The following is a 140,805-nucleotide window of genomic DNA, read 5'->3' on the forward strand; positions in this document are numbered from 1 at the left end:
AGGATGCAGGGAATTCACAACAACCTGCCCACTCGCAGTGACCCTAATCCCATGCCCAGATGTTGTCCCCCCCAAACCAGGATCCCTGGCCAGTCTGTCCTGGAAGAAATTTGCTTCCCAGTCCCAAAGTGGTGATGGGCATTTTCCTGGGCCTGCAAGGAAGGGCCCCAAGGGCCAAGCTCTGACACGGTCCCTTCTGCCCACCCACTCCCAATCTGCCTAAATTCTCAGAATCAGTATTTCTGCGAGATGGCTCTATAGACTCTGCTTAAAAACCTCCAAGGAAGGAGAACCCACCACTTCCTGAGGAAGCCTGTTCCACTGAGGAACCGTTCGCACTGTCAGGAACTTATTCCGGAAGTTCAGCCAACATTTTTTTTTTTTGAATTAGTCACATCTCTTTGGTTCTGGTCCGACCCTCTGGGGCAGGGGTAGTCAAACTGCGGCCCTCCAGATGTCCATGGACTACAATTCCCATGAGCCCCTGCCAGCGTTTGCTTTGGAAGGCCGCAGTTTGACTACTCCTGCTCTGGGGCAACAGAAAACAACTAAATGAACATGCAACTTTAGTACCAGTTTGCCAATGTCTCTAGACAATGTAGCTTGAACCGTAAAGTTATATGTAGAAAATTGCTTGTAAAATGGCAGATATTTAGGGGACCAAGTACTGGCAGCATAGCCGACAAAACTCATGAGTTCTCCCCTTATTTGCCAGTCACAAACCCTGATAGGTCACTTTCTCTGTACCACCGGGAGGTGGATAATCCTACCCCACAGATAACTGTCAAGAGGGGATTTTGAATTTTGTTAGGGCTAAAGGTTCGCCTCAAACTTTCTTGTTTTGATTGTGGGTCTCCTTCGTATGGATGGAAACCACGAAGCCCTAGTTTTGTTCCCTCTTCGGGATTATCCCCCCCCCAAAAAAAATGTATGTATTTTAAATGTCATTTAGGCATTAAAAGGTAAAGGTATCCCCTGTGTAAGCACCAAGTCATGTCTGGGGTGACGCCCTCCAGCGTTTTCATGGCCGACTCAATACGGGGTGGTTTGCCAGTGCCTTCCCCAGTCATTACCGTTTACCCCCCAGCAAGCTGGGTACTCATTTCACCGACCTCGGAAGGACGGAAGGCTGAGTCGGCCTTGAGCCGGCTGCTGGGATCAAACTCCCAGCCTCTTGGGCAGAGCTTTCAGACTGCATGTCGGCTGCCTTACCACTCTGCGCCACAAGAGGCTCTTTATTTATGCATACCAAGGCGTAAAACCCACAAAGAAGTCAGGAAATACGAGAACTGCTAAAGAACATGAAACAGAGCACGTTATTACATTCATTCCGAATATGATTTTATAGTATCTTCTAATTACTGATAAAATGTGTTACTGTTTTAATAACTAACATTTTGGGTACCTGGTTTGTTCTCCGTTAAAATCCCCATGCAGATGCTTTTTGGATGAGCAGAATTTTTAAAAATTTGTAAAGATTTTTTTATTTTTTTTACAATTTCATCCTTAAACTCCCCCCTCCTCCTCCTCCTCCTGTTCGTTTTAATACTTTGAAATAACCACCTGACCTTTTGGAGTGAGAAGCAGAATCTGAACCAATTGTAGGGAAAACATGTCTACGATTCCCTGCTTAGAAAAACAAAAAACAAAAGCAAACTTGTACCCCAAGTAGGGCTTGCCTTTCCCGGCTGAGGCCTGCGTGCATTTTTCTGCAACTCAATGCGGGTCTGATTCCCCCGTGGATGTGGGTTTTAAAAGCTTGCTAGCATAAACAGTGATCTTTCCAGTCATGCGCAGGAAATGAAAATGGAAAAGGTTTGGGCGGGGTGGTGGTGGCGGCTGGCAGAGGACGAGTGAATGGGAGGTTTGTGCATCGATGGGCCTCAGACGCCAGCCTTGCATTTTATTCCCAAGCTGGACATTCATTTCCCAGAGCAGCTGGGCAGACCACTAAAGACGAGAGACAGAGGGGGCGGGGGGCAGGACCAAACATCTTCCATTGATTAGAATTTTGCCTCCCTCCCTTTCAGTATTCTGATTTGAGAGACAGCTAACAAAGTTGTTTGACAGCAGAGTCAAAACAGGCACCAGGAAGAGGGCCAGCGTGGTGCCGGGGGTGAAGAGCAGTGGCTTTTAATCTGGCGAGCTGGGTGACCTTGAGAGAGTCACAGTCCTGATAGCGCTGTTCCCACAAAGCAGCCCTGGTAGAACTCTCTCACAGCGTGTCTCTTGTGGGGAGAGGGATGGACAGTGATTGTAAATCGATTTGAGATTCCTTTGGGCAGAGAAAAGTGGGGGATGAAACCATCTCTTCTTTATTGACACGGGATGGGGAATTCAGGGAAATGAGAGGAGCTGGCAATAAATCACGGTTGATTAGACAATTGAGAACTCCCCCCCCCAAAAAAAAAACACCCTCCAGTATACTATAAGATCTTGGAGCCTTTAAAAGGCCAGTTGAGGAAGACCTGGGTTCGAGTCTCCACTCGTGGAAACTTCCTTGGGTCAGACACATCCTCACTGCCTAACCTACCTCACAGGGTTGTTATTAGGATAAAAATGGGGAAGAGGAGAATGAGGAAAGTCACTCTTGGCCCCCATTGGGGATAAAGACAGGGTGTAATTGAGTTCAACAAATATTTTTTTCTCCCTTTATTGCTCTTATTTATTTAGTGCAGGCTTTCTCAAACAGGGTTTTTTTTGAAACGCAGGGGTTTCTTGATGGTTCTGGGTTTCCTGAATGGGTGGGAATAATTAATTTTAAATACATATTAAAAATTTATTAAACAAATGTCACCTCCCAAGCGATTTCTTTCTCCAGGGGGGCTGATCTTCGCCATCTGGCAGTCAGCTGTAATCCCAGGAGACCCCCAGACACCTCCTGGAGTTTGGCAACCAAATCAAAATAGAAATGTGAACATCCTCACTAATTGTTCCCGGCTCAGCTGGGTCCACTTTTTAGAGACTGTAATTGCCTCTTTTTTTAAAGCATTTGGGTATCCAACCTTAACCCTTTACGGGTATAAATGTGTTTCCTGCTTCAGGCCGCCTCCTTGGAAGAAGTGCCTCCTAAGGCGAATTCAAGTGGGAAGCCGTGTTGCTCTGAAGTAGCACCACAAAAATATAGTCCAAGGGCACCTTTAAGACCGACAAAGATTTATTCAAGGTGGGAGCTTTCGAGTCTGTGGAAGAGTGCAAGCACTCGAAAGCTCATGCCTTGAATAAATCTTTGTCGGTGTAAAGTAAGGGGACCAGATTTTAACATTGGTAAAGCGGGACACCATTAAGCAAGGGAGTTCTTGATTTAAAATTTGGTCTATATGAAGCAGCAAAAAGTTTCATAGAACGCATAGAACGCAAAAATAGTATTGTTATATATATATATATATAAATTTCAACATAAATACAATTTGCCAGGTGTCCCCAGATGTCCCTCCAAAAGTGGGACAATCTGGTCACCTTAGTGTAAAGGTGCCACTGGACACTGGTTTTGTTGTTCTTATTCTTCTTGTTTTAGGTTTGGGTGAACAGCTGGCCTTAAAGGATCCCTCAGACACAAAATTTTCGCCTCTCTCTCTATATATAAACAATACAATTTTTACGTTCTATGACATTTTTGTTGCTCCATATAGACCAAACTTTTAATCAAGAACTCCCCCGGTCAGGGTGTCCCGCTTTACCAATGTTAAAATCTGGTCCCCCTTACTAGCTCCCTCCAGCCAGGTGCAGCGCAGTATTTCTTGCATTGCAGCAGAAATTAGTGCAATCTTAACCAGACTTGCACCTTTCAGCATTCATCGAAGCCAGTGAGTTTAGAGCAGGGGTAGTCAAACTGCGGCCCTCCAGATGTCCATGGACTACAATTCCCATGAGCCCCTGCCAGCGAATGCTGGCAGGGGCTCATGGGAATTGTAGTCCATAGGCATCTGGAGGGCCGCAGTTTCACCACCCCTGGTTTAGAGCTACATAGCTTCGTTGGGGACGGCGCTCCGGCAGCAGAAATGAGCGCCATCCTAAACTAAGCTGCGCCTTTCAGCCACCAAACAGGCCAGCAGCAAAAATTGACAGCGCAATCCTAAACAGAGTTGCACCGTCCCCGCACCCTCCGAACCCAATGGCTTCAGAGCGGCCTAACTCCGCCTGGGATCACGCCGCGGCGCGGAAGCGGCAGCAGAGGCCCGCGCATGCGCCCCAGCGGCCGCCGCAGCGCCCCGGCGCGCGGCCTCGGCCGTTGGCCCCCCTCCCTCTCCTCTCCCCTCCGCCCCGCCCCTTAGCGACGGCGGCCGCCGCCCAATGAGAGCGCGCGATGACGCGCGGCAGGCCGGACTGTCGCGAGGTCGCCGGGGAGACCAATGAGCGCCGGCGTCCGCGCGGCGCCCCGCCCAGCCGCCGCCCCATGGAGGAGTTTGGGGCGCGCCGGGGCCCCGCCCCTTCCCCCGCCCCCGGCCCCCGCGGCCGCGGCCGGCCCGCCCAGACCCCGCCCCGTCCCCTTGGCCCCGCCCCCGCGGCGCGCTCTCTTCACGGCGGGCGAGGAGGCGCCTCCATTTTGGCCCCCGACGCGAAGAGCCGCCCCGCGCCCGGCCCCGCCCGCCCCGAAGACCCCCCGCGACGCCGCCGGCCCCTCTTCGCCCGCGCCATGAACGAGGAGTACGACGTGATCGTCCTGGGCACCGGCCTGACGGTGGGTGACGCGCCCCTCCCCCCCCCCGCAGGAAGAGGCCTTTGTCCTCCCCTCCCCCCCCCAAGCACAGACTGGGCCCCCCCCTATTGTGTACCCCCACCCCCCTCCGTGGACTTCTTGGCCTTTGCCCCCACCATGAGAGCCCCCCCCCGTATTCTGTATGCTCCCTGTGCCCCCCCACTCCTCCGCACCCCCCCCCATATGAAACATCCTCCCCCTGTGCCCCTTGTGGAGTTCCTGGCCTTTGCCCCCCCCCATGAGAGCCCCTCCCCGGTATTCTGTATGCTCCCTAAGCCCCCCCCACACTCCTCGGCACCCCCCCATATGAAACATCCTCCCCCCTGTACCCCCAGTGGAGTTCCTGGCCTTTGCCCCCACCATGAAAGACCCCCCCCCGTATTCTGTGTGCTCCCTGTGCCCCCCCACTCCTTGGCACCCCCCCTTACGAAACATCCTTCCCCCCCCCAGCATGAAAGCCCCCCCTTCCCCGTATTCTGTGTGCTTACTACCTTTGGCCCCTGTTTCCCCCCCACTCCGCAGCATCCCCCAATAGGAAAATCCTCCTCCTCCCCGCATACTTCTGTGCCCCAGTGCAGGGGGAGTCAACCTGTGGTCCTCCAGATGTCCATGGACTACAATTCCCATGAGCCCCTGCCAGCAACGCTGGCAGGGGCTCATGGGAATTGTAGTCCATGGACATCTGGAGGACCACAGGTTGACTACCCCTGTCCCAGTGGACATCCTGTCCTTTGCCCCCACCATGAGAGGCTCCCCCCACCCTGGTCTTCTATGTGCTCCCTTTGACCCCTTATGCCCCCCCCACTCCTTGGCATCCCCCAATGCGAAGAATCCTTCCCCCTGCTTTGCCCCCAGCATGAATACCCCCTTCCCTGTATTCTATGTGCTCCCTTTTACCTGTATGTCCCCCCACTCCACAACATCCCCCAATAGGAAAAAACCTCCCCCTCCACCCAAGTGCCCCAGTGGACTTCTTGTCCTTTGACCCCCACCATGAAAGATTCCCTCCCCCCCAATTCAGGGGGCTTCTGTTTATTTTCTCCCCCCCAATTCCTTGCTGTCTCCCAACATGATCTGTCCCCCTTCTCCCTCATTCTGTGGACTACCCCCCGCTTCAGACTTCTTGCCTTTTACCCCCACTATGAAATAATCCCCTCTCCAATTCTGTGTTTCTTTTTATCTTCCCCCACTGGACCCCAATTAAAAAGAATCGCTTCTACCCCCTGGTCTCCTTGTCCTTTCCCCCTAACATGAAAGAATCCACCCCCATTCTTGGTGATTTCTTTTGCACATACCCCTGGGTTCTTTATCATCCCCCCCCCCATGAAATAATTCCCCTCCCCCTATCTGGGAGCTTCATTATATTACCCCCACCCAGCCTGTTTTCTCATCTATGTGAAAGCATCTTTCCCCCATTCTGAGTGCTTGCCATTAACCCCCCCCCCAGCTCCTTGTCATCTCCCCCAATACGAAGAGCCCTCCCCCTTCTTCCCCCTCGGCTGCTGCCTAGGCCTGCTTTCCTGCCCTTTCCTTTCTTCCTCTCTGTCTTGCCCTTTCTCTGTGGACCTCAGGCTGGCCTACCTTGGTCTCTCCTCTCCCCCCTTAATGCTTTTCCTTCCTAACAACCCTTCGAGGTAGGCGAGGCCAGGGTGGGAGTGACTGGGCCCAGGTCGCTCTGCAAACTGCATGGCATGGAGCAGGGCTGTGTGGGGGGTGTTGGACTGTAACCCCAGCCCCACAGCCTTGTGGATTTCCCAGCTGTGCTTTGCAGGGCACAAACTGGCTTCTGTCCTTGTCCTGATATTTTGCCGCTTCCCCTTTCTCCTCCGCTGTGCTCGCACCCACAGATCTCTGGAGGGTTTTTTTTTTTTATTTCTTTAGCAGTGGCCCAGTTCCCCCCATCCCAGATGGTTCATCAGGCTGGTGGCCCTTTTTGCCCGGCTTTCTCACCTGTGGCCCTCCCCTTAAATGCCCTTCCTCAGCCTCATAGCTACCCTGTGAATGTGGCCAGGCGGGATGGGTGTTTGTTTTGAGATCATATTAATTTCTTTATTCACATAACCCCTCCCTTTCTCTCCAGACAAGACCAGAATCTGTTTACAGTGTTCATAGAATCATCTAGTCCAGGGGTAGTCAAACTGCGGCCCTCCAGATGTCCATGGACTACAATTCCCAGGATCCCCTGCCAGCATTCGCTGGCAGGGGCTCCTGGGAATTGTAGTCCATGGATATCTGGAGGGCCACAGTTTGACTACCCCTGATCTAGTCCAACCCCCTTCAGAATGCAGGATATTCACAACCACCTGTCCACCCACAGTAACCCCAAGCCCCTATCCAGATGATGACCCCATTCCCCCCCCCCCAAAAAAAAGAAACTGGCCAGTCTGCCCTGGAAGAAATGTGCCCTCTGACCCCAGAGGGGTGATCAATATTTCCCTGGGCATGCAAGAAAGGGCCACCCACACAAGCCAAGCACTGCCAGGACAGTGTACTCTCAGGAGCCCTGTGAGGTAGGCTGTCAGCCTTCCTTGACATGAGTGGGTCTCCTAATTGAACTGCTAAACCATGAATTGGAGGGGGGGCAGGGCTTTGAGTCTGCGTCTTTGTGTAGCCCCATTTAACTTGAACATGCTGATGCCAGAGCCCAGCCCCCCCCAGGTCTCCCTCCAGGAATGAGTTCAGAAATGGCACAACGGGCCCCTTCTGACATCCCCCCCCCAATCCCTGAACGGATTCTTTGGCCTGCCTCGGCTTCCGCTTCCTGTTGACCCTCGCACTCTCTTTGCCGTTCATTATGAGCTGCCTCGAAGCAAGAGGAGCGGCAGGGTGTGAGCGCTTGAATAAATGAATAAGTAATTCCCTGTTTGAAATGATTATTGTGACCCATAAGCCTTCCCCCAGCCCCCCTTATCGTTATTATTCTTAGGCAGTGGGGTCCCTGATCCTGGGCCCAGGCGGCTGTAGGTCGGATTCTGCTGTGTAATTTCACTTTGGTTACTGTGTCATGCGAAACTGTTTGCCTGGCTCCAGTTCTGTTGCGTGAGCTTCTCCCTCTCGGAATCCTCCTTCATTGTTCGTTCCCATCCTGTTGACTGCATCAGCTCTGGGCAAATCCACCTTGAGTCCCAGAGAGAAAAACAGACCATAAACAAGGTCAATAAATAAACTTCTCAATGCCAGCTGCCCTATTGCCGCCTTAAAGCCGCTGCTCCTTCGGACCTTTACCCCTTTCCTCCCCCCACCCCCTTCCTTCTGCTCAGCCTTTCCTGGTTGTGCAACCTCTCTCTTCCGTGCTCTCTCCCCCTGCCCCATTTCAGGGGTCTTCTTCTTGGTCCCACCGTAGGCCCTTCCTCAGCCCATTTTATAGAGCAGAGGTTCTCAACCTTCGTAATGCCATGACCCTTTAATCCAGTTCCTCCTCTTGTGGTGAACCCCAACCATAAAATTCTGCCAGGGTTCTTTCACAGGAATTAAACCAAAACTGACCAACGGCGTGAAGATCCATGGTTCAGGATTGTATCTAAATTGTTTTTTTTTTTTCCTGGCTTCTCAGTTCAGTTCTGCCTGTCGTCCCATCTTCTCTCTCTTTTCCGCTGCCCCAAACAGACAAACGCTCTATCTCGATCTACCCAGCAAGGCTGTTGTGTGGATGCCCCCCTCCCCCCCCCCCCGGCCAAGCTACTTGCCCTGCCATGAACCCTGTGAAAGGGTCGTTCGACCCCCAGGTTGAGAACCACTGCATTAGAGCATCCCCGGTCTGTCTGCCACCTTCCGTCGCTCTCTGGTATTTCCTGTTTCTAGCGAAAGTAACTTCTGGGAGCAACCTTAGTGGCTCGTGGAGGGATTTCTCTGGGGACGGCACCCTTCTGCTTCTCTCTCCATGAAAGCAGTATTCCCTCCCAGTCATCACCCTTCCCTGCTTTCTTTCCCTCTTCTAGTTATCCCACACCTATGCCATCCCTTGTGTCCTGTTCCTTCCTTTCTCTTTTGGTATCTTGACGCCCCCCTAATATTTCACCCTGTCTGACGTGCCATCCTGTTTTGCTGTTGTTTCACATCTTCCAGGGGCTAGTCTGTATGCAAGAGCAACTAGCTGGCGTTTTTCTGCCCCTTCTGTTGGCTCCTCCTGTTTTGTTGACATACGTGTTGACAGACAAACCGGGCCGCCCTAATTAAATGCAGGGAGGGATCTGGTTTTCTTCAAATATTGACGCTTGCTCAGTTTTCTGTCGCTCCTTTGCCTTCTTCAGCAGCCTGGTGTTAACATGAGAACAGATTTAGAGTCCAGGGGCACCTTTAAGACCAAATTTTATTCAAGGTGTATGAGCTTTTGTCTGCACGCACAGGTCCTCAGGTATAATTTCATGGAATGGAAGAAATCAGTTCATACTTAGAGGCAAGTGTGAGGGTAAACTAACATACAGCACAATGAAAATGGTTGACAGATTCCAGAGATGACAAGGATAAACCCGGCAATTTGATTTTGTTTGTGTTCCCTTGAGATTGAATTGCGTGAGAAACACCTTGAATGGAACTCTGCGGGTCTTAAAGGTGCCCCTGCTGGGCTCTACATTTGTACCCAATCGAATCTGGCGTTAACGTGCTCTGGATTTGCTGCCGCCACCGCGATTCTTCTGGTTGTGCAACCGAACCGATAGTCAGCTTGGTTTCACATCGGGGCGTAATTTGGTGGAGGTTTGTGCACATTTCCTGAAGCCGATCGTTTTAGGAGCTTTCAGGAAGTGAAGGTGTTACAGAGCTGCAGCTTCGGTTTCCCGAACGAGGCTTCCTTCTAGCTGGCCTGTGGATTTCAGAGGCAGGATTCAAAGCCAGTCAGAGGCACCCAAGCGAAGTGAGAGATGGTTTTCCCAGGTTGGTGGGAGCCTTGTAGCACCTTGGAAGCCAAGAAGGCTTTTGCAGTACAGGCTTTCACAATGTCAAAGCTCCTTTTGTCTGATATCAAGGACGGCTTGTCTCTTGAAAACTTGTACCCAAAAATCTTGCTGGTCCATAAGGTGCCACCGGACCCAGATCTAATTCTATAGCAGACCAGCATGGCTTCCTTCTGAAACCACTTTCCCTGGTTTTCTCCATGAAAATTGGGCATGGCCTGTAGCTGTGTACTGATCCTGAGGCCCTGCTGGGCCAGACCAGTGAAGGTCCTTCTAGCCCAGCCTCCTGTCTCAGTCAGTGGCCAGCCAGTTCCTCTGGAAGGCCAAGAACAGGGGCACAGAGGCTGAGGCGTTCCTAAGAAGAGCCCTGCTGGATCAGACCGATGTTCTATGTAGCCCAGCATTCTGTCTCACACTGTGACCAGTCGCTTTAGGAAGACTGGCTGAAACAGAGTTAAGCTGCCCATACCTAAGTAATAATATATTGTAATAGCAATAATGATGATTGGGGCTTTATTCATTCCTGTCATGTCCTATGCAGTACCTTATATTTTGTAGGGTTCTTCTATGACCGGTCTTGGAGGGCAAGAGAATAAACGGGTTCATTCAGTGGCCAGCCAGTTCCTCTGGAATGCCAACAAAAGAGCACAGGGGCTGACGAATTCCCATGATGTTGCCTCCTGGCATTGAGATTCAGAGGATGCCTTTCTCTGAACATGGGCATTCCTTTAGTCACCACGGCTAGTAGCCCTTGATCACCCATGAGCTTTTCTGAGCCCCCTTTTAAAGCTTCCTGTGCCCATCCCTACCCTCTCTGGCAGTAAATTCCACACTTGAATCATTGCCTGCGCAAAGCAGTATTTCTTCTTGCTTTAGTGTTGTGTGGGTAACAAGGGGACCAGATTCAGCATCTTTCCCTCACCTTCAGGCCATAATTTAACTCTATGGTAAATCGACACATGAACCTCAACCCCAAGGAAGCCTCTTGTGGCACAGAGTGGTAAGGCAGCCAACATGCAGTCTGAAGCTTTGCCCATGAGGCTGGGAGTTCAATCCCAGCAGCCGGCTCAAGGTTGACTCAGCCTTCCACCCTCCCGAGGTCGGTAAAATGAGTACCCAGCTTGCTTGCTGGGGGGTAAACGGTAACGACTGGGGAAGGCCCTGGCAAACCACCCCGTATTGAGTCTGCCATGAAAACGCTGGAGGGCGTCACCCCAAGGGTCAGACATGACCCGATGCTTGCACAGGGGATACCTTTACCTTTACTCCAACTAACTGGTGGAAGCCAGGTGAAGACTGGTCACCTGATCCCTTCCACGGGTTCTCCCTCATTGGCTTCTGAACTGAAATCTGTCGGCAGTGAATTTGGCATCCCTCCTGTCGGTGCCTGTAGGGAAGAAACTCCTCTCGCTGAATGGTGGGTGGCAACTCCGAGGAGGAGAGAAGAGCCATTGTTCCCCTCGCCGCCCGAGAGAAATAAATATGGCCGAATGAATCGGCGCTTCCTACAGTGGTTGAGGCCAGCTCTTTTCCTGCTTTTGTTCTCTCGGCTTCGTTCGCTCCGAGGGGCAGAGCGGAGATCCCGGCGTTTGGGCCGCAAAACATGCTTTGCATTCCTCCCTGGCTTCGGAGGCCCTTGGGCGTAGCTCTGCTCCGAGCGGTGTGCAATTCCTGCGATTTCGGTGCTTCTGCGGTGAGCTGTTGGCTGCAGTGGCTGACAAGATGGCCGGGGGTCATAGCGTGCGGGAACTGCCCTGGTTGGGCAGATGCTTCTGGAATCCATTTTTTCTGAGGGCGTTGGCGCCGGCCTGGTTTCTGGGAGGTGGGAAATTTCCCACTTTCCGCCTTTGCAGCTGTCCAAGGAGGTGGTGAACTCCCCCTCTCTGGCAGTCTTTAAGCAGCAGCTGGAACGATACTTGTCAGGGATGCCTTTGGCTGAGCCTGCATTGAGCAGGGGGGTTGGATAGATGTCCTCTATGGCTCCAATGAAAGTGGGTGAGCGAAGAGCAGAGCTGCACACTCTGCTGCCTTCAATCTGGATTGCTCTTGGCCTGAATGCACAACTTCTTGTGACATGACACACCCGTGCGCGATGACTCCCATATAACTGTATTGACATTCTTGTAGTTGGTAAAACTCTTCCATGTACTCTGGGCACCATGGAGCTGCCAGTCATTTTCAGATAGGGGGGAGTCAGTGGGGTGCAGCGGTTAAGAGCGGCTGCCTCTAATCAGGAGAACTGGGTTTGATTTCCCCACTCTTCCCCCCCATGCAGCCAGCAGGCTGATCTTGAGTCAGCCTCTGTTCTCTTAGAGCTGTGCTTACAGAGCAGTTCTCTTAGAGCTCTCTCAGCCCCATGGGCATTAGTGAGAATTTTTGACTGGCGTCCTTCCGCACTTAAAATTCACTCAGTCTCGGGCAGAATGTTGGACTGGCCTGATCCAACATGACTTCTGTTCTCAAAGGACCCGGGCCTGTTTCTGAGCAAAGGAGGCGGTCTTTTTGAAGCCGCTGACAGGCCAAGGCATGATCTTTTAGGCATTTCCCCCATTCTGCAGCACTTCTTCTAAACGGTTCCAGCTCACCTAGCATTGCTACTGAAAGCAAAGGTTTTGGATTTTGGAAGCAAACCCCGTTTGACTTGACTCCAGTTAGAAGTTCTTCTAGGAATCTGTTTTGTAACAGCACTCAGATATGCCGTCATCCTTCCTCTTGAGGTTGCTATAAATCTGTTCTGTTTTTGGGCCACGTTGTGATGAATGCTCAAGGTAGCCGAGCGGAGTGGCAGGCGTGGCTTGTTGAGGCTCATGGCGAACGGTGGCCAATCCGACATTGGAGGCCACGCTGGAGCCCTCGCGTGGTCCTTGCCGGTGGTGCCTGACACAGAACACCTCCAAGGGGAACCGTCCCTGTGGTTAAAGGCAGCTGTTTGCTTGAAGGCTTTCGCGGCCTAACCCAGCAAGCGGCCATCGGCTCAGGCGGCAGACCGGGGACCTGAGAGTGAGTGGCGGCAGATGGCACAAGAGCTGGGTTTGCAATCGGTGCCTGCTTCCTCCTTTCCAATTTCGCCCTCCGCCTCTTCTCGCTGAGTCTGCAGAATTTGATTTGTGGCCCAACCGTTCAACTGGTGGAAGCACACACATGCCTTATCTTTGCTGGCGAGGCCACTGGTCGGGCCAGCAATTAACACGCTCTCTGTGGCTTGGGACCAGCCATTTAAGGTTACAGGGAGGGGCCTTCCTGACTGTCCCGCCAAAGAAGCTCATGAAACAGGGCCTTTTCAGTGGCAGACCCCCCCCCCAATAATGGAACAACCTCCCCAGAGGTAAGACCGCTACCAGCGATGCTGCAGAGCCGCTGCTACCAGTTGGAGCGGACAATACGGGCCTGGTTGAGCGAACTGTACCGTTCAGCTTTGCCTGCCCACTAGAACGGTGCCTGTGACGTACACAGAGTGCAGTCCTTGCTCTCCGTCCCCCTGTGCTTGGTGCCTTCCACTCAATGGAAGGAGCACAGAAACACTCACGGATCTGTCCCTGGATTTGTTCTTCTTGTTACCTCTAGGCAACTCTCAGGCAGCATTTCCGTCTTTCCAAGGACGGAGGAGCTCTTGACCAGTGGTCCTGAAGCTCCTGAGAGTGGCCTTTCTCTTGCCACTGCTGACTTCAGGCAACCCCAGGGGTGGCCAGACTGTGGCTCTCCAGATGTCCATGGAGCACAATTCCCCTGAGCCCCTGCCAACTGAGCATGCTGCCAGGGGTCCATGGGACATTGGCGAGCCACAGTTTTGGCCATCCCTGCATAGGTCTCCAAGGTAAGAGACATTCAGAAGTGTAGCAAGCTTGGATTTTCTTGGTAGTCACCTATCCAGGGCTTGACCCTGCTTAGTTTCTGAAATCTAATGAGATCAGGTTCACCTGAGCCATACAGGTCAGGGTACAAGACAAACAGAGGGTTTAGATATTGCCTGGCTCGGCGTAGGGCAGGAGTGGTCAAACTGTGGCCCTCCAGATGTCCCTGGACTACAGTTCCCATGAACCCCTGCCAGCGTTTGCTGGCAGGGGCTCATGGGAATTGTAGTCCATGGGCATCTGGAGGGCCGCAGTTTGACCACCCCTGACGTAGGGACACAAGACATCCAGAAGGGTCTCCTATCCAAGCAGGGCTGGCCTTTCTCACTTCTGAGATCCGACGAGATCAGGCTAGCCTGGGCCACATCCGCATCAGGATGGCGTTGTTACTACTACTCACTTTTCAAAACTCAAATGGTATCTCGGAATTAGGCTCTCTGAATTAGGCTGTGGCAGGGTTGACAGTTCGGCACGTGGGCATTGGGTCCCGTTTTCCAGTCTAAATAAGCGAAGGGCAGCTGCGTAACGTCGTCTCCTTGGCGCTGTGTCTGCGCTTAAGCTGAACGGAGAGGTGACAAGGCCTGCTGCTCACCTCTCCCACTATATATAGTCTTCTAATTGCAGGCTTGTTTTGAATAGTAATACATTAATCCAAAGTCACCGATTAGGGGACCAGCCCGTGTCTTTCCTTCCCGTCTGTACTTTGGTCACAGGCTGGTCGGAACAGTCTCTGGGAATCCACTAGAGATCCTGGAAGGCAGTTTTCTCTGGGTCACCTGGCCTCCGTCGCAGTCAGGGGCGGCCATGGGAGTTGTAGTCCATGGACAGCTGGAGAGCCACAGGTGGGCCATCCGTGGTCCAGGTGAGGCTATGTGATACAGCACAGTACCTGGGACCGAGCTTTACGTAGTCTTAGCTCCGCCAGCGCTCAGGTCCTTCAAGCTGACAAGAGATGTGGACTTGTGTACCTTACAAGAAGAGGAGAAAATCTTTGTTTTTCTTTTTTTGCTGTCAGCTATCATCTTCCAACTGCAGTTTTTATCGGTATTCTTACGCCGCAGTTTTCTGCTTAAGATTTTCCTCGCCATTGGAGGCCATTGAGGTGCCAGAACGGTGGGGTCGGGACAACTGGAGTATGCATGCTCTGGATGCGCTGCTGTCGTGCGCAGCATCCGAGAGCACTGAAGTCGGTGTACCACTACTATAGGATCAGCCCAGGATCGTATGTGGGTGGCTGGCCTGATCTCTGCCTCATTTCAGCCATTCCTCCTCTGGGTTGGTTTTAGGATCCAGTCTGGTGCAAGTTGTGCCCCAGAGCTTGAAGACTTGATACCCGAAGCCGGTGGGCCTCTGTTGAGCCGGTTTGCTTGCTTTTGGGTAGCATCAGACAGTCCTACGCACGTCTGCTCTGGTTGCTGCCTTCCTGGGTAAAGGTGAAGCAACAGGCTGACACAGTGAGTGGTAGAGGCGAAATTCAGCCGCAGCAGTCACGTTTTTGGGGGCGGGTGGGGAATGATCCCTAAAGAAAGCTAGATTTTCATGTTTCTGAGCCAGGAACGTGTGGGCAGGAACTGGCTTGCCCGGTATCAGCCAATGGAATTGCACAGCCGCTGGCTTGGATCTGAGTTTGCCCTCTTGTACACATCCATGTGGAAACCGAATTAAGAAGAGGGAGTACGTTCCAGTTGCTTATAAGCCGTCGTGGTTAAGAGCGACCGCTTCTAATCTGGCGAGCCGGGTTTCATTCCCCGCTCCTCCACGTGCAGCCAGCTGGGGGGGACCTTGGGCTACTCACAGCCCTGATAGTGCTGCCCTCAGAGCAGTTCTTTCAGAACTCTCTCAGCTCCACCTACCTTCCAGGATGTCTGTTTTGGGAGGGAAGGGGAGACCCGAGTAGGCTTCATTGCCATGTTTATTCCAAGTACATCTTCCTAAGAAACGAAAGCCCAAACCCAGGGTCCCTTGTGGTGTTTTTGCTTCAAAGATTTGGCCGAGTGGCCGAGGCAGAGCAGGGGCAGTCAACCTGTGGTCCTCCAGAGGTCCATGGACTACAATTTCCATGAGCCCCTGCCAGCTAACGCTGGCAGGGGCTCATGGGAATTGTAGTCCATGGACCTCTGGAGGACCACAGGTTGACTGCCCCTGCCTTAGAGAAACATAGGGCTCTGGGGAAAGCGAGCTCAAGGGAGATTAGTCTTCCTGTGATGCACACTGACAGGCTGTGCCTGTAGCCTCTTCTCCCCTCTTTCCTGACCCCGTGAGGCCTTCGGCTTTAGTTCTCTGGGTGGAGGCACGACTGAAGCAGAGCTCAGCAGCCAGAGGAAGTGGAAACAACCGGGCCTCTGCCTGATTCCCCTGGCCTGCTTTTCGCCACACCCCCTGGGCTCCTCCCCTGTTTTGGCGGTGCCACCTTCTGCAGCGTTGGCAGGCCGGCGCTGGACTCTGCCCGGGAACATTTGGGCAGGGCCGCCGCAACGAAAGGAAGAGGTCCCTCCTCCCCGTGACGTGTCCTGCCTGCCCCCCTGAGGGCTGGTCGCCAGAGCTGTGAGGGAAAGCACTTCTTCCAGCCTGGCGGGTGGGGCAGATCCACACCCCACGCCTGGCACTCCGTCAGCAGCGGCCGTAAAGGCTTTGCAGCCGCTCTGCAAAAAGGGCTGGTTGGAGCCACAAGCACAATCCTTCACTCCTGGCTGATTCAGAGCGACTGGTTTGCAGAGCCAGGAGGGCAGCTCAGCTGGGCGGCTTCCTGCTGGCTCGTGGGCCGGGTTGTAGCAGAAACCCAGTGCAGGCTGCCAGATTAACACAGCTGGGTGGCAGGGAGTCAGTGAATGATCCGAACTACTGTTTATGAGAGTCCCAAATTTCCCAGCCCAGCAGGAGCATGATTGTGGGAAACATAGCCCTCCAGTTATCCTTGTGGCCTGCCTGCTTCAGGAGTCCCCAGCATGTTCCCCACGGGTGCCGTGGTGCCGATCAAATGTTTTTAGAAAGTGGGCAGGGCTTTAGCTCAGCAGGCCCTCTGACGTCAATTAAAAGAAGTCAAAAATTACTTTGGCAGAAGCTGCCACACCACCACAGGCGGCGTCATTGCGTGCAAGTGTGCTACGGCAGTTATGTTGTGGCTGGCTCCGCCTCCTGCGACTGCCATTTTGTATCAGCTGCCTCTCTTTGGCTGTGCCCCCCCTCCCGTGTCAGAATTCCTGGGGTGCCCACTGAGTCAGAAAGGCTGGGGGATCTTGGCCTGGCTGATGCGCACAGCACAAGAATCGGGGGGGGGGGGGTTCCTGGTTCCTCTGTGGGTTCTTCCACTTGCAGAATGAACACTAATCCCCCCCCCCCAATCCAGAGGGTTTCTGTGGTCTAATGCTGTCTCTCCTTTTACGCAGGAATGCATCCTCTCTGGCATCATGTCAGTGAACGGGAAAAAGGTCCTCCACATGGACCGCAATGCTTACTACGGAGGTGAAAGTGCATCTATCACACCCCTGGAAGATGTGAGTGTGCCCAGTTGTTTCAGCCGATTTGTCACCTTTCTGTGTAGCCGGTTGCCAAGCTGCTGAGAATCGCCCCCACCTCTGAAGCTCTCAGTTCTCTAAATGGGTGTGCTTCCTTTGAACTAGCCTAGCTAATGTGTGAGATGAAATCCCCCCCCCCTCCCAGTAATACAGTTCTGATGGTCTCTTCTGTTCCCAAACCTGGGGTGTGGGAAGATGGAAGGCCTGGAGCCAGGGGACTACATTCCCTTCTGGTGTTAGTGATACAATACTTGGCAAGTTAGCCACGGACAGATGATGATGAGGTATTCCATTTTTATACCGCCCTTCCGTAATGGCTCAGGGTGGTTTACATGCCGTTAAATTTAGCAATGTTTAAAAGTCAGCATAACAATAACAACATCTACAATACAAAAATACGAGTGGCCAGTTCAGCAGCCTTTTGAGTCGTAGCAGCCTCCAGGATATTCCCTGCCTGTAAATCCCGCAGCTAGATGTCTCTCTACGGAGGTGTTTTTTGTAGGGGAGGGCTGTAGATGTCATTGGGCCCTACCCAAAGCTTGGTGGGAGAGCTCCATCTCGCAGGCCCTGCAGAACCATGCCGGTTCTGACAGGGACCGCATCTCCTCCAGGAGCTCCTTCCACCAAGTAGAGGCCAGGACTGAAAATGTTTAGGATTCTGATTGTGGCTCTTCCGAAGAGATGAGAAACCATTGACCATCTTTCCCTGCTCCACGCTCTTCCAGCACCTCTGCTGCCCCTTTTGCCGTCAGAACTGAGCTGCAGGTCTTTTTGCGACACCCTCCCCCCCCCCTGCCCCCTAGTATTTCCAATCTCCTGGCCTGCTTCCACCGTTGTGACCAAGACACCTTGGTGTGGAAGTCTGTCGATGCAGTCCTGCTAGCAGACCCCTCACTCATGACTACCTTGTCTTTCCAGCTGTACAAACGGTTTAATCTCCCGGGGTCTCCGCCGGAGTCGATGGGCCGAGGAAGAGACTGGAACGTGGATCTGATCCCCAAATTCTTGATGGCAAACGGTGAGTGGCTGAGAACTTCTTGACCGTCCTCTCCTTTCTCAAGCAAAGCAAAGGGGCTTCCTTTCTGCCAGGTCCACCGGCGTCTGGGGACATTTGCTGTCTGTCACGTTCCTTCTTGTACCTCCGTGAAAACGGAAGCATCCCTTGATGGCGCCTGAGCAGAAGGGCCTGGTTCCACTTCTGTCTGCTTGGCGTACCTGCTGGTGTTCCGGTCACAAACTACGCCATTAGAATTTCTCCATATCTTTTAATGCTGGTAGACATAAGATTTTTTTCCCCTTGTAAGTGTAACTATTGTACAGGGTAGTCTTTGGGTATCCAGTTCACGTCAAGGGCCTGCTTCCCTATTCACTGCCCTAGGGCCTTCTATACTGCTTCTGTTAAAATGAAAGGTTCTGCTCAGCAGCCTGCAGCTACAAAGAATGAGAGTGCAGAGAATGTAGAGTGTACCTCTACACTCCTGTCTTTCTTGGAAACCCTGCTTCGGTTGCCCTGGAGATCTGGAGCCAAATAGGTGGCAGCCAGAGACAAGTTGCAACATCAAAATCTCAGACTTCATCTTTCAGTGCCTTTCACCAACAGTTAGAAGAATCATAGAATCATAGAGTTGGAAGGGGCCATAGAGGCCATCTAGTCCAACCCCCTGCTCTACGCAGGATCAGCCCAAAGCATCCAAGAAAAGTGTGTATCCAGCCTTTGCTTGAAGACTGCCAGTGAGGGGGAGCTCACCACCTCCTTAGGCAGCCTATTCCACTGCTGAACTAAGGACTTTTTGATTGGCTTGGTATAACCCCCAATAATGGTTGCTGCCCCTCCTTCTTTCTAGCATTATTTATGTGGTTTTCATTCAATTATTGTACATTTTCAACTGGAGTTTTAGTTGCTTGAATGTTTACGTTCAGTCTCCAGTGGTGGGATCTGGCAGGAGGGCTGCTGCCACTCTTGAGTGGACAACACCGCCCTAGGTGGGCCGAGACACCGCCTCAGGAGATGACCCCTTCATGCGCTCCCTCCTTTCCGCCGGTTAACAACCCGCCTCTCTCCTTTGCAGGCCAGCTGGTGAAGATGCTGCTGTACACCGAAGTCACTCGCTACTTGGACTTCAAAGTGATTGAAGGCAGCTTTGTCTACAAGGGAGGGAAGATTTACAAAGTTCCCTCGACCGAGGCAGAAGCCCTGGCCTCCAGTGAGTAGACGGCATCTCCCCTGAGTCACAGCTCTGCCAGTATTAGAGCACAAAGCTCAAAGCCTGGCCTTAGACCAGGGGTCACCAACTTGTTGTCCACGGGGACCGTGGCTCCTGCCATCACCTTTCCCAGCACCCACTAGGGGTTTTGTGGACGTGGGTGGGCCCAGGTGGGACTTTTGCCCAAGAAGGTTTCTGATTGGCCATCGGACGGTGCAGCTTTTTCCAAAAATTGCTCTGGCAGCACCTCCCACCACAGCAGAAGGATCTTTACTGTGGGACTGGAGGTAAGCGGTGGCAGCCATTTTGTGGTTGGATCTTTCTGATCCCGTTAGGTCCGTTCCAGAGGTGCCCACCAGCTGAAAAGGTTTGGGGACCCTTGGCTGAGGCTTGGCATCCTGTTTAGTACTTCACCCCTCAGTCCAACGCAGGGGGGTTGATGAATTGGAGATCCAGGCTCCCCAGGCACACGGGATTCAAATGCCTTTGCATCAGAGCAAAGAGCAGCTGCCGCTGGACCTGTTTGTATGTTGCAACGTTGTATTGTTTATTGGTTACACAATTATAATGTTACTAGGGGCAAAGCCCATTTATAAAAATGGGCTTTGAAAGGGGAGAATGGGGAAGGGTAAGGGACACACTCCCACCCCCCCTCCTCTCCCAGAGCCTGCCCTCAAAAGCGGGTCCGCGTTCCTCCCCCAAGGCGAGACAGAACGGCAGGGCCACTCACCGGCTTTGCAGTGCTCCTGTCCTTGGATTGAAGATGCCGCTGGCGAGGCGAACGTGAGCCGGGCGTGAGACAAAGAGGCGGCGCTGGGCCGCCTCTTGGTCGCGCATGGGTATTGTTGCAGGCGGAGGCCCCTCTCGGTGCATCGTGGGTGGAGGAGGAGGAGCGTGACCGAGGAGGGCTGGCAGCAGGGAGGAGACGCGGCCCCGTAGAGGCGACTGCTGGCCAGACCGTTCGGCAAGTTTGTTTCAGCGTTTTGTTCGTCTGTAGGGTGGCTTGGGGGACGGCGCTGCTGCTCCTGCTGCTGCTGCGTGTGCTCAGGGGTCCGGCTGCGGGAAGGCAGCTCAGACTTTGTTGTGGGCGGCGTCTCTGCGCGGCGTGGGTGGAGGAGGAGGAGCGCGACCAAGCAGGGCTGGCAGCAGGGAGGAGACGCGGCCCCGTAGAGGCGACTGCTGGCCAGACCGTTCGGCGAGGTTTTTTCTGCCTTGTGTTCGTCTGTAGGGTGGCTTGGGGGACGGCGCTGCTGCTCCTCCTGCTGCTGCGTGTGCTCGGGGGTCCGGCTGCGGGAAGGCAGCTCGGACTTTGTTGCCGGTGGCCTCTCTGCGCGGCGCGGGTGGAGGCGGAGGTTCATGGCCGAGGAGGGCGGGCAGCACGGAGGAGACGCTGGCCAGCCCCTTCCCCGAGGCTTTTTCGCGGAGTTTTGTTGGCCGTAGGCTGCCTTGTTGGACGCGGCGGTGTGTCCTTCAGCAGCAGGGACTCCCTGCCCGGCGGCTTGACACGGCGAGAGGCGCTTCGCGCCTCTCGCCGCGTCAAGCCGCCGGGCAGGGAGTCCCCGGCAGCCGCGCTCTGCGCGGCTGCCAGGGGCTCCCTTGAGCGGGGGCAGGCGGCTCCAGAGCGGCGTATTTTCGGCGGCGGCCATTTGTTCGTCTGTAGGGTGGCTTGGGGGACGGCGCTGCTGCTCCTGCTGCTGCTGCGTGTGCTCGGGGGTCCGGCTGCGGGAAGGCAGCTCGGACTTTGTTGCAGGCGGCCTCTCTGCGCGGCGCGGGTGGAGGCGGAGGTCCATGGCCGAGGAAGGCAGGCAGCACGGAGGAGACGCTGGCCAGCCCCTTCCCCGAGGCTTTTTCGCGGAGTTTTTTTGGCCGTAGGCTGCCTTGTTGGACGCGGCGGTGTGTCCTTCAGCTGCAGGGACTCCCTGCCCGGCGGCTTGACGCGGCGAGAGGCGCTTTGCGCCTCTCGCCGCGTCAAGCCGCCGGGCAGGGAGTCCCCGGCAGCCGCGCTCTGCGCGGCTGCCAGGGGCTCCCTTGAGCGGGGGCAGGCGGCTCCAGAGCGGCGTATTTTCGGCGGCGGCCATCTTCTTGTTGTGGCGGGGGCTCCCTCAGGCGGCAGCCTGACACAGCGAGAGGCGCTTCGCGCCTCTCGCCGCGTTAGGCCGGGAGCAACTGCGAGCCGCGCTGCGCGCGGCTCGCATTTCCTGGGGCTGGGAATTGGAGGGACCAATCGGCAGGCGCTTCGCGCCTGCCGATTGGTCCCTCCGATTGTCTGTCATGAGGAACGGTCCAATCTGGACCCTTCCTCATCCCGGACTCATCCCGCCCCAGGACCCCTTACTGCTTTATTTAGACCGTGGCACCCGCGGCGCCACGGGCGGTTTTCAGATATGTTTACAATTATGTTATTATTGCACCGTTACCCAAATGTTTTATAAGACTGTTCCATGTATTGTTCTTGTGTTATTATGTAAACCGCCCTGAGCCCCCGGGGAGGGCGGTATATAAATATAATAAATAAATAAATAAAATAAATCAGCTTGCCGACGTTTTAAGCTGCACAGGCAGGGGTGCCTCACAGCATCCAAGCAGTGCCTTTGCTGCCGGTGCTCAGACCTGATGTTCTCCCGCCCCGGCAGGTCTGATGGGCTTGTTCGAGAAACGGCGCTTCCGCAAATTCCTGGTGTACATCGCCAACTGCGACGAGAACGACGCCCGCACCTTCGAAGGGGTCGACCCCAAGAAGAACACCATGAGGGACGTGTACAAGAAGTTTGACCTGGGCCAGGATGTGATCGACTTCACCGGCCACGCCCTCGCGCTGTACAGGACCGACGAGTAAGTGGCGGATCTGCCTGTGGCCGCAGGGGAGCACCTTCGCGTTTGTCGAGTAGGCAGAACCAAGATCCAAATCATGGAAGCTTGTCTGAGGCCAAGGCCATAGTGGGGTCAAGCCCCCAGTGGGCTGTGTAGGAAGCAGAGGTTTTGGAGACCAGGTGCCAGGCTGTTCAGAAGACCTGCGGGCTGACCTGGGAAGCACAGGGTCCATCGTGTTGTGTGGCTTGTTTACTCACAAGGATCAGCTTCCTGGTTTTCAAGAAATAACTTGGATGGTATCTATGGTTCCAGAAGCACTGGGTGCGATCAAGAATGCATGCAAGCTGCCCTAGCCAGCAAGGTGGGGTTAAGAGCAGCAGACTCCAATCTGCTTTTGGCTACCAGTATAGCAGACGGGAATAAAAGTTGACTTTTCCCAGCTTTTATTTGGGGATATTCCGTTATACTGTTCACCTGGCGGTTCCACCTGTCAGCTGTTAGGTTAGTGTAGTAGTTAAGAACGGCTGCCTCTAATCTGGAGAGCAGGCTTTGATTCCCACTCCTCCACGTGCAGCCAGCTGGGTGACCTTGGGCTGGTCACAGTCCTGTTCCACCTGTTCTCACAGAGCAGTTCTTTCAGAGCTCACTCAGCCCCACCTAGCTCCCGGGGCATCTGTTGTGGAGAGAGGAAGGGAAGGCAATTGTAAGTTGCTTTGCGGCTCCTTCGGGTACTGAAAAGCCGGGTATAAAAAACCCAGCTCTTCTAGTGGGGAGGGTCTGTTTGAGAAAGTAGCATTCGCAGGCCATGGTGCGGACCTGCTGTCTAAGCAGGGGAAGTCCTTGGGAGAGAGTAGGACAGGCGTTCTGGCCACACGTCTTGATTCTTTTGTTGCTTATCAACTCTTTCCCCTTTCCTCAGCTACCTAGACCAGCCTTGCCTAGAAACCATCAACCGGATCAAACTGTACAGCGATTCCCTGGCTCGATACGGCAAAAGCCCCTACCTGTATCCGCTCTACGGCCTGGGGGAGCTGCCCCAGGGCTTTGCCAGGTGAGAGTTGGATCAAGGAGGCTCGCAAAACAGTTTGTTAAAGCCAGAGGTGTCTTACGGGCTAAGGGTGGGGAAGACAAGTTGGTTAGCTCGTTCTTTCTAGGAGGTCCATTCCTCATATCATGCAGTGTGTGAATTGTTATTATTTGTTAAATTAAATTTCTATCCCGCTCTCCCAGTATGGCTCACGGCGGTGTACAAAGTGGGTTAAAATTAATAATAAGTTAAAAACAGTATAAACATCTTTGTTTTTTACTGCCAATGTTTGTACTGTTTATATTATTTTAAGTAATGAATCTGCAGTATCGAGCGACAGCAGCCTCCAGAAATTCACTGCCCATCAATGACCAGACTGGGTGTCGTTGGGGGTGTTTTTGTAAGGGAGAGCCGCAGATGCGGAAGCTTGGTGGAAGAGCTGTGCCAGGTCTGACAGGGCCTGGTTCTCTTCCGGAGCTCACTCTACGGAAAACGTCCTGGCCATGGCTGAGGCCAAACGTACTTCCTTGGGGCCAGGGACCACCAACCAGTTGGAATTTGTGGAGTGGAATGCTCTTTGGGAGACATGAATGTCTTCCCAAATGTCCTGTGGTGAACAGTCTTGCTCAGGCCTTGCAAACCAAGCGCCGTGGCTGTCTGGGTTGAATCAGTCCATCTTCTACTTTTCCTAGCAGGGTTGTCTGTCCCAGAGAGTCTTGGTCCCACAGAACAATGGCCTTAGTTTGTGTCTGGGTGGAGTTAATAAGAAGGTACAGGAAAAGCAATTCCTTCTTCCGATCCACCCCCAGGGAGGCTCTTGTATAAGACAGGAACTGTTCATACGCTTGACACGGTGGCACGGGGAGATTCCCTTCTTGCCATGTCCTCCCTCTGTCACCACAGTTCCTGGTGAAGCATCGGACTAAAACTACTCAACCGCAACAGCACAGGTTGGAAAACCTACAACGTCCCGTTGACTCTGGCCATGAAAGCCTTCAACATTTCCCAATCCTGAGTTCTTCTAAGGAAGGGTGGAGGAGGGTGTGCTAGATCAGTGGTCCCCAACCTTTTTCAGGCTGGGAAATGTGCTAGATCAGTGGTCCCCAACCTTTTTCCCCAGCGGCAACAGGGAGGGTGATTGCCCGGCCACACATGCGCAATGCGCATGCGCGGCCGGGCCGAGCATGAGTGCATGCTCCGTGCGCAGCCCAAAATGTGAATGAACGGCACTTTCGGCATGCGCAAAAGTGCCGTGCGTGCGCGTTTTCGGCCGTGCATAGCGCATGCGCGGCAATACTTACCTCTCCCCCCATCCCACAGTAAGAAGCTTGCCAGGCCGCAAGCTTGCAGCCTGGGAAGTTTCTTACTGCAGGGGAGGTAGGGAGAGGGATCCGTGGCCCGGCACCGGGCCATGGCCCGGTGGTTAGGGACCACCACGCTAGACGAATCCCAGCTGCATGGCAGCCTTTGGGAGCAGGGGTAGTGTTTCTGTGTGAGGGATCAATCCTCTTTCCCACCAGAAGTCTGTGTGGTACAGTCAGATGGATAGTCGGACTAGGAGAGCAGAGACCCTGGTCAATGTTGCTTTCTGACTTGGGGCCTGTCAGTTGCTCTCTGTTTAATCCACCCTATAGGCTTCTTGCGAGGACCCAATGGTGGAATGGAACATGCTTTGGGTCTCTCAAATCTCTGTTTTCGTTGCCAGGTTAAGTGCCATCTACGGAGGCACCTACATGCTGAACAAGCCGATTGAAGAGATTGTCATAGAGAACGGCCGCGTGGTGGGCGTGAAATCGGAAGGGGAGGTATGGTGTTGCATTTTGGCTCTTCTTCTCCTAGCGACCCGGGTCGGCCTCCCACTGATCAGGCTCAGGGGCAGCTTCACGAATGGGCCGGGGTGTGAAGAGGGCCATTGAGCTTATGAAAGATGCACCAGGCCAGGCCTCCCCCCCCAAGCAAAACTAAGAGGACTTTTCAGCCCCAGTTGTCCTCCGCTCGTGTCAGTTCTAAACCCCAGTGTGATTTGGAGCCCCCTGCAGCAGTAAAGAGGGCAAGCTTGCAAGAAGGGACGCATGAAAATGAGAAGCTGCAGAACGCGGTCCGAATTAGAATGCTTTGACTCCACCCACCTTAAGCTCAAGAAGCAGGGGGGCAGCTTTATTCTGAGCCTCAGTTTCTAAGAGTCACTTCCATGGGAGGGTTGGTGGTGTGTGGGTGCGTGTGTCCACAACTGTAGATCACCCCCCCTCCTGATTATGCGAAGTGTGCCGTTTTCAATCTAACAGCTGACAGACAGAACGCCAGCTGATCAGTATAATTGAATATTCCCAAATAAAAGTTGTGAAAATTCAACTTTAGGATGCTTAGGGCTGATCCTGCGTTGAGCAGGGGGTTGGACTAGATGGCCCTTATGGCCCCCTTCCAACTCTATGATTCTGTGATAAGACTGCTAGAGTGGGAAGGGGCCATGCAGGCCATCTAGTCCCACCCCCTGCTCAGTGCAGGATCAGCCTCAAGCATCCAGGAGAAGGATCTGTCCAGCATAAAGCCCACCGTAATTTGTGGGTGCCCCTAGCTTCAGAAAACTTGGGAGGGGACCACTGTTCTAACCCCTTTCCATCTCGTCCCCCAGATCGCTCGCTGCAAGCAGCTCATCTGCGACCCCAGCTACGTCCCGGACAAAGTAAAAAAAGTCGGCAAGGTCATCCGGGTCATCTGCATCCTGAACCACCCGATCAAGAACACCAACGACGCCAACTCCTGCCAGATCATCATTCCCCAGAACCAGGTCAACAGGAAGTCGGGTAGGTCTGGCCGGGGGAGGGACGCACCATGGGGAAGGGGGGACAGCCTCCTTGGGTCTCTTGTTCAGGCTGTCGGCCAGGCTTTGTTGAGTGAGGCTCTCTTGGTGGGATTGGAGGCAACATCGGCCTGGAAGGGGTCGCCAGCACATTAGTCTGCTGCAGCCCAACCAAGCAGGTGGGTGATGCTGTAATACCCAATCTGAGTATCTGCTTTGGTGTGTGGGACCCGCTTTTACATTTTTTGCTTGGTAAATTGTCTGAAAGTATTACGCTTCTCCCCTGCACTTTGTTTCCCTCAGTCGGAGTGCTGGAGAGCAAATGGAGACTTCTAGTAAGAGAGTCCCTTTGGTGTTCTGGTCTGTTTCAGACATCTACGTGTGCATGATCTCTTCCGCGCATAACGTGGCCGCGCAAGGGAAGTACATCGCCATTGTGAGCACTACGGTGGAGACCAACGACCCCGAGAAGGAGACCAAGCCCGCCTTGGAGCTCCTGGAGCCTATTGAGCAGAAGTAAGCACCCCACGCCTAGCCCCACGGAGCAGGCAGGGCCTTTCCCCTGCCATTTCAGCCTGGACTCATTCATTGGGCTTGGGAGAGTCGAGGGCCTAAGCGGGAGCCAGTTGGGTCACAGATGCAGGCCAGCATCGTAGCGCTGTTGCCTTTAGGCCCCTTTCCTCCCTTGATCCCAAAGAACTTTGGGGCGCAGGATACCACGGCAGCTTGGAACCTCAAAAATCTGATTTCCACGGAAACCCGATTTGTCTTTATAGTGTTAAGTAGGCCTGAATCTAGGCCTCTAAAGTCATCTGCAAGGCATCACTTGAGATCTTTTCCAGATTTTCCTGGTGCAAGAAAACACATGGAGTCATACTCCCCTGTTTCTGCCTAATCTGGTTAGACCAAAATTGATGCCTGAAACATCCATGCAGCACTGTATTGCCAGCTCGGGACTGGCAGCAGCTGCGCTTCAACTAGGCTGGTATTGTCAGCTCGGACTGGCAGCCGCTCCTCCTCCGGCTCCGTGTTGAAGATCCTTTATGGCCCTCTCCATGTGAGCTCTGCCTCTACCATGTTCTGCAGGGAGGGAATGTGTGAAGTTACCCTACCACTGGGCAGGCCCGTGTAATCATGGGTGGCGTGTGGCACACACAGCTGGCTCTTCGACACTCCTTAAAAGGACTTTTCTCCCCGCTTCTAGGTTTGTGAGCGTCAGCGACCTGTTTGCACCAACCGACCTGGGCAGAGAGAGCCAGGTTTGTGCGAATGGCGGGGAAGCGGCTGGAACCATTTCTGGGCACAGGGGGCCGTTCACAGCGACCGCTTTGACTAACTCCGTCCGTCCGTCTGTCTCTCCTCCAGATCTTCATTTCCCGCACCTACGACGCCACCACCCACTTTGAGACGACGTGCGACGACATCAAAGATATCTACAAGCGGATGATGGGCGCAGACTTTGACTTCGAAGAGATGAAGCGGAAGAAGAACGACATCTACGGCGAGGAGGAGCAGCAGTAGGGGGGGGACGGGCGCCGGAGCCCCCACCCCAGCTCTCGGCCGGCCGGCAGGGTTGCGCGCCTCAGAGGAACGGAAGCGAGCACCCTCCGAAATTCAATATTGTAAGGCCTGCTTTTTGTAATCCTGTCTCCGAGACTGATAAAAAAAAAAAGAGAAAAGTCCTTCACTGGCAGAAACGCTCTCCCCTCCCCCCCCCCTTGGATGTAATCACGTGACAATTCTTTAAAATGAGGCTCCTGTGTCACAATTGGCCCACGCCGACACGCTTTAACGGTCCCTGAACTCTAGCGGAAGATCAGCGCTTGTTAAGCGTCTCTCGCTGGTCACAGGCGCGGGTGACTTGAACGCCCACGTCGCCTTCTGTCCCCCCTTGCTCCCCCTTTCTCTCTGCTTCTGTCCGAGTGGCGGCCGCCCCCCTGGCCGTGGGTGCACGGAACCCACAGGCAGCCTCCAACAGGTTGGGGGCTCATCCCAAGCAGCCTTTTCCCATCAGGTCTTAACTTCATGGCAAGCTGTCATTCTGGCCCAAGTCCGCAGCAACTCTAGCCCCCCCCCCCCCCCAGCAGGGTTTCTCCTGAGCACACTCCTCCCTCCCTCCCTCCCTCCCTCCCTCCCTCCCTTCTCCTCCCCACCCCTAAAAGCTTCTCAAACTGTTTACATCTGTCGGGACCCGGCCTCTTCTTTTGTGTTTTAAAAAGCGATACTAATAAATCGGTGCAAGAACAAAACACCTCCAAAGCAGGCCAGCTGTGTACGTCTGTGATTGCAGGGTTTTTTCCCCCCTTTTCCCTTCCTTTCCCCCCTCTCCTCCTCCTCCCCATTGTACTACGCATGGCTTCTCCGGTGGACCAAACCGCAGCGCAGTATTGATTTGACGGAGCCGGGCCTTCTGCCTGGCTGAGGCTCCAGATGACTTCTGTACTGCCAAGTAAAGCCAAGTTTCTGGAAACGAGTTCCTTGCCGTGGTCTGATTCCCTCCGAGTGCATCTGGCACCCTTGGGTGTCTTCCACAGGGGCGGAACAGAGCCCGGGGCGGTGGCTCGGGATCTCCATTGGCCGGCTGCTTGGAAGGTTGACTGAGGCGGCTTTTCCAGGGTGTGATCTGGTGGTTTTAAGCCCTGACGTTTTGCCAGTGCCTGGATGGCCTCTTCAGGGGGAGGGCCCGGCAAGATGGGAATGCCACAGTGGGACAGTGTCTGGGCATTTTAATTACTTCTCAGGGACGTTGGAAAGGCACTTCCCAGTTCCGGTCGATCCTCTGGGAGAATCCCAAGTACGACACACAAATAAACAGACTCTAGCTAAAATGCCCAGCAACTGTTCCCATGCTTTGGCAGTGAGCTTTCCATCTTGCCGTGTCCTGCCACTGGACCACTTGGCCATGTGATCTGGCAGGCCCCCAGCAGCCCTTCCTGTTCCGTTCTTTTAGGGGGTCCATCATGGGCTTCGGGGCAGACCTTCCCGTTGATCTTGGCATGTGCTCTGCTCGGGGCAGGCAGAAGCTGCAACTTGTAGGGAACTTTTCAAGGACAAGCCGGTCAAGGACAAGCAGCCGGCGCTTGAGCCTGTGGCCCTGCCAGAATGACAGAATTCTTGGGCCCAGGGCGCCTGAAGGACTGTTTTTCTGCCTGGGGCTTGAGAGCACACGGAGGCCCTCCTGCCCATTCCCCCCACTAAAGGTACTTGGATACACAAGCGAGGGCCCTTTCTAGGACAGCCCCACAGTTATGAAACCACCTCAGGGAGGGGTGCCTGGCCCCTCGCCTTTGGTCTTTGAGAGGCAGCTGAAAAAGGCTTTATTCAGGGCCACGTTTTCTCCGGGGCGTGCATAAGGACATCAGGGATGGGAAAGCAGGCTTGTTTCTCTGAGCTCCCCTCTTCCCCGCTCTCCCTGGGGACCATGCTGTAGCAGCGCTAGAGATGCCGGGGCTTGAACCTGCAGGCTAACAGGCTCTGCCATTCAGCCAGGGTTGATCTCTGTTTAGGGGTGTCCAGTGCGGGAGGACTCGGTGAGGTTGGGGTCTTTGGACCAAGGGGGTGGGGACAGCAGCTGCAGAACAGTCCAAATGGCCATGATGGCGTGCGGTGGCTGGCCAGCCATGGAGGTGCCCCTCGAGATAGGAGCTGGCCTCCAATTCAGAGCGGCTGGATACCAGGAATGTAGCGGACTCCGACCGCTTACAGCAGGGGTAGTCAAACTGCGGCCCTCCAGATGTCCATGGACTACAATTCCCAGGAGCCCCCTGCCAGCATTTGCTGGCAGGGGGCTCCTGGGAATTGTAGTCCATGGACATCTGGAGGGCCGCAGTTTTGACTACCCCTGGCCTCCGAAGCCATCGATCTTCCAGGAGATGAGGACTATGTTTGAGGGCTGGGGCAACAGCAACCTTTTATTCTGGCCGTAAGCTTTTGGCTGCATGCACACTTCCAATTATTTGGTTCCCATGTGGTGTGTGTTTGTAGGGTAACAGAGTTGGGGATTTTCTGGCAGCCAGCTAGAATGCCCGTTGCATGGTGCTGGCAGGGGCTCATGGGAATTGAAGTCCACGGACAGCTGGAGACCTACAGTTTGCTCAGCTGCCCCCCATCATTTCAGATCAACCCATCCAGCCACCCTGCTGACCGCTCCAACTTCTAGGGAAGGGCAGCGTTCCAACAGGACTCTCGTGGCTTCTCCAGCTGGTCCTTCTTGCCGACACGCACCCAACTCCGCTCCCAAGTTCAAAAAGCAGAGCGGGGAGGGCAGCCGAAAGAGTCCAAAGCTGCTGGCTGGGCATTTGGCAACCTCTGGATCAAGTCAGGCCTTTTTCCATCCGCTTTTATTTATAAAGAAGATTAGTTTACAAAACGGCCTCCCGAGCCACCGCTGAGGCGTCTTTTAACTTCTGTTCATATTAGTGCTAGCATCTATCTGTAACTTTTATTGCAATACCATAAATAGGAGGAAAGGGCAGGGGGAAGAGTTCTACTCGGCAGTTAGGAACTAGCGAAGGAAAAAAAGAGCACTGATCACTCAGGGAAGTTAAATATTTTGATGATGTCCAAAACGAGGAGAAACCAGGCTCCAGAAGACCTGCTGTGCAGATGCACGCTGGCCCCAATCCCCTGGGAAGGGCTCCTGCACAAGAGGAGCAGTGGGGGCTTGGCTAGGAAAACTGGGGGTGGGGGGCACGGGATCGTGCCCATTATGTACCACCGAGTGTATGAAAAGCTGGCTTATTGAGTGCTGAACCTTCAAGTAAACAGGTATGATTTTGTTTTTCCTATGACAAGTTTTGTTTAGCTGTGCAACCCAACCCGTGTGTGCTCAAAATGCCGTCCTCTTGACCACCGACTCATAAAAAAAACAGTTGTCGAGAGGGTCCACGTTGTGGTTAAATAGTCTTCTGTACAGGCCATAAATAAAATCGCAGTCCTGTTTGCGGAAATGAGGGTAGGGGGAGGCAATGGAAGAACCGCCCTCTCGTGGCCTCCGCGGGCGGTTCTTTTGCAATGCGTGGCTGGAAACAAACCAAAACCCAAATTCATCTCTTCATAGATTTTAAGAAAGAAAGAAGCAAGCTCTGCTCTGCATCCAGCCCCGGGCTCAGGAAGGGTCAGAGAGGCATCCTGGGTATCTGAAACGATAAAAGGATATCCGTCACTGGTAGAACCACCGAAGGTTTCCAAAGTGAATCTGTGACCGAACGGGAAGGCCCTGCAGAGACAGCGGCACGCTCAGGCCCATCTTGCCCCCTAGTCCTTCCCCTCCCGAGTAAGAATTGGGAGCCCTTCTCTTTCCCCTGATCAGGGGTTCTTGCCCATGATTTGCTCGGAAGGGCTCCTCCCTGCAAAGGCTGAAGGAGGCAGATGGCCTAGAAGGGACACGGAGTAGGTCTAGGAATCGCCAGCATCTCTATGGTAAAACCAACCAGCCACCATAAAAAGTTGACTGAGCTGGGGAACCAGACCACCTGTCCTCTTGCTCCAACGTTCCCACTTACCAAACAGCTTGAGCATCTACTAGGGACCCCAACCCCCAGTGGTAGTGGGGAGGGGGGTGGAGCTGCAGTTCCTTCTGCTTCCCAGAAGCTTTGCCGCAACCCCAGATCTGGCTGTCCCAGGGGACCCCTGGCCGAAGGAGATCTGCCCCCGTGCTCCCTCCCCTCCCCTTTAGAACCCACCTGAAACAGCAAAACTAGACACCATCACAAGAAAAGACTAACCTGCCTCCCCAGCCAAACCCCTGGATCACCCCACACATCTTGGCCCCACCCCACGGCTCCTGCAGCCATTCCCCTGACAAGGACTTAAATGTCGACACAAAGCCGGAGCCATGGAGGGCATTAGGGCCTCCCCTGCCGCCAGTGGATGATTTTAGGCTTCCCATTTCTCTCGTCCCTGTCCCGCCCTGCCCAAATGACCCTTACCAACAGTAGCTTCTGCCGGATGACGCCAAGTCTTGCACCGTTGCAACAAAAGTATTTACATCCAGCACCAAGATCCCCTTGCTCTCGAAGGCCTCCCTGCTGGCGCTGGGGGGTTCTGCACGGAGGGAAGGAGAGGGTAGAAGACTGAAGCCCCTGGACAGTGATAGCAAACGGTGGCTCTCCAGATTCCGTGGACTACAGAGACCATGGTCCCCCGCTATTACACAAATTCAATGCCCGTGGACTACAGCGACCATGAGCCCCTGCCGTTTCACAAATTCAGATGTCCATGGACTACAGCGACCATGAGCCCCTGCCGTTTCATAAATTCAGATGTCCATGGACTACAGCGACCATGAGCCCCTGCCGTTTCATAAATTCAGGTGTCCATGGACTACAACAACCATGAGCCCCTGCCGTTTCATAAATTCAGTTGTCCGTGGACTACAGCGACCGTGAGCCCCTGCCGTTTCATAAATTCAGATGTCCATGGACTACAGCGACCATGAGCCCCTGCCGTTTCATAAATTCAGTTGTCCGTGGACTACAGCGACCGTGAGCCCCTGCCGTTTCATAAATTCAGTTGTCCGTGGACTACAGCGACCATGAGCCCCTGCCGTTTCATAAATTCAGGTGTCCATGGACTACAGCGACCATGAGCCCCTGCCGTTTCACAAATTCAGATGTCCGTGGACTACAACGACCAGGAGCCCCTGCCGTTTCATAAATTCAGGTGTCCATGGACTACAGGGACCATGAGCCCCTGCCGTTGCACAAATCCTTCAACTGTGTGAAATTATTGCACTTTATGTGAAGCTTGTTCGGGCTTTTAATGCAGCCGGTGCCATGATACAGCCTCTAGGGCTGTATCCTGTCTCACACTGTGGCAACAAGGCATAGAAGCCAAGGCCTTCTTAAGAGCCCTGCTGGATGAGACCCGTGGTCCACCTGGTCCATCTTCCTATCACACACAGTGGTCAGCTAGTCCCACAGGAAGGCCAACCACAAGGGCCCAGAGGCCTTCCCCTGAGGTGGCCTCCTGGCTCCTGGGATTCAGAGGTTGACTGCTCCTGAACGCGGAGCTTCCTGTTATGCACCATGGCTTGTACCCACTTAACAGACCTCCCCTCCATGACTCTGACTCATCCCGGTTAAAGCCATCCATGCCTGTGGCCTTCACCACATTTGAATCCCTCGCTGTGCAAAGAAATATCTCCTTTGGCCCATCCTGAGTCTACGGCTCGTATCACCATCGATGAACGCCCTCTGATCATTCTTGGCCGTCCGCTCGACCCTCCAGAGAGCATCAGAAGCTTGATGTAACTAAGAAGAGACTTGGGGTGTGGGAGGGTGCTGTTTTCTGAAAGCCCCACCCACTGTCACCACCGCCGCGGGTAATCTGCGAGCCTACGCAGATCCCCCAAGTCCTGCGTCTCCCTTCCGCTTGCCCCTGCAAAGGGAAGGCCTGCCCCGCGTTTGTGGCCCTTGCAGAGACAGAGCAGCTTCCTCACCCGTCAGGAAGACCGCCAGCCGAGCGGAGATGTGCTGCACCTGCAGGTTGAGCAGGCAATTCAGATACTCGGATCTCGAGGCCGATCTGGAGTCACACTGGTGGTAGTGGAGAACCTCGGCAAAACTGGCCCCTTGGCAGGAACGCAGGATCGAGTCCTTGGAGCGCGCCACGGGATCCACCCTGCGGGAAGAGAACAAGGTGAGAGGTCAGCCCATAGAATCATAGAGTTGGAAGGGGCCATACAGGCCATCTAGTCCAACCCCCTGCTCAATGCAGGATCAGCCCTAAGCATCCTAAAGCATCCAAGAAAAGTGTGTATCCAACCTTTGCTTGAAGACTGCCAGTGAGGGGGAGCTCCCCACCTCCTGAGGCAGCCCATTCCACTGCTGAACTAGACCCCTAGAATCCTAGAGTGGGAAGGGCCATACAGGCCATCTAGTCCAACCCCCTGCTCAATGCAGAATCAGCCCTAAGCATCCTAAAGCATCCAAGAAAAGTGTGCATCCAACCTTTGCTTGAAGACTGCCAGTGAGGGGGAGCTCACCACCTCCTTAGGCAGCCTATTCCACTGCTGAACTACTCTGACTGTGAAAATTCTTTTCCTGATATCTAGCCTATATCGTTGTAGTTTAAACCCATTACTGCGTATCTCTGCCCCAAAACACACCCACACACACCCTTCTAGGGCTGGTGAGATTTCTAAGCAAGGGCCTTGTTGATGGATGGGGCAGAGCTGAAGGACCAATTCTCAAAAGACCCTTTTTACCCTTGCTTGGCAGCAAAACAGCTGCTACGGAGCCGGAGGGAAGGAGGAGAGCAGGGAACTGAGATCGTGGGCCAGGCTGGTTTCTTCCCATGGAGCGGATGCAAGAAGAACGCTGCGGATGTCCAACAGGTAGACCAAGACGGCTAAACTGAGAGGGGTGGTCTATACATCAAACTATAAATAAATAAACTTACTGGTCATTCCTGGCCCGAGAGATGCACCTCTGACCTTGACCAGGGCCCTTTTGGGTGGAATGAGCTCCTGGAGGAGCTACAGGCCCTGCAAGAGCTTTCAGCTTTTCTTAAGGCCTGTAAGACGGAGCTCTTCCACCCGGTCTATGGTTGAGGCCAGTGTGGGGAGAAGATCTGTGGGCCCCCCAGAGGAAGGTATCCCACCACATTAGAACAGTGGTGGCCAGCAGTTCTCCCCTGCTGCCGTGCTTGTAACTGGACTGTATTTCTGTAATCGTTGTAATTTTGGCCGGGTCTTTAGGGGACTTTGTATTTTATCTTTATCTTGTGACCCACCATGAGCCAGCTCTGCCAAGCATGGTGGGAAATACAGTCAAATAATATAACAAATTAAAAAATCTGTTTGCTGGAGAGTGGAAGCCGGCCGGCAATCAGGAGCTGGAAGCCCCTACCTTGCGTCTTCTCTCAGTTTCTTCGTCTCTTTGTGGTGAAGGAGCCACCGCCACTTCTGCTGCCCGTTGAGCTGCTCCAGAGTTTTGACCACGTCCTTCAGCTCCCCTGCAGGAAGAGCCCCAGTCAAGCCGGTCCGAGAGAGCCGTTTGGACGGTGACGCTCGGACCTCTGGGTTTCAGCCCAGCCCAGAGCTCTGGGTGTGAATCACACTCAATGTTATCAAGGGTGGCAAGGTAGCCACAGGCTCCTGCCATGATTTGCTTGACCAAAGTCCCAACCAGACTGTGAGATTTAAATGGCTGCAAGCCATTTCACTGCTCTGTTTTGCTTCCCCCATGCTTGGAAGTGGGGAGGAGGGAGTGAAACGGATGGGTTACATGGACGCAAGCCATTTAATCGGTGGACCCACCCTGATCAACTGTTAGGCTTAAATGGCCTTAACAGATGAATCAGACAAAAGTCCAGTAAATGTTTGTGGAAGACACCTTCCTTGAACACTGGCTCGGAGGCTACAAATTGGGCTTGCCTATCCCTCCTGCCTGAAACTGAATCAAGCCGTTGGTCCATCTAGGTCAGCTCTGCCTACTCAGAATGACAGCGGTTGTCCAGTTCCCATCCCCTCCTGCTGGTCCTGCGGACTGCACCAGGGGCTTCCTGCATTTCAAGCAGATGCTCTGTCAATCAGCCACAGACCTCCCCAATCTGGCATAAGGAAGGGGAGAAACTGAATTTTTCAGGAAGCCACCCTTTTTATCATTTTGCCCACCGGGAGGTTCAGAGAGAGACCGGTGCAGCCTGAAAAAACTCAGTGGGAGGAAAGGATTCAAATGTGAGGTGACACTTAAGGCAGGATGGATGCCTCCAACATGCTCGTTTCCTCTACATGGGGCAGGGCTGTATTCACATGGTGTGGGGGGGGGGAGCATTTCACCAGGCAACCCTATCCTTGTGTGCAAAAGCAATACCACCATCCAAGGGGGCTGCAATTTCAGACCATCCACGCCTGCCAACCTGAATGCAAAGAAGCAGCAATGCCCCCCCCCCTTTCTCTCACCGGTGGTCATGGTCTCCAGCGCTTGGTCGTCCGACACCACGAAGCCCCCGCTCTGGAAGAGCTCCTGGTAGGTGTGATCCAGGATGTCCTCGGGGCTGTCCACCCCGGCAAACGTCACGTTGGGGAAGTGCTTCAGCCGCAGCAAGGAAGGAATCTGTTCGGGAGGCAAACGTCGCCCGAGTGTCAGAGCGGTCCGGTTCTGACGTGCCGGGAGGGGTCGGGTGGGATCTGGGATCCAGCCTCAGCAAGGCACAAACACTCCTGGGAAGTTCGCCCCTTTCCCCCGGTCACCTGTTCCCAGCAGTTGGTAATCGGAGGCAGAAGGCCTCCCTCCGTGAAGAGAGCGGATCTGTTTCTTTATACCCCACTTTTCACTACCCAAAGGAGTCCCAAAGTGGTTTACAAACTTTCCCTTTCCCCTCCCTACAACAGACATCTTGAGTGGTTGGTGGGGCTGAGAGCTCTAACAGATCTGCCCTGCGAGAACAGTCCTAAGAGAACTGTGACTGGCCCAGTTACCTAACTGACTGCATGTAGAGGAGCGGGGAATCAAACCCAGTCCTCTGGATTGGAGGTTGCTGCTGTTAACCAGGACCCCACACTGGCTGTCTCATGAAGGTACCGTGGCTCTTAATACTTTCCGGCAAAGGTTTATCTACAGTTGATAGGAAGGAGGGTCACGGAGAGGGGGGGGCAGCATCCCGGGAGGGGGAAAAAATAAAACCTCAGAAACTTACTGAAAGTTCTAAATGGAAGATTTCCTGGCGATTCCTAGAGCTCCCTGGACATCATAAAGGCAGCTCTAGCCGTTAAGATCTGTAAGATCTTAAGATCTTCCTGGCAAGGAGAGCCAGTTTGGTGTAGTGGTTAGGAGTGCGGACTTCTAATCTGGAATGCCAGGTTCAATTCTGCTCTCCCCCACATGCAGCCAGCTGGGTGACCTTGGGCTCAACACAGCACTGATAAAACTGTTCTGACCGGGCAGTGATATCAGGGCTCTCTCAGCCTCACCCACCTCACAGGGTGTCTGTTGTGGGGAGAGGAAAGGGAAGGCGACTGTAAGCCGCTTTGAGCCTCCTTCAGGTAGGGAAAAGCGGCATATAAGAACCAACTCTTCAATTGCTAGAGCTACCCTTGTCATTCTCAGGTAACTCTAGGAATCACAAGGAACTCTACGGACAGAACTTCCAGTAAGTACCCGAGGCTTTATTTTCTTTTTAATTTTTATCTGCAATAATCTGCTCCCCCCGCCCTTTCCCGGTCCCAACTTCCCCCTCGTGGCTAACTGAGCATCGGCAGACAAGGGTCTGTTATCTTGTGGCCTCCTGCCAAAAGCAGGCAAAACTGAACCCTCCTTTTCTGAGAGCCAGCAGAGTGAGGGTTCATCACCTCTGAATATCCCCTTAATATCCCCTGTAATAATCACGTCCCACCATTTTCTCTTGGCTCAAGCCAGATGAAAACTAAACAACCCCTGAAATCCCTGCCTCCTGTCCCGGTCAAAGATGCTTGATGTTCATACCCCTTGAAGAACTCCAAGAAAGGGGAGGGGCATTGCACCCCTTCCACAATGTGGGGCCATGCTGGAGAAGGACTGGGGTCTGTGGTGGGACGGCTAATGCACGATGGCCCCATGACTAACTGGCACAGGAGACTGCAGGATCCCCAGCCTTACTACCATTCCCAGAAGCCGCCCCTGCCAGCATGTCCATGGACTACCATTCCCAGAAGCCCCTGCCAGCATTCGCTGGCAGGGGCTTCTGGGAATGGTAGTCCATGGACATGCTGGAGGGCCGCAGTTGGACTACCCCTGCCCAAGGGTGATCGGGAAGCTGCTTTCTCATCTCCAAGACTTACTTTGTGAACATGGGGAAAGATGTCCTCGTTTCGAAGGATCACCAGCAGCCTGTCTGCCTCCAGGTGGCTGGCCTTGCAGAAGAGCTGGGGGTCGGCTTCCGAGTGACCCCCTTTCTTCAGCAGGTTCTGAAACAATGTCGACAAGATAAAACCTGCCGTTAAGGTTGTGGCTGGGGGTCTGTTTTGTGCGCGAGTGGCCCGAGGCTCCATCCCACGGATCTCCACTTAATTAGTAAAGATCCTTGTCCTCCTGAGATCCAGGACAGGCCCTGCTGGCCAGAGGGGGCAACGCTGACCCAGATAAATCGATGGGCTGGCTTTGCATCAGGTGTCTTGGTTCGTCAGAGACACAGCCGATGGGACGGATCCTCCAGCGGTAGTGCAGGGGGAAGAGCAGTGCTCCTGGCCTTTTCCTTCCTGCTTTCCCAAAAGTCACCACCAGGGGTCAGAGGACTATCTATTCCTCTTAACAGTGATCCCCAATCCCCGGTCCAGGGACCGGTACTGGTCCGTAGATCAGTCGGTACCGGGCCGCAGCTCCTCGTTGTCCTCCTCCCCAGCTGCTGCCTCGGGGGCTGCCCTGCCACTCTGCTGCCGGCTCACCTTTGGTGCTCTCCGGCTGCAGCCATGGATGGGGCTCCCCCTCGGCATGGCACTGTGCAGCTGCTGCTGGCAGCGCCCCCCAGCGGGCGGTGGGTAGTCAGGGGTGCCAGCGGGAAAGCAAGTGGAGCAGGAGCTCAGGCGGTGGCAGCGACGTCCCTCGGCAAAATACTCCCCCCGCCCCCCCCCCAGGCCTCAGTAAAATTGTCAAGCGTTGACCGGTTCCCGGTGATAAGAAGGTTGGGGACCTCTGCCTCTTAATATTTCTGGTAAGGGCTTGGAGGAGGAGCCTGTCTCATGGCTTAAGTGGCACTCAGTGCTTAACACCCACTTAGGGCGGCTGTCCCGCCCCTGAGTGCCTCCTCCTCCAACCGGCTTGCCTGTCTGTCCAGCGGCCAGCCAATTGCAAGGGGACTGCCTCTTCCATCACAGCAACATCTGTCAGGTTGACCAGCTAAGAACCAGCTCATGACAGGAGACAACCCATTCCCTTCAATACAAATTAGAGGCCCCACACTCAGTCCCCCTCCTCCCAATGGACTGCAATCCAGCTCCACAGGAGTCCTGCCTTTTTCTTCTCTAGGGGCACAGCTCCCTCCAGGCAACTGGCAGGGGACTGGGAGGGGCAGGAACCTGGCCTCTACCATGGAGTTTTTGCCCAAATACCAGTGTCTCCCTGATGATGTCACTTCCGTGTCACATGGGCAGTGACATAGACATGCTGCTGGAAGTTGAACAGTTCATTCTTTTTTTCAGGGAAAGTTTCCCCTCACTGGCCAGCGGATCGCAGCAGGGAGGTGGGGCCTGTGAACAGTTGCTGGACACTTCCTCATGGACTTGCTAATGAACTACATCCATGAACAGTTGCTGGGCACTTCCTAATGGAGTTGCTAATGAACACCCAGACACTGGAAAAGCACTCTCCCCAGTTAATAAATGAACAGCAACTCTTCACCCACTCCACACTGTGGTACAGGTTCAAGTGGATAGCCGTGTTGGTCTGTAGTAGCACAACTCAAATTTTTCTTTGGCTGGCGCAGAGATATTGCCGTCTTGCCATGTTCATGCCAGCCAGTTACTGCTGAAACGTCAGGGACTAGAATTAACAGACCACGGCCACACAGCCTGAAAAACCCACCCCAGGCAATGATGCGATTGTTCTTATTTTGATCATTTCTGTCCCACTCTCTTCAAAAGTGTTCAAGGTGGCTCTGCAGACAACTATAAGCCAGTCTCAGCGGGCAGCCGTGTTGATCTGCTGCTGAAGAGCTGGATTCGAGGTTAGCAGCAACCAAGAGACCAGCAAGATCTTGGGGATCTGGGCTCTCCTGGGCTGATCCTGCGTTGAGCAGGGGGTTGGACTAGATGGCCTTTATGGCCCCTTCCAACTCTATGATTCTATGATTTCCAGAGTTGAAGCTCCCTTCGTTGGATATGAACAAGAGCAGAGATCCCTCTGTCCTTATATCCCAATTGAAAAGAGGAAAGGGCCACTCTGGAGGCAAGGGTGGAAGGCCCATTGTCAACAGCTTGGTTAGAGCAGAGGAGAAATGCTTGGGGGGCAGAAAATTAGCACCTGTAGTGATTTAGGCCTGGTTTCAAAGCATTCTGTGAAGGCTCAAGGGGGTGGCAGGTGACAGTGGTTGAGCGATAGGGTTGTGAGTGTCCTGCATAGTGCAGGGGGTTGGACTAGATGACCCAGGAGGTCCCTTCCAACTCTATGATTCTATGAAAGCACTGACACTCCAAGGAAGGCTTGTGTGTGTTCTAGAATGCAGCCCGCTCACATGAGAAATCACAACTTAGACCACCATGGTCAGCATGGGTACATGTGTGGCATAATGACGACACTCTAAGACTTACATTCAGAGGGATGTCATGTTGGGCTACAGAGTAAAAGAATGGAGGAAGGGTTTGGTCAACCAGGGTTTCCCTGGGGTTTTTTTGATGGCCCTGGAAAGGTTTCCCAAAAGTGTGGGAGTCACTTGATTTTATATATATTTTAAAAACTGATTAAACATTTAACGAGTGATATAACGATCTATGGTTCTGTCAGCCCGCTCCACCCCCCAAAATGGCCTGGAGGGGGTGGGAAGAGGAGGGACCCTGGGTTGGCATGGACACCGCTGTGCTTTCCAACCATATTCTGTACGGTCGCACTGTTTCTGGAGTTCCTTGAAACCTGAAGAATGTTTCATTAAAGAAGTTGAGTTAGACTGCCCTGGCTGAACTGTGGCTCTCCAGATGCCCATGGCCTACAATTCCCATAAGCCCCTGCCAGCGTATGCTTGCATACCTAAAATCTGTTGATTCAAGTGGGTAGCCATGTTGGTCTGAAGTAGCACAACAAAATCAGAGTCCAAGAGCACCTTTAAGACCAACAAAGATTTATTCAAGGTGGGAGCTCTCGGGTGCATGCACAGACTGCACAAAAATCAGAGTCCAAGAGCGCCTTTAAGACCAACAAAAATTTATTCAAGTGGGAGCTTTTGAGTGCATGCTTTTGAGTGTCTGAGGAAGAGTGCATGCACCCGAGAGCTCCCACCTTGAATAAATCTTTGTTGGTCTTAAAGGTGCTACTGAACTCTGATTTTGTTGTGCTAAAATCTGTTAAGTTAAAAAAAAAAAGTGAATGTTTTACCTTTATTCTCCCAAAGATGGGATCGTCGTCCGTTTCCATCAGGTAGAAGGAATAGGGTTTTTTGCATGCCTCTTTGGCGACGTTTCTAAGTCTGAAGTGTAGTGTGTTGCACAAGTCATCAAACAGATGCTCATAGGAAGTCCTCCTTCCCGGCAAGGGCTGGCATCTTTTCTCGGGAGCATCTTCTGAGGTAGTACTGGGATCGTGTCCCTGCTGGCTCCTCTGCCTGTCACCCAACTTCATCACCCTGCTCAACTCGGCAAACTCGTCCATAATCACCGAGATGTCCCCCCGGCAATCTTTTAGCTTATTATTGTACGTCAATTTTTTGAGGTGGAAAGGGGCGAGCCGTTCCTGTCCCTTCCTTTTGAACCTAGCAGCTTTAGCAAAGGAGCCTCGTGGGAGAGGAGGAGGAGGGCCGAAGGGATCGTCAGACGGGCCGATTCCGGGGGACGGACGCACGGTCTGCTGCCTCGCGCTGGGATTCGCAATCGTGATCAGAAGCGGACTTCGGCTTCGGGGCGGCAGGCTCAAACCGGGACCTTCAGGTACCCTTCTCAAGAGTAAAGGGTCGGCTATGACCTGAGTTGCAAACTCTTTTGCAAAGAGACTGCTGGAGGTAGAGAGTTGTGGCCGCCTCTTTTTGAGGATATGCTTTAGCTTATAATGGAAACGCAAACACTCAATGTCAAGGGTGCCTTGGATGGGGTCATCCATAACACGGCAGATCCTCCTCGAGGAGTTTATTAATCCTGACTCTTCCGTGAAACTGTCTCCCCTCTTGGAAGAGTGAAAAGTTCTGGTTTTGTCCTTGTGCTTCTTGGTGACGGAAAAATTGATATAATCCATTAGCGGACCCTGCTTGCCGTCAGGTTTCAGAGGGGGCAGGGCGGGCCGATCATCCCTTTGGGACATAAAAGGCCGTTCGAAGCATTTAGCCTCAGGCCCAAGGTCCAAAATCCGCGGTTTTCCCCCAAAGAAACCCCAGTCATCGCTTGTACTGGCCTTTTCTTCTGGACTCAAATCACGGATGTAAATAGCCCCTGTAACTCCTCTAGAGTCTATAGATTTTGTAGAACAAGTGCTCACGGGTGTATTTCTGCAATATGGATCTCCGAAGAGTTCTTGGTCATCGTCTCCTGAAAGAGACTCCCCTTCCCTATTCGTATTGGGACCCAAGACCTCGGTAGACAACTCTGCCCGTTCACTGGCCAACTGTACATCCGTGGCATCTTTCAGGCCCCCCCGGTTTTGCCCTTCTCTCGTGCCTTCGTGCAAAGGGGAATCAGAGTCTTCCAGAGGATGCTCAATTAGAGCACAAGCCGAGATTTCTACATTCCCTTCCCCGGCCAGGCTGCCCTCCCTCGACAAAACGGATGCTTCAGGGCTAGCAGGTCCTAACCCAACCTCCCCATGAACTATGGGCATAGCTGAATCATGGTCCTTTGAGGATCCTGCTGTTTCAGCTAACTGGAATTTGACCTCTAGGCTTGGGGTGCCCCCTTCTGTCCAATCTGGGCAACTCGAAAGGACATACATGGCCATCAAAGCAGCTTCGTTCTCTCTCAATGTCTCTCTTTCAACCCCGGCTGCTTGATGAGAGCTGAAACCTGCGTAAGACGATGAACGGCACTGGCCGTCCTCTTGCAGCTCTGCCCCTTGGTTAACAAAGGCGCTCTGCTTCTCTAAACGTTCATCTCCCACCGCTTCGGAGTCAGACGTGGTGAACTGGTCAGTCGTGTGGCTCTCTTCGTCACTCTCGGGAGGGGTCACGCACTCCAGGGCCATGGCACTGATCCAACTTACGCCTGATTCCCCTTTGGAAGGAGCTTCTTCGCTCTCCGCTTTTAAGCTGCACACGGTATCAAGCAGTTCACAAAGGAGGGCCTTGATTTCTTCAGACACGGCAGCTGCACCCTGGTGGGGCTCCTGATCACAGCCTTTTTCTTCCACAGCAGAGACACGTCCATTATTTTCACTTTGATCACTAGGCATGGTGCCTTCCCAGGTAGCTCTGAACTCACTGCCCTCCACCCCCAAGCACTGGATTGCTTCATCTTCTATAGCATCCTTCAGTAATTCCGACATCTGCTTGGTCTTCTGTTCCCTTTGAATACCTTGGTGATTACCTTCCAATGGATCTGTATCAGACACGTTTGTGACTTCGTCTTCCTGGTCGGTGCACAAACCCTCATCGGAACTGACCGGTTCGGGAAACACAGGACTTGGGGCTGACGCAGCACAGCTTTCTTGGTTCTCGGTCAATTCTGGAGTGATTTGATGGGCCGGAGGCTTTTGGGATGGAGCCGAATCGATCACATCAAGGGTTCTTTTCTCCTCCCAGGAAACACAAGAGTCCCCGATAGGAGCCAACGGTTTAGGAGAGGCAAGATTTTGGGCTGGTAGAGGAGAATCGCTTTGGTGCGTGACAGGCTGTTCTCCGGTCGGCCTGCTGTTCTGTACTTGGCCCAGTTCACAAGCCAACTCGGCCAGAGGGACCTCTTCCTGGGACTTCGTTTCAGTCACGTTGATTTGGTCTGGGGACACGGGACATTTAGGGGGCACTAAAGAGTCTTCCTGGTTCCCTAGCAACTCTGTTATTTCATCCGGCTTTGACCGATGGGCAGGATCCGTTTCCTGCAAAGCTGAATTGGCCCAGCTGGTTTCTTTGCCTCCGTTCAGATCGAGGGGATTTGAGAACTGACTTTGCTCGGACACAAGCAAATCTTCTTGGCTCCCGACAGAATCCCTTTGAGTTACCAAATCAACCTTTCTTCGGTCCGGTTCAGTAGTTGGCAGAGAAACGGAATCTGCTAGACAGGTTTCTTTGTCTTCTCGGGTGATGCCGGAGTGCTCAACCAGGTCTGTTTGGTTCGGAGATGCAGGAAATTTGGGGGATTCAACAGAGTCTTCGATCCTAGCAAATTCAGTCACTTCATCAAGAACGTCCCGGTGGAATGGAACCGTTTGTGGTGGATGCAACCCAGCCAGACCGTCTGGTTGACCGTCCTGTGAAACAGAGGAACCCTCAACAGAATTCACTGGGTTTAGAAATGCAGGTTCGAGGGCTAATCCTGAAGGGTCTTCTCGGTCCCCTGGCGATGCTGGGACAGCCTCGGGAGCAGACTGCTGAAGGAAACTTGCTGCTGGCGATGGCGTCAAAGTTGTCAAGCCATCGCCAGAGGATGCTGCATCACATACGCACGTCTCTTCGGCCACACAACCCTCGTGGCTTAGGTCCACGGGATCTTGTTCCAAATCCATGTCGCGTGGCTCCGTGTCCGCATCGTTGCTCTCCGAAAGAGCGAGGTCAATGGATTCCATCTCCACGCTCTCTCCCTCGACGTCCTCCTCGTCTTCGTCGGTGGGGAAATCCCGAGAATCGCCTCTAGGGAGACGTTCCTCTTTCCCGTACTCGGAATTTGCCTCTGGCCACGTCGCTCCAGAAGCACAAACTGACTCAATGCTGCCGATCGGGCAGCCGTCTGCCGAAGACGAGGCCTTGCCGGCTGCCGCCCTCTCTGCAGAGACGGCGCTCCCCGAACTCGTTACCCCCTGTGCGTCTTTGGCGGTCTCCGGCAGCTCGGGGAGCACGGAAGCGGAGTTGCTCTGGGAAACTTCCACCGAGTTAACCGTTTTCGCTTCCGCCTTCACGTCGGGCCTCGATCCGCCTCGTCCTCGTCCCCGTAACGAGCTGCCGTCCTGGCTCAGGAGAGAGAGGACGGGTTCCGAAAGGAATTCCTCTTTGACTTCCTTTCCGAGCACCTGGAAATGTCCAAAGTTTCAGAGATTTAGGCGGAGGACAAGAGTCACGGGCAGAATCCCTACGAGGGTTGTGTGCTTTGGCCGCTGGAGTGGCCGTTTTGGCCCAAAGCAGCCAGCGGCACAACGCGGGGGGGGGGGCGTGGAGTGGGGGAGGGGCGGCGCCGGTGGTGGTGCGCCAATCAACGGACGCACACAGGTGCAGAGCCCCTCCACCCCCTGCGCCACAGCGCTGGCTGCTTCGGGCTGGAACAGCCGCTACGTTGGCCGAAGCGCATAACTCTAATGCCTATGGCTTTCCAATCAACCAACTATCCCAAAATACATAAATAGAAATTAGGAAGACAGCTAGATTCGACTACAGTAGAACAGAGAACATCAAGATTTTGAGGGTAGAAGCTTTTGAGAGTCAACACTCATTGCATTGGGGGGGAGGGGGGAATCTCACAAAGGGAGTTTTGACTCCCAAAGGCTTACAACTCTCAAAAGCTTGTTGGTCTATACCAGGGGTAGTCAAATTGCGGCCCTCCAGATGTCCGTGGACTACAATTCCCAGGAGCCCCTGCCAGCATTCGCTGGCAGGGGCTCCTGGGAATTGTAGTCCACGGACATCTGGAGGGCCGCAGTTCGACTACCCCTGGTCTATACACTTGGGGTTGTTTTAGTTAATGCTGATTTGTACTAAATGTCGGTATTTTTTAAAATTTTAAATTTGTATGCTGAATTTACTGCTGTCACCTACCCCGAGCCACCGAAGAAATAACAACGATCACAACAATATTATGATGACGATGCTGATGATAATGAGGATGATGATGAGGGATTGAAATCTAACTATACTCTACATCAGCATGACTACTTTCTTTCTCTCCCCCACCCCAACACTTTGGGGAAATATTTAATTTTTAAACATGCTATGTAGTCAAACAGGAATGGTCTTTTGCTTGTTTGTTTTGAACAGCACAGAACTAATTCGTACTCATTTCCCCCCTGTAGACTTATTTTATATACAAAACAAAATTGTCCTGAGAACTCTTTTCCCCAAGGTTTAGATCAGGGGTAGTCAACCTGTGGTCCTCCAGATGTTCAAGGACTACAATTCCCATGAGCCCCTGCCAGCAAATGTGTAGACCAGGGTAGTCAACCTGTGGTCTTCCAGATGTTCAAGGACTACAACTCCCATGAGCCCCTGCCAGCAAATGCTGGCAGGGGCTCATGTGAATTGTAGTCCTTGAACATCTGGAGGACCACAGGTTGACTACCCTTGGTTTAGATGATCAAAACTGACAATCGTGGGGCTCAAAAGCATTAGAAGCAACCAATCTGCATTTAATTTCAGAGGGTACAAACTTTTAAATTTGTAGACAAAGCCTCATAAAGATTAGACAATATAATAAAGAGATCTTCAACAGTACAACCAAATTTGAGCCCAGTAGCGCCTTAGAGACCACCTCCAATTTGGGGGGGCACAAACTTTCAGAGCTTCCTTGGTCAGCTACAAACGATAACTCTTGCCAGTTCACACCCCGAGAATCCGGGTGGTGTCTAAGACTACTTCTGGTGGTAAAAAGTGGGGTACAAAAAACCCAACTCTTCTTTTGGAAGGCAAAACATACCCAGACCCCAGGATAGGAAAACCCCGGAGAATCTGGAAACGGGCCTACTAAAATCTCACCTTCTTGAAGGCCTGGCGCAGGCTGGCCAAGTTACTGGCAAAGGAGCTGACTCGCCCATCTTTCAAAGGCAGGCTGCTGGTCTCCACAGGGTCAGCATGGGGAGCCTCGTTCTCAATGCAGTTTGTAGAGGACAGCTCGTTACAAGACAGTGGCTTCTCCACAGGGGAGCAAGCCCTCCCTTCTACTTTATTGGACGTCTGGTACGACTCGGAGAACGAGTCCGCCGAACGCTTCTCGGAGTCACAGAACCCATCGCTGTCGTCAATGAGCTCCAACGGATCCACAACACTGTTCAGAGATACAAATTTGGCAGGGTTGCTGTGCTCGACCACCTTCCTGACTGTTGGGGACCGGAAGGGCTTGCTATAAAACAAGGCCACCCACATGTGAAGAATGAGCTTCATTTCTTCCACATCGTCCGACAGGCTCATGTCCCAGGGACTAGGGAACAAGCAAAGGAGGGAGGGAGGGGGGGAGAGAGAAAGAGAGAAAGAGAGAGAGAGAGGGAGAGAGGGAGGGATAGAGGGAGAGGGATAGAGGGAGGGGGAGAGGGAGAGGGAGAGAGGGAGGGGGAGAGAGGGGGAGAGGGAGAGGAGGGAGGGGGAGAGAGAGGGAGAGAGAGAGAGAGAGAGAGAAAGAAAGAAGGGAGGGAGGGAGGGAGGGGGAGAGAGAGGGAGAGAGGGAGAGAGAGAGAGAGAGAGAGAGAGAGAGAGAATTTCTTCAATGATAATGTCATGCAGAAGGTTGGATTAATCAAAACTTCTAAACATCTGAACAGATAATTGAAGTTTCTCCAACAAGTTGAAGAAAACAATTCCACGAGATGGGGAGAGCTGACAAAGAGAACTTTTTCCTCCCCCTCTCTCCCAAAATACAGCAACTCTAGGGCATCCAGTGAAGCTGAAGGGTAGTCAATTCAGGACAGAAAACAAAGAAACAATTCCTTACACAGCGAGTGATTAAAATGTGGAATTTCCTGCCAGAGGTTGGCCACTGGTATAGACGGCTTTAAAAGGGGCGTAGGCAGTTTCCTGGAGGAAAGGTTTATCAGTGGCTACTAACCACAATGATAAAGGAACTTCCACATTTAGGGCCAGGAGGCAAGATCAAAGTTTCTTGGCCTCTCCGCTGTTGTTGGCCTTCCAGAGAAACTGGCTGAACTAGATGAACCCTCACTGGTCATTAAGCAGGGCTCTTCTGGTGTTCTTATGAAGGCCCTGGCCTCTCTGCCCTGTTGTGGGCCCTCCAGAGGAACTGATTGGCCACTGGGTGAGACGGGAGGCTAGACTGGAGGGACCCTCCCTGGTCTGACCCAGCAGGACTCATCTGAGGTTCTTATGAAGGCCTCAGCCTCTCTGCCCTGTGGCTGGTCCTCCAGAGGAACTGATGGCCTCTGTGTGAGGCAGGATGCTGAACTGGATGGACCTTCACTGGTCTGGTCCAGCATGGCTCTTCTGATGTTCTTATGAAGAACTCTGCCTCTATGCCCTGTTGCTGGCCTTCCAGAGGAACTGTTGTGGGCCCTCCAGAGGAACTGATTGTCCAGCATGGCTCTTCTGATGTTCTTATGAAGAACTCTGTCTCTCTGCCCTGTTGTGGGCCCTCCAGAGGAACTGACTGGCCACTGGGTGAGATGGGATGATGGACTGGAGGGACTCTTCTGAGGTTCTTATGAAGGCCTCAGCCTCTCTGTCCTGTGGCTGGTCCTCCAGAGGAACTGTTTGGCCAATGTGTTAGACAGGAGGGACAGGACTAGCTAGATCCTCACTGATCTGATCCAGCACGGCTCTTCTGATGTTCTTATGAAGAACTCTGCTTCTATGCCCTGTTGCTGAATCACCAGAAGTACTGACTGGCCCCTGGGTGAGACAGGCTACTAACCCAGCAGGGCTCATCTTATCTTATGATTGGGCTTTGGGCCTATCCTCCTGAGTGGCATACGGAATGTTGTAGAATCATGGCACACCTTGACATACCAATATTGCTTGGGGTGTGTCTAGTCACAGCTGACTTGCCTTGGCCCCCAGCAAGGGGCTTTCAAAGTGGATTGCAGAGTGGATTGTACTTCTCATACTATGCAGTCCACCTTGAGTCTCAGTGAGAAAGGCACAGCATAAATACCCTCAATGCATTACTCCTTGGGAATCTAGGGCCTTAACGGAGTCTACGGATGGAGCCAGAGAGGAGGCAACTGCTCTTCTTGTGGGCAGCGGGCAAGGCCCAGGCCCGGGCATCAGAGACTGCAGGAGTCCAAATTCAGATCTGACACGTGGCTCAAACAACAAAGACAGCGCACAGAGACAGTCCTCTCCGGCCAGAACGAAACTCAGGGAACGATCGTGACCTTCACACCAGACCAAGTACCTTTCCAAACTTGGGGGAGACGCCACTTACCCGTGGACAGCCCGGACGATTGTTTTCTCCAGCGAATTGTTCGTGTATTTGCTGTCTGCGCTGAAGAGGTATTCGGCCTCCCACTGGCAGGTCACCTGAATGGACTGGTCGCGGAAGGTCACTTTGCGGGACTTGCAGAAGTCCTCCTTCGGCCTGGCGGCCATGATGGCCGACCGGGAGAAGGGCAAGTAGGTCTGAAATTGCTTGGGCGGGTGGCAAATGTTCTGCTGGTGCCGGAAAGGCAGGACTTTCCCGACGAGGGGTCCCGACTTTGCGCTTTTCACCCCGTTCTTGGAGCTGGGGGGACTCGGGGATCCTGTCCAAGGGAGCTGGTTTTGCAAAGGATCCAAGGCCGGGGAAGCATAGGAGTGCTCAGTGGAGATCAGCGAGGGCACGCTCGGGTCCGAACCATCTCCGGTCTCCGGCGGAAGTGCTACCTGGGGCTTAGCCGGATGGGGCCTGGCGCTCTTCTTTTTGCTCCTGTCTCGATTGCTAGAAGGGGAATCCACGCTTTGATCAGGTTGCACGGGGTCTGGGCAGGACCGCTGAGGACTCCTGCCGGGAAGGGAAGCGCCTTTCAATTTGGCATTGACCCGGTGGTATTCGTGATCAGAAGCCTTCCGCAAGAGCTTTCCGCCCTGCGGGGGCCGCCGGTCTCGCGTCGGGCTGTGAGACAACCCGGATCTCTCGGGGTTTGCCAGGAGAAGGGAGTCACAAGAGCTGAGCGCCAGATCAGCCAGCATGTTCAAGGCATGGGAATCGCACTCGTCTCTCCTCAGGGGCGGACAAGCATCCCTAGGAGCAGATCTTTCGTTGGAAGGAACGTTCTCGTCGCCGGGGGGTTCCAGCTCGGCTACGTCGGGATCGCGATGGGGGCATTTCTTCTTGACTGTGTAAGAAAAGTCATAGAATAAGGACCCAATGGCTCCGGACACTGAAAGAAGGAAACAGTAATGTCTAAAAAGTGTACCAATTTGGATTTCCTTAACCTTTGGAGGTGGTTGTTCAGATTTTCAGTTAAGTTTTAGCCCCTTGTCTTTGGTTTTGGTTCTATTTAGTGAGTCATGTCGGGCCTGAGGTAAGGGCTGCTGATAGGCAGTATCTGTCAGGTGAGATCACTTGGGATTTTTAAGATGTCTACAAACATGACCAAGAGGGGATCTGATCACCATCTTCAAGTATTTAAAAGGGTGCCATGTAGAGGATGGAGCAGAGTTGTTCTCTCTTGTCCTGGAGGGACGGACCAGATCTAATGCGATGAAATTAATGCAAAAGAAATTCTGTCTAAACCTCCGGAAGAAGTTCCTAACAGTTAGAGCAGTTCCTCAGCGGAACAGGCTTCCTCGGAAGGTGGTGGGTTCTCCATCTTTGGAGAGTTTTAAGCAGAGGCTGGAGAGCCATCTGACGGAGAGGCTGATTCTATGAAAGTTCAAGGGGGTGGCAGATTACCGTAGATGAGCAATAGGGTTGTGAGTGTCCTGCACAGTGCAGAGGGTTGGACTAGATGACCCAGCAGGTCTCTTCCACCTCTATGATTCTATGACGAACATGTAGTGATTGTCATTGTTACTAAATATTGACAGTAATTCTGTCAGCATTCTTTGCATCCAGATAAATAGGGGAATATACTACTGGCCTCTCATACGTGGTGATTCTTGTGTTTTTTTTTCTTCTGAGATACAGAGCTCTACGCCCGCAAGTGGCCGCCGTCTGGAATGCCGCTGCCCCTCCTCTTCGTGCCATGGCGCTGGCCTCCTGCTTCAGGGTTCGGTGATCGCCGACACAGCTGAACCTAGCCGAAGCGCACAACCCTAGTTCCAACCTCTCTTACGTTCTTACCTGTCCGACTTCTGTTGAGACTCTCCCCCTTCTCCCCCTCCGTGCTCTTCCTGCTGCTCAAGAGCCTTGGCTTCTTCTGTTCCGTGCCAGGAGCCTCGGAAGAGGACGTGGGTTTTGTGGCAGACTCGTGTCTTGTCCTCTGCACAATTTCTGCCGACAGCACCTCGGCACCTCGGGGAAAGAAAGGCTGTTTGGTTATTATTATTAATAATTAATAATAATTAATTTAATGTACAGTCCTTTCCAGGCAGGCTCAGGGCAGTGGACAAGAGTCAATAGAACATTCTGATCACACAACGAGATCACTAAGAGAACAAGATGCATAAAACAATATCCTATATGCCCCACTTGTATTTCATCTCATGGCCTTGGGGACGGGAGGGATAACCCAGCACTGCCACGGTGCCAGGTGTTGTGCCAGGGGGCACACAGTCTACATAAGCTTCTATCCAGGATTAGACTTTCTTGGTCTTAAAGCTGCCTCTGGACTTTGTTCTGTTGCTCCAGAGTCCAGACCAACGCGACTGCCCACCTGAATCAGTTTTCCACCGTTTGAGGACGGCCAAGATACTCAATACCAGGTCAGAATATACTTATAATCGATGCAGTGCTCACCTCTCTTCCGTCTTAGGGGATACTGAAGGTTTTTTAATTTCAGGGTGGGTTCCCCAGAATCCGACGGGGGCCTCTGCATTTTGGAAGACGCGGACGAGAGGTCTGGCTTCTTCTTCTTGGATTTCTTCTTCTTCTTCTTGCTGTTCTCCATGATGCAGAGGACCTTCAGAGGGGCCCACTTCTTCCGGGTGCCAACCCCCAGGAGCCGGCTGGATTTCCTTTTGCTGCGCTGCAAATTCCGCTCGCTCGCCCGGCTGGGCTTCCCGACGCCCTCCACGCTGAGAGAGGTCGATTCGGCAGGCTGCCCTGGCCTCGTGGTTTCCGTAAGGGGTACAGACCCCTCGCGGGGCACGGGGCCTGACCTTAAATCCAAAGAACTGCCAGGGTCACCCATGGTGCTACTGGCGGCAGAACGAGAATCGGCACCAGGATACGGCGAGGCCAGGGACACGTCCAAGGAGTAGTGCTGGGGATCTGAAAGGTATCTCTGCAAGCGAGAAAACGAATTCTGGGAGCACTTTCCGGACACGGCTTCCAGGTCCGACTTCTTTAAGAACTGCTCAAAGGAGAGGGAGGGCCCGTCCGGAGGGGTCAAGGTAGGGAGCAAGTTCTTATCGAGCGTGGACACCTCTTGGACATGCCGCTTCACCAGCACTCCCGGAGGGACCTCCTCCTTCTTGCGATCTTTGGCGGCCTCTGCCAACGCGTAGCGAAGGGCTGGCAGGAGCAGGTAGATCTGTGACGCTCTCTCGCTCGCCTTGTGTTCGCGTCTCAAGTCCTTCGCTGCCAGAAATAATGAAAATGGAATATTTAAGAACGTCGATGCAAACACAGCTGGGGGAAATGAAAAACGGAGGATAAAGTTCTGTGACACTGCAAGTCATTACCTATCTACTGATTTACCTTTCTATCTCCATCCATCCTTCTTTCCATCCATCCATCCATCCATCCATCCATCTATCCATCCATCCATCTTTCCATCCATCCATCCATCCATCCATCCATCCATCCATCCATCCATCCATCCATCCATCCATCCATCTTTCCATCCATCCATCCTTCGTTCCATCCATCCATCCATCCATCCTTCTTTCCATCCATCCATCCATCCATCCATCCATCCATCCATCCATCCATCCATCCATCCATCCATCCTTCTTTCCATCCATCCATCCATCCTTCTTTCCATCCATCCATCCATCCATCCATCCATCCATCCATCCATCCATCCATCCATCCTTCTTTCCATCCATCCATCCATCCATCCATCCATCCATCCATCCATCCATCCATCCATCCATCCATCCATCCATCCATCCATCCTTCTTTCTATCCATCCATCCATCCATCCAACAATAAATAAGTAGATGGATAGATAGCGACCTCTTACTCAACATCTCCAATCCCCTCCCTCCCCTGTTCAACGGGAGGGTCAAGTTTCCTTCCACTGGGAGCAAGGAGCCAGATCTAATAGGCAACAAGGGGAGGGGGGGTCTGAGATACACATCTAAAGAAGCCTCTGGCCCACCAAAGTTTCTGCCTCACGCAGAAGTCTGGGGAAATGACATATATGGTTTTTTCCCCCAATAAATAAATAATGTTTATGCCTTTATAAAACAATCCCAATAGGATACATTGATTTGGATCTAGTTAAGAGTTTGTTAGAATTCCATGGACGTCTCAGTCTACAAGAGACTTCGTAAGAACATGAGAGAAGCCATTGCTGGATCAGGTCGATGACTCGTCCAGTCCAACCCTCTGGGTCACACAGTGGCCCAAACCCAGGGGCCATGAGGGTGTTCACCAGTGGGGTCAGAACTCCAGAAGCCCTCCCCCTGCTGCCCCCAGGCAGTTACGTGCCAAGCATTTCAGGATCACCTGTTAGTCGCGTTGGCCTTGGGGATGAGATCACAAACAGGGCCTGAAGACGTGGAAATTCCTCAGGGACAGAATCTGCGGGCAGGAGAGGGAAAGAGGCACAGAGTTAAGGTTGGTCCTTCCTCCGAAGACACCTATCACTCCACCCATCAGTCATTTTAACCCTACAACATCCCTGTGACAAGCGGAGTGCATTCATTTCATAGAATCATACGAGTTGGGAGGGTCCTGCAGGGTCATCTAGTCCAACTCCCTGCACAATGCAAGAACAATGCAGGAACTCACAACTACCTGCCCACCCACAGTGACCCCAATTTCATGCCCAAGTGATACCCCCCCCAAAAAAAAAATCTCTATCAGAACACAAGTAAAACCACAGTAACACTATTAAGAGCCAAAATCACTTAACATCAGCCAAGAATTTCTGCACTCTACTGGCAACATAACAGAACTTCGCCACTAGATAAGGAACAGAATTATCGTTATCTGCAAGTAAGATGTTAACTAACAGATCGTCAGTGTAGCTGGAGAACCACTGTAACAAAGGTGGAATTAAGACTACTTCTGATATCCCAGTAAAAAACATAATCCAGTAGAATACGAGTAAGGCCCAGGAACACCTGGCCACAGAGATCCATGCAATTGTCACCTCTAGACTAGACTGCTGCAACTCATTCTATGCAGGCCTGCCCTTAGTCTTGATCCGGAAACTACAGCTGACCCAAAATGCAGCGGCCAAGATCCTCACAGTAACACCATGGAGGTCCCACATCTGACCCATCCTCCTTAAACTGCCAGGGTCAGGCTAAAGATTCTGGTAATCACCTTCAAAGCCACACAAGGTCAAGCTCCTGTGTCCCTGAGGGAGCGCCTTTCTGCCTACTCCCCCCAAAGAGACCTATGCTCTGCCACCTCCAACTGGCTGATGATCCCTGACCCCAAGGAAGCCTGCTTGGTCTCAACCAGGGCCAGAGCCTTCTCAGTCCTGGCCCCCACCTGGTGGAACGAGCTCCCGGGAGAGACCAGGGCCCTGCCTGAACTTCCACAGTGGACCTGTTTGATTATCACTCTGTTAAATAGTTATATCTGTCAGGATTGTAGAATCTCTGTCATAAATTAGCTTGAGTTCCTCCATGTCAGTTATATTGTTTTATATTGCTTGGCGCCTGGTTGCTCCAGGTCCTGTATTCTTGCTAGCCATAAAAGTGAATAATCTGTTTTTGTAACCTTATCACATGTTGTGGCCTCTCGGCTGAGCCTGGGTTTGTTGTCACCTCCTCAAGGCTATGAGAATGTATTTCTGTTTTTCTTACACATGTGTCTTTTCTCTGGCTCCCCTCCCTTGGGAACTGTCAAGTTTTGAGCGGGAGAATTGTATTGATAAGCAGAGGCAAATCTGTACTCTAGTCAGATTTGACTTCTCAGTCCTTTGGCGTGTAGTACTTTCCAATAAAGCTTTCTTTAATTAAGAAGCCTGTTGTGAGTTCTCTTCACGTTTGACAATATCCCTGTTCCTAGGCTCATTGCCATTTGTGGTATTTGTTTCTACACAGCTGTTTCATGTTCCACTGTGCCTCAGGGAGGGAGGGAGGGAGGGAGGGAGGGAGGAAGGAAGAAGGAAGGAGACATCGGAGACCTCTGTGGGATGCAGCTAACCTGAAGCCAGCTCCGGCCTTACCTTTTTCCTTCGCCAGCGCAGACGAGGTCAGCAAGATGAAAAGACCGCGCTCGTTCAAATATCTGACGAGAGCCTGCAGAAGACACAGAAGGGCAGGTGAAGGTCACCTCCCGCCCTTTTCTCTCCATTTTAGTTGGGATGCGGGACTGATCCGTCAGTGCAATCCTTAGGCAACAAGGAGGGGGACAAAATGGAGAGGGTGCAGAGGGGGGGGGGATGAGGACGATTCGGGGCCTGGGGACCCAGCCCAGGAGGAAAGGCTGGTAATGAATGTGCAGCCTGGAGAAGAGGAGGTTGAAAAGGGACAGGGTGGCTCTTTTCTTTCTTTCTTTCTTTCTTTCTTTGTATTTTGACTTACATATTGCCGCTTTCAAAGACTCAAGGCTCTCAAAGACTTACAATCTTTGCACTGCTCTGCAGGAGCGGTATAAATAAAAGGCTAAGGCCTGTGTGGGAGGGCTCAGTCCGGGATGGCCATGATAGCCATGATAGCCACATTAAAACGCACAGAGGTGATTTCTCTGTCTCCACATGACCTCTATTTCACCCTCACACAACAGCCCTGTGAGGTAGGTTAGGAGGAGAGAGAGAGCCACGCTTTACGGCTGATTATGCCACAGTCCCCAGGGCATGTGCAATACTGATTTGAGGATGCCGAGACTCACAGAAACCTTGCACAAGATCCCACTGCTGGGCTCTTCGCCTGCTAAGCTCCAACACTGCTGTTCATTAAGCTGTCCTACATAGTGCAGGGGGTTGGACTAGATGACCCAGGAGGTCCCTTCCAACTTGATTCTGTGATTCTGACAGGTTTCCAAACGTGTCTCTGCAACGGAAAGGCCGGTTTTTGTGCCGAAGACGGTTTCACTTTCAGTACTGAGAGCTGCGGAGCTGCAGGATCCAGGTGCTTCTTTTTACTTTCGTTTTGAGCCAGCCTTGCAAATGAGTCTCATGCCAGCATTCTCTTCTCTCTGGTGTGGTTCAGCCCCCTTTTCAAACTGGATTTATTCTTTATTCTGATTTATTCTCAGTTAACCCTCCTCTTGCCTTCTTTCCAGCTGTTTCATCTATTTATTCTGTGTTAAGTTTTTCACAAGCAGCTCAGACCAAGTTGCAAAAGCTCTCTAATGTGAGGTAAAATCCTCTGACCACGATGAGGCAGAGTTTAAAACACCCCACGTGAGCACACAAAGTCGCCTCATGGTCCGTCTACTCAAACTGGTAGCAGCTCTCCAGGGTCTCAGGCTGAACTCTTTTCCATCACCGACTGCAGAAGAGGAAGAAGGACTGTGTTTTTATGCCCTGCTTTTCACTGGCTGAAGGAGTCTCAAAGCGGCTTCCAATCGCCTTCCCTTTCCTCTCCCCACAACAGCCCTGTGAGGGAGGGGAGGCTGAGAGAGCCCTGAGATTACTGGAGAAGAAGAAGAGTTGGTTCTTAGATGCCGCTTTTCTCTACCCGAAGGAGTCTCAAAGTGGCTTCCAATCACCTTCCCTTTCCTCTCCCCACAACAAACACCCTGTGAAGTAAGTGGGACTGAGAGAGCTCAGACATAACTGCTCTGTGAGAACAACACGATCAGGACTGTGACTAGCTCAAGGCCGCCCAGATGGCTGCATGTAGAGGAGCAGGGAATCTGACTCGCCAGATTAGAGGCTGCCGCTCTTAACCCCGACACCAAGCTGGCTCCCTTACTGCCTGGAGTTTGAACCTGCGACCCTCTGCAAGTGAAGCACGTTAACCAAGCCACTTGAGTGGAATTCTGCCGGCTTAAATTCTGCTGCTATTACAGGAGTCATGTACTGTTTTACAGGGTTGCCAAATTCCAGGAGGGGCCTGGAGACTTCCCAGAATTACAACTGATCTCCAGGTGACATAGATGAGCTCCCCAGGTGGAAACCGTGCGCGGGAGGTGGGCTCTTCAGCACTGCCCCCTAACTGAGGTCCCACCCCCAAACTCCCCCCTCCCCTCTCTACCACCAACTAAGGCAGGGGTACTCAAACTGCGGCCCTCCAGATGTCCATGGGCTACAATTCCCAGGAGCCCCTGCCAGCGAATGCTGGCAGGGGCTTCTGGGAATTGTAGTCCATGGACATCTGGAGGGCCGCAGTTTGACTACCCCTGAACTAAGGTTTCTAAATATCTGCCCACAACTTGCCTCCTGATTTTTTTTTCGCAACACCAAAAATAGCTTAATGCCGGCGTGAGACTCGTTTGGAAGCTTCAGCAGGCTCAAAACGAAAGTAAAAAAGAGGCACCTGGATCCTCCAGCTCTGCAGCTCTCAGTTCTGAAAGTGAAACCGTCTTCAGCACAGAAAGGAGCCTCTCCGATTCAGAGACACACTTTTGGGAACTGGTCGGCTCAACGAACAGCACCAGTGCAGCCCGGCAGGTGAAGAGGCCGGCAGTGGGATCTTGCAAAGAGTCATTTTCATAACATCTCCTCATAACATCTACTGTTGGGCCTTCCCTTGCTTAACCTCCAGGAGGAGCCTGGAGACCTCTCAGACTCACAGCTGATTTCCGAATGGGAGAGATCAGTTCCCCTGGAGGAAAAGGCTGCTTTGGGGGGTCAGCTCTATGCACCGTACCCTAATGGAGGTCCCACCCCAACCCTCCCCCCTCCCCACTCCACTACCAACAGAGGATTTTTTAACATTTGCCAACAACTTGGCTCAGGATCTTTTCCACAACTTCAAGGAGATCATCATGCTGATGTCAGGTTTCATTCATTCATTCATTCATTCATTCATTCATTCATTCATTCATTCATTCATTCGATGTATTGGCTGCCACTCCCAGAGGCTCGTGGCGGTTTACGTTAAGTCCACTAAAAACCCATTAAAACCCATTAAAACAATCATGCATCCACAACAACATCGAACAACAGCAAGTAAAGATGTTGGAAGCCTCACCCCCCCCCCCATTCATCTACTAGAGGGAGGAGTGAGTTTCTAAATATCTGCCAACAACTTGGCTCATGATCTTTTTCAAAACACCAAGGAGAACTTAATGCTGGCGTGAGACGCATTTGCAAGCTTCAGCAGGAGTCTGGCTAAAAACGAAAGTAAAAAGAGGCTCCTGGATCCTGCAGCTCCACAGCCGACGGTACTGAAAGTGAAACCATCAGAAAGCACAGAAAGGAGCCTCTCCAATTCAGAGACACATTTTTGGAAGCTGGTTGGCTCAACAAACAGCACCAGTGAAGCCCGGCAGGTGAAGAGGCCAGCAGTGGGATCTTGTGAAGAGTTACTACTATGAGTCTCTTCTAACTTCTGACTGGTGTCTCTTTTCTTAATCTCCAGGTGGGGCCTGGAGACCTCCCAGGCCGACAACTGATGTCCAAATGAGAGAGATCAGTTCCCTTGGAGGAAACGGCTGCTTCGGCACTGTACCATAACTGAGATCCACCCCAAACCTCACCCTCCCCAGCGTCCACCCCGAAATCTCCGGCATTTCCCAACCAGCAGCCCAATGACTGATTCAACCACACTAGCCATATAACTCCTCCCCCTGCACACAAGTTATTAACATTCGCTTCAGCCAGGCTGGCTCAGATCTGCTGCGGTATTCAAGATCTGTAGTGTGTATGATTCAAAAGCATATGAAGAATATCCTACAAAGGGGCACTGAAGAAGATGTGTATTTAATATAGATTAGGAACTTCCAAAGTATTTGGAAGTTCCTATGGAACTTTGGCCACCTCATGAGAAGGAAGGACTCCCTGGAGAAGAGCCTAATGCTGGGAGTGATTGAGGGCAAAAGAAGAAGGGGACGACAGAGAATGAGGTGGCTGGATGGAGTCACTGAAGCAGTCGGTGCAAACTTAAATGGACTCCGGGGAATGGTAGAGGACAGGAAGGCCTGGAGGATCATTGTCCATGGGGTCGCGATGGGTCGGACACGACTTCGCACATAACAACAACAATAACAACAAGGAACTTCCATTTTTCAAATGCCCTCAATTGGAGACTTCCTGCTCCCTTGAGCATCCTTTCTCCCTGCTTGCCTCCCGAACAAATAGAATGAAAGAACAGGATAGTCAGACAGACTGCAAGGAATCTCTCTATCTCCTTCCTTTCTAGAGGCATGGGTCGTTACCAGTAGTGCTGCCAAAGCATGCCGTGTGGCAGGGGGGAGGGCATGTATGCCTGCACAGAAGGTACTAAATGAACAATAAATAGTTGCAGGTAAGTGCAACTTTGTTTTCATCACTGATCTTCTGCGCAGTAACGAAGGGGGATTTGAGCAGCCTACTCACCAGGTGGTGGGGCATGCTGTCCAGTGAATGCAGTTCTGCTTTCCCCACTTGAGCTTCTTGCGTCCCTTGCAGGTCCAAAGCATAGTGGCGCACAAGCGTGCCACAGCCTTCTGCCACAGAGGGAGACCTGTCAACCCCAGGCCAAGAGTGGTTTCCCTAAGACTACCTCAAGTCTCCCCCACAGGGGGGCCCATTAGAACCACAGAATTCCAGATAAGGAATATTGATTCTCAGTTAACCGTCCCCTTCCCTTCTTTTCAGCTGTCTTGTCTGTTTTGTTGTTGTTGTTGTTAGGTGCGAAGTCGTGTCCGACCCATCGCAACCCCATGGACAATGATCCTCCAGGCCTTCCTGTCCTCTACCATTCCCCGGAGTCCATTTAAGTTTGCAACGACTGCTTCAGTGACTCCAGCCAGCCAGTGACTCCATCATGTCTGTTTACTCTGTGTTAATTTTTTGCAATAGCTTAGACCAAGTTGCAAAAATTCTCTAATGTGAGATATTCTCTGCACCCAATCCACGCAGAGCCTATCAACAGCGTTGGTGACTGAAGGGAATCTATACATTCAGAGGCATTAAGCCTCTGAATCTCAGAGTCAGGAGCCAACATAAGGAGAAGGCCTCAGCCTATATGGACTGTTGTGGGCCCTCCAGAGGAATTGGTTGGCCCCTGGGTGAGACGGGAGGCTGGACTGGAGGGACCCCTGGTCTGACACAGCAGGGCTCTTCTGAGGTTTTTATAAATGCCTCTGCCTCTCTCCCCTGTTGTGGGCCCTCCAGAGGAAATGGTTGGCCACTGGGTGAGGAAGGATGCTGGGCTAGATGGACCATGATCTGATCCAGCAGGGTTCTTTGGATGTTCTCAGGAAGGATTCAGACTCTCTGCCCTCTTATTGGCCCTCCGGAGGAACTGGTTGGCCTCTGTGTGAGGCAGGATGCTGGACTAGATAAACCCCTGGTCTGATTCAGCAGGTTTTTTCCAATGTTCTTATCAGAAACTGATAAGAAGCACAGTCTTTATCGCAACTGCTCCAAGAATCTGGCATGACCTCCCCAGTAAGATACAGAGCTCTGCTCATCTTCAAGCATTTCGAGGAAGATGTAAACCCTGTTTCTATCTGCTGAGTGGGAACCTGTTGCTTTCTAAACTGCTTTTATTAAGGCTTTTCATTTGATTGACTTTATTGCTAACTGGTTCGATATTTGGTGCCTCAGACTTTAGAGATGATTTAAATATATTTTTAATAAGCCATATTTCGTGATTTGTCTCCAATAGCCACTGATCTTTACCGGATTCAAAGAAATTTAAATTCTGCACTAGACAAGTTTTCAAAAACTTAAACACCGATGCTGATTTTGAAAGAAGTAAGAATATTCAAAGCAACATGCGATCCCCACCCAAACCCCAACACACGTCTCCCCCCCTCCCACCCCCTCCCCATAGCATGGAGGCACCTACCAGATCTTTTTCCTTCAAGCTCTCCAGTAACTGATCCACTTTCTGCTCGTTTTGGTTTAATGTTTCCACTTCATATAAACTGAACAGAATGCCTTGGGAACGCACTGCAAAAGGGGAAGATAAAAGCAACACTGGATTTACACGCAGCCTGCGTCAGCGAAAACTTGGGAGCAAGAAGGTGGGCTGCTCAAGGCTGGGATTCCAACTGCAAAGAGGCAGGATTTGAACCCGAGACTGGTTCAGGCTCTTAGCCACAGTGCTACACCAGCACTCAGTGACTCATACCGTGGCAAAGGAGGTGTGATCCTCTGAAACATACGCTCTGCAGAGATGACCAAACTGTGGCTCTCCAGATGTCCGTGGACTACAATTCCCATGAGACCTTGCCAGCATCATGGGAATTGTAGTCTGTGAACATCTGGAGAGCCAGTTTGGCCACCGCTGCTCTACAGAAACTCTTTTTAAAAAATGAAGGTGATTGATCTTTTCAGAGCATATCTTGTTTGCAAATTGTACCTTCGTCATTTGCATAATTGTTTTTCCCAAAGGCCACCTCAGGCAGCTTCCTTCTCAAGTCCCGCAAGGCCACGACATACTGGGCTTCCAGCTTGGCAGGCCTAGGGAAAGAAGGACAGAAACGGTTCCTGTCTGGGATCCAGAGCTTTTCCAGCGGCATTTTGGGAAGGGCCCAGGCCTGTACGTTACCAGCTCCCGGCTACAATAGGCTGCCTAGAAACCATAAAGGGAGAGCCAGCTTGGGGTAGTGGACAGGAGTGCGGATTTCTGATCTGGAGAGCTGGGTTTGATTCCCCGCTCCTCCTCCACATGTCCTGCATAGTGCAGGGGGTTGGACTAGATGACCCAGGAGGTCCCTTCTATTCTGACAAGCTGGGTTTGATTCCCTGCTCCTCCTCCACATGTCCTGCATAGTGCAGGGGGTCAGACTAGATGACCCTGGAGGTCCCTTCCAACTCTAGGATTCTAGGATTCTACCAATTCAGTACAAGGTCTCAGTCATGTGCTCACTCTCCCAAATGCCAATTTTGTGGCTATCCCCAAAGCTGAGGGGGCACTAGATCCGTGACAAAATAAAACATTTCTTCACTGCTGCAGGACACAGGAATGGCTGCTAGTCCAACGGCCTTTAAACAGGATGCAGATAAATTCACGGACGAATGGCTGTTAGTCAGCAGGCCTAAATGGAAACTCCATGTTCAGAGGCAGTGTACCCTTGAACTCCAGTTACTGGAACAGGGCAGGAATAGGAGTTGGCCCTTGCCCCATGTTACAGGCATTCATAAAGTGTGTGTTTATCAAGGTGTCAGACTCAATGGACTGCTGTTCTGAGACAGGCGGGCTTGCCCAAAATCTGTGTGAGACAAGATCTAAACGCCCGACTTGTCATGTAGAGACTTCAAAAACATGTCTAAAACTTAATTCAGCGACAATCTCAACAGGCAAGCCAGTTTTCTCTCAGCTTCCCCGTTGTATTGCCTCAGGGAGATGAATACCGGCCTACCCTGCAGGGCTGTTGTTCAGAGTTATTCCCCATGGACGCTAGAGGAAACAGAAACAAACTCTCATACTCACAGCTGGGCTGGGATGGTACCACTAAACGGCGAGCAGAGGGCTAGGTCACACACCCGCTGGTTCTGAATGAAGAGCTGTCCTTTCCAGGGACGATACAACGCTAAACGTTTTGCACACCACCGGAGACAAAATTACACAGACACGCATAAATACACAAGAAAGGCGGAAGGGCGGCAAGTCATGAGCCCCTCAGAGCCCAGCTGGAAAGGAAGGAGCTATCACCTTGCAGTTCCTCCTCTTGCAAGGCCTCTGGCTCCCTCTTTGACAACGAGGAGGGGTTTTACCGTATCAATTTTTTACCGGTCTGCTTCTGTGCAGTGGATGGTTTTTATGCCACTTATAAGCCCAATGGCTTGTTCTAACGGCTTGTGTTTTGGCATCGTGGGATTTTTTAAATGAAGGTAACAGGAAGAGGCCTTCCTCGATCAAAGAAGCTCACAGGAAAGGGCCTTTTCAGTGGCAGCCCCACCATTATGGAACAGCCTCCCCAAGGCGGTGAATCTGAACCCCTCACTTATTTATTATTATTTATTTTATTTACTTGGATTTTTATACCGCCCATTCTTTGCGGCTCTGGGCGGTTTTAACTTCTGGTCTTCAGGAGGCACGTTTTATTTAGGCTCGCACTGGGTGAATTTAGCTTTTTATAATGTAGGTAGACCCAATTGGAGATTTGAAAACAACAACAACAAAAAAGTTTATTTTGTTCCACTTATATACCACCCCTCACTGCCCAAAGGAGTCTCAAAGTAGCTTACAATCATCTGCCTTTCTTCTCCTCACAATACCCTGTGAGGTGGGGGGGCTGAGAGAGCTCTGAAAGAACAGCTCTCACAGGACTACTTTGGGCTGATCCTGTGTACAGCAGGGGGTTGGACTAGATTTTCACAGCCAGATTAAGTTCAGCAGTGGAATAGGCTGCCTAAGGAGGTGGTGAGCTCCCCCTCACTGGCCGTCTTCAAGCAAAGGTTGGATACACACTTTTCTTGGATGCTTTAGGATGCTTTGGGCTAATCCTGCGTTGAGCAGGGGGTTGGACTAGATGGCCTGTGTGACCCCTTCCAACTCTATGATTCTGCGATTCTGTAACCTTCATGTTCAGTATCAAGGGAACCTGACAACCTGAAATGGCCAACAGGAGGTGACAGCTGGGTACTAGTTCTTTGGGGGGTTCCTGCTTCCCCATGATTCACCTGTTCCTCAGACCCTAGTCCAGGGGTCCCCAACAAGTTGCCCATTAAGAGTTTTCAGAAAATGAGCTTTCGCTTGCCCTGTTGAAGAGTTCCATTAGATTTATGCATAGCCCCGCTTCCTGAAAATTTGAGGTTGGCTCTGCCTCTTTGGGCAGCCATTTTGTGCCTGGCGTGATCTCCTAGGGAAGCCATTTTGTGGTTATGTCCACCATCCTTAATTCCAAACGTGCCCACAGGGCCTAAAAATTTAGAGGCCCCTACCCCTTTCCCACTTTCTTCTGCCACTCCCGGAGCCTTCCATACCGGGGACCTTGGTCAGGGAGCGAAAACTCCCACTCACCTTTTCCACAACCTTTACATAAACCTGTTATTACAGCGAGAAACAAGACATATTTTTTCGAAAAGCCAAATTAAAAAAAAAACATACCAACTCAGCACAGGATATCCTCACCTGTTGTCTTACATTCAGCTCTAAAGAAAAGAAAATAGGGGGAAGAGAGAAGAAAATAAAGCTTAAAAACGGAGCAACTAAATAAAAGCAGAAATGACTTCTTTTTTTGGGGGGGAGGGCGTCATCGCTTAAAGCGGCTTACAAGTTCTTCTTGCGGTTTAACGGCGACATTCTTTTAGGCTCGCGGTCTTGACGGGCGACCGTTACATGAGGGCGGACGGGCAAGGGCGTTCATCGACTCCTCCCCCAGCAAATTCATGCAAGTTCTGAAAGAACAAGAACGGGAGACATTTATCGTTTATTAGAACATTTATATCCCACTTTACAAAGATCTTCTCAATGATCCGAACAACTGTCAGAGAAAACCAAGTCATTATCCCATTAATAGCAGATCCCAACCGGACAGGGCCTTACTGGTGGTGGAACCTTGGCCTTGGAATACCTTCTACCACCAGATATTTACCTGGAGCCTTGCCCGTTTAGTTTAGGTTCCTTCCATGATTCTATGATTCTATGAAGGATACTGCAGAAGTATTTCTGTCTTGTCAAGACTCAACACTGCCGTCCCTTTGGATTTTACAGTCTTGTCACTTTTAATCTTTTGGGGTTTAACATAATTTAAACATGGACACAGTTCCAGGCCTGCCTTTTCTAAATTTAGTGAGGTTTTCATGATCAAGGCCCAACTGATCTGCTCCCAGTTGTCAATTCTCTGGGAATTTTTATTTCTCACACCTAATTTCTCCTCTTATTTAATTCGTAATTACTGGACTGCGCCGGGGAGTTACTTAATGGGGCCAGTTCTACTGGTTTTGATTGTAATTAAAAGTCATGGAAGCTTGCTGAGTCATTGTGTTATACACACTCAGCCAAACCTACCTCACAGGGCTGTTGTGGGCGGGGATAAACTGGAGGAGACTAACATAAGATGCTTTGGGTTCCCGTTAGGGAGAAAACCAGAATTCCTGGCATTTCCCACCACTTCCGTCCTGGATGGTCCAACCTAGTCCTCTCTTGTCAGATCTGAGAAGTTGAGCTGGGTTGGTCCTGGTTAGAATTTGGATGGGAGGCCACCAAGAACGTCCGAGGTCACCGCACAGAGGCAGGTGAGGGCAAACCTCCAAACCTGTCTTGCCTTGAAAACCCCATAAGGAATTACCATAATGAGGCTGTGATTTAACATCAAAGCAGCCTCAAAGCAGCTGACAATCACCTTCCCTTTCCTCTCCCCACAATAGACACCCTGTGAGGGAGGGGAGGCTCAGAGAGCCCTGAGATTACTGAAGAAGAAGAAGAGTTGGATCTTATATGCTGCTTTTCTCTACCCGAAGGGAGGCTCAAAGCGGCTTACAATCACCTTCTCTTTCCTATCTGAGCCCTGATATTACTGAAGAAGAAGAGTTGGTTCTTATATGCTGCTTTTCTCTACCCAAAGGAGGCTCCAAGCGGCTTACAATCACCTTCCCTTTCCTCTCCCCACAACAGACACCCTGTGAGGGAGGGGAGGCTTGGAGAGCCCTGAGATTACTGAAGAAGAAGAAGAGTTGGATCTTATATGCCGCTTTTCTCTACCCGAAGGGAGGCTCAAAGCGGCTTACAGTCGCCTTCCCTTTCCTCTCCTCACAACAGACGCCCTGTGAGGTGGGTGAGGCTGAGAGAGCCCTGAGATTACTGAAGAAGAAGAGTTGGATTTTATATGCCGCTTTTCTCTACCCGAAGGAGCCTCAAAGCAGCTTACAATCACCTTCCCATTCCTCTCCCCACCACAGACACCCTGTGAGGGAGGGGAGGCTGAGAGAGCTCTGAGAGAACTGTGCCTGGCCCAAGTTCCCCCAGCCAGCAGCATGTGGTTGGGAGTGGGGAATTGAACCCGGCTCTCCAGATCAGAAGCCGCTGTTCTTAACCACGATACCGAGGCGGCTCTCACCAGCCCACAGGGCTGTACACAACACACTGGTAGACCTCTTCTCCAAGAATTTTCCAAATCTAGTTTAGGCGACTGAACGAGAGACTTCCTAGCATGACCCCCCCCCTCTCGTAGGCACACCTCGCAGGGCAGCCAGGCCCAGCCAGAAAGGTCTGCTCGGACATCACGAGGCAGGAGAACCTTCTAGAATGGCGTCAGTTAGGCCTCCTTCCGTCCGGCTAGAATCTTGAGGCCTGCAAACTTGAGTTCGCATTAGGCCAGAATGCCAACTGCTGTGTGACCCGTCAGCCAGAGCCCCTCCAAAGAATATCGCTCCCAAAACCCGAAAATGCTCAGGAACCTTCTGTATTCTGCTGGACTACGTTCATTGACTTGGGGAACAAAAACTTCCTGAGGCAATAGGCCAAAAAGGAAGGTCTGAATGCGATGCAATCTCTTGGTTTGCTTATCAAAGACGGGTTTTTCAGCACACGAAGGAGTCTCAAAGCAGCTTACAATCGCCTTCCCTTCCTCTCCCCTGCGAGGTAGGTAGAGCTGAGAGAGCTCTGACAGAACTGCTCTACGAGAACAGCTATATCAGGACTGCGATTGGCCCAGGGTCACCCAGCTGGCTGCATGCGGAGGAGGAGCAGGGAATCGAAATCGGCTTGTCAGATTAGAAGCCACCGCTCTTAACCATGACTTCAGGCTGTTTTTACTTGACTAACACAGGGGTAGTCAAACTGCGGCCCTCCAGATGTCCACGGACTACAATTCCCACAAGCCCCTGCCAGCATTCGCTGGCAGGGGCTCGTGGGAATTGTAGTCCGTGGACATCTGGAGGGCCGCAGTTTGACTACCCCTGGACTAACAGAAGTACTGGGCCTATAGCCTTGTTTAGCTTCTTAATTCAGTTCAGTTTTGTTTTCTGCAGCCCCATCCTGGGAGCTGAGAGAGCTCTGACAGAACTGCTCTACAAGAACAGCTATACCTGGACTGTGATGAGCCCAAGGTCACCCTGCTGGCTGCATGAGGAGGAGCACCAAGACAAAGTGTAAGAATGATGGAAGAAACTGAAGAATACGTATTTGAAATCATGCCTATAATTAAATTAGCCCATTACGAAATCTGTCGGTGTTGCACAGCGTTAATGTTTGTAATTTTCATCTATTTAGGATTAAAATGTATGAGAAAAGCAAAAGAAAGGCGTTCTGAGCCAGGCACCGAGGTATCCTTGGGATGTGAATGAACTTTGGATCAATTGACGGGACTGCAGTTCTGGGAAGCGCTGAACGCATTTGTTTACTTAACGCTGTTTGCCGAGAAGTCAACGCTGTCCATCCATGCGCAGTGCAAAACCACACCGCAATGTGCTCGGCACAACGCATACTGAAACTAAAAGTACTCGTAAGCCAAAGGTTTGATTTCAGCATGGAGCAGCCCAAGGGAAAAATACTCACCCATCGGGTTTGCTCTAACACAGAGCACCCACTCCAACGGGGCTGCTACTAAGGTTACCAACCTCCAGGTGTGGCCTGGAGAGTCCCCAGATTTAAATCTGATCTCCTGATTACAGAAATCATCTCCCCTGGAGACAATGGAGGTTCTGAAGGGGGTATTCTATAGGTCCAGTTTGGGGAGAAGAAGAAGAGTTGGTTCTTATATGCCGCTCTTCTCTACCCAAAGGAGGCTCAAAGCGGCTTACAATCCCCTCCCCTTTCCTCTCCCCACAACAGACACCCTGTGGGGTGGGTGAGGCTGAGAGAGCCCTGATATTACTAAAGAACAGTTGGTCCTTATCTGCTGCTTTTCTCTACCCAAAGGAGTCTCATAGCAGCTTACATTTGCCTTCCCTTTCCTCTCCCCACAACAGACACCCTGTGACGGAGGGGAGGCTGAGAGAGCCCGGATATTACTGAAGAAGAAGAAGAGTTGGTTCTTAGATGCCACTTTTCTCTCCCCGAAGGAGTCTCAACGTAGCTTCCATTCGCCTTCCCTTTCCTCTCCCCACAACAGACACCCTGTGAGGGAGGGGAGGCTGAGAGAGCCCTGATATTCCTGCTCGGTCAGAACAGCTTTATCAGTGCTGTGGTGAGCCCAAGGTCTCCCAGCTGGCTGCATGTGGGGGAGTGAGGAATCAAACCCGGCTCGCCAGATTAGAAGTCCCCACTCCTAACCAAGCTGTAGACAAAGCTGCAGACAAAACTGAATTTGACGGACTGGTCTGGTTTAGTATAAAGCAGATACTTTGCATTATTCCCACCCCAATTCCTAATTTCTCTATGACCCACTGGCAAATCCCAAGCAGTGGCTGTATTTGGTTTCAACCTAGCCTGGAGCAAAGCCTTTGGCTCAGGTCTGTAAATATTTCAATTTTACCTTCTTTTTTTTTTTTTTTAGGGAGCAGGAAAACACACGCAGAGGGGTCTCTTCAGGTTCTCTCTTGGTACTGCCAACTGCTTCTTCTTGGCCGGAGAAATCCTTGTCCTGAATCAGACAGAGAAGAACAACAAGCCACTGAAACAAATCTGAAATACCAGATTTCTGTTAATGCAACAATGGAGTTTAAAAGAAGGCCGGGCGTACTCCCATGCCATAAAAGGATACAATTCGGCATTCCAGCCCTCCCTATTCACCACCGAGAAAAGCTGAATGCTGCGATCTGAATAAATGATGTTAATTAAGTCATCAACAAGATCCTTCAGTGTAAGAACGAATGCTGGCAGGGGCTCATGGGAATTGTAGTCCATGGACATCTGGAGGACCACAGGTTGACTACCCCTGCTCTATTGGATACAGCCCAAAATCCCATTTGCCTTTTTAGCCACTGAGTCACACTGCTGACTCATGTTCAATGTATGGTCTACTAAGACTCCTAGATCCTTTTCACACATGCTACTGCCAAGACAAGTCTCCCCCATCTTATATTGGTGTATTTGATTTTTCCTACCTAAATGCAGAACTTTACATTTGTCCCTATTGAACTTCATTTTATTCAGTTTAGCCCACTTCTCGAGCCTATTAAGATCATTCTGTATCCTGATTCTGTCTTCTGTTGTGTTTGCTACCCCTGCCAGTTTAGTATCGTCTGCAAATTTAAGAAGCATCCCTTCTAATCATCCAAATAATGTATAAATATGTTGAACAACACAGGCCCCAGGACAGATCCGTGGGGAACTCCACTTGTCACTCTTTTCCAAGAAGATGCTGAACCATTAACAAGTACCCTCTGGGTACGATCTGTCAACCAGTTATCAATCCACCTGACAGAATTAGGATCCATACCGCATTTTACCAACTTGTGAACAAGAATATCATGTGGAACCTTATCAAAAGCGTTACTGAAATCCAGATAAACTATGTCCACGGCATTCCCCTGATCCAGGAAGGTAGTCACTTTCTCAATAAAAGAGATAAGGTTAGTCCGACATGACTTGTTCTTGCGAAACACAAGGTCCCTGCTCTCCCTAGATGCCTTCTCCAAATCTCCAAAATGGTTGCCACAGGAGGTGAAGGAAACTACAAAATGGCTGCCGCAGGAGGAGGGGCAAACAAGAAAATGACTGTCACAGGAGACAGAGCCAATAATAAATTGTTACGGAGATTATTTGAAACTCTGATGGTAGCTCTTCAAATTACCGGCAGAAGTGCAGCTTGGCATAATGCTTCAAAAGATTGTCTTGCATGCATACAGTGAAGATTCTTGGACTCCGGAGACAACAGCTGCTAAAGTAATTCTTTTTTTTTTTTAAGTTTGCACACCCCATCAGATCTCCAATGGCCAAGCAGACGCCCCCCACCGGATTAAGTTTGAGGATGATTGCAATCTTTCTGCACAAAGAAAGGTGTTTTCGACATATTTCGAACGCCTTTTCTTTCAAAAACCCTGTCTCCTCCCAGCATGAGCAGAGAATAAAGGCAGAACTGGAAATCCAATAACGACAATCACTAAAACCTGTTAGACGAGGTCTCTGCAGAGTAGATTTTATGGGGGAAAATTACTTCTTGGCACTGGGGAGGGAGAAGAGAGATTAAAAGCCCCTTATCCCACGGAAGCAGGGCTTCAGGGGCCAAGAGGCAGAAAGAAACTGTCTCAGCCATGAGAAGTTTCTAAAGGTTGCTGGATGAGCATGGACACAGATGCCTGGGCTGTAGATCTTACCTTAAAATGCAGAAATGCATTATGCCAGGGGTGGCCAAATGGTGGCTCTCCAGATGTCCGCGGACTACAATTCCCATGAGCCCCTGCCAGCAGGGGCTCATGGGAATTGTATTCCATGGACATCAGGAGAGCCACCGCTCAGATCTCAAGCTTTCAGCGAGCTTCGCTGTGGTCTCCTGAACTCTGATGGGTTTCTTCTGTGACGGTTCAAGGGGGTGGCAGGTGACAGCGGAGGAGCGAGAGGGTTGTGAATGTCTTGCACAGTGCAGGGGGTTGGACTAGATGACCCAGGCGTGTCAACCCTAATGTGGAGGGGTGGGTCGGAGAGTAGAGGGGGGACAGGGACTGAATCTATCCAATGCCTCTTTAAGCAGCAAAGATGAAGAACCCAATGTATGTTAGAACATCACAGTCTCTTAAGCGTATCTGTGCTGTTACAGCAGAAAGGCAGGATTCCAACGTGAAGGTCAGCCAGTTGATTTAAAAATGCCCCCGAAACTCAAAAACCAAGGAAAAAAAACTAGTTTCTAAAAAGTATGCCAACATTCGCTCTTCAGCGGTACACTGCCCCTGTACATGGAGGTTTCAGTTAGCTATCCTGGCTTTTGATCTACTCATCCTCTGTGAATTCGTCCAACCCTTTGAAAGACCTTCAGTCTGCCACCAAAAGCTTCCAAAATTAGAAACCGTATCACGTGGCACAACTGGAAACAGACAAGCCCAAGATTTAGGTCAGGGGTAGTCAAATTGCGGCCCTCCAGATGTCCATGCACTACAATTCCCATGGGCCCCTGCCAGCAGGTGCTGGCAAGGGCTCCTGGGAATTGTAGTCCATGGACATCTGGAGGGCCGCAGTTTGACTACCCCTGATTTAGTTGAAAAGGAGGCATTCACCAGGGATGACCCGAAGAAAGCCGTAACTGCAAGGAAAGCTGGGGAATCGTTCTCCTTGCAGATTTCAAATTTAAATCCGAACCCTTCCACGATCGCCTTGCAACTGATTCATGACAGCCGAGGGAGAAATGCAGTTCGTACTTCCCAGGGAGCCGAATGTCAAAAGTGAAACCGATTGAAAGAGATGCAAAAATGAAAGTATCTTGCTGCTTCTCCTACGCATGCACCAGAGACAAAAGAGGAACTGCAGGAAACAAATCACTTAGGCAGGAACTGAAGTGGCTTGGCACAGTTTAGAAGCCAGCCCCTCCAGTTTTTAAAATTTAGCTGCAAGATGCATGGCCGGACTGCACCTGGTTTATATCGTCAAATGCAAGCTTCTTCCCTTTTTTTAAAAACCATCTCTCTGTAACTCCAAAAATATACTTTACTGCCTCCTCACCAGCTGTCACGGCATTATCAGGAATCTGCAAGGCCGGCTCCAGGCATGAAGCAAGACTTGAATGACTATTATGAATCGCTAACAAACTGGGCCCTTCAGTTCCCAAATCTGATACTTCGAGCTCAGCTTTGTGGCTTCCTGTTTCCTCGAGATAACTACATGTTTCATCTGTGCAGGAAACGGCCGTTACAGAATTCTCTGAATTTTGCCAGGTAGAAAGCAATAATCATGTTAGGGCACACAGGCGTTCTGGTTGTCACACTTGCAGAAATATAGCACAAAATGGAACAGTGAAGGAAATCAGGGCATGCACAGGACACAAAATACCACTGCTCTGGTTAATAAAAAGAAAAAAAACGGAGGCAGAGCCAGCTTCTAAAGCCCAAAAAAATGGCAGAAAGGGTCAAGAGAGAAAGGTGTGCTTTCCAATCCAGGGTCCCTCAGCTGAGCAGGTAGAAACAGGCAGTGAAATGCAGCAAGCCAAAGAGATCTTCTGTTGACCGGTCAAAAGGAAATCAAGATTCTCCAATCTACAGATGGCCTATCCAACTGCAGAGATTTCAGACCATCTGACCAAATGCAGCAGCTAACTGACCTTCTGGGGTCTGCGATTTTGGACCAGCGTTCCTCTAACTATTGGCCAGGTGGTGGCAGCACAGTGTTACTGGGGGCAGGGAGGTGGAATGAAGTAGGAGAATTAAGACCCAGGTCTGCACATTGCGTCTCTGCAGAGAAGAAATATGTGTCTGCAGTCCCACCTTCGTAGTCAGTCATGCTGGGCTAAAAGAAAGGGATTGATCCAAGGTCACTCTGTGAGATTCACGGCAGAGCGAAGAACCGAACCCAGGTTTCCCAAGCCCTACTTTGAAAAATAAACTTCAACCAAGATTCTGCACTCTTTGACCTAAAATCCGTTTGAATCTGTTTAGGGGCCAGCAAATATTGCTTTGTCTGCGGCCCTCCAGATGTCCATGGACTACAATTCCCAGGAGCCCCTGCCAGCGAATGCTGGCAGGGGCTCCTGGGAATTGTAGTCCATGGACATCTGGAGGGCCGCAGTTTGACTACCCCTGGTCTAGACTGAATGAAACTTCTCATTTGGAGATATTGAAGGGGAAAAAAGTAATGGATCTTTTTTGGCCTCGTATTGAATTTCTTCTTGGGTTTAACAGCATAGTTCAGGGGTAGTCAAACTGCGGGCCTCCAGATGTCCATGAACTACAATTCTCATGAGCTCCTGCCAGCGTTTGCTGGCAGGGGCTCATGGGAATTGTAGTTCATGGACATCTGGAGGCCCGCAGTTTGACTACCTCTGGCATAGTTCTTAAGAGAATCAGAGACGCTGGCCAACTTCACATTCCTCCCATGCTCTGAAATCTTCTGTTTGAAGGGCTTTCACAAATCTACTGCAACCGAATGCTGGCATAAAAGAGGAGTTAATTAATCCTAATTTTTTAGGCAAGGGCCCAACATACACCTGTCTATGGGTGCTGTGACGCCCACAGAGTCCACGTTGGAGACCCCTGTCCTAAATACATTGGGAATGAACGAACAAGCCCAGATTTAAGATTTTACTTTCACGTTCCGCGAAGAAACCTTGGAGCTTTCCCGAAACAGACAAACCCAGGAGACCAAAGATTCGACTTCAGCCTCCCAGGAGGTCAACCATCCCAGCTGCTCTGTTCTCACCTGTGAACACACATTGTCACAGCGAACTCTCAAAAGTAATTCCCGTTGCACTACGCCAATTAGCACCCTCTGCTTACAGACAATGCCGTAATTAGGAAGCATCTGACAACCGAAGGCCTTTGGCCGTTTCTGTCCTCCAACAAATTAGAAATAGTGAACCAGCACTGCAAGATCTCTGACAGTACGGTGGTGGCATCTGGGAGGCTTCCTTCTACTGAGACAGACATCAGACTCGGCTCTCCAGGACCAAGGCTCATCTCTTCCCCTCCTGCCTAGTCCTTTGAGCTGGAGATGCTGGGGATTGAACCCGAGACCTTCTGCAGGCCAAGCAGAGGCTCTGCCACTGAGCCAGGGTCTCAGGCCAAGGTCTTTCCCATCCCTTCCTGCCTGGTCCTTTTGACTGCAGATGCCGGGGATTGAACCAGGGACCTTCTGCAGGCCAAGCAGAGGCTCTGCCACTGAGCCAGGGACTCAGGTCAAGGTCTTTCCCATCCCCTCCTGCCTGGTCCTTCTAACTAGAGATGCCGGGGATTGAATCTGGGAACTTCTGTCTGCCAAGCAGAGGCTCTGCCACTGAGCCAGGGTCTCAGGCCAAGGTCTTCCCCATCCCCTCCTGCCTGGTCCTTCTAACTGGAGATGCAGGGGATTGGGGCCTTCTGCCTGCCAAGCAGAGGCTCTGCCACTGAGCCACAGCCCTTCTCCATGGCTCTCCAAGGTCTCAGGTCAAGGTCTTTCCCATCCCCACCTGCCTGTTCCTTTTGACTGGAGATGCCTGGGACCTTCTGCAGGCCAGGCAGAGGCTCTGCCATTGAGCTATACCTCCTTCTCCCCCAACGGGAGTAACGGCTGTGTTTTCCGCTGAACTAACCGACTATTTCCTCCAAATGGTCATCATCAGTTTTGCAGGCCAGTGCATTACGCGCTGGGAATGGCCATCCTCAGCAAAAGTGGATCCAAAAGCAAACTTTACGCCTTCAAGAAAAAGCACCAGGTCCGATCGTATGGCACAATACACCGTGCCAGATCCCGGGCCTCGGAAGCAACCATGCGGCAGCTGAGCCCTTTCCAAAGGTGCAAACAGGCCCTGCTTCCTTTCTTAATTGCCCGGCAGCTAGTAAAACGCAGGAACCAGAGTCAGACCGGCGAGAGGCGGCCATTCGGGTTTAAGAGCCGGTTGCCGAGATGGCAGAACAGGCTGGACAAGTTTCCTCTTGGAAGTCACAGAAACTTCGGGCCCTTCTCCAAACACCGCTTGCAAGAGGTTAGCAGAAACGCTTCCTCTCCCCATGCTAGCCACGAGACTTTCTTTCTGCCAATATCGTGGCACGGTGTGCTATTTCCCCTGGCGCCTTGGCAGATACAGAATCACATTTATTCACGTTTGACATTTTTTTTTTACGCCACCTCTCCTGGAAGCCTGCCCGGGAAGGCGGACCAAACAAAGTCAGCGCTCTCACAGAGAAGCCATTTATTATTTGGAAAAACCCCTTTTCAGGACGATTCAGTCCTGAGCGAGGCTGGGAACGAACCGACGTTCTGGAGGACATCCATTGATAGCGGCAGAAAAAGAGCAAGCTCAGCTCTTGTTTCTAAGATGCCTGCTTGGTTCTACAACCAAAATCCTTATTGCCTTACTCACTGAGTGTTCCATCGTGTTGACCAGGGGTAGTCAAACTGCAGCCCTCCAGACGTCCATGGACTACAATTCCCATGAGCCCCTGCCAGCAGGCAGGGGCTCATGGGAATTGTAGTCCATGGACGTCTGGAGGGCTGCAGTTTGACTACCCCTGGTGTTGAGTGTACCCTGAATCTATTAAATCCATGTTCATTCCCAGGGGAGAAGGCAGGGCTGTGCAAGAATAAAATGGAGGTCCGCTGGGGGAGGGGGTGAGGAATTACAAATTACGGGGAAGTTACAAAATATTGGGGAGTGGTTTCCTTAGAGACCAATGCACCTACTTCTCCATTGTCACCTCTCTTGCATGAAGAAAAAACACAACCGTCTCTGCCTTTTAGGGAAAAGAAACTTTGGGGAAGAAGCAAACCGCCTCCTGGATGCACACTGGTGGTGCCATACTAGAGATCACGGTTCCATAAAGTTCACTTTCTCCTGAGCATCAAGGTTATGTAGCAGCTGGCTACAACGGCGTTTAAGAGAAGGTCGTAAAAGCACAACGCATGTTCTTGAGCTGTTTGAACAGGGGGAGAAAAACGGCATGGACTGAGACAGGCCTTGACACATTTTGTTTGGCTCTACCTAACATTTAGAAGACAGATGAATTTTTTTTCCAGCCTTTAGCGCCACAAATAGGGGGGTGCATTCAGTAATCCAAGGCCCCCAAACAAATACCCTTATCAGTATTTTTCGGATACTAGTTCAGCTGTATGTGGGAGTTGCTATTTTTTCGGCTACCAAAATGGACAAGCCTCAAAAACCCCACACCAGATAGCTGCAGCTGGCCTGCATTTAAGGGGTTCTGTCTCTTTTAATGCCACCGGAATGAACTCTTAGCTTGGAGAAGGCATTTAAAGCTACTTTCATTTTCAAGGGACTGTGAGCCCTTTAAATTTCAAAAGGTATTTTCATTTTAAAGAGACTATATTCTCTTTAAAGTTTAAATGCCTTTTTCTCCACTGGAAACAAGGACAGGGTACCCTCTTTGGGGTCCCACAGAACTGGACCCTCAGTCCAATCTTTTTCAAACTTGCGGGGGGGGGGTTTAAGGGCTGATTCTCCACTATAGCTTAGGGGGACCTTTTACTATAATGGTCCCCATAGGCTATAATGGGAGCAAAAAAAAATTCGTTATTCCCAAAGATTTACCGAATGTACCCAAACTCGAAAAATACTGGTCTTTTTCCACACCTCTAGATCCATGAGCTAACCACAAACATTAATTTTTCTCCATTTCTTCACTATGTTCTTGCTTTTAAAACTTTTATTTATTTGATATTCGAGCCAGCCTAGAAAACAAATGGTTATGAATTTGAATCCTTCCACCCTTTGGATTTCCACTGAGAATTGGTTGAGAGATGCTGCAAGAGGAGGACAGAAGATTCTAGGCCTCAGAATAAAATTTCTAGGGACCACAGTGAGGGATTTGTTGAGTCCTGGACTAAGAGGGGAAAGCGACTGGGAAAGTTGAGGGGCACTTGGTTCTTCTAGATTAGGGGTGGCCAAATGGTGGCTCTCCAGGTCTCTATGGACTACAATTCCCATGAGCCCCTGCCAGCATGAGGATCATGGGAATTGTAGTCCATGGCTATCTGGAGAGCCACAGTTTGGCTACCCAATGCCGTTGCCGGCAAAGCTGCCTAATTCAGCAACCCAAAAAATCCTTCTCATTGTCGTTACTCAGCTGGCAACTCCCTACCTTGATTTGGCCCCTCTGGCCATGCAGATTCATGAAACAATGGCTCAAAGAGTAGACTAATGCACTCTCCATGGGTCCACCCTTGAAGTCAGCTCCAGCCGAAACAGAATCTTTGTAACCCAAATCCTACTGCATTGTTTGAGTTAATTTAAAAGAAATTCCGTCTAAACCTCCGGAAGAAGTTCCTGGCAATTAGAGTGGTTCCTCAGTGGAACAGGCTTCCTCGGGTGGTGGTGGATTCTCCATCTTTGGAGATTTTTAAACAGAGGCTGGAGAGCCATCTGACAGAGAGGCTGATTCTGTGAAGGCTCAAGGGGGTGGCAGGTGACAGTGGATGAGCGAGAGGGTTGTGAGTGTCCTGCGTTGAGCAGGGGGTTGGACTAGATGACCCAGGAGGTCCCTTCCAACTTTATGATTCTACGATTCTATGAGATGTCCTATATTGATCCCTCCGTGAGAAGGAAGGAGCTGGAGGTAAATCAATGTTCTCAGTTAGTTTATTTGGCTAAGGATGCACATATGGGGATTTTTTGCTTTAATGACAGATAATTATTATAAGGAAAATGAGGAAGGGCTGAATTTTTCTTTATAATGGCTTTGCCATGCAGGCAACAGATCTGCACTATAATAACCAATTCACAACTTTAACTGGGGACAGCAGCTTATCTAGAACCGAGTTTGAGTCCAGTGGCACCTTGAAGACCAGTAAAGTTTAATTCGGGGTATCAGCTTTCGTGTCTCTACAGAAGCACACATTCCCACGAAAGCTGACACCCCAAATTAAACTGAGTTCCCCAAACCAGAACTTATTCCCAGAATGAAACTTGGGTCCGTCTGTCGTTCTCCTGTGAAACCTAAGAATTCTACCTCTAAAGCAGGGGTAGTCAAACTGCGGCCCTCCAGATGTCCATGGACTACAATTCCCAGGAGCCCCTGCCAGCATTCGCTGGCAGGGGCTCATGGGGACTGTAGTCCATGGACATCTGGAGGGCCGCAGTTTGACTACCCCTGAGGCACCCCAAAAGATGCTTGACTTTGATCTAAAATCCCGATCCACGATTTACCAGCCCAAGACGAGATCTGCCCCAATCCTGAACGTGTTTGACCGGTCAAAGAAAAGAATTAAATGATTTCAGCTCGCCCAGAACTAAACCTGTGGGGCGCAATCGCTTATGGGGTGCTTACTCCCGAGGAGAGGGTCTTTCCTTTGCCTAGAACTCCCCACACCACTTCTCTGTTGCGAAAAGGAGACAAAGGAATGGAGTCAATCCGGTCTAGAGTAACCGGCACCCAACCCAGAGGGGCCCTTTTGGAGAAGGGGAGGGAGGGAGGGAGGGAAGGAGGGTGCTGCTTTGAATTCGGAGCCTATTCGCCTCCACTGCGTTTGCCACGAATCCACCATCCTGGAGAGGAAGACGGGAGACATCCGACTTCTGCACAGAATGAATGGGCGCCGCGCAATAGCAGCGCTCTAAATACGCGGGATTTGCGCGATTCCGATGCAGTTGGGCAGAACGCCCCCCACCCACCCACCCCCATTCCGCCCTCCCCGGACCACCTCCCCCCTCTGTCCGGATCGTGCCACGTCAGATCGCGGCCGCGCCCCTTCTGGATCGCCCCGGGACGAACTGCGCGCGAGGGGGGCTTTGCGCCGCGCAACTGCAATCCTAAAAACGCGCCCGCGGGGAAAGGCATGCTCAAAAAGGGAAACTCCCCCCAAGGGGGGAAGCGGGCGAATTAACCGTCCGACACGTGTCTCCGCATCCCCTTACTCACCCGTGACGCGTGTCCTCTCCCGCCGGGTCTTACGCACGTCCATGGCAGACGCGCGAAGGGTCTCCTGGCGCCAGACTCGCCGCGGGGTCCGCGTCCCCTTTGTCCTTACAACGCCGCCCCTTCCATCTGCCGCAAGGGTGTTTCTGCACGTGAGGACGCCGCGCACTCGCGGGTATCCCCCTTCCCGGCTGGGATTTCCTTTGGATCGGGGTCAAACGCGAGCAACGTGCTTGGCAGGCGAGCAGGAGAGGAGCGCCCCTTCCCAAGGGGCCGGATCACTTTCCCTTTCGCGAGGATCCCGGGCAAGGCGCGCGCTGCGCTGCGCTGCGCGGAGAGGAACCCGGGGCCGGGCGGACAGCACAGCACAGCCTCCAAGGGCTTCCCCAGGCGGGCGAGGAGGCGCAGCCAAGCGCAGCGCAGCGCAGCCAAGGGCGCAGAGCCGCCCGTGCGCGAAGAAAAAGGGAAAGATGTCTGCGCGGGGCCCGGGGGAGCGGGCGCAGCTCATCCGCCTCGCCCTGGAAGTGGAAGGGCGCAGAAAGGGAAAGGGGGGACGGGCGCAGAGAGAAAGTGAAAACTGACCCGGATCCACTGGCCGGCCCGGCCCCTCCCGGCTCCCGAGGAGGCGTGCTTCCTGCAAGCGGAGGGCGGGTGCAAGCGAGGGCATGGCGGCAGAGCCTTTGCAAGGGGGCTGGGGTGTTTTTTGGATAGATAGATCTTGGATAGATTTTGGATAGATAGATCTTGGATAGATTTTGGATAGATAGATCTTAGATAGATAGATTACTATTATTATTATTATATTTTAATAAAAAGGAAATCTGGGTGTGGAGAGCGCTGGATGGGCGGCCCAAGAGGGCTGTAAGGCGGCGTGGGGAATCCTCCTGCGGGGTTGGTTTTCCTGCCGCCCGGAGACGCAGCGGAGGGCGGAGGACCACGAGGTGGTGCCCGCGGGCGACGGGGACGCTCTGCTGCCGCTTGGCCAGGTGCCTCCCCCTTTTTAATGAAGGGGCGGGGCGAGGTTGAGCCTCTGATTGGTCGCTTTAGGTTTGAGTGGCAGTGCAGATTTTGCCTTTTAAAAAAAAGCACACCAGCTGCCACCAGGGCACATGAAGAGTTATGGCAGCCATTTTGTGGCTGGCCCCACCTCCTGAGGCAGCCATTTTGTACCCTGCAGGCTCAGAAGTCCAAGAGGGGCTTGCGGGCTCAAAAAAAAAAGGAAGACCCTTGTGATAGAGCGATGCAGAGCTTTGGTTGCCAATCCCCAGAAGGGGCCTGGAGATTGCCCAGAATTGCTGCTCTTTGCCGGTTAATGTTAAAAAAGAAGGCTGTGTAACCAGAAGATGCTTATAGAAGTATAGAGTTGGAAAAACTAGAAAGATAATTCCTGAGCAAGACCTGGGAAGCATCACCTTTACACAAGGGGCTTACGTTCCTTGTCTGTTTACAGCTTGGTGTGTCGTGGTTACGAGCGGCAGCCTCGAATTTGGAGAACGGGATTTGATTCCCCACCCCTCCTCCACATGCAGCTGGGTGGTGGACCTTGGAGAAGAGTTTGGTTTTATATCCCGCTTTCCACTACCCAAAGGTGGCTCAAAGTAGCTTCCAATCGCCTTCCCTTCCTCTCCCCACAACAGACACCTTGTGAGGGAGGTGGAGCTCAGAAAACTTTGACCGGACTGCTCTCAGAAAACAGCTCTATCAGGGCTGTGACTATCTGAAGGTCACCCCGCTGGCTGCAGATGGAGGACCGGGAAATCAAACCCAGCTTGCCGGATTAGTAGCTGCTGCTCTTAACCACAACACCAAGTTCTGCAGAGCACTTCTGAGCGTACCCAGAATACGTCCAGGTAACAGCTGGGGATCTCCAAGCTATGTAGATCAGTTCCTCTGGAGAAAATGGCTTCTTTTGAGGGTAGACTCTGTACTGAGGTTGGGGATGCCAGCCTCCACATGGAACCTGGGGATCCCCTGGAATTGCATTTCATCTCCAGGTATCAAGGCCATATGCGGTCTGGGCCCAGCATACCTGAGAGCCCACCTCACTGCCTACTCCCCCCAAAGAGCCCCACGCTCTGCCACCTTTAACTGGCTGGTGATCCCTGGCCCCCAAGAAGCACGTTGGACCTCAACCGGGACCGGAGTTTTCTCCGTCCTGGCCCCCGCCGGGTGGAATGAGCTCCCGGAAGAGATCAGGGCCTTGCCTGAACTTCCACAGTTCTGCAGGGCCTGCAAAAGGGAGCTCCTCCACCAGGCATTTGGTTGAGGCTGACAAAAACAACGTCTACTCGGCCCCCCAAAAACCCCCATCCATAAACTGAACCCCACAACGGTCTTCCCCTGGAATCACTAGTTATCTAGTTCTTATAGTTATCTTATAGATATCTAGTTCTTATACACACAGTTACCATCAGTTAAAGTCACTGTTAATTTTGTTTAATTTACAAATTCTCTCGTTATATGTGCTTCTTCTTGTTATATGTATTTCCGTCTGTTACGTGTAAACCCCCCTGAGCCAAAAGGGAGGGCGGTATAGAAATATAATAAATAAATCAGCGATCAGTTCCCCTGGAGAAAATGGCTGAGAATTGGAGTGTTCAGTCCATTATACCCTCTCCAAACTCCACCTTCTGCCGGCTCCACCTCCAAAGTTTCCAGTTTTTCCCCAACCCAGAGTTGGCAACCAATACAGTTATCCAGGGACAGCTTACATTAATCCGAGAGCTGTGCAGAAAGGAAAACATGCAGGAAAGAAAAAGCAGGGAGGGAAAATGTATGCTTAATACCCAGGAGCTGTGCCTCTCCAGATGACCGTGGACTACAATTACCATGAGCCCCTGCTGGCAGGGGCTCATGGTAATTGTACTCCACGGTCATCTGGAGAGGCACAGTTTGCCCACCCTTGTTTTAGCCCCTGCGCAGTATAGCCTGACACACTGGCCGCCTTTACAGACTATTTTTGCTTCTGGTTTCAGTCCGGGCGGCGAACTACGGCTCCCAGCAGCCTTTGCGGCATCCTGTGCCCTGACGTCACCGGGCTTCCCAAGGCCCTGGAACAATAGGCACTGGCAACCGCCCCGCGCCTCCTCTCCCGGCGGCTGGGGGCTGCTGGGATTTGTAGTTCGAGGCAGGCTGGCCATGGAGAGGACCATGGCCAGTGGCTCCTTGCTGGGCGAGATTGGTGAGTGAGGGTCTTGGCTGCCGAGCAGGAGAGAAGGGAAAGGACTGGGGGGGGGGGGGGGGGCTAGGGATAGAGGGGCTGGTGCTTGGGGAGGGGGCGCAGGGGAAAGCCTCTGGCCAATTGCATCTTTTGCCAGCAGCCCCTGGGGCAGTTTGCAGGTCTGCATAGAATTGCATTTCACCGGATCAGAAGCCTGCCGGGCTGGTATGGCGCCTTCTGTTTATTTACCTGTCATCTCTCTCTCTCTCTGTTTCTATTCATCCTGTCTTGTCTGTTTCTCTGTCCACCTATCTGTCTGCCTGTCCCTCTAGCTCTGTCTGTTTGTCTGTCCTGTCTGCCTGTCTGCCAGCCTCTCTATCTCTCTACTTGCTTGCTTGCCTGCCTGCTTTCCCTCCCTCTCTCCCTCCCTCCCTCCCTCCCTCTGTGTTCCTTCCTTCCTTCCTTCCTTCCTTCCTTCCTTCCTTCCTTCCTTCCTTCCCCGCCTTCATTTATTTTCTGCCCCATCTCCTGAGCCTCAGAGTAGATCACATCTTAACCAAAAGCACACATGCAATAAATATACAAATAAAAATGTCTGTCTGTCTGTCTGTCTGTCTGTCTGTCTGTCTGTCTGTCTGTCTGTCTGTCTGTCTGTCTATCTATCTATCTATCTATCTATCTATCTATCTATCATATATTGACGGTCTCTATCTGTGTCCTGTCTATCTGTCTGTCTGCCTGCCTGTCTATCTACCTACCTACCTACCTATCATATATTGACGGTGTCTATCTGTGTCCTGTCTATTGGCTATTGTCTGTCCGTCTGTTTGTCCCTCTTTCCTCTCTGCCATCTCCCCCACTCATTTATCTATCCACCCACCCGCAGATCAAACTGGACTCCAGCCCACAAAACTGCGTCCCCATCCAGCCCATTCCTGCAAATCTCCTTTTCCCCACGTGGAGAAGGCCGGGCATAGCCTTCCTTGGTCACCCTCCCCCGTGGGGGCTTTTGGGGCTTTTGCAGCTGGACTTCCACGATTGCCTGTTTAAGAGGCATAGACGGTGGCTGGATGTGCCTGCCGGGTTTCTCCTCCCCCTCCCGCCCATGTTTATCAGATCTGTGCAAAACAGCAGACTTTGGGTCGGAGTCCCCGGCTCCTTTCTCTTGCCCTGGTTTGCCTTTCCCCCATGAGTCTCCACCACGTGGAGCTTGTGGCAGGGATCTTGGGATCTGGGCCAGAGAACAAAAATAAATCATTCACTGAGATCGGCCTTCCCGTGGCCGACTGTTTTCATTCACCTGCCCCAACAGCCTTGGACAGAATAAAACGCTAGGCCCCTGGCAAAGTAACATGAGGGCTATTTTAAAGGTTGATTTCACCATTCGTTTGCGTCTCCCATTTTGAACATGTTTTTTCCCCCAGCTGCTTGATGCACACTGTAGCAACATGCCGGCTAAGTGCGGTGCAACGAATCTTCTGCTTTCTGTGGCGTGGGATAGAGGAGGGGTCCTCAGCGTGGTACCCATGGGCAGGGGTGGTCTACCTGTGGTCCTCCAGATGTTCGTGAACTACAATTCCCATGAGCCCCTGCCAGCAAATGCTGGCAGGGGCTCATGGGAATTGTAGTTCACGAACATCTGGAGGACCACAGGTTGACTACCCCTGCTCATGACCATATTGCCTGCTGACATCTTTCTTGGCATTGAACACTTATCTTTTTTAAATGGGTGGGGCCGTGTAGGACACTTGCCCAGCAGGACGTCTGACGTTATTGGATGGCCAGTTGAAATGTTGTTTCAACAGCAGCTGCCACTACAGTGTTGGTTTTATTCTTTCTCATTCTTCTTTCCTACTGTATTTTTAAAAACTTTCATCCCAGCCCTTGGGTTTCTTCTGTGTGTGGGGGGGGGCTCCACCTCCTGAAGCAGCCATTTTGTAGCTGACTCCACCTCCTGCGGCAGCCATTTTGTGGTCGGTTCCACCTTCTGTGGCAGCTGTTTTGTCATTGTAGCCAGCACCCTGGATCCAAATTCTAAAAATGGACAGATGGGTGGACTAGAACCCTAGGTGACCCAGTTCTGCTACAGAAGCTAATTGGATGATCTTGGGCCATCACAAACTCTCGGCCTGGCCTACCTCATAGGGTGGTTGTTGTGAGATAACAGAGGAGGGCAGAATGATGTTCTGAGCTCCTTTAGGTAGGTGGTGGGGAAAGACGTCTACTGAGGGCCATCAGTGTGCTGGCTGCATTGCATGCTCACCCTGTCCCCCTTCCTTCCTTCCCAGGTTTCTGGGCTGAGAGGACCCCGGTTCACGAAGCAGCTCGTGGGGGAGAGATCCTGGAACTGCAGCAGCTCATCGCCAACGGTGCCTGCGTCAACCTGGTGACCTTTGACTCCATCACACCTCTCCATGAGGCCAGCCTGCGCGGCCAGACGCAGTGCGTTGAACTCCTGCTGGCCGCGGGAGCCCAGGTGCGTGGTTGCAAAAGAAGGGGTCGGAGAGCCAGATGAAATAGAAGCCCTGTAGCATCTTAGAAGCTCAGAAAAACGAAGCATGAGATCGATCAAAAAGAGGGCTGTATTGTGGACTAGAAAATCGGCCCTGGCTCCTACCTGGTGGAATGAGTTCCTGCGGGATTTGTCAACTTTTCACGGGGCCTGCAAGACGGAGCTCTTCTGCCAGGCATATGGTTGAGGCCAGATCTGCGCCCAGCGCTGTCAGCTGTGGACGTCTAGCTGAATCCAATTGAGATCCTCACTCCCAGATAGAGAGTGATAGACCCATGCTGAATGGGGTGGGGAGTGGGTTATATATTTATAATCCGCCATCTTGATATTGTGTTCTAATTATGTTTTAATGGGTGATTTTATGGGATTTTATAGTATTCATGGGCTTCGTAAACTGCCGCGAGACATTTGAGAGTGGTGGTATATAAATATAAATAGATGATTAGATGCATAGAAGTACTGAATTTTTAAAAAATTAGCGGGCATCACGGGCCCATTAAAACATTGAGAAAGGGGATTGGTTGCCAGGATTGATTGGCATGCGGAAGAGAGGTGCATGTAAAGCGCGTTGCTCTCTCCCGCCATTTCCAGCAGGCAGTGTGGAGTGTAGGAAGCACAAAAAGGCGGCAGGTGAAAGCGAAGGAGCCAGAAGGTGAGGAATGGCCAAAGCCGCGATAACTTTTAGCGTTAGGCCATTCCGCTGCTATAACGCTATTTTTTTCAGTGTGCAGAAATGGCCTCAGACTTGAACCTGCCTCATCAGAGGAAAAGATAACGCACTTGACAAACTACGTCCGATTGGTACTTCTTCGCCTCTCCTGGAAAAGAGCTCCTCGGGGCATTACAACCTCTGTGATGGGTCTTTCCTGTCTACACAGGTGGATGCCAGAAATATTGACGGCAGCACTCTGCTCTGCGACGCCTGTGCCTCCGGCAGCATTGAGTGCGTGAAAGTCCTGCTCTCCCACGGGGCAAAGGTCAACCCGCCCCTCTACACAGCCTCCCCCCTCCATGAGGCCTGCATGAATGGTAAGTGGGGGGGGGGCAGGCCTCCCAGCCAGTATGCCTTGCATCTCCCAGAGCAGAATTATTATTTTTATTTATTTATTATTATGTTTCTTACCTGTCCTTTCTCCAATTCAGCCTTTCTCAGCTTTTTTACCTTTGAGAAACTCCTGAAATATTATTCAGGCTTTGCAAAACCCCGCAAGTGGTACGATCAGGCAGAATATGGTAGGGAAGCAGAGCTGTGGACACGCCTTCCCCCCCCCCTCCAAATCCATCAGTGACTATTTGGGATGGGGGGGGGCTCAACACAACTATATATGGTCTCATCACTTGATAAAAGTTTAACAAATTTTAAAAATACATGAAAAAGAATTTAACTCCCGCCCGTTCGGGACACTCTTCCAGGGCCGTCAAAAAACTCCCGGGTTTCCCGAAACCTTTGTTGAGAAAGCCAGAACTGGGGACTCAAGGTGGGTTACGCCAAACAGCATAACACAACAGAACACAAAAAAGCAAAAATGTCCTCTGAAACAAAGAATTAAAATCTTAACAGCTAAACAGCTCTGCCCTTCGATGCCTACTTCTAACCTTTCAGCGGCAGAAGGGGGAGAGGGCGGGTTTTAATTTCTCCAGATGGATATTTCTGTAGGGAGATCAGTTTTATTCATAGGTGCTGCTCTGGGCCTCCACTCTCGGCCTGGTGGGACAGCTCTGTTGTACAAACTGTGCGGAACCGCCCGAGGTCCCGCCGGACTCTGTTCTCGCTTGAGAGCGTCTTCCACTAGAATGGCACAAATTTCTGGGGACTCTCCAATATCCCCATTCGAGGACCAAGAGAAAAACCAAGAACACCTACACACACACATGTCGCAATGGACGTTCCCACCTGAATTAAGAAAACTGCATTATTGGGGTTGCAGCTGCAGAATCAATGCACCAGAGACAGAAGAATGGTGCGTAAAGGCAGGGACCGTAAGGTTGAAACTTCCAGGCCTGGCTGCTGGGGGAACCTGGCCGAAAAGATCTTGGCGATCTCTGTTGACTCAGGTCTCCTCAGCATGGTGTAGTGGTTTATTTATTTATTTACGTATTTATGTATTTATTTATTATATATTTATATACCGCCCTTCCCTGAGACTCAGGGCAGTTTCCATAAAACAAGGAAACAATACAGGTAACTCAGTAGTTATAAACAATAACAATACAGAGATAACAAGAGAACAATATAATGGAACAGAAGAACAATGGTGAGAACATCAGTTCAGCTACAGCAGGGATCCTCAACCTGTGGTCCTCCAGATGTTCATGGACTACAATTCCCATGAGCCCCTTGCCTGCAAATGCTGGCAGGGGCTCATGGGAATTGCAGCCCACGGACATCTGGAGGACCACAGGTTGAGGATCCCTGAGCTACAGCATACTGACGGCCCCCGTGGGTTGGATACGTTGACGGTGGTTGAGAGCAGCAGCTTCGAACCTGGCGAACCGGGTTTGATTCCCTGCTCCTCCACATGCAGCCAGCTGGGTGACCTTGGGCTCCTCACAGTCCTGATGGTTCTGTTCTCACAGAGCAGTTCTCACAGAGCTCTCTCAGCCTCAACTACCTCGCAGGGTGCCTGTTGCGGGGAGAGGAAGGGAAGGCGATGGTCAGCCGATTTGAGACTCCTTCCGGTAGAGAAAAGTGGGGTCTGAAAACCCACTCTTCTTTTTCTTCTTCCTTGCTCCAGGCAGTGCTGCTTGCGTCCGGCTTCTGATCGAAGTGGGAGCGAACCTGGAAGCCCACGACTGCCACTTTGGGACTGCTTTGCACGTGGCCTGCGCCAGGGAGCACCTGGATTGTGTGAAGCTGCTGCTGAATGCAGGTGTGGGACTTGGGCAAGCAAGCTTTTTTCTTCTGTCACAGGCTCAGAAACGTGGAAGCGTAGAGCTGGGCTTCCCGAGTCATCTAATACAAACCCCCTGGCCAGTGCAGGAAATTCACAGCTACCTCCCCCCGTGACCCCTGATGTATGCTCAGAGGAAGGCAAAAGAAATGCCAGGGGGATTGAACTGAATTAAGGACCTAAATAAGGCTGAGAAGGTCTGAATGTATAGGCCAGGGGTAGTCAAACTGCGGCCCTCCAGATGTCCATAGACTACAATTCCCAGAAGCCCCTGCTGGCAGGGGCTTCTGGGAATTGTAGTCCATGGACATCTGGAGGGCCGCAGTTTGACTACCCCTGATATAGGCCCAGTACTTCCATTACTCAAGTAAAAACAGCCTGGTGTCATGGTTAAGAGTGGTGGCTTCTAATCTGACAAGCCGGGTTTGATTCCCTGCTCCTCCTCCGCATGCAGCCAGCTGAGTGACCTTGGGCCAGTCACAGTCCTGATGGTGCTATTCTCACAGAGCACTCCTGTCAGGGCTCTCTTAGCCTCCCTTCCCTCACAGGGTTTCTGTTGTGGGGAGAGGAAGGGAAGGTGATTGTCAGCCACTTTGAGACACCTTCGGGTAGAGAAAAACAGGGTATAAAAACCAACGCTTCCTTCTTTTTTTTCATTACATATTGAGAGATTTACAAAAATAGACAAGTATTTATTGCAAAGTAGATTGAAAAAACAGATGTTGACCCTGGTCATACTCTCTATTAAGGACTTCTAAAGCTCAGACGTAGAATTAAATTCGCGTAATTTAAAGTTTACGCTTTGTGTTTTCGAAGACGGGGCTCAAAATATAAATAAATAAATAAATCCAGTGGTACAGCGGCGATCCAAAATCTCCCCTGTTGGCCCCTTGGCCCCTTCCTCGGTGGTTAAAGAAACAACCTTACGGACTGACTCCTGACCTTACAAGCGGGAGAATCTTTTCTTACAAAGGTCATTTCTCGACGAAGAGGACCTTCTTTAATGATTATTGTCTGTGACCAGAAGCAAAGATATTAACCAGAGGCCGTGTTCTGGACAGGTTGCTGCCACGGTCAGGTTCACTTTAGTCATGGTTCGCTTGTCTGCCTTTCTCGCTGGGTCAGAAAAATGCAAGGTAGTCAGGAGATGATAATAAGGTAGGGTCCCCTCCTCTCCTCTGGTCAGCCTCTTCTGCTTCGACCAGACAATGGGCACCTTTGCCCTGTATGAGCCAGGAGGGAGCCACCAGCAGCAGCCAGCTGCCTGAGCCCTGGGCAGGTCGGGGAAGCTGTGCTGAACTGAATCCTAGAATCATAACGTTGGAAGGGCCATCGAGTCCCACCCCCTGCTCAGTGCAGAATCAGCCTCAAGCATCCAGGAAAAGGACCTCTCCAGCTGCTACATGGGCAGCCAATTCCATTGCTGAACTACTCTGACTGTGGGGAAAAAATTCCTTATATCTATCCAGTACCAGTGAGTCTTGTAGCCTATTATTGCAGTCTTCTCCTCTGCTGCCCACAGGAACATCTCCCAGCCCTCCTCCAAGTGACAACCTTTCACATCCTTCCAGAGAGCCATCCTGTCCCCTCTTAACCTTCTCTTCTCCAGGCTGAACATTCCCAAGTCCCTCAGCCTTTCTTCCCAGGGCTTGGTCTCCAGGTCCGGATCATCCTCATTGCTCTCCTCTGTCCCTTCTCCATTTTGTCCACCCCCCTTTTGAAATGGGGCCTCCAGAACTGCACCCAGGACCCCAGGTGGGGACTGGCCAATGCGGCATACAGAGGGACTAGGACATCTTGTACTTTCGAAGTGATGCCTCTGTTGATACAGCCCAGTTCTGCATTTGCCTTCTTTTCCTGTGCATCACACGGTCTGCTCATATTTAGCTTCCAATCAGACCACAGACCCATGAACGTCAGTGTTGTTCACTCAGACTAGCAGCAGTTTTCCAAGGTGGCAGGTGGAGATTTTTGGCCATCTGATCCTTTTCGCTGGATGTGGTGCCAGGGATTGAACCGAGACCTTCTGCATGCCAAGCTGAGGTTCTCCCACCGAGCCCCTCCCCAAAATTTGGAGCGTTCTATTTTTTTTCTCTTCTCCTTTCTGTTGAGGAGGGTGGGGCCGTGGGCAGGTGGGGCCGTGGGCAGGTGGGCCCCCCAGGACAGATCCCAGAGCAGCTGTCCTTGTTGCCCATGGGCTGACCACCACTGACTCATGAGATCTCCTTTGGTCCACACAAAGAGGCCAATGAACTCCGAGGCAAAACATGAACTGTACGGCAAACACAGCAACAGATGAGTTCTGAGTTGTTTGCTTGCTGAATTCAAACAGGAAAAGAGTTTGGGCAAATGCCGCAACCTGGAATTGGATGCCGTTTTGGGAAAGGGAGAGTCCAAGCCAGGGACCTGCTGTCGCAAACACTGAAACGAGGTTACATTATAAACCGGGCCCTAGGGGGCAACTTAAAGATTAACTCACTTTTTATTTGAATGCAAGCTTTCACCAGCTAGAACCAACACTGTCTAACAAGAAGGCTATAGCCCAGGGATGGTCAAACTGCGACCCTCCAGATGTTCATGGACTACAATCCCCATGAGCCCCTGCCAGAGACTAGTTCATGAAAATATGGGCTGGAATAAAAACCAGTACATCGTTTTTAAAAACATTATTATTTTACCAGTAATTTATAAAACTTACAGAAGGGTTACAGAAATAACGTGTTTTACTACCCACTGACCCCTGCCAAGTGTTTGTAGAAAGTGAAGTGAAACCTGCTGGAACTTTATGCAACTAAGTATTTTATCTGCTTTGTGGATTCAGAAAATATTGCTAGGGCAGCTACCTCAGAGACACGCAAGAATCTTCCCTGCATGACTAAAGCTAAGTTGTATGCAAGCAAGAAAATGTTTTGCCGAAATATGTTCATTTAATAATCCACCCTCTTCTTAAGCAGAGCTTTGGCCTAAAAAGAGTGATTATTAGAGTTACACATTATCTTAGTACCTGATTGGATCCACCTTTTTCTGCAGACATTTTGTACTTTGTTCCGCCTCCTGCGGCAGCCATTTTGTGCTTGGCTCCACCCCCTGCGGCAGCCATGTTGTGGTTGCACACACTGCCCTGTGTCAGAATTCCAAAGGAGCCCACAGGGAGAATTCCAAAGGAGCCTGAGCTAGGTTCACATTCTGAAAAGATGCACGAGGAACAGAGGTTTTGGGGTTCTCTGGCAAATTCCCCGTTCCTTCTCGTTTCCCCCCCGTCGCCAGGTGCCAACGTGAACGCCGCCAAGCTTCACGAGACCGCCCTCCACCACGCCGCCAAAGTGAAGAATGCTGACCTGGTGGAGATGCTGGTGGAATTCGGAGGGAATCTCTATGCCCGGGACAATCGAGGGAAGAAACCCTCTGATTACAGTCGCGGCAGCAGCCCCACTCTCAAGTGCTTTGACCATTATGAAAGTGAGTGGCGGGTGACTCCTGGCGCTTCCTTGGGGTGGGTTATTATATACTTGAATGTGTCTGAATCTGCAGTCACGCTTTACTCAGTTGCTTGTTATGGTTTTATACGCATGGAGCATATGCCCATTGGAGACTATTGGCCCCAAGGTATAGGTGAAACACTCTCTCTGGGGCAGGGATGCTGTGTACTCTCAGTGCTTGGGGGGCAACAGTGGGAGGGCTTCTGGAGTTCTGGCCCCACTGGTGGACCTCCTGAGGACCACTGGGTTTTGGCCACAGAGGGTTGGACTGGATGGGCCATTGGCTTGGTCCAACATGGCTTCTCTTCTGTCCTTATGTCTCAGGATGCCAATCAGAGACAGGAAAGGAACAGCTGTGAATAAGGGGAGGTCCCTAACCTTGCTAAGCTAGATTCGAATGAGTAGCCGTGTTGGTCTGAAGTAGCACAATAAAATCAGAGTCCAGTCAGGCACCTTTAAGACCAACAAAGATTTATTTAAGGCATGAGTTTTCAAGTGCAAGCACTCTTCGTCAGACTAAAAACTGACCATCATAACAGTAGGAATATATAAGCAAAAGTTATCTTGCTCAGCTGGCAGGGTTTTCCAGTCACCTCTCTGTATTTAAGCACAGTCGATCTTGTATATTCCTGCAGTTTCCCGTCAACCTAGCCCGCCTTGCAGGCTTGTTCTGAGGATACGAAAGGGGCAAAGATAACCATGCTGGCCACGGCTCTTCGAGTTCCTTAGAGCAGGGGTAGTCAACCTGTGGTCCTCCAGATGTCCACGGACTACAATTCCCATGAGCCCCTGCCAGCGAACGCTGGCAGGGGCTCATGGGAATTGTAGTCCATGGATATCTGGAGGACCACAGGTTGACTACCCCTGCCTTAGAGGAAAGGCGGACTACAAAATTAGACTGGTAATAGAGGCCCGAATCTGAAATCCACAGATAGAATCAGGGCTGAGAGGAGAGGAGACTGGAGGCAGGGGGGGGGGGGTTCCTGGCTAAATTGTTGCATTACCCTAGCTCTGCAGGGTTTCCTTGTTACGTTTCATCTCTGTGTATTTTCCACCCTTTCTGCTGAGACTGAGGGTGGATTACAGCAAAATGGATTTTCCGGGCAGGTGGGAGAGACCGGGCATCCGCACCGTCTGCTTGGGACCGTTCAAAAAAAGCAGGCTTGAGTCCGCCAGCTATCTTTCCTGTCTCCCCCTTTCTCTTTTGCAGGTACTCCCCTGACGCTGTCCCAGCTGTGCCGCCTCAGCCTCCGTAGAGCCTTCGGCCAGCGGGCCCTGGAGAGAATCGCCCAGCTGCAAATCCCCCAACGGTTTATTGACTTCCTCTCCTACCAATGAGGATCGAGGGGAGATGCTGTCGAAAGGCCGCAGCCATCAGCTCAGAATTCTTGGGTGTCGGCATCTGCCTTAGGTGACTTCGTATCACTTTGAGCGCCATGGATGTACATACTGTAGAGGAGAAGGCCAGGGTTCAAGGGCAGTCTGATTCTCAAGAAGTCTTCCCACAGCACTTTGACGCAGGCGGAAGCAACCTCGTGGACTTGATCATTTCTTGACTCATCCACTGGACTCAAACTTTGTTTAATCCCTGTAAAGTATGTTTCGCCTTGTATTATACAGTTTGGAACCGAGTCTGAGCAGCTATTCATTCTGGAATTGATGGTTTCCCGGCTCGCTCTTCTAGCCACTGACTCCGCCTTTGCGAGACCAGCACGAGGACGCAGTTAAAGCGGTCAAGTGGGATATAGAGGAGCTGGGTTCCAGTTTCTGTGCAGCGTGGAAAGTTACTGCTTGGCTTCGGGCCCATAGAATCATAGAGTTGGAAGGGGCCATAGAGGCCATCTAGTCCAACCCCCTGCTCAACGCAGGATCAGCCCTAAGCATCCTAAAGCATCCAAGAAAAGTGTGTATCCAACCTTTGCTTGAAGACTGCCTCTCTATCTTTCTCTCTCTCTCTCTCTCTCATCTAACCTGTCCTGTCCTGGATAGTTCAGGCAAGCCCAGTCTTTTCAGACCTCCAAAGCTAAGCAGGGCTGACCTGGGCTAGTAGTTGGATGGGAGACCTCCAAGGAACACTAGAGACATTAGCAAACCACTTCCAAATATCCCTTGCCTGGCAGCCAGACAATCCTCGCATCTCTTGGCTGCATTACACACGACGTATGATAAATAATAAATAAATAATCATCTGACCTACCTTGCAGGGTTGTTGAGAGGATTAAACGAGGTCTTCTGCACTGGAGGAAGGAGGAGACAGAAATGTGGAAGAGAGATGTCGTGGCACTCGGGCAGTGTGATTCTGAGTCAGTCATATTTTGCCTGAGTGCAGCCCCTTGGACTTGCCTCCTGCGCCTCTCTGTGCTTCACATTTTCACCTTACGCTTCCCTCAAGGAGGTCAGGAAAGGTGGAAAAGGATCTCCACTCTTTTTTATCCTCGCAGCAATCCTCAGAGCTGGGATTCTAACACGGGTCTCCTTCCAGGTCTTGTCTAGCATTGTAACTCCTGCACTAAATTGGCTGTGATTACATTGGTTCATTTCTTCTGCTGTTATGGACTCCGGTCTCGCAGGGACAGGAACCCCTATCGTTCTGATGGATATTGTTCTTCCCATCATCACACTTCCCACCTGCCCCTAACAAGCACTTATTCAGTGCAAGAATTTGCATGGTGCACTATCCTGCATGGTGTACTATGCTGCATGGTTCCCCTGGTTGGTGCACCACCCTGGGAGTTTACCTGCCACAGCACGGCGTCATGATCCACACCGGTGCAAGGGCTCTTGCGGCCAATCCTGCACTGCAGCCCTCTTCCATAGTACAGTTGTCAGGCCCCTCCTGTGGGGAATGGGGGGATTTACCAGGAGCAGAAGGAAAACCCAGCCAATGTGTCTCTCGTGTTCTTATGGGACACAGAGTGTTAGCTTGGATGGACCATTGGCCTGATCCAACATGGCTTCTCTCACGTTCTTCTGTCTTTGGCAGAGGCCCGGAGTCGACCTGAGTCAGTTGAAGGCAGCTTTGTGTGTTCATGAGAGCTCCAGGCCTCACCTGTATGCTGAAAACCCTAACTCGAAGGGACACCCCCTCCAGTAAACAGCTACTAGGAAGTTTGCTTGCAGCCACCGGAGATCTCAATCCGTCCCAGCGCCTTCCCGAGGCCCCTTTCTAAAGGAGCTGCAATTTCCCCGGCTCAGCCTTTAACCGGTTCCGTCTGGGAGCCTGGCTTTTTGTTTAGCTTGGACGCCACCGGGTCGAGCGAGCTGAGGTGCGGCCTGGCATTTTTTCCACTCCAGCCGGCCTTTGGGGGGTTTGTCTTACAGTAAGGCAGCTGTTTGCCTGCCAAATCAGAGGGGCCGGCGGGGGTCTGCCTGCATTTCCCTAAATGCTAACACATGAACTGGATCTCTCGCCCTTCCCCCTCGGATTCCGTGGTTGTTCTCCGTGGGGCCAAAGGGGAGAAAGGAGCCCTGTTTCAAAGGGAGGGGACTCTCAGCCAGGGGGGCTTCTGGATGGGGGGGGGGGCTTCAAGGGCTGAGGTCGGTTTGAAGCACAGAAAGGTCTTGAAATTGTAGTGGGGACTATTTAAGGAGCCACAGCCAGCCAGCCCACCCACCCCCCCCCCCCCCACTTTGCCGGTATTCGAGCACATGCAAAAGTTTTGCCAAGTAAAACTAGGCAAGGATAGTCAGACATCTTACAGGTGGACTTGGGTTCAAATCTCCGCTCAGCAACAAAGTTATCTGGGCGAACTCAGGGGCAAGTTTTCCGTTCCCAGCCTCACAAGGTTGTTGTGAGGTGGAAATGGAGGACTGGAGGCTCAGGTATACAGCTGTGAGCTCATTGGATGGAGGACGGCATTTAAATTAGGCTCTCTGGCATTACACCTGGCTAAGGTGTGTTCCCCTCCAGGCAGAACCCCTAAATATTCAGGAATTTCCTGCCCTGGAGTTGGCAGCCCTAGAAGCCACCAATGCATGCACGTTTCCTCAAGGGAGTTAATCATGCCTCTCTGTCGCATGAAGGATACCTGTCTTTGCCAAACACGGTAGTTTCCTCACAAAATCAGGCCCACAAGCAACCTGCTGAAGTCGTTCTCTGTCCTCACCTCACAGCTTCTTTCAGCATCACAATGCACAGCAGGTGGAGAGGATGCGGCCAGACCAGGGTCACCCTGGAAGCTTCCATGACATGAGTCGGGATTTGAACCTGGGTCTTTTAGATTCTAGGCCAGGTGTAACCACTTCACCCTGTTGGATGTCAGTGAAGTTCCAAGAGGGAAATCCCCTGACTGCTTCTGCCTAAAAGTTCTCACTTGGGGACAGAAGGGCTTTGTAACATGTGGATCCAAGGTTCACACAACAGACACTCTGTGAGGTAGATGGAGCTGAGAGCTCTAAGAGAACTGCTCTGAGACAACAGCTCTAAAAAAACTGTGACTGACTGAAAGTCATCCAGATTCCAGTGGGGAATCAAGCCCAGTTCTCCAGATTGGAGTCCACTGCTCTTAACCACTACTCCATGCTGGCTCACACTCTGGGAGTGTAAAAAGAGCTCTGTCACATCTCCCTGGAAAGTACGACATTCACATTCCAGTGACAGATGGAAAAATCACACGGGATTTTGCCCCATTTAAACAGCAGGTCTGCACAACTGTCACAGCCTGTTTGTATTCTATTAGCCGCCTTCCATGCTTTACGTGGCAAATCAAATCCCATGAGCCTCTCCTGGCCATGCTACACACGTGGGAACAATCAGATGGCAGAGAGCCCAAAGGGCCATCTTTTCCCAAAAGGCACACAAGACAGGGCCTTTTGGGGGGCAGCCCCACGGTTATGGATCAACCTCCCCAGGGAGATGTATTTGGCTCCCCCCCCCATCTGTCTTCTGGAAGCAGCTAGAGTCTGGTTGACTTCAGCCTACCTTTGGTTATATTTACTAGCAGTCCTGCATTTCTGATTTGGAATTTTTGTTTCTACAAATCAAATGTATTGTATTTTATTTGTTTCTACCACGTTGTCAGCTGCCTTGAGCTCAGTAATGAAGAAAAGGGGTTTACAAATGTCTTAAAATAAGCAAATTAAATAAGGTAATAAAATTCCCCGTCAACAGAAAACTAGCACCTTTCTTTGCTTGCCAAGCTGGTTCTCAACTTGCAGGGAGTTTTTCTATGCAGGAGAATGCCCTGAATCTGTTGCCATCCATTCCTGAGGCACTTATACTGCCAGCTGGATCAAAATCGGGCCCTGTAACAAATACGGTAGCCAGTCTTCAGGTGGCGCCTGGAGGTTGCCTGGAATTAAAACTGATCTCCAGATGTCAGAGATTGGTCCTCCAGGAGAAAATGGCTACTTTGGAGGGTAGAATCCATGGTGTTATACCCGATTGGGGCTCATCCCCTCCTCAAAGAGCCAGCTTGGTGCCCTGGTTAAGTGAGAATTGGGTTTGATTCCCCCCTCCTCCTCCACATGTGACCTTGGGCCAGTCCCAGTTCTCTAAGAGTCTCTCAAATCTACCCGCCTCACAGGGTGTCTATTGTGAGGAGAGGAAGGGAAGGAGATTGTAAACTCCTTTGAGACTCCTTCAGGCAGTGAAAGCGGGATATAAAAAACAGCTCTTCTTCTTTACCTCCAATTCTCTAGGATTCTCCCAGCCTAGAGTTGGCCGCCCTAAATGGGAGATGCAGAGGGGTGCATGGAGCTGTCAAGATATCCTGACAGTCTGCACAGAGAGACACACCATGAGGTAGGAGCCCAGGTGATTTCATAGAATCACAGAGTTGGAAGGGTCCTCCTGAGTCATCTAGTCTGACCTCTGCACTATGCAGGACACTCACAACCTATCGGTCACCCACTGTCACCTGCCACCCCCTTGAGCCTTCACAGAATCAGCCTCTCCATCAGATGGCTCTCCAGCCTCTGTTTAGAAATCTCCAAAGATGGAGAACCCAACACCTCCCGAGGAAGCCTGTTCCACTGAGAAACCGCTCTCACTGTCAGGAACTTCTTCCGGATGTTTAGATGGAATTTCTTTTGACTCAATTTCATCCCATTGGTTCTGGTCCATCCCTCTGGGGCAAGGGAGAACAACTCTGCTCCATCCTCTATATGGCAGCCTTTGCATTTTTAAAACTATGATTTATTTATTTTATTTCTTTCCCTCCCCTGTGGCTCAGGCTGGTTTACAGAGAACGTGAGAGATCATAGAATAAGTACAGCATAACTCAGTCTAATATAACATCACTTCGCTCTTTGCGCTGTGGGTAGAACCAGGGTCTTTTCTGTCCTGGCCCCTGCCTGGTGGAATGAGCTCCCTGAAGAGCTGTGGGCCCTGACAGAACTGTTTGAGTCCCGCAGGGCCTGCAAGATGGAGCTCTTCCACCAGGCGTTTGGTTGAGGCTCCGTGGTGATCCTGGGCTAAGACTGGGTCCCCCCCCTCCCCTTAGCGGGTTTAGGGCCGGTATTAGACTGTGCCTGAGCCGTGAGGTGATCAATCCCTTCTGATATCATCTCCGTTTTTTATTATTATTTTTATTATTGAGATCTGCCTGATTTTAGACCGGCCCAATGGTTCCCTGTGTGGGGAATGAGTTGGTTGTTAATTATTACCGCCATCTGTAAAATTGTAGAGTTTTAGAGTTATATTTTAACGCCGGGGGTTGTTTTATACTCTTGACATTGTTGTTTTACGGATCGGATCTGTATTTTACATACCTGTAAACTGCCACGAGCCAGTTCGTGGCTATATAAATCCAAATAATAAAATAAACAAATAAATTGTAATATCAGTGGGTCAGTGATTGGCTAAACCAGGGGTAGTCAAACTGCGGCCCTCCAGATGTCCATGGACTACAATTCCCAAGAGTCCCTGCCAGCGTTCGCTGGCAGGGGCTCATGGGAATTGTAGTCCATGGACATCTGGAGGGCCGCAGTTTGACTACCCCTGGGCTAAACATTAACATGATAACTATTACATGGCTGGTCAGTTCCGATTTCATGGGAAGGGGTTCTGGGGGGGTGTTCGATATATTTTATTTCCTTTGAGGGAGAAATACTTTTGAGGATTTAAGCCCGGGGGACCCCCCCCCCACCCCCAGCATCTTCCTCAGATTACAACCGGTCTGCATGTCGTTCAACCAGAAAGGGGTAGGAACAGATGTGGAAAAGCTCTGAGGTGTCCTAGCCAGGGGGGAAACTCCCTCTGCCAAAGAGCTCTCTGCAGGTTTTTCCACATGTCTGTCACGAAACAAGTTCTGCGTTGGCTTTTCTTCTGCAAAAACAAAACAAGGTATCAGGTCACCGACTGGAGAAATCAAGGGGGGAACTACAAGCACAGACAAGCCTTGGGAAAGGAGAGGAGGATGCAGAGAAAAAAGCATAGCCCCCTCCTGCCCGGTGAACTCCCTCTCCAAATAATCTCCGTTACGGTTTGGGCATAAGCCCTTTCTGCAGCTCAAATGTGGTCTTGGAACACATCTCATTTCTTGTGCTTCGCCCTTCTCGGCTCCTTCTCGGTTGTCAAGACTCACACACCTTGTGACATCGTCGATTGTAAGCTCCTCGGGGCAGGATAAAGCGCCCTCTCTCCTCTACAATCCAAAATTATTTATTGTGTTCATCGGATTCCTTTGCACCCTGCAGAAGGCTCTTTTAGACAGTGCGCTCTAACAGCGGCAGATTATAAAAGGGATGGAGCTGTTTATGCCCCCGTACAGCTGCAGGGGTGGCCGAACCACAGCTATCCAGATGTCCATGGACTACAGTTCCCATGAGCACCTGCCGTGGGGACCTCCTAGGCTGGATTGATGTCCTCATGAACAGGGGGAGTCAACCTGTGGTCCTCCTGATGTCCATGGACTACAATTCCCATGAGTCCCTACCAGTGTTTGCTGGCAGGGGTTCATGGGAATTGTAGTCCATGGACATCTGGAGGACCACAGGTTGACTACCCCTGCTTATGAAGGCCTCTCTGCCCTGTGGCTGACCCTGCAGAGGAACTTGCTGGACTAGATGGACCCTTCTTGGTCTGACCCAGCAGGGCTCTTCTGAGGGTCTTCTCAGGGGAAGGCCTTGGCCTCTCTGCCCTGTTCTTGGTCCTGCAGAGGATCTGGACACTGTGTGAGACGGGAGGCTGGATTAGATGGACTCTCCCTGGTCTGACCCAGCAGGGCTCTCCTGATAATCTTATGTACCCTGCTGAGGACCCCTCCCCCCCAAATTTCCAGGTATTTCCCACCCCAGACCTGGCAACCTTCTTCAGTCTCCTGGAATTTCGTAACCGGTTATATAAAGGTGCAAGCTGCTGGCTTGGTGGCTGCAGGGTGGTCTTGTGGGATGTCCAAGGGGGTGGAGACTCCAGGTTATTGGCTTGACCCATAAAGGCATCACCTTTCCCCACCTCCAATGGGAAGTTATTTCATCTCCTATAATTGTATTGTTCTCCACACAGATTTGGGAACCCTTCTATGTCTATATTTCTTCTGCAGTAAAAATATAAAAAGGTTTTTCTCTCAATGTGATTCATTGGGGAGGGGCAAAAGAACCTTAATTTGGCCATCTGGCTTCCAGCCTTTATTGCTGTTAATAATAGACTCAACACTATCCAAACGGCAGGACCTTGTCATCATGGGTGACTTCAATTTCCCAGATGTGTGCTGGGAAACAAACTCTGCGAAGCGTCCTCAGTCATGCAAGTTTCTGACCTGCCTGGCTGACAATTTCATTTATCAAATGGTAGATGAACCCACAAGAGGTTCAGCCATACTGGACTTAATACTGACCAACAGGCAAGAGTTGGTGGATGAGGTGAAGGAGGTGGGGACCCTAGGGGGAAGTGACCATGTCCTCATAGAATTCCTTTTGAGATGGGGAGCCAAGGAAGCTTGTAGCCAGACGCGGATGTTGGATTTTCGTAGGGCAAACTTTAATAAACTCAGAGACATGATGAGTGTCATACCATGGACGAGAATGCTGGAAGGGAAGGGAGCATGTGAAGGGTGGGCGCTACTCAAACAAGAGCTATTGCATGCTCAATCAATGACTATTCCAGAAAGACGAAAACACTGCAGGAGCTCTAAGAAGCCTATTTGGATGAACAGAGAACTTCAAGAGGAACTAAGAAAGAAAAGGAAAATGTTCAGGAAATGGAGGGAAGGACAGAGCTCTAAAGAAGAGTACCTACAGGTTACTAGGCACTGTAGATCAATCATCAGAAAGGCCAAAGCTGAGAGTGAGCTAAGATTGGCCAGGGAAGCCCATTGTAACAAGAAAAGATTTTTCAGTTACGTGAGGAGCAAACGTAAAGTAAAGGAGGCAATAGGCCCGCTGTTGGGTGCGGATGGACAAACTCTAACGAAAGATGCAGAGAAAGCAGAAAGGCTTAGTGCCTATTTTACATCTGTTTTTTCCCACAGGTCAAAGTGTTTAGGCACATCTAGAGATGGCTGTAGCCAAAGGATAGTGTCTGGGTGGCAGGTTAACATGGATAGAGAGGTGGTCGAGAGGCATTTAGCTGCACTGGATGAGTTCAAATCCCCTGGTCCAGATGAAATGCACCCGAGAGTACTCAAAGAACTTTCCAGAGAACTTGCACAGCCCTTGTCCATCATCTTCGGAACCTCTTTAAGGACTGGAGATGTCCCGGAGGACTGGAAAAGAGCAAACGTTATTCCGATCTTCAAAAAAGGGAGGAAGGATGACCCGGGAAACTACAGACCAGTGAGTCTGACCTCTGTTGTGGGGAAGATAATGGAGCAGATATTAAAGGGAGCGATCTGCAAACATCTGGAGGACAATTTGGTGATCCAAGGAAGTCAGCATGGATTTGTCTCCAACAGGTCCTGCCAGACCAACCTAGTTTCCTTTTTTGACCAAGTAACAGGTTTGCTGGATCGGGGAAATTCGGTTGATGTCATTTACTTGGATTTTAGTAAAGCTTTTGACAAGGTTCCCCATGATGTTCTGATGGATAAGTTGAAGGACTGCAATCTGGATTTTCAGATCGTTAGGTGGATAGGGAATTGGTTAGAGAACCGCACTCAAAGAGTTGTTGTCAATGGTGTTTCATCAGACTGGAGAGAGGTGAGTAGCGGGGTACCTCAGGGTTCGGTGCTCGGCCCGGTACTTTTTAACATATTTATTAATGATCTAGATGAGGGGGTGGAGGGACTACTCATCAAGTTTGCAGATGACACCAAATTGGGAGGACTGGCAAATACTCCGGAAGATAGAGACAGAGTTCAACGAGATCTGAACACAATGGAAAAATGGGCAAATGAGAACAAGATGCAATTTAATAAAGATAAGTGTAAAGTTCTGCATCTGGGTCAGAAAAATGAAAAGCATGCCTACTGGATGGGGGATACGCTTCTAGGTAGCACTGTGTGTGAACGAGACCTTGGGGTACTTGTGGATTGTAAACTAAACATGAGCAGGCAGTGTGATGCAGCGGTAAAAAAGGCAAATGCCATTTTGGGCTGTATCAACAGAGGCATCACATCAAAATCACAAGATGTCATAGTCCCATTGTATACGGCACTGGTCAGACCACACCTGGAGTACTGTGTGCAGTTCTGGAGGCCTCACTTCAAGAAGGACATCGATAAAATTGAAAGGGTACAGAGGAGAGCGACGAAGATGATCTGGGGCCAAGGGACCAAGCCCTATGAAGATAGGTTGAGGGACTTGGGAATGTTCAGCCTGGAGAAAAGAAGGTTGAGAGGGGACATGATAGCCCTCTTTAAGTATTTGAAAGGTTGTCACTTGGAGGAGGGCAGGATGCTGTTTCTGCTGGCTGCAGAGGAAAGGACACGCAGTAATGGGTTTAAACTTCAAGTACAACGATATAGGCTAGATATCAGGAAAAAGTTTTTCTCAGTCAGAGTCGTTCAGCAGTGGAATAGGCTGCCTAAGGAGGTGGTGAGTGCCCCCTCACTGGAAGTCTTCAAGCAAAGGTTGGATACACACTTTTCTTGGATGCTTTAGGATGCTTAGGGCTAATCCTGCGTTGAGCAGGAGGTTGGACTAGATGGCCTGTATGGCCCCTTCCAACTCTATGATTCTATGATTCTACTAAATGGGGACTTTTAAAAAGGTGGGTCTTACCTATGTTCGTCACTAGGGGGCAGACTTGCACCAGGTTGGCTACAAAGGTTTCCCCCACCTAAGTCCTATTAAGACAAAGGGGCAAGCTTTCTACTGCCCTGGAATTCTTCTTCGGCCTTTTGTTGCAAAATAAAAGCAGGTTTTTATCCAATGTTTTGGTCACGGTGTTCAGATGCATTTTGCTGACAGGACCAAAAAGGAAAAACAAAAAGGAATTTATTTTCTGTCTGCTGCAGGCTAGAGGTTGTAAGAACAAATAACTCCATAGGAACAATTTCCCCATCTTCTAAAAGCTGGCTTAGCCAGGGATGCCAGCCTCCAGGTGGGACCTGGGGATCCCCCAGAATTGCAGCTCCTCTCCAGACTACAGAGATCAGCTAATCTGGGATGGGGGGGAGAGATGCTTTGGAAGGTGAACTGGGGACATCAGCCTCCAGGTGAGACCTGGAGATTCCCCTGGAATTACAACTCACCACAACACTAAAGAGATGGAGAAAGTGGCTACTTTGAAGGGTGGCCTCTGTAGCCTTGTACCCCACTGAGGTCCTCCCCAGGCTCCCTCCCCAAATCTCCAGACCTTGAGTTATTTCCTTCTTCAGATGAGGAAAACTGAGCAGGTTACGCTGCCAACTGGAGCCCTTTCTCCATGGGCTATCATGTGTATTTCTAATGAGTGGCACCACGGACAGTTGTAGAACCTTTTAGGATTGCCTAGGTGCAGGGCAGAGTATTGGCAGAATTTAAATATGCAAAGGGGGGGAGCGCAACATCAGGCTGCTTAAAATAATACAATAGTTCTATGATTAAGAGAAATAGCTTTTCAGTAAGAGGAGAGCGAGAGTCCTAACAGCCTGACTAACTGTTGTCTTTATTGTAAACAGGGAGGAAACATGAGCAAAGAAGCAGGAAATCTCCCAGTGAGCCGATCAGGATCCTGAAGGGGACTATTTGAAAATATCAGGATGTTCCTATGCTAACTATGCGAAATCCACATCTCCTGTGGTGCCCCTTGCTTTTGAATCATGTAGTGCAGTGGTTCGACGTCAGATTAGGATACGAGAGGCCACTCTGCCTTGGGTCAGTCCCACACAGACAGATTAAGGGAGAGGGCTTTTGAAGATGGGAAGCAGCAACCAGGTGGACATTCTAGGAAAGGAACAGCCCAGGGACAGGGAGGGGCGACCCCCTTGCCCCCGGCCCCAGGGTTCACGTTTAGGAACCTTGAATGTGCAGGATTAGAACTGCGTGTCGGCCTCTGGCAAGACCTCCCCTGGCCAGGGAGGGTGGGGAGGTAAGATAAGCTCCAGGTTGGGAAACTCCTGGCGATTTGGGAGGGAGACTGGGGGGCACACGGACCTCTGTGGGGGACAATGTGTGCTTTAGGATGCTTAGGGCTAATCCTGCGTTGAGCAGGGGGTTGGACTAGATGGCCTGTATGGCCCCTTCCAACTCTATGATTCTATGATTCTATGACAATGCTGTAGAGCAGGGGTAGTCAACCTGTGGTCCTCCAGATGTCCAAGGACTACAATTCCCATGAGCCCCTGCCAGCGTTTGCTGGCAGGGGCTCATGGGAGTTGTAGTCCTTGAACATCTGGAGGACCACAGGCTGACTACCCCTGCTGTAGAGTACCACTTTTAAAGTAGGGGAGGTAACAGAGTTGAGGTTTTATACCCCGCTTTTCACTACTCGAAGGAGTCTCCAAGCGGCTTACAGGAGCCTTTCTCTTCCTCTCCCCACAACAGACACTTTGTGGGGGAGGTGGGACCTAGAGAGCTCTAAGAGAATTGCTCTGTGAGAACAGCCCTAAGAGAACTGTGACTGGCCCACGATCACCCAGCTGGCTGCATGTGGAGAAAGAGGGGGGAATCAAATCTGGTTAACCGGTTTATAGTCTGCTACTCTTAATCATGATACCAGTCTGGCTTTCAAGAATAAGTTTTTATAACCTGTTATCTGAAGGAGTCCTAATGAGGCTTCCATTCGCCTTCCCTTCCTCTCCCCACAACAGACACCCTGTGAGGGTGGTGAGGCTGAGAGAGAGCTCAGAGAGAACTGCGAGTGGCACAGGGTTCAAAGGACGCTTGGAGATTCTCCAGGAAACCCTGTGAGGTAGGTGGGGTTGAAAGAGTTCTAAGAGAACTGCTCTGTGAGAAGAGCCCCGAGAGAACAGTGACTGCCCCAAGGTCACCCAGATGCCTGCACATGGAGGGTCGTGGGGAGGGGGGGGGTCAAGCGCAGTTCTCCAGATTAGAATCTGCCTCTCTTAACCACTGTGCCACACTGGATCCCTTTTCTCCAGCAGACTCGATCTAGAGATGCGTTGCAATCCCAAGAAATCCCCCAGGTCCTGCCAGGAGACTGGCATCCCTATCTCCACCCCCACAACTGCCTAGAGTGCCCACCCCCACGGCCCCCTTTCCACCTCCGCTCTGATCCGAGCCCATCCCAGTTGCAATTCCTGGAGCCCTGGCTTGTGAGTCACAGACAACTCATTCTCCTATCCTGCCCTGCCTGGATCTCAGCCCGGTCCCTGCGGGGTAGTCTCCCAGGAAACAGGGCGTGAACCCACAGGGCCTGCCAAGACAGCCCGATCCCAGGAGTTGCAGCCGCTTTGGACCCTCCCTGGCGTGGAAGGCCTCCTCCAGCTTACAGCCTGTCCCCACCTCTCTTTCTGAGTACACCGGTTCCTGCCATGACCCCTTTTCCCCCACTCCGGAATCTGATTTCCTGCGCAAGCCGATGAGGTTTCTGAATGGCCACGTGGTCAGAGCGTGAGAACAGAGCTTCCTGCCACTCCAACCAGCAAGAACACAAGAGAGAACCTGTCCCAGGCTATCAAAATCTGCATACAGTATAATATTTATACAATACTCCTTAATAAGATATTTAGGTTCTCTGGGACAGGTTCTCTGCTTTAGGATGCTCTGGGCTGATCCTGCGTTGAGCAGGGGGCTGGACTAGATGGCCTGGATGGCCCCTTCCCACTCTATGATTCTATGATTTATTATGGCAACTAGCAACTCTGGCCCAGCAGAGCCAAGGGTTTGTTATTGTGGCTAGCCTGGCCGCAGTTCCTTCTTTGGGCCAGAGAGGCTGGGGGCAGTGTAGGAGCAGGATCTTCAGCTCACATGTGCATTTTAGGGGGACCACTGGCGGGTGGGGGGGGGTAGGGTTGCCGGCTGTAGGTAGGGAAACTTCTGGACCATTTCCGTATTGATGCAGACCTCAAATTTGCACCCAGCATTCTTTATCTGTATGGTTTCTGTCCTGTTTATGTGGACGGCCCTGAGCCTTCGTGGAGGGCGATGAATGAATGAATGAATGAATGAATGAATGAATGAATGAATGAATGAATGAATGAATGAATGAATAGTTGTGGCTTTCTCAAGCACCATTCTGGAGTCTATTTGCGGCTTCCATTTTGCACTGCTGTCAGGAGAGTGGGCGATACCAGCTCCCACCTTGCCTGCCTTCCTTTAAAAAAAAATTGAGCATGCACAATAACGCAATCGCTTCCTAATGCAATCAAAACGGATATGCCCTCCCTTTTCACCCCTGCTTGTTGCCGCATCTTGTTCTCATTGCCCTCCTCCCTTCCCCTCCTGTTCTCCCCCTCCAGTGTGAAAGGCACTCATCCTGGAAGCAAGGGAAAGGTGCTCATCTGATCTCAGAAGCTAAGCAGGGTTGGCCCTGGTCAGAACTTGGATGGGAGACCACTGAGGAAGTGCAGAGTTGCCCCGCAGACACAAGCAAGGGCGAACTTCCACTGAATGTCTCTCAGCTTGACTTGGACGGCCCAGGCTGACTCGATCTCATCAGGTCTCAGAAGCGAAGCAGGGTCGGCCTTAGCTTTGACTCCTGAACGCTCACGGGCGGAAAATCTTATCGGTGTCTGGCAACAATAAAGAGGGATGGCAGATGGATTTTGAGCAAGCAAAAGGCTCCTTGCTGTTTGTCTACACTCCAAGCCCTAAACTTGTTCCAGGAGAGAAACTGGGGGCCATTCCGCACGAGTTTAATGTAGCAGAAGGCTTTCATATTGTAAACGCTGCTAATTTGCAGTTCCGCAAGACGTTGCACACAATCTGCAACACTCCTGCAACAGTTCCGCGAAAAGCGATTCGTTGTTGCGCTTCTAGGGAAATCGGGAAGAGTGGATTCACCCTTCGAAAAGCGCTACACTCTTGCGAACAATCTGCAACACTAGCGAAAAAGACATTGTTGCAGTTCCAACAAAGTCCCTTCCCCTGGCTCTCTCCTCCGAACTTCCGGCGAAGCAATCGCCATTTCTTTTTTCCTCAGAGTGAGCGGGGAAAGCAACAAACCAGCAAGGCTTCTCCGGCTACAGTCCCTCCACAGAAGTGCTTTAAAGCTCCCCTAAGTCCCCAAGTACAACACAGCCTCGTTTGCAAGTTCCCTTTAATTTTGGCCAAAAATTGCGCCTGTGGGGTGGGGGATTTTTTTTTCACTCGGGGGAGTGTGGTAACGATGAATCGCCAGCTCACACACCAGCTAGATGGGTCTCTCAGTTGCAACGAATCAACGCATATTTGTTGCAACGTGGTTTTTTTTTTTTTTAACCTGTGCTTAAAGGGAAAGGGGCTTTTCCGGAGCATGATAACAACCGCCCATTGGCTATTTGTTTGATTGACGGCCAGGGGTGGGACCAAGGACCGAGAAAATCGCCTCCTTTCTAGCGATTTTTGCGAGACCAGAAACCTGTGGGAAACGATTGAAACGCTACTGGATTCCACTAAAAATGCAGGTATGCGTAACGCCGAGATTCCACTATTTAAAATAGCGTTTCCGCTTTGTGGAACCAATTGGCAACATTGGTCCTTGTGCGGAAACACCCTGAGATGAACATGTGGCTTCCGGGACCTCCTTCCCAGCTGCTCGTGTAAACATGAGATGGAAATACAGGTTAAATTTAAATCCTTGCTTCTTCGTAGCCGCGGCCAGCCGGACTCTCGAGAGCCCGCTCATTGCACCCCACAGAGGTCAAAGGTCGCTGGAGGGCCCACTTCTCTCAGGACCAAATAAGAATTCACCCGGGTTGAGCGTGAAGCAGTTATGTCATCGGCCCGCCCTGGCGATTCCCCTGTCTTTCCTGGGTGAAATTCAAGAGCCCAATAAAAAAGCAAAGAATAGCTGCCGTGACGCTCTTGCGGAATCCACGTCCAAATATTTGTCCTTTGCAGCCTGCATTGCCAGTAATTTGCTACAACGAGAGAAGAGAAACAAAGCTGAACTTCTCAGGAAGGACGGGTTGAAGGCTGGGAGCGAACCGGCGAGAAAGAAACGGGTCGCTGACAATGGCACTGGGCATCTTGAAAACACTCGCAAATCCCAACTGGGAGAGAGGTCAAGGCAGGGTCCTCGACTCCTTTTGGGCCTGAAGGGGCCTTTGGAATTCACAGACAGAGTGGTGGGCACAGGGCTGCCCCAAAATGGCTACTAGAGGAAGGGGAGGAAGTTACCACAAAATGGTTACCGCAGGAGGAGGAGCCCGCCACAAAATGGCTGCCCAAAATGCCTGCTACATAGAATTTGAAGGAGCCATAAAGGTATCCCCTGTGCAAGCACTGAGTCATGTCTGACCCTTGGGGTGACGCCCTCCAGCGTTTTCATGGCAGACTCAATACGGGGTGGTTTGCCAGGGCCTTCCCCAGTCATTACCGTTGACCCCCCAGCAAGCAAGCTGGGTACTCATTTTACCGACCTCGGAAGGATGGAAGGCCGAGTCAACCTTGAGCCGGCTGCTGGGATTAAACTCCCAGACTCATGGGCAGAGCTTTCAGACTGCATGTCTGCTGCCTTACCACTCTGCGCCAAAAGAGGCTCATGAAGGAGCCATAGAAGCTGTCTAATCCAACCCTCTGCTCAATGCAGGATCACCTAAGCATCCATGATAACTACTTTTCCAGCCATTGCTTGAATAGTGAGGAAGGATAGCCACAAAATAGCTACCTCAGAAGGAAGAGCAGCCACAAAATGGCTACCATAAGAGGAGGAGTCAACCACAAAATGGCTGCCACAAAATAGCTAGTTCAGGAGAAGTCAGCCCCAAAACAGTTACTACAAGAAGAGGGGCCAGCCACAAAATGGCTGCCACAAAATGGCTACTATAAAAAGAGGAGCCTGACACAAAATGGCTGGTACAGGAAGAGGAGGAACCAGCCTCAAGATGGCTGCCACAGTTTACCTTCAGTCACACAGCTCTGTTTGTGGCAGGCTAGGAGGGAAGCTGCCACCAAAGCAACACTTTTAAAAATCTGCACAGCCAATCAGAAGCCCAGGGGCAAAAATCCCCACTTCTTGAAAACTTAGGTTCGAATCCCCACTTACGGGGTGACCTTGGGGAGGTCGCACATTCTCAGCATACCCTACCTCACAAGGCTGTTGTGTGGATAAAACAGAGGAAGTGAGAACAGTGTATACCAGGGGTAGTCAAACTGCGGCCCTCCAGATGTCCCTGGACTACAATTCCCATGAGCCCCTGCCAGCGAACGCTGGCAGGGGCTCATGGGAATTGTAGTCCAGGGACATCTGGAGGGCCGCAGTTTGACTACCCCTGGTGTATACCCACTAGGTAGAAAGGCAAGTTATAAATTAAATAAACAAACAAAGCGATGCCACAGATCCTTCCCGAGCTGCACAGGGCACGAGGAACAGGGCTAAATTTGGGATTCGGACTGGGGTTTAACAAGCTTGGCCTGCAAATATTTAGAAAGGAGCTGAACTGGCTCCCAGGACAGTGCGCTTGTATAACTCGAGAACTACAAAACAGCGTTTGATTTACACCGGACATCCCCAACTGTTTGTAAGACCACTTCTGCGCAGTCAAGTCTCTTATATAACAGCTTGGCTCCAAAGAGGGAACATCTTCGCTGGTGACTCTTTGATCCTGTCCGCGTGCAAAGTGTAAACGCAGCCACACGGTTGGACCCAACTGAAATTTTCCAGTGACAGAACAGAAATTTCTGCCTACCTCCCCACCCGCCCATTACATCTTGCTCAACTCCTTGGAAAATTCTCCCTGGGGCACAGGTGACCCTAAGGAATGATATTGGGACAGGTATTGTGCAAGAAGGGGGGAAATCAGTTGAACATTACCAATTTAGTCTGGCTCCACCACCCAAGAGAAATGCAAGGCAGAATCTGTCATGACCCCAATGACCAGTGGTTAGGAGAGCCGCAGATTTGGGGGAGGAAGTGGAAATGTCCTTCATTGGGAAATGCTCTGGAGAGGAAGGCAATGGCCAACCAACTCTGCTTTCCACTTGCCTTGCAAGACTTTGCTGGGGTCACCGTAAGTTGGAAGCGAAGCAGGGTTGGTGCATGGAGGGGAGACCACCAAGGAAGGCTCTGCAGAGAAAGGCCATCTCTGCTTCCCTCTTGCCTTCGAAGCCCCTGGCTGGAGTGGCCGTAAGTCAGCTGTGAGTTGACAGTTCTTACATCCATAGTGCAGAATGCTGCCCCCTAGGAGCATGATTGTTTATGACAAGGATAACTTGATGGCTATTTTTTAAGGAAAAAAGTGAATAATTCAATGCACCACTGAACATGTCCCCCAAGTGGCTTCCTTCACCCACATAATCCCAGGCCAGGAGACCCCGGGGTGGTGCCTGCAGGCCCCATGACACCCACCACCAACTCTCCCGGCTCCCGTCAAACGTATTTGGAAAGTGGGCAAGGTCATATGGGGGCTTTGGCCCAGCCAGGTTTCTTATTGGCCACTGCAGACTTTTGGCTACGCCGATTTCTAAGAACGGCCACCAGAGCCAAAGGCCCTTGGTCCTGGGACCAAACAAAAGCTACGGCAGCCATTTTGTGATTCGCTCCGCCTCCTGAAGCCGCCATTTTGTGGCTGCACCTGCCACGCTGCAGCAGAATTCCAAAGGGGCTCGCAAGCTCCAGACAACTGGGGACCCCCGCCTTTAGCAGTTTCCTAGGGAGGAAGAGGCTCCCTTTAGGAAGATGCCCCCCTCCCGCCCTGGAAGCTGACGGCATTAACCGTTGCAGAGCCAGAGAAAAAGCCAGGGAAGCTTTATCTTAATTGATCCAGGTAGCAGCTTGTCCTGGATGGTGGCTCAAAAGGCCCAATCCGGGAAAGTCTTGCTAATCTTCAATGTTAGACAGACCAAACGCAATGCAAGGGGAACTGCCTGGCCCTTCCACATGGATCTGGCTGGGGAGGCTCCTGACGCAACCATTGCACTCCGGGTCTGTAGCAGCTGCTGGCTCCATCTTTGCGATGCTCAAGGTTATATGTGCAGCCGGCTGGATTCCCTGGCTTTCCGCTCACATCTGCCTCCCATCTTTTTTCCACTTAGATCTCTTCCAAGCCGGGCGAGCTGCCGAGCCCTGGGAGAAACACAGAATCACATTGGGGGTGGGGGGGCAGGGGAGGAAATATGTCTCCCTTTGTTGCATGGAAACCAGACCTATCGTTTCTGCAACAAGGCGTCTATTCAAGGCTAAACACGCACCAAGAGTCAAACGAGACAGCGTGGCCTAGTGGTTGGATTAGGACCGGAGAGACTTGGGTTAAAGTCCTCTCTCTGCTATGATGCTCTTTGAGAAATCTTTAGCCAGTGAACACACACAGGCACACGCGGAGCTGTCTTCGATGGAACCGGGCCCTCGGTCCATCCAGGTCAGAATTGCCTACTCAGGCTGGTAGCGGCTCTTCAGATCCTCATGCGGAGGTCTTTCACAGCACCTGCCACCTGGTCCTTAACTGGAGATGCCGGGGATTGAACCAGGAACCTTCTGCATGCCAGGAAGAGGCTCTTCCTCTAAGCCGCAGCCCTTGCTTTTAAAACCAAGCACTGTCTGTACTTTGGATGGGGGACAGGACGGCCTTCGAGGGGTCCCAGCCCGCCCTGTGGATGAATTCTGGTGAGAACCAAGTAGGACCTTTCGGCCGCTTTTTCCCAGCAGGCAGGCCTCCCGCAGGACAGAATCCAAAGGCTATTAATAACCGTCAGGTCCAAATCCATCCCAAGCGCCCGGTCTCGGGTGTCAGCCGAGCTCCATCAGGGCCGCCGAGTCTCCCGTTTCCCGGCCGGCGCCTGGCACGGCCCCAAGCCATCCGCACGTGTGGCTGAAATTCCTCTCAGGCCCCCCCTAGTCTGCGGGACTCAGCAGGGGAATCTTTGCATGGGTCTATTCCACGCAAATGTAAACATGCGTTCAAGGCCCCTACAGCCTAGGGTTGCCCCCTGCGCTAGGGGGGAATTCCCGGAGGTTTGTGGGTAGTGCCCATCGAGGAGAAAATCTAGGGAGGGCGTTCACCTAGAATCTATGACCTGGCCCAGAGTTTGCCCTCTGAAGCGGCCTTTTTCACCACTCTGTCGTCTGGATATCAGTTGTCGTTCCTGGAGAAGTCCAGCCTCCACCTGGAAGTTGGCCACCCAGGCCAAAGGGTTGTGATCTTTCTAAAGGGCTCCACTCCTCAAACGTAAACGAACAGCCGGAGGTGAAGAGGTACAGCAGGCAGACATTTACCTAGCAAGGATCAGAAAAAATATACCATGGCCAACCTCCAGGTAGCTGCTCTCATAGAATCCTAGAATCATAGAGTTGGAAGGGACCTCCTGGGTCATCTAGCCCAACCCCCTACACTATGAAGGACACTCACAACCCTCTCGCTCCTCCACCGTCACCTGCCACCCCCTTGAGCCTTCCCAGAATCAGCCTCTCCATCAGATGGCTCTCCAGCCTCTGCTTAAAAATCTCCAAAGATGGAGAACCCACCACCTCCCGAGGAAGCCTGTTCCACTGAGGAACCGCTCTGACTTTCAGGAACTTCTTCTGATGCTCTGCACAAGTGCCTTTGATTGTAGCATGTTATGGCAGAGTTAACTTTTAACTCTTTGCACCTGCTTGAGGGATTAATTGAGGCAGCTCTTACAGACAGCCTGGTGCAGTGGTTAGGAGTGTGGACTTCTAATCTGGCAAGCCCGGTCCTCTTCCCCATGCAGCCAGCTGGGTGACTTTGGGCTCACCACAGAACTGATAAAGCTGTTCTGACCGAGCTGTTCTGGGGAGAGGAAGGGAAGGCGGCTTTGAGACTCCTTCAATCAGTGGAAAGCGGGGTATAAAAACCAACTCTTCTTCTTAATTTGAAAACAGTTTTATAGCGGATGAACTGTGAACATTTTTGGGAACGAATGCTTCAGTTCTCTAATTTACATTCTGGAACAAGAATGCCCTGCTGGTTCTCTGCTTGATCTTTATTTTTGACTTTGCTGTTCAATCTTCTGGAAAAGTAGCACATGAAATTATTTTGCCTTTCACATTTTGTTTCATCTTTTTTTTTGCCTGTTCCTTTTGGTGTTTTGGACCTCCTGGAAGCACCTGGAGACCACCCAAGCAACCAAGATCCTGGAGCAGGGGTAGTCAAACGGCGGCCCTCCAGATGTCCATGGACTACAGTCCCCAGGAGCCCCTGCCAGCATTCGCTGGCAGGGGCTCATGGGGACTGTAGTCCATGGACATCTGGAGGGCCACAGTTTGACTACCCCCGGCAGTGGCTTCAAAATTCAAACAATCTTTGGGAAGGGTGCCCCGCTGTGACTTGTCCTGCACAGCCCCAGAGCTACTCTGCGAAAGACCCCTGAATCCTTAAACCGGGCCGGAGCTGTAAGCCTCCCAGAACCCACAAAAGGTCGCTGGAAAGACCCACAATAGCCAAACAATCTATCAGGAAGGGCTTCTCCTTGTTTTCAGTGGGGTGGGACAGCCCCGAAGCTGCTCTCCAAGCCAGCCCCACACCTGTCTGAGCATTTCACGCAATTTCAGGCCGTTCTTCCCTTCCCCGTGTCTCGACAAAGGCAGACTTCATGGGGTTTTGAGAGCACGACCCAGTTCAAATTGCCAAACCTCCTTTTTTGCGCCAGGCCGGAGAGCGTGAAGTGCAGGAAGCGGCCATGCTCCCCTGGCATGACTAAAGGATGGCGGGAGGAAGAAAACAGGCCGGGCTGGGCCAAGGGGCTGCAGGCCCACCTGTTGGGACGGATTAGACAGGCTGTCGAGAGGAGCCTCTTCCCTTTGGCAAGCAAGGAGGAGATGTGGAAATGGGGAGCCGAGAGAGGCCGCCAAGGGCACGTGCCGACTCCTCAACCAGGATGGGGCGGGTAGATGACCCTAATACCGGACAGGTGTCCACCCATTTGGTGGCCGTCCTTTCCAAACCTCAGGGGAGGTCATGGCCCATCTGCCTCGAGCAACTGATCCCCTGGGATCAGCCGTGGTCACAGACACCGGTAATGATTTGAGCTCTTTATTGAGACCCCAATATACTACAAGGAGCAAATGAAATGAACCGAGCACCCCCCACCCCCCAAAAAAACCCCAACAAAAAATGGATCTTCCCGCCTGTGCATGCTATTGGTCAGGATCTGGCAGACGGGATCTAGCCACACGCCAGTCAGTTGCAATGCAAGCCCCGATCCCGCCTCGGACGTCCAGCTCGATCCTTGGCAGGTCTACAGACTCCACAGGACGCCTGCTGTGAGGACGGGAAGAGAAAGGTGTTTGTGAGCCCCTTCTGGTCTCCTTCAGGGCATGAAAAGCGGGGTATAAAAACCAACTCCTCTTCTTCGTCGTTGTCCAACAGAGTCTGCACTATTTTCTCCAGGGAAGCGGAGATCAGTTGTAATTCTGTGAAACCACCAGGCCTCCCCTGGAAGTTGGCAGCTGCACAGACTGAGCTTTCAGACCTGTGGCTCCTACGGGTTAATGCCGGTGGGCTCTCTCCCGCGGCTGCCGCAGAAAAGGGTCTCCCGTTTGGCACCTTCTCTCCTCGGAGTCCCTCGGCAGGCCTGCTGGAGTCTTGTCGGCTCAGGCGGCTGGCGTGAACCTAATACCCCGATGACCTCAGCCATCACAAACGCAGCCGGCGGCTGTCGGCTGAACAACGCCGGCCCCCTCCTCTGCAAGACATGTCTGCGGACCACATGTGCCGGGAATCAACCGCCCCCCCCCCCAAGAGTGTAACCGAGACAGGGCGGGCAGGGGGGCGCCTCCCTGGGCCTGTTGCGAGACCCCCTATTCTTTCCAGATTCCGAGGCTGAGCGAGCAGAAAAGCCAAACCAATGAACGCTCAGCTTTGCTCCCAGACTCTTTTGAAAGCTTGCGTTTCCCCAGCCCCCAGCAAAACCATGGCTGGGAAGAACAAGATGGGCTTGCTCAGCCTATTGTCTTCTCCGGAGTAGTTGTGGCTCTGCGCTGGCGCATCTGTTTGGCATGCAGAAGGTCCCTGGTTCATCCCTCACTGTCGTCCGTCAGTTAAGCAGAGCAGGCAGTAAATGATGGGAAAGACCCTGGCCTGAGTCCTTGGAGAGCGGCTGCCGGTCTGAGCTGACGACACTGGAAGCCTGACTCAGTAAAAGGCAGCTATACGTGGGAGCTCCCTTCAGGGGAGGGGCCTTGGCTCAGGAGGAGAGCGGCTGTGATGCCGGTCCAAGCTCAGTGTCTCCCTGGTCATACTGTGGGCCCACCACTCACTGACCGCCCCAAGCATCTGGCAAAGCTACGGCCACACCCAATGGCCACATCAACTCCTCTTCCCTGCTGGTCTCCCTGCCCGCCCAGCTACCTACCGGGCTGTACGTGGCTCAGTAGATTTCTGCCCCTGCACAGACCATGTCCCCCTCTTTTTGGAGGACTTAAACCGTTCCAGGATTTGTGTGTGTGTGTGAGTTTCCATTTTTGTACAAAAGCTGAACTTGGCCAGATTGGCGTGGTGGTTAAGAGTGGTGACTTCTAATCTGGTGATCTGGGTTTGATTCCCTGGTCCTCCTCCACATGCAACCAGCTGGGTGACCTTGGGCTAGTCACAGTCCTGATAGAGCTGTTCTGACCAGGCAGTAATATTAGCCTCACCTCCCTCACTGGGTGTCTGTTATGGGGAGAGGAAAGGGAAGGTGATTGGAAGCCGCTTTGAGACTCCTTAGGGTAGAGAAAAGCGGCATATAAGAACCAACTCTTCTTCTTCTTCAGTAATCTCTGGGCTCTCTCAGCCCCACCTCCCTCACAGGGTGCCTGTTGTGGGGAGAGGAAAGGGAAGGCGATTGGAAGCCGCTTTGAGACTCCTTCGGGTAGAGAAAAGCGGCATATAAGAACCAACTCTTCTTCTTCTTCAGTAATCTCTGGGCTCTCTCAGCCCCACCTCCCTCACAGGGTGCCTGTTGTGGGGAGAGGAAAGGGAAGGCGATTGGAAGCCGCTTTGAGACTCCTTCGGGTAGAGAAAAGCGGCATATAAGAACCAACTCTTCTTCTTCTTCAGTAATCTCTGGGCTCTCTCAGCCCCACCTCCCTCACAGGGTGCCTGTTGTGGGGAGAGGAAAGGGAAGGCGATTGGAAGCCACTTTGAGCCTCATTCGGGTAGAAAAAAGTAGCTTACAATCATCTTCCTTTCTTCTCCTCACAATACCCTGTGAGGTAGGTGGGGCTGAGAGAACTCTGACAGAACAGCACTCACAGGACTGTGACTAGCTCACAGCCACCCAGCTGGCTGCATGTGGAGAACCAAACTCAGCTCGCCCCGTTTGAAGCTGCCGCTCTTAACCACTACGCCAAGCTGGCTCTTGAAAGCAGACTGCTGGAGTAAGGGCAGGGTCTATCCTTGTGTGTGTTGTGAAATCAGGGTCTGTCAGATTCTTCAGCCAAAACGCGCAGCCGACAGCAGGGGGTCAGCTTGAACCGTATCGGCGCTGTTGAATTGTCGAGTTTATCTTGCTTAAATGTCATTCCTAGTCACACTCCCCTCGAAGCTGCAGAGGGAAGAAAAGCATTTGTCTAAAATTAGCCACATTTGTTGGGCCTGAAGGTCAGCGATTTTCTCCAAAATAGCAGGCCGTGACGTCAGTCCTCGGGATCCAGGGGTTAGTCACAGCGTGATGGATGTGGAATCCCAGTCATTTTTTGGTGATCTCCTTTCAGCTCTCTTCTGACAACCCTCCCCAGCCCCCACCTTGTGTTGACTCAAGGAGGAGATAATCCGATTTGTACCCTGATGCCCTTTCAGGGAAATCTCCGTGCTCCAAGGAAACACAGCCTGGCACAGGAAACAGCCTGGTGAGCCTCTGGCTTTCTCGGAACTGGTGAAATGGGAGAAGGATCACGGCAACCCCCCAGTTCAGCCTCTCCCCCAGCCTCCGACACTTGCGTCATTTTGAATTCTGTTTTCCTGCGTGCAAAAATGCCAAGCAGGCTACACAGGACGACGGGGTCACGAGGGCCGGTTCAAGGTGTTTTGGCGCTCCCTGGCTGTGGCCAAAAAGGAATTGGGTCCCCTTGCAGGATGCTGGAGATGAACCATGGCCCTGCTTGCCTGAGCTGGGGTTGGCAGGCAGTCAGTTGCGATGTGGAGGTGGGAGAGAGAAACAAATGGCCATGCCGTGATGCCATTTCCTGCCGGAACCCGGAAGTGACATCATGCCCACTGTACGAATCACAGAATCAGAATCACACAGAGCTGGAAGAGATCCCCAAAGGACATCCAGTCCAGCCCTCCATCTTCTCAGGGGCTTAAAAATCACACACTCCTGACAGGGGCTCATCCAGTCTCCTCCTAAAAATACCTGCAGAACAGGAAACAACCCCCTTCCCATGGAACAGGAGCTTACAAGTGAAGAAAATAATAATGTGGAAAAGCCCTTTGAGGGAACAGGTCAGATTTTTATTTACCCCACCTTTCTTCCCAGGGGCTGAGCTTGGTGTAAACCGTTCTCCCCTCACAACGACCTGGCAGGGTAGAGCAAGCTGGGAAAGATGGGGACTGGATCCAGGTCCTTTGGTCTGCTTCAAGGGACGTCAAGGGGCAGGCTGCAGCATATTATTATTATTAGATTTGTAGACCGCTGTTCTTCCACAGTTCTTCAAGATTACTAAAGCTAAGAAAGGTTTGCAAGATGAGGAGTCGTTCCTGTCCAGAGTCAGGATCCCAGAAGTCGCTCAAAGCACGGTTATCCGATCCAAAGGCCAAGGTTTTCTGGGTCAGGCAAGAGGGCGTCAGCCTCTATAGCGGGCTGCATTCATGCCCCACAACATCTCTTTATTACTGAAATATTATTTAAACTTCTATTCTGCCCTTTCTTGGCAGACTCAGGCGAATTAGAAACATATTTTAAAATTTCGATTTAAGTTTCTAATTATAGCTCAAAACCTGGTTTCCGGGCACAGTCCTGCAACGACTCATCGTCACTATCTGTAGGTAGCTGTTGTCAAGCCAGAAGGCATGCACTTCTTCTCTTAGCTTGGACCTTTGCTTGTAGCCCCCTCCCGAGTTTCTCTGGCACTGCAGGTGACCCCAGAGGGCTGGAAACAAGCTACTGATTTTCACCTGCTAAATCAGAGCTGAGCAGGGAGGTGATTCTTTACCAACTGTAAGTCTGGGCAGGCCTGCACCTTCTCCTCCTCCTGTTGGTCAACTTCTGCTGACTCTGGGTGGGTCATGCTGGGCTCTTCCCCCTCTCTAAGCCCTGGCTGACCTATAACACTAACCAGCTCACCAAACTGGTGCTCCCAGCATCGTATTTCAGCTGAGCTTGTTCTATTCCCTAGTGAAATCTGAGTCACTTTTATTGGATTTACATATGCTATTTTATCTATTTTTGGTGTACTGGTTGTTGATCGTTTAAAAGCATGCTACCGTGAGCCGCATCATGCAGTTTGGCAGGCCGTTTGGGATAAAAACAAGTGCTTTAACTAAATTCCATCCCAGTTTGGAATCCACTGAATCTTCCAAGCGGCTTTGATCGGTCCTGTGGAATCCGGAAGAGCTGTCGTGAACTTTGAAAAAAAAACTGTACCAGGCAAGATTCATGGCTCAGTAGTAGAGCCCCAGGGTTGCATGTATGGTCTGAAGACCATTAGAGCATCCATGCTGTATGAAATCAGTATAGGGTTACCAATTTGGTGTAGTGGTTAGGAGTGCGGACTTCTAATCCGGCATGCCGGGTTTGATTCTGCGCTCCTCCATATGCAGCCATCTGGGTGACCTTGGGCTCCCCACAGCACTGATAAAACTGTTCTGACCGAGCGGGAATATCAGGGCTCTCTCAGCCTCACTCACCCCACAGGGTGTCTGTTGTGGGGAGAGGAAAGGGAAGGCGACTGGAAGCCGCTTTGAGCCTCCTTCGGGTAGGGAACAGCGGCATATAAGAACCAACTCTTCTTCTTCTTCAGTAATATCAGGGCTCTCTCAGCCTCACCCACCTCACAGGGTGTCTGTTGTGGGGAGAGGAAGGGAAGGCGACTGTAGGCCACTTTGAGCCTCCTTTGGGTAGAGAAAAGCAGCATCTAAGAACCAACTCTTCTTCTTCTTCTTCAGTAATCTCAGGGCTCTCTCAGCCTCACCCACCTCACAGGGTGCCTGTTGTGGGGAGAGGAAAGGGAAGGCGACTGTAAGCCGCTTTGAGCCTCCTTCGGGTAGGGAAAAGTGGCATATAAGAACCAACCCTTCTTCTTCTTCTTCTTCAATTCCAGTTTGAGACATTCCTAGAGACCCAGGGGGCAAAGCTTGTGGAAGGTGGAGCTTGGGGAGAAGCAGGAATGCAAGGCCGAAGGTGCAGGAGTGCAAGCTCATGGAAGATTGTCTGCTCTCCCTAGATCAGCGGCCACTCCAGTCCAAGAACCTTTCTCCAAACAGTGCCTATGTATAGAGCTAGGCATAGAGGCTACTGCTGCCCCCTGTCCTTGCCCTGAAGAAACGGTATCCAAAGGCTTACTGCCCCTGAGCATGGAGGTTCCATTTAGTCATCCTGGCTGATAGCGGTTGATGGACTTCTCTTCCACAAATTTGCCTAAACACGTGGCCGTGAATTCCACCCTTTCGGAGCTCCGTCCTAGGCAATCCCAGTGAGCTGGGACCAGCCGGATCTCTTGTGAGTTGAGCAGAGTTGAAAATATAGAATCCTAGAATCATAGAGTTGGAAGGGGCCATGGAGGCCATCTAGTCCCACCCCCTGCTCAGTGCAGGATCAGCCTCAAGCATAGAATCATAGAATCATAGAATCATAGAATCATAGAGTTGGAAGGGGCCATACAGGCCATCTAGTCCAACCCCCTGCTCAGTGCAGGATCAGCCCTAAGCATCCTAAAGCATCCAAGAAAAGTGTGTATCCAACCTTTGCTTGAAGACGGCCAGTGAGGGGGAGCTCACCACCTCCTTAGGCAGCCTATTCCACTGCTGAACGACTCTGACTGTGAAATTCTTTTTCCTGATATCTAGCCTATATCGTTGTACTTGAAGTTTAAACCCATTACTGCGTGTCCTCTCCTCTGCAGCCAGCAGAAACAGCATCCTGCCCTCCTCCAAGTGACAACCTTTCAAATACTTAAAGAGGGCTATCATGTCCCCTCTCAACCTCCTTTTCTCCAGGCTGAACATTCCCAAGTCCCTCAACCTATCTTCATAGGGCTTGGTCCCTTGGCCCCAGATCATCTTCGTCGCTCTCCTCTGTACCCTTTCAATTTTATCTACGTCCTTCTTGAAGTGAGGCCTCCAGAACTGCACACAGTACTCCAGGTGTGGTCTGACCAGTGCCGTATACAATGGGACTATGACATCTTGTGATTTTGATGTGATGCCCCTGTAGATACAGCCCAAAATGGCATTCGCCTTTTTTACCGCTGCATCACACTGCCTGCTCATATTTAGTTTACAATCCACAAGTACCCCAAGGTCTCGTTCACACACAGTGTTACCTAGAAGCGTACCCCCCATCCAGTAGGCATGCTTTTCATTTTTCTCACCCAGATGCAGAACTTTACACTTATCTTTATTAAATTGCATCTTGTTCTCATTTGCCCATTTTTCCATTGTGTTCAGATCTCGTTGAACTCTGTCTCTATCTTCCGGGGTATTTGCCAGTCCTCCCAATTTGGTGTCATCTGCAAACTTGATGAGTAGTCCCTCCACCCCCTCATCTAGATCATTAATAAATATGTTAAAAAGTACCAGGCCGAGCACCGAGCCCTGAGGTACCCCGCTACTCACCTCTCTCCAGTCTGACGAAACACCATTGACAACAACTCTTTGAGTGCGGTTCTCTAACCAATTCCCTATCCACCTAACTATCTGAAAATCCAGATTGCAGTCCTTCAACTTATCCATCAGAACATCATGGGGAACCTTGTCAAAAGCTTTACTAAAATCCAAGTAAACGACACCAACCAAATTTCCCCGATCCAGCAAACCTGTCACTTGGTCAAAAAAGGAAACCAGGTTGGTCTGGCAGGACCTGTTGGAGACAAATCCATGCTGACTTCCTTGGATCACCAAATTGTCCTCCAGATGTTTGCAGATCGCTCCCTTTAATATCTGCTCCATCATCTTCCCCACAACAGAGGTCAGACTCACTGGTCTGTAGTTTCCCGGGTCATCCTTCCTCCCTTTTTTGAAGATCGGAATAACGTTTGCTCTCTTCCAGTCCTCGAGGACATCTCAAATATGAGTTGAAGTAGGTAAAATGAACAGCGGGAGGGCCACAGTGGCTTACCTCGGGGTGGGTGGAAGCAATTAACTCATCATATAGGCACAAAGGATGTCTGTTCTAGTCACTGTAAATTTTTGCAAACAAACGGCAGAATAAAATGCAATCAAAATATCTGTTCAGTGCAGGATTAACACAAAAATGCTTTCGTTTTTTTCCCCAAACAAGCACAGGTCCTTGTAAACAGAGCCATAGGCCGTCAAGATGATGCAGACCCAGAAAATCCTGATGGTAGTAGGGCCTGCCCGTATCATGGATGCTTCTGGGGAAACAGTTACATCACAGGGCGATAAACAACGAAACGGCACATTAATTGCAAATGAAACAGTCTACAAAGTTTACAAAAATTCCTTTCATAATACTTATCACTTACTTCTGAATTCTTTTTTTTTTTTGGGGGGGGGGGGTTTCCCAAACACCAGCTGCAGCAAAACACAAGGAGGGGCTGATAACTGTGCTTCTTAGAGCTATTAAACCTCTGAGGTTGTTAAGAATAGCCAAATGTACTCACTATGCTGAGTTAGAAGAAGAGACATTTTTTGTGTGTGTTAATAGCACACTGAACAGATATTTTGGTTGCATTTTATTATGCCCTTTGTATGTCAAAGTTTATTCTGAATATAACGGACACTGACTGTATCCTTGGTGCCAATACATTGGGTGAATCGCTTTCACTTTGTACATTTTGTGCATGGCGTTTCCTTTTGCTCTGTGGGGCCTGGAGCTCTCCAGACTACAGGGATCGATTCCCCAGGAGAAAATGGCTGCTGGGGGTGTGAACTTTGTGGCATTGTACCTAGGGATGCCAACCTCCAGGTGGTACCTGGAGATACCCTGGAATTCCAGCTCCTCTCCAGACTACAGTGATCAGTTCCCCTGGAGGAAAGGGCTGCTTGGGAGGGGGACGGAGGGATGCCAGCCTCCAGGTGGGGCCTGGGGATCCCCCGGAATGACAGCTCCTCTCCAGACTGCAGAGCTCAGTTCCCCTGGAGAAAAGGGCTGCTTGGGAGGGGGGACTCTGTGGCCTTGGACCCCACTGAGGGTCAGGGATGCCAGCCTCCAGGTGGGGCCTGGGGATCCCCTGGAATTCCAGCTCATCTCCAGACTACAGAGATCAGTTCCCCTGGAGAAAAGGGCTGCTTGGGAGGGGGACGGAGGGATGCCAGCCTCCAGGTGGGGCCTGGGGATCCCCTGGAATTACAGCTCATCTCCAGACTACAGAGGTCAGTTCCCCTGGAGGAAAGGGCTGCTTGGGAGGGGGACGGAGGGATGCCAGCCTCCAGGTGGGGCCTGGGGATCCCCTGGAATTACAGCTCATCTCCAGACTACAGAGGTCAGTTCCCCTGGAGGAAAGGGCTGCTTGGGAGGGGGACGGAGGGATGCCAGCCTCCAGGTGGGGCCTGGGGATCCCCTGGAATTCCAGCTCATCTCCAGACTACAGAGATCAGTTCCCCTGGAGGAAAGGGCTGCTTGGGAGGGGGACGGAGGGATGCCAGCCTCCAGGTGGGGCCTGGGGATCCCCTGGAATTCCAGCTCATCTCCAGACTACAGAGATCAGTTCCCCTGGAGGAAAGGGCTGCTTGGGAGGGGGACGGAGGGATGCCAGCCTCCAGGTGGGGCCTGGGGATCCCCTGGAATTCCAGCTCATCTCCAGACTACAGAGATCTGTTCCCCTGGAGGAAGGGGCTGCTTGGGAGGGGGACGGAGGGATGCCAGCCTCCAGGTGGGGCCTGGGGATCCCCTGGAATTCCAGCTCATCTCCAGACTACATAGGTCAGTTCCCCTGGAGGAAACGGCTGCTTGGGAGGGGGACTGTGGGATGCCAGCCTCCAGGTGGGGCCTGGGGATCCCCTGGAATTCCAGCTCATCTCCAGACTACAGAGATCAGTTCCCCTGGAGAGAATGGCTTGCTTTGGATGGTGGACTCTGTAGCATTATGCCCCACAGAAGCCCCTCCCCGCCCCAAACCCCGCCCACTCTCCACTCTACCCCCAGAGTCTCAGCTATTTCCCGACCCAGAGCTGTAACCTTAATTGCACCCCACAGAGGTCCCTTCCCTCACCAAATCCCTCCCTCCTCAGGCTCCCTCTGCAAATTGCCAGGTATTTCCCAACCTAGTTTTGGCAGCTCCGGCTCGCTCCCAGCAGAATTCGGCTCCTCCCTGTGGGAAAGAGAGTCCCAGATTAGATGGATATCTGGTTTAATCCCAGGGAGCTGTTTTAATGCCCTTGCTAAGTCTTCTGTTCTCGCATGTTCCGTACAGCTGATCCCTCGAAAGGGAGCCCCATGGCCCTGCGCTGATACACCCAGCAAACCCTGGCAGGAAAAGTTCTGTCCCTCTTCAGCCTGTCCAAATTTCTGCCATGGAGAAAAGCCGCTCGGCCGTTCACTGTACTAGCTTAGAAGCGACGGACGGTTTTAAACTGGATTTAATATTGTTGTTTTATTTGACTGCTCTTGTATTATGTCTGTTTTACTACTGTGGTTACCCAGCCTGAACTTTCAGGGAAGGGCAGGCGATAAATACAATTTTACATTACATCACAAGAGCCTCTTGTGGCGCAGAGTGGTAAGGCAGCAGACATGCAGTCTGAAGCTCTGCCCATGAGGCTGGGAGTTCGATCGCAGCAGTCGGCTCAAGGTCGACTCAGCCTTCCATCCTTCCGAGGTCGGTAAAATGAGGACCCAGCTTGCTTGCTGGGGGGTAAATGGTAATGACTGGGGAAGGCACTGGCAAACCACCCCGTATTGAGTCTGCCATGAAAACGCTAGAGGGCATCACCCCAAGGGTCAGACATGACTCGGTGCTTGCACAGGGGAGACCTTTACCTTTACCTTACATTACATCACAGTGGGTTTCCAACTCATGGCTGGAAAAGCTTGAGAATTTGATTTTTGGGGGGCAAGGGGAGGACCTGTGGGAGGCAGGGCATGAGGTGGGGAGAGACTTCAGCCGAGTCTAATGCGGTACAGCCCATGTACCGGACACTGGGAAGGGATCTCTGTAATCCAGAGGTGAGCTGTTATTCTAGGAGGTCTCCAGGCCTCCCCTAGAAACTGGCAACCCCCTGGACAGTGTGGATAAAAGTCAGCTGCAGATTGGCCAGCTTTGAAAAGGTCCCTTACAGCAGGGGTAGTCGACCAGTGGTCCTCCAGATGTTCATGGACTACAATTCCCAGGAGCCCCTGCCAGCATTTGCTGGCAGGGGCTCCTGGGAATTGTAGTCCATGAACATCTGGAGGACCACAGGTTGACTATCTCTACCTTACAGGATGCAGGGAAACCCTGCAGCTTCAAGGGTTTGCTCCAGCTGTCCTGGGTTGCCCTCGGTTGGTTGCAGGTGCATCTCCCTCTCCACCCCCCACCCCATAAGGCCCAGGGATAGAAGCAATTCCTGCATTGTTAATAGCTCAGTCCTCTGAGTATAAACTTCATTCCATCAACCGGCTGGTGTTTGACGGGCCGGGAACATCAAGAGGCTGAGTCTCCTGAAGGTCGGAACAATCATAAAAGAGAGGATGACAAAGGAACGGCCAGCAGGAGAGCCAAATGTCTGCGGAGGGAACAGCCTTTGCAGCAAGAGAGCCACGAGGAAAAGAGGACCTTTGCCAGTCCTTACATGGCTTGGTTGAACGCTGGGTGTTTTGAGGATCAAGCCCAGGCAATGATCAAGCCCAGGCAATTTAGCAATGGGACAGCATTCTCTGTCTAGGCACCTTGGCAGGCAACTCTCTGGTTTTTGACCCTGTGTTTGCCGCAGCGCCAGGGTACAAAATGGGCATTTGTGGGGCGGGAAGGGGGGGCATTTTTAGTGAAGTAATGGATGGAAACATGCACCACCCCTTCCCTTCCTTTTAGTTTTCCTCCTGAGGTTCCCACCTTCCTTCCCCCCCCCCCCATTTCCCTCCATCTCATCGAAAAGCCACATCTGGGACAGAGGGGAGATCTGATCAAAGAAGGGCTGTTTTGTTCTGTTAGCAGGGTAAATAAGTCATAGATATGCACATGCTGTATTTTAGGATGAAGGAGAGAAAAGGATTTATGGAAGGACATACTGTGACAGGGCAGAGGAGAGAGAGAGACAGCGTCTACATGCCTACCTAAGGAGAGAGAGAGAGAGAAACTTTCGAGAAGAAGGAGAAAATTGCCCTAAGAGTAGCCATCTAGGGACAGACAAGAAAGCACACTTAATAGGAGAGAAAGGCCCTGAACTCTCTGGCCTATCTAGCAGTCTTCTTGCTGCCCCCTTCAGGGTCTTCTTCTCTTCTTATGTTTGTACACCAGACATTGTCTCTTCCAACATTTTATATCCTGCTCTTCATTACCCACAGGAGTCCTAGGGCAGCTTTAAAACCCCTTTCCCTTCCGCTCCCCAAAACAGGCACCCTATGAGGCTGAGAGAGCTCAGAGAGAACTGCTCTGCAGGAACAGCTCTGAGAGAACTGTGACTAGCCCAAGGTCATCCAGCTGGCTGCATGTGGAGGAGCAGGGAATCAAACCAGCCTCACCCGATTAGAAGCCACCACCTTTAACCATTACACCTAGCAGACTGTTCTTTTCTCTCCTGCCAAATGCCCTTTTAGTTCCAAGTACATATTGGGGACAGTAAAAGGGAACCTATCCTGTCTCCGTGCCGGAATAGGCAAGATCTGCTGTGTGCATGATTCAAAAGCAGAATTACATCCTGCAGGGAGCATCAGGGGGGATGAGTATTTAACATAGATTAGGAACTTCCTGATATTTTTCAAATTATCTCCTCCTGCGCCCTGATTGGCTCAATTGAAGACTTCCTGCTCCTCTGAGCACGCTGCCTCCCTGCTTGCCCCAGAACTGGCAGAAGGAATGCAGAACAACAGTTAGACAGTTAGTCAGGAATTTTTCTCTCCTCTCTTCCTCACAAACTCATTCTTCTAAATAAACCCCTTTTATTCTTTGAATAAGATGCTTTGCTCCTCTTTGCATATTTCTACTTTGCCAGCACCCTGCAATTTCCTGCCACCCAGGAAGCTGGGAGAAGGCGATGAAGAGGAGCTGGCAGGAAGATTTTGCAAACAGCCCCCCCTCCCCTTGTATCTGCTTCATACTTCTCTAGCAACAAAGAGAAGTCTGTCTGGGGGGAGGTCAGATCTTCTTATCTTTTTAGAAGTACAGCCCGTCTCACGGACACCCTTGAGGCACTTGGTAATCCCAGAATTTGATGAGATGATTCAAACTCTGGCAAAAGAGAAAGGTCAGGCACGACATGGAGTACTCAATAAAGCCACGTGAACATGCTGTCAAGCGTGACGGCCACCCACGGTCATTGGCGACCTTTTCCCTAGGAACGTGTGTGTGCTTTCTACATGTTCCCTTAACGAGGGGCAACAGGGGGGCCTTGGAATGAGTTTTGACTCTGCACTCGAGAGTTTTATAGCTCCTTGCATGCTTCATCTATTATCAGAGCCAACTTGGCGTCGTGGTTAGGAGTGTGGACTTCTAATCTGGCATGCCGGGTTCAATTCTGCACCCCCCCCCCCCCACATGCAGCCATCAGGGTGACCTTGGGCTCACCACGGCACTGAGAAAACTGTTCTCACCTAGCAGGAATATCAGGGCTCTCTCAGCCTCACCCACCCCACAGGGTGTCTGTTGTGGGGAGAGGAATTGGAAGGCGACTGTAAGCCACTTTGAGCCTCCTTCAGGTAGAGAAAGCGGCATATAAGAACCAACTCTTCTTCTTCTTCAGTGATATCAGGGCTCTCTCAGCCTCACCCACCCCACAGGGTGTCTGTTGTGGGGAGAGGAATGGGAAGGCGACTGTAAGCCACTTTGAGCCTCCTTCAGGTAGAGAAAGCGGCATATAAGAACCAACTCTTCTTCTTCTTCTTCAGTAATCTCAGGGCTCTCTCAGCCTCACCCACCTCACAGGGTGTCTGTTGTGGGGAGAGGAATGGGAAGGCGACTGTAAGCCACTTTGAGCCTCCTTCAGGTAGAGAAAGCGGCATATAAGAACCAACTCTTCTTCTTCTTCTTCAGTGATATCAGGGCTCTCTCAGCCTCACCCACCCCACAGGGTGTCTGTTGTGGGGAGAGCAGGAGTGGGCTGTCTTCAGCAGCTTTGATGCTCTTGTAAAAAGCAGGGTACAAAATAAAATTCAGATCTTCTGTCTTCTTCTTTAGAGGGTGGACTCTCTGGGTATTATTCCTTCACCATTTCCACCGCCAAATCTCCAGGTATTTCCCAAGGGGATAGAATCATAGAATCATAGAATCACAGAATCATAGAATCATAGAGTTGGAAGGGGCCATAGAGGCCATCTAGTCCAACCCCCTGCTCAACGCAGGATCAGCCCTAAGCATCCCTAGGGGATGTTGGCAACCCTACCTGGGAATGATTGCATGTCTAGCTTGACAGCCTAGCCTAGGAGTGCCTTGAGCAGCATCTTCCATCCCCAGTCAGGGGTCTTTCTCCTCTCCAATGCACCCCCAATCTCTATGAATTTCCCAACTCAGTTGGTAAGCCTCCAAGACAGGGAGTCAATTCTGCCCTTGAGATTCTTGGAAGAAGTGCAGGCTAAAAACATAACGGAGAAATAATTTATTTGGCTAAATAATGTTATAGTGCAGAACCCGTAATTTTAAACTCAAGCCCAAACAAAACATAGCCCCAAAACGGAACTACTCTGTTGATTCGAAGCTGCCGTAATTCTTAAGGCAAAGAAAGAGTGCTCAGACATTTGGGGCGAAATTGGGCATGAAGATCAAGGGTCGGGGGGGGGGCTTTCCCCTTTCCAAGCCAGATTCCCCCCTCCCTCCCCCCCCCCCCGCTTTGGCAGAGGGTCCCATTGACTGTCTGGCCGCTGCGATAACAGATATATTCTCTGGGCCGGGCTTTGCTTTTCTTGGCCTGGCGTGGAGAACAATGCCCCAAGCACAAGCCAGGAAATTCTAATAAATGGGATGAAAATATCTCAGAGGCGGGCGTGGGCCCTCGCCACAAATAAAACCTTTCAGTGCGGAGCTAAAGGGCAGGTGAAGGGGTCAAAAGTAAACACACCGAGCCTGGTAGCTCCCTGCAGGGAAAAACAGAGGCAGACCGGAGCCAGTTTGTAGCCACAGCTGCTGAAGAGCCGTGCCTAGAAAAACACACTGGCGAGGAGAAGCTGTCAAACTTTGAGGCCGTTTCTTCTAGGGTTGCCAACCTCCAGGGGAGGCCTGAAAATCTCCTGGAATTGGACAGAGATCAGTTCGCCTGGAAGGAAAGGCAGCTTGGGAGATGGATCCTGCGGAAAGAGTCTAAATATGCAAAGGAGGTGCACAGTATCAGCTGCTTAAATTATTAAGACGAGAAAGAAGTTTGTAAAGTGGAGAGGTGGAGGAGGAGGAGGAGGAGGAGGAGGAGGAGGAGATGGCCATCTGACAGAAATGCTGATTCTGTGAACTTGGGCAGATGGGGCTGGGCGGAAGGGATATGGTCAGAGCCTGGCTCTCTTGGCCCTTTCTTGCAGGTCTAGGGGAAATGCCGATTATTGGGGTCGGGAGGCGGATCTCCTCCAAGCCATACTTTGGTTTTCTTGGGGGCAGTATCATCTGGGCATGGAATTGGGGTCACTGTGGGTGAGCAGGTAGTTGTGAGTTTCTGCATTGTGCAAGGGGTTGGTCTAGATGACTCTGGAAGCCCCTTCCAGCTCTTTGATTCCATGAATCTGGGGCTCCCTGCCCAGGATCATAGAGCAGCATAATTCAACATTTTGCCCAGTTTATTTCTCAGGACTATTCAACACAACTAAATACTGTTCAAAACACATCAAGGAACTTAATCTGCAGGTTCTGTTCTCAATCAATGTTTCTTTCCTCTGACAGGTGCCATCCTCCAGGTCATGGCTGGAGATCTACCACTTGAAGACAGCCAGTGAGGGGGACTCACCTCCTCCTTAGGGAGCCCATTCCACTGCTGAACTGGACTCCTAGAATCCTAGAGTGGGAAGGGGCCATGCAGGCCATCTAGTCCCACCCCCCTGCTCAGGGCAGGATCAGCCTCCAGCATCCAGGAGAAGGATCTGTCCAGCTGCTGCTTGAAGGCTGTCATTGAAGGGGAGCTCCCCACCTCCTTAGGCAGCCTATTATAAAGTGGTATACAGTGGGACTTGACATCTTGCAATTTCGACGTGATGCCTCTGTTGATACAGCCCAAGATGGCATCTACCTTCTTTACTGCCGCATCATCCTGCCTGCTCATATTTAGCTTATAGTTTACAAATACCCCAAGATGCTAACCAGAAGTGTCTCTCCCGTCCAGTACGGATGCTTCTCATTATTTGTGACCCAGATGCAGAACTCTGCACTTCTCCGTATTGAATTGCAGCTTGTTCTCAGTTGCCGGCTTTCCCCCCTGTGCTTCCGTGTTTCTGCACTCAAGGCCCACATTTCCCCGAAGAAACGCTCAGGAACTTCTAGGAAGGTTTTGGAGGGAGCAAAATTGGAGAACGGAGCATCCTCCGAAAACTCCCTGCTTCAATTGCAGAACAGATTCATCTTGTTCCGGAAGGTTGTGCTGGGAGACGTCACGGTTACTTGCTCAGCTTCTTGGGCATGAACTCAGCAACCCCGATTACAAGGAAACATCCCTCCTCATTTTCATGCTACGATACGCAGGAATGAACGTACCATTTCTTTCCTCCCTGCCCAGAATTGGCAGTCTTCAAGCAAAGGTTGGATACACACTTTTCTTGGATGCTTTAGGATGCTTGGGGCTGATCCTGCGTTGAGCAGGGGGTTGGACTAGATGGCCTGTATGGCCCCTTCCAACTCTATGATTCTGTGATTCTGTCATTCTGTGATTCTATGAATTGTGCCAGCAGAATCCTGAAACTAGCACCGTTAAGCCTGACTTCATTTACTCCTGAACAAACCCAACGACTTGGTTCTGAATGGGGAAGTAAACTTTTCTCCCCCCCCCCCATCCCTGTCAGCTTCAAAAAGTTCTTATCTGCCAGAATCTCTCCTTTCCTCTGAATTATATTTAAGTGCTGTCAGCAGCTATTTGCCTCTTGGGTTTATTTCCCCCTCCTCTGCTGTCTCCAATCCTCTCCCCCCCCCCATTCAAGGAAAGAAAGAAGAATCTCCTGCTGCACTTGGCTCCCCTCCCTGCTCTGAAATTCCCCAATCGAAAGCACAACACTTTCTGTTTCAATGGGGGGGGGGGGGGAGGAAGACCAGAGTTCAAATCGATCTGAATTCAGCAGGATCCACAATGGAAAAAACAAAATAAGTGCCAAATCAGCCCTGGGAAGGAAAATGGGTTCTTCATGGAAGCCCCCTGAGGTCCTTGGGGATTACCCCAGAACTCTGCCACAGATGCCATTCTGCCGGGGGATCCCTCAGCCTCAGGAGTGCCCCTCTGTCCTCCATCTCAGCTGAGACCTGTTGGGCAGTTTCCTGTGCTCCACCGTTTTTGAGATGATGGTTCCCCATGTTTGCTCTGGTCAGAAGGGGCCAACTTGTCTTGGCTGTCTTTCTTGATGGCCCTGGAGACATTGACACATTTCCCTGAGGAAAAGCCAGTTCCAACCATGGAAGCACAGGTCTGTAGAAACAGCGCCTGCCTGCGATGGAGGCCCTTCAGCAAACCCTTGATGTTCCTTGAGGCAGTAACTGGAAGCTACGTGAACCAGCCATATAGAGTAATAAATTGGGCATCGTCAGTCCTTCGTGAGGCCGAGGTCAGAAAAAGGCAGAAAGAGCGGGCCTGCAATAGGAGAGCGTGCTCTTTTAGATGTTGGTAATGTTCCTGTTCTTTTGCCCTTTTGTTCTATTTGTTTGCACTGTTCATTTGAGAAGGACCATAAGGAAGGCCAAGCGTCAAAGAATTGAGGCTTTTGAACTCTGGTGCTGGAGAAGACTCTTGCGAGTCCCTTGGACTGCAAGGCGAACAAACCGGTCAGTCCTAGAGGAGATCAGCCCGGACTGCTCCTTAGAAGGCCAGATCCTGAAGATGAAGCTCAAATACTTTGGCCACCTCATGAGAAGGAAGGACTCCCTGGAGAAGAGCCTGATGCTGGGAGCGATCGAGGGCAAAAGAAGAAGGGGACGACAGAGAATGAGGTGGCTGGATGGAGTCACTGAAGCAGTCGGTGCAAACTTAAATGGACTCCGGGGAATGGTAGAGGACAGGAAGGCCTGGAGGATCATGGTCCATGGGGTCGCGATGGGTCGGACACAACTTCGCACCTAACAACAACAAATATTCCTGTTTCAAGGAGAACGGGCATGAGAGAGACACAGACAGACAGACGGACCAGGAGCTGGCTGAAGCCAAAACTCAAATCCAATATCAGGCAGCCAACTTTTTTTAACCGGCCAGTGTACCAATTACTTTACCAGCCGCTTGGTCTGCAGACGTCAGCAAATGGCCCTGCTTCGCTGTCTGGTTTTTGCCAACCCTTTTAAAGAAGTTAACGAGCGTCCTCTTCCTCTTTGACAAGAAACTCCCCGACAGTGAAGCACAAACCAGGGACTCCACTCAGGGTGAACCGTGTCATTTCCTTCTCTGAGGATAGGCGGGCAATTAATCAGTCATCGGACACCCGGTGCAACCAGCCCTACAGCAACGCCAAGGGTCAGGTGGAGCTGGCCTGGGAGAGCATTTCCTCCCGGTGCCCACCCTTGCCACTGTGCCAGAGCCAGGTCGGGTGAGGCCAGGTCCCTGGAATGTTCACAGGGCCACAGAACCATTAAGGACACACAGCAGGTGAATCATCCGGAGAACTTAAAGCGAGCAGGAGGGGGGAGGCCGTGGTAGCAAGCCCAGAGAGAGGGCACAGGAGAGATGGCATCCAGGGATTGTGGTAGGCAGAGGTCAGGGCCGGGCCGGATAAAAGATAGTAGAATTTACAGTTTAGAGAAAAGACAACCAAGTGGTGTGTGTGTGTGTAGGGAGAGGACTAAAAGAAACACTGCTCTTTACATGGAGTGATTTGAATGCGGAATTTGCTGCCAGAGGATGGAGGGATGGCCACCGCTCCAAAGGGGGATTACAGAAATTCATGGAGGACAAGTCTATCAACTGGTGACTAAAGAGAACCTCCACATTCAGAGGCACTGAGCCTTGGAATCCCAGAGCCAGGAGGAAACCTCGAGGGAAAGTCTCACCTTTTATGCCCTGCTGTGGGTCCTCCAGGCCCTGCTTGGCCCCTGCGTGAGACAGGATGCTGGATGAGATGGACCACAGGGATGATCCAGCAGGGCTGATGTTCTTATGAAGGCCTCAGCCTTCATGTCCTTTTCTTGGCCCTCCAGAGGAACTGGTTGGCCCCTGTGCAATACAGGAGGCTGGACTGGATGGACCTTCACTGGCCTGACCCAGCAAGGCTCTTCTGACATTCTCTTGAAGGCCTCGGCCTCTCTGCCCTGAGGTTGGCCCTCCAGAGGAACTGGTTGACCACTGTGTGGGACAGGATGCTGGACTAGATGGACCTTTACTGGCCTGACCCAGCAGGGCTCTTCTGATGTTCTTATGAAAGTCTCTCAGCCTCTCTGCCCTGTTGCTGGCCCTGCAGAGGAACTGGCTGGCCCCTGGGTGAGATGGGAGGCTGGACTGGAGGGACCCTCCCTGGCCTGACCCAGCAGGGCTCTTCTGATGCTCTTAGGAAGGCCTTATTGTTGGCCGTCCAGAGGAACTGGTTGGCTACTGGATGAGATGGGAGGCTGGACTACATGGAACACTGGCCTAATCCAGCAGAGCTCTTATGTCCTTATGGATATATGACTACCATTCTAAGAGTTGCCAACCTCCCGGTGGAGCCTGGAGATCTCATGGGCCTACCACAGACCACAGAGCTTAGTTCCCCTGGAGAAAGTGACAGCTTTGGAGCGTTGAGCGTATGGCCTTGTGCCCCACATTCCCTTCCCAACCATGTCTTCCTCTTGCAACCCCCTCAAACCCATATTAATTTCCCACCCTGCAGTGGGCAGATCTATGTGTAGAAGAGGATTTACCCAGCTGGCTCCACCTTTACATGACTCATGTGACCATTACGGGAAGGCTTGCCAACTCTGAGTTGGAAAATCTCTGGATATTTGGGGAGGGATCCCAGGGAGGGAGTGGGGAGGAGTGACCTCCATGGGTATAATGCCATAGACCAGGGGCGCCCAAACTGTGGTTCTCCAGATGTCCACGGACTACAATTCCCCTGAGCCCCTGCCAGTGCTGGCAGGGGCTCATGGGAATTGTAGTCCGTGGACATCTGGAGAGCCACAGTTTGGCCCCCTCTGCCACAGACTCCATCCTCCAAGGCAGCAGTCTCTTCCAGAGGAGGTGATCCCTGTCATTTAGAAGCCAATTGTAATTCCTGGAGACTCCAGGCCTCACCTGGAGGCTGGCAACCCTAACGGAGGGACGAGAACCCTTCCCCCTCAGAGCCAGATGATGCACCAGGGGCCTGGGGAACCCTGCTGGATGCCACGTTCCATCTCTTTCTTCAAAGCCAGGCTCTCCTCTTTAATTGCATTAGCCAGGCGGTACGTGCAGCCGGCCGCCTCGGGGCAAGAGATGAAGACCTGCAAACAACAGCAGGCCCCATTAATTGGTTTCGAGTGGAGGGAACAGAGACAGGGGGGACGCGTGACAGGCAGTCTTGGCCAACATGGATTCAAGTCTCTACCGAGTCCTGAAGCTCGTTGGGTAACCTTTCGGCCTAGCTTTCGGCCTAGCCTACCTCGTAGGATTGTTGTGAGACGGAAATCGGCAGCAGAGCACTATGTTGCTTGGAAGGAAGAGAGCCAGGGTGGTGCCGTGCTTAAAGAGCAGCCACAGACATCTGGAGAACCGGGTTTGATTTCCCACCCCTGCTCCACGTGCAGCCACCTGGGGGACCTTGGGCTAGTCACAGTCCTTGCAGAGCTGTTCTTGCACTGGAGGGGGGGAAAAAGCGGTGCGAGACAGGCAGTCTTGGCCAACATGAAGGGGATTCAAATCTCTACCGAGTCCTGAAGCTTGTTGGGTAGCCAGGAGATGTGAACATTTCTGGCAGCCAGGTTCAGGAGTGGTCTGCCATAGCCCGCCTCTGTGTCGAGTCCCTTGGTGTTCCCCGGAGGAGCAACCAAAGATGGTGAGGGGTTTGGAGACCAAGATGGATGAAGAAAGGTTGGGGGGGCTTGTTTAGCATGGAGAGGAGAAGAGTGAGAGGGGATTTGAGAACCATCTTCAAGTATTTAAAAGGGTGCTATAGAGAGGATGGAGCAGAGTTGTTCTCTCTTGCCCCAGAGGGATGGACCAGAACCAATGGGATGACATTAATTCAAAAGAAATTCCGTCTAAACATCCGGAAGAAGTTCCTGACAAAGAGCGGTTCCTCAGTGGAACAGGCTTCCTCGGGAGGTGGTGGGTTCTCCATCTTTGGAGATTTTTAAACAGAGGCTGGAGAGCCACCTGACGGAGAGGCTGATTCTGTGAAGGCTCAAGGGGGTGGCAGGTGACAGTGGAGGAGAGAGAGGGTTGTGAGTGTCCTGCACAGAGCAGGGGGTTGGACTAGAGGACCCAGGAGGTCCCTTCCAACTCCATGATTCTATTATTCTATACCACCCAAATCCTTTGAGGTCTCCCATCCAAAAACTAGGATCGACTGACCCTGCCGAGATTCCAAGCTCCGATGATGATGGGTTGTCATCCCAGGAGATCTCCAGACACCACCTGGGTGTTGGCAACCCTGCTTCATGGGGCTTTCTCCGTGTCTCCTTAGTAACCGGGTGTCAACACCGCAGGCAGGGTTCGTGGCACCTAATCACGTCAATCCAGCGACAGGAGAACAACAAACAGAAGCAGCTGGACCGGTTTTTTCGGGTGGGGCCAGGAGGGGGGGGGGTTAACTAAAAATAAATCTGTGAGGTGCATGAACAGGAGAGGCTGGACCCTGGGGCTAGAAGTGACTCCCGATCCAAAGCATAGGTCAAGCATTGGTGTGCATGGCTATGGCGTTGCCAACGGCCAGGAATGCCCTGGGGATCTCCTGGAATTTCAACTCCTCTCCAGTTTAGAGAGATCCATTCTGGAAAAAATGGTTGCTTTGGGGGTTTTTCCCCTCCCCAAACCCTGCCCTCCTCAGGCTCAACCCCAAATCTCACAGGAGTTCTCAACCTGGAGTTGGCAACCCTAAGAAAAGTCAGGCTCTAAATAAGCAGAAAGGTTGCTCTCTATTGACTTTTCTCCTGCATTTTCTGGCCCTGCTGTTGGCCCCTGGGTTTTGGCATTTGTGACCGCTTTCCCCATCTGTGGGATGCGTCTCCAGGTGCCTCTCTGTGCCAGGGTGCCTAACAACCGTCGGCCGTCTAGAACAGGACACCGTAACGGCTGTTCCCTCGCCAAGCCCTTTGTTGCAAAACCCTCAGGTAACGCAGCACACGGAGACACCTTTGCTTAATCTTGTTGCATAACCGGCTGGGGACCTGTCACATTCCTGGCAGGCTGAGTCACGGGAAGGAGCGCTGGGGACATCTCGCCCGTCCCTTCTGACTCACGTCTGGCCGGCTTCGTGGCATCTCCGTGCGGCCTTTTGCGGCTCACCGCCGTGGATGGGCCTGGCCTCCCGAGGTGTGCCTGGGGTTGCCAACCTCCGGGGGAGATAGATCGGCCACACGGTAAGGAAGCCTGAGGATATCCCGTGCGGGTGCAAACAAGGAGAAAGAGGGAGGAGAAGAACTGTCTCTAGTCCAACTCTTCAGGCACGGTGAAATGTTTCTTTGACGGCCTCCCGTCCGATGTACTAACCCGTGGTGATCTTTGCTTGGCTTCCAAAATCTGACAATAGGTGAACCGCAGGGGGTTGCTGTTCTTTTTTTCTGCATAACCACCCTAGATTTCTTTGGCAGGCTCCTAATTTTACTCCTGCTTTGGTTTCAGGCTTCAGTTAGCCAGGGCTATTTTGTCCTGCAGATGGGGACTGCAGCAAAGAAATTAAAAGACGCTTGCTCCTGGGGAGGAAAGCTATGGCAAAGCATCCTAAAAAGCAGGGACATCACCCTGCCAACAAAAGTGCGTCTAGTCAAGGCTATGGTCTTCCCAGCTGCAATGTATGGCTGTGAAAGTTGGACCACAAGGAAGGCCGAGCGTATCAAAGAATTGAGGCTTTTGAACTCTGGTGCTGGAGAAGACTCTTGTGATCCCTTGGACTGCAAGGCGAACCAACCGGTCAGTCCTAGAGGAGATCAGCCCTGACTGCTCTTTAGAAGGCCAGATCCTGAAGATGAAACTCAAATACTTTGGCCACCTCATGAGGAGGAAGGACTCCCTGGAGAAGAGCCTAATGCTGGGAGCGATCGAGGGCAAAAGAAGAAGGGGACGACAGAGAATGAGGTGGCTGGATGGAGTCCCTGAAGCAGTCAGTGCAAACTTAAATGGACTTCTAAAGCTCGAAAGTGGTTCAGTTAAATGATCTGTCAGATATCGTCTCGGGCAGACAAGGAACTGCAAGGAACCCCTGTGCCAAGGGGATGACGGACTCATAGAGAACAGGGTCACAAAAAGAGTCCTGCTGAATTGGAACACAGAACTCACTTCCTTTGGCCACTCTGGCCAATCAGAACGCTTCCTCCGAAGCCCACAGGCATGACAGATTTAGGCCCACTGGCCCTAGCACAGCTCTCCATGCGTTGATGAGATCTTTTGTACGGAGACTCCTCAGAGGATGTTCTGCAGCATCCTCCCTTGTCAGCACAGGGGTTTGCGTGCAGAGTTTAATGTCCTCTGGCAAAGGGGTTCTGGGAGGCTTTGGGGAGCCTCCATCAGAACGGCTTTATTTATAAACATCTGAGCATAACCTCCCAGTTGGATCATGCACCCATCTTCCTCAGAGTCCCCAGCTGTTGGGATCGGGGCCAGAACTCGCCCCCCACCACTACCCACTCTCAGTTAATTCCAGCTAGAAAGCAAACTATTCATTTTGGTTTCTTTGCTGTCAAGTCACAGCTGACTTATTTCGACCCGGTAGGGTCTTCTAGGCACAATTGGACTACCGTGGTCCACCCAGGTCAAAGTTTAGTTTTATGTTTAAAAGCATGCTGGACCGGATGGGTCCTCTCTGGTCTGATCCAGCAGGGCTCTTCTTGTGCTCTTATTAAGGCCTCGGCCTCTCAGCCCTGCTGTTGGCCCTCCAAAGCTACTGGTTGGCCATTGAGTAGATGGGAGGTTGGACTGGATGGGCCATCCCTGGTTTGACCCAGCAGGGCTCTCCTGATGTCCTTAGGAAGGCCTCGGCCTCTCTGCCCTATTGCTGCCCCTCAAGAGGAACTGGTTGGCTCCTGGGTGAGACGGGAGGCTGGACTGGAGGGACCTTCTCTGTGTTGTTTTAGAGTATTGGATTAGTTCCAAGGAGACTGGAGTCCCCTCTCTGCCAAGGAAGTGTCTGGGTGTCCTTGGGCCAGTGACACTTTCTCTGCCTAACCTCCCTCACAAGGTTGTTGTGAGGAGAAAACAGAGAAGAAGCAAACTGCATAAGCTATTTGGGGTCCCCAGCAGAGAGGAAAGCAGGGTACCAATGAATTAATTAAATAAAATATATTGAAGGGCAGACATGCATGGCTCCTGCAATCAGACAGGGTTAGGCAAACTGTGGCTCTCCAGATGTCCACGGACTACAATTCCCATGAGCCCAAGGTTGTAGTCCGTGGACATCTGGACATCTGGACTATTGTAGTCCGTGGACATCTGGAGAGCCACAGTTTGGCCACCCCTGAAGTCAGATCTTGCTGTGGGATCGTATCCATGAGCCCATGCAATCACAGAGGGTGCCCTCCCCTTTTGTTGGCTCCGTGGAAATGCCGGTGAAAAGGAGTCTACATTCACAAAATTTCACTGCGGCCAAACCGTGCCTCTTCAAATGCCTTTTTCGGAACAGATGAAAGGCTTAGGACAGATCAAAGAAAGGCCTTCATCACCCAAAGAGTCACCCCAGGAGAAGGACAAGGCTGTGGTTAGCAGAGGGGAAACAACAGAGGGGAGACACCTTAGGGCAGGCGACAATTAAGAGAATTTCCTGCCATGTAATTAGGAAGCCAGTGTCCTGTGGTTGTTTGCCCGGCTGATAAGGATACCTCTGGCTGTCCCATAATCTGCAGGGCAGGAGAAGATGTGTCTCCCTCTCCTTTTCCGCCCCAAACGTCTAATTTGTGGATCAGCTCCCCGACCACATTCATTCGACCGGGCCGAAGCTCTAAACCTTTAATAAGGATGTTGTAGGTCCTAGGGTGGCCCTTGATGGTCCCCTCCCCAATTGTGCTGTAAACACCACTTGTGATGTGGGAGGAGCTGTGGCTCAAAGGATCCTGGACTAGAAAGACCCCTGGTCTGACCCAGCAGGGCTCTTCTGGTATTCTTAATAGGGGAAGGTCTCGACCTCTATGCCCTGCTGTTGGCCCTCCAGAAGAACTGGCTGGCCACTGGGTGAGACAGGAGGCTGGACTGGATGGTCCCTCAGTAGTCTGACCCAGCAGGGCTCTCCTGATGTCCTTAGGAAAGCTTCAGCTTCTCTGCCTTATTGTTGGCCATCCAAAAGAACTTGCTGGCGATTGTGTGATACAGGATGCTAGACTAGATGGACCACTGGTCTGATCCAGCAGGGTTCTTCTGAATGTTCTTATTAAGTTCTCACCTTCTGTGCTCTCTTGTTGGCCCTCCAGAGGAACTGGTTGGCCACTGAGTAAATGGGATGCTGGACTAGATGGACCTTCACTGCTCTGATCATAGAATCATAGAGTTGGAAGGGGCCATGCAGGCCATCTAGTCCCACCCCCTGCTCAATGCAGGATCAGCCCTAAGCATCCAAGAAAAGTGTGTATCCAACCTTTGCTTGAAGACTGCCAGGGAGGGGAGCTCACCACCTCCTTAGGCAGCCTATTCCACTGCTGAACTACTCTGACTGTGAAAAATATTTTCCTGATATCTAGCCTATATCGTTGTACTTGAAGTTTAAACCCATTACTGCGTGTCCTCTCCTCTGCAGCCAACAGAAACAGCATCCTGCCCTCCTCCAAGTGACAACCTTTCAAATACTTAAAGAGGGCTAAAATGTCCCCTCTCAACCAGGCTGAACATTCCCAAGTCCCTCAGCCTATCTTCATAGGGCTTGGTCCCTTGGCCCCAGATCATCTTCGTCGCTCTGTACCCTTTCAATTTTATCCACATCTTGAAGTGATGGAGCAGGGCTCTTTTTATGAACGTTCCTATCCCGAATCTCTTACTCTTTAAGGTGCTCCCGGACTCCAGCCTAGCTCTTCGACTGCAGACCTGCACAGCCCCTCCCTGGGAATTGCACGGAATTACTCACCCACCTTTCTTCCTGCACCTTTTCCCACCTGCAGAGTTATTTCCAAGCTTCCATCACTTCGTCATCGAAGTGTTGGCTGTCAGTTGACCCTGGGTTGGCCGTCTTCTCTAGAACAACCACACCCTTCATCTTCACGCCTGGTTTGAGTGGGAATTGGCCAACCATCGTGGGAGTGGGCTGGTGGCCGTAGGAGTCAGGAAGCTGCTCTTGATGACTCCGGACTTACTTAATCTCTGGCCAGACAAGAACGGGTCTCATCAAGTCTTGTGTTTGGCTTTCTCTGCAAACGGGTGGGCACTAGCCTGCGATCCCCCCCACCCTTGCCTTGCCTGGCTATTGTCTTGCCCTCCCGGCAAACCTGTGATTCATCAAAACTTTCTGCTATCGTTGTTTGTGTGCAGGACAGCAGCTGGTTGTCTTCTCTTGCAGAAAAGTTAAAGTGACATGTGGGGGCGGAGCGGGGGGGGGATCAAGCAGATGAGTCACTTTTTGGGTGGCTACCCTCCCTGCTCCTGGGCCTTCAAAGCGGGGGGGGGGGGAGGCACAACAATGAAACAGGAGGAAATTCTGAAGTGCTGTGTGCAGTTCTGGAGGCCTCGCTTCAAAAAGGACGTGGACAAAATGGAGAGGGGGCAGAACAGAGGGGGATCTGGGGACCAGGTCTTGGGAGGAAAGGCCGAGGGACTTGGGGATGTCCAGCCTGGAGAAGAGGAGGTGGAGAAGGGACAGGATGGTGAAGTATTGGAAAGGTTGTTACCTTCGAGGAGGGCAGGGAGCAATTCCAGTTGGCAGCTGAGATGAGGACCCGCAACAATGGCTTTAAACCGGCAAAATGGTACCGGCTAGATATCAAGGGAAAAAAATCCACAGTTAGAGTAATTCATCAGTGGAAGGGGCTGCCTGAGGAGGTGGGGACCTCCCCCTCACTGGCTGTCTTCAAGCAGCAGCTGGACAGATCCTTCTCCTGGATGCTGGAGGCTGATCCTGCACTGAGCAGGGGGTGGGACTAGATGGCCTCTATGGCCCCTTCCCACTCTAACATTCTACACACAATAGTGCACTTGTGCCATAACATAATCAAAAATAATATTTTTAAAACCACACCCTTTCCCTCAGTTCCCATGGCACTTGAATCACCCAAGCAAGGACTTCTTCTGTTGATGTCTGCTCAATCACCCTGCATGCATGAAACCAAAGCACATTGGCTGCCATTACACAACTGTTTTCCCGAGATTTTATACACTCATCCCTTTTCCAGCATACTGAACCTTCGGTTTTGAGAAAACAGCAGCTACCAAACGAAGTACAAATTCCATATCCTTATTTGGAACGTGTTTTTCTGGGGCTTCCAAAAAGCGGAAAATCTGTGGAAATTATGTTCACCTTTTTCCCAAGCATATTATCTGAGAACCTTCTGCAACAGAATTCCAAGGAGTTTAAAGCAGGCACTCTAAATATACCTCTTTTTTTCCCCTGGTAATAATTCGAACCTATTTGTCATTTTGTTCTGAAATACCATCACGATTATTCCTGGTTTTTCCAGGAAGTATCATTCGATTGTGCGCAACCAAACACATTGTCCTCTGCTTTCAAGGAAACATGGGACAGCCTTGTAATTACTAGAGATTATACCTTAATGATAAGGATATGGCTGCAGAAAGAAACTGAGCTTGATTCTCTCATATCCTGCCCGATTTGGGGATCACGCTCCAGAAATACCCCGAGATCAGGGGGCAAATTTCCCTCTTGGAACAGACTTTGATGTGCTGGCCAACTTGACCCACTTCCCCCCACAGCTCCTTGTCCGTGCCGTCTGATCAAACGCCCCGAGACGGTCCCTGCATTCGATTTCCAGATGTTTGCTAATCCCTGTGAGTTGCCAGCAGACGCAGCTGGAGAAGGCTAGACTGAGCCAAGCTGGCCCTGGGTGCCTATATAAATATTAACACTTACAGAATAGGGGGAGAACGCACCACACGGCTTGCCCTGTTGGAGGGGACTGCAGGTCTGCCCTCCAAGCATCACAAAGGACAGGACAGGTGGCAAATCCATACCATGACGTGGCCAGCAGTCGACCAGGGGTGGCCAAGAGAGGAAAACGACACTCTGTGGCGAGGATTGCTGGGAAAGGGGTAGGAGATGTAACAGCCGGTTAGTTTAATATCCCTGTCAAGTTCTAGGTGGGCCGCCCAGAGGAACTGGGTGGGCCATTGAGTGACCACTCGTCTGATCCAGCAGGGCTCTTCTCATGAGCTCCTCAGCATCTCTGCCCTGTGGTTGGCCCTCCAGAGGGCCTGGTTGGCCACTGTGTGAGGCAGGAGGCTGGACTAGATGGACCCCTGGTCTGATCCAGCAGGGCTCTTCTGAGGTTCTTATCAGGGGGAAAGCCTTGGCCTCTCTGCCCTGTTGCTGGCCCTGCAGAAGAACTGGTTGGCCACTGTGTAAGGCAGGATGCTGGACTAGACGGACCCTGGTCTGATCCAGCAGGGCTCTCCTGATGTTCTTAGGAAGGTCTCGGCCTCTCTGCCCTGTGGCTGGCCCTGCAGAAGAACTGGTTGGCCACTGTGTAAGGCAGGATGCTGGACTAGACGGACCCTGGTCTGATCCAGCAGGGCTCTCCTGATGTTCTTAGGAAGGTCTCGGCCTCTCTGCCCTGTGGCTGGCCCTGCAGAAGAACTGGTTGGCCACTGTGTAAGGCAGGATGCTGGACTAGACGGACCCTGGTCTGATCCAGCAGGGCTCTCCTGATGTTCTTAGGAAGGTCTCGGCCTCTCTGCCCTGTGGCTGGCCCTGCAGAAGAACTGGTTGGCCACTGTGTAAGGCAGGATGCTGGACTAGACGGACCCTGGTCTGATCCAGCAGGGCTCTCCTGATGTTCTTAGGAAGGTCTCGGCCTCTCTGCCCTGTGGCTGGCCCTGCAGAAGAACTGGTTGGCCACTGTGTAAGGCAGGATGCTGGACTAGACGGACCCTGGTCTGATCCAGCAGGGCTCTCCTGATGTTCTTAGGAAGGTC

The 140,805-nt window shown here is 51.6% G+C and overlaps 3 protein-coding genes and 1 long non-coding RNA gene across 5 annotated transcripts; 3 read left to right on the plus strand and 1 right to left on the minus strand.

Annotated features, from left to right (window-relative positions):
- The first annotated feature begins 4,299 nt into the window (after positions 1-4,299).
- On the plus strand, positions 4,300-28,272 carry GDI2 (GDP dissociation inhibitor 2). The gene is made up of 11 exons (XM_077340371.1): positions 4,300-4,681; positions 16,829-16,936; positions 17,876-17,975; positions 19,027-19,161; positions 21,795-21,993; positions 22,892-23,023; positions 24,705-24,804; positions 25,632-25,803; positions 26,171-26,315; positions 27,004-27,058; positions 27,165-28,272. Exons 1-11 carry the CDS (start codon positions 4,307-4,309, stop codon positions 27,318-27,320), a joined length of 1,677 nt encoding a protein of 558 aa, XP_077196486.1. The 5' UTR covers positions 4,300-4,306; the 3' UTR covers positions 27,321-28,272.
- Positions 28,273-30,123: 1,851 nt separating this feature from the next.
- TASOR2 (transcription activation suppressor family member 2) lies at positions 30,124-78,381 on the minus strand. Of its 2 annotated transcripts, XM_077340372.1 has the most exons (20): positions 77,843-78,381; positions 67,885-67,992; positions 63,742-63,865; positions 63,600-63,619; positions 61,956-62,055; positions 60,882-60,982; positions 60,366-60,469; positions 54,647-54,719; positions 52,969-53,043; positions 51,091-51,873; positions 50,476-50,646; positions 48,637-49,525; positions 46,242-46,683; positions 40,805-44,569; positions 37,564-37,689; positions 35,707-35,860; positions 34,652-34,757; positions 33,241-33,422; positions 31,730-31,844; positions 30,124-30,937 (listed from the first exon to the last, which is right to left on the minus strand). In XM_077340372.1, coding segments are annotated over exons 3-20 (7,236 nt in total). In that variant the 5' UTR covers positions 63,771-63,865; positions 67,885-67,992; positions 77,843-78,381; the 3' UTR covers positions 30,124-30,936. The 2 variants fall into 2 exon arrangements, with proteins under 2 accessions (XP_077196487.1, XP_077196488.1); XM_077340373.1 differs by lacking the exons at positions 67,885-67,992; positions 77,843-78,381 and adding an exon at positions 65,647-65,706.
- LOC143838658 (uncharacterized) lies at positions 35,854-40,585 on the plus strand. The gene is made up of 3 exons (XR_013231441.1): positions 35,854-36,324; positions 36,854-36,896; positions 38,920-40,585. It is a non-coding gene; the product is annotated as an uncharacterized LOC143838658 (long non-coding RNA).
- Positions 78,382-80,879: 2,498 nt separating the features above from the next.
- Positions 80,880-91,513, plus strand: ASB13 (ankyrin repeat and SOCS box containing 13). The gene is made up of 6 exons (XM_077340375.1): positions 80,880-81,020; positions 83,288-83,475; positions 84,390-84,540; positions 86,247-86,381; positions 89,670-89,861; positions 91,092-91,513. The coding sequence occupies exons 1-6, from the start codon at positions 80,978-80,980 to the stop codon at positions 91,217-91,219; spliced, it is 837 nt and encodes a 278-aa protein (XP_077196490.1). The 5' UTR covers positions 80,880-80,977; the 3' UTR covers positions 91,220-91,513.
- The last annotated feature ends 49,292 nt before the right edge of the window (positions 91,514-140,805 follow it).

Source organism: Paroedura picta, chromosome 5 (genome assembly GCF_049243985.1).
Source record: "Paroedura picta isolate Pp20150507F chromosome 5, Ppicta_v3.0, whole genome shotgun sequence".
Taxonomy (NCBI): domain Eukaryota; kingdom Metazoa; phylum Chordata; class Lepidosauria; order Squamata; family Gekkonidae; genus Paroedura; species Paroedura picta.

Bases quoted from the DNA above. Each gene is read 5' to 3' on its own strand.
- ASB13 (XM_077340375.1), top strand. From the start codon at position 80,978: ATGGAGAGGACCATGGCCAGTGGCTCCTTGCTGGGCGAGATTG. The intron at 81,021-83,287 runs GTGAGTGAGGGT...CTTCCTTCCCAG, and splicing joins CTCCTTGCTGGGCGAGATTG to GTTTCTGGGCTGAGAGGACC. The intron at 83,476-84,389 runs GTGCGTGGTTGC...CTGTCTACACAG, and splicing joins TGCTGGCCGCGGGAGCCCAG to GTGGATGCCAGAAATATTGA.
- GDI2 (XM_077340371.1), top strand. From the start codon at position 4,307: ATGACGCGCGGCAGGCCGGACTGTCGCGAGGTCGCCGGGGAGACCAAT. The intron at 26,316-27,003 runs GTAAGCACCCCA...CCCCGCTTCTAG, and splicing joins CTGGAGCCTATTGAGCAGAA to GTTTGTGAGCGTCAGCGACC. The intron at 27,059-27,164 runs GTTTGTGCGAAT...TCTCTCCTCCAG, and splicing joins ACCTGGGCAGAGAGAGCCAG to ATCTTCATTTCCCGCACCTA.
- TASOR2 (XM_077340372.1), bottom strand. From the start codon at position 63,770: ATGTCGCCGTTAAACCGCAAGAAGAACTT. The intron at 60,983-61,955 runs GTGAGTATGAGA...TTCTTTCCCTAG, and splicing joins GGTACCATCCCAGCCCAGCT to GCCTGCCAAGCTGGAAGCCC. The intron at 49,526-50,475 runs GTAAGAACGTAA...TTTCTTACACAG, and splicing joins TCTCAACAGAAGTCGGACAG to TCAAGAAGAAATGCCCCCAT.